Genomic DNA, 107,529 nt, shown 5'->3' with positions numbered 1-107,529 from the left:
TAATTTATTTGGTTGAATTGATATTTAATTAGCTTGCGACATCAACTCAATCATATTACCGACCTTAACCATACCCATTTGAAATATAATACTTAGAAATATGGCCCAAATCTTCACATCTCTGTATAAACAGTTCCAATTGGTTTCACAGCCCATTTAAGCTTTCATATTTGACCCAAAGCCAAACAAGTGGACTGGCTGGAAAATTAATCCCAGCCCTTGATCTCTAACTGTGCAATTGAGTCCAAACCTCCCAATATTGGACTGATCAAAATGGGTTTAAAATAGAGTCGATGGCAGAAATTTTTTTAGAGGATGGAAATTAAATTTTAAATTTTATGGTGGGTAAACTACACCCATGATCACTTTTGTTTAGCTTAGGTTATATTTTAGTCATTTATGTTTAAAATGTTACGTTTTAGTCACTTACGTTATCGTGTTGTAACATTTTAGTCACTGAGCCGTTAATTATCGTTAATGGTGTAATGGTAAGTTGACATGGCACGCTAAATTATCATTTCAAACAAAACTTTAGGTTAAGTTATACAATTAATCCTCATAATTTTTCGTTTTGAGCAATTTAATTCTTTTATGTTCTTTTAACTTTTTTTCTTTATTTTCCATTCTCTTCTGCTTCTCCCTCTGTTTTCCTACCTTCTTTATTTCTTTTAACATACCAGGAAGCCGAATTGGCAGTGAAGAAAGAAGCATGGTATGGGTTTATGGGTTTTGGTTATAGGCAATGATGACAGTCGACTTCCTACTTCTTTTTTCACTGCCAATTCGACTTCCTAATATGTTAAAAGAAATGGGAAAGGTATGAAAACAAAGGGAGAAACAAAAGAGAATGGAAAAGAAGAAGGAAAGTTTAAAGAACATAAAAGAAAAAAGATTTAAATTGCTTAAAACGAAAAATATGGGGATAAATTGTATAATTTAATCTAAAATTTGGTTTGAAATGATGATTTAACATGCCACGTCAGTGACTAAAATGTTACACCATGATAACGTAAATGACTAAAACGTAACATTTCAAACATAAGTAACTAAAATGTAACCTAAGGTAAACAAAAGTGACCATGGGTGTAGTTTACCCTTTTATGGTAGTAAAAAATATAATTTCACCATTTGAATAGTTTATATATTTATAATTTTTAATGGATTAAATCATTTTTTTATCATTTTTAGGGGGGCTAAAGTGCAATTATATCTTTACTAATTCAAAATTTTAAAAAATTTTAAAAACTTAAATGGAAAATTTTTCATTTTGGAGGCCCCTACTAGCCACCCCTGGCTACACCTTTGGTGTAGAACAAAAAACATAGAAAAACATTTAAGTAAATTGAAAGAAAAAGAAAATGTTTAAAGGCAAATGGAGGGCTAGGGAATAGTTGAATCTTTCGTTTAATTGGTGATCCCTAAGATGAGAAAAGAAAAATATAGTTTATTTAAAAAAGGAAATGGCCTTATTATTATGTAGGGTACACTGCATCAAAAATCATTAAATTATTAGTAATTTTATATTTTGTTCACTCAATTTCAAAAAGTTATAAAATGATCATTGAACTGTTCGAAAGTTTTTATTTAAGTAATTGGGTTGTTAAGTATTTTTTTAAGGTTCGACTAACAAGCTTCAAGTGATGATTTGATAATCGATATAGTGGATTAATACCCATTGACGAGTAGAATAGCATATATACCTTAGATCCAAGTCGATCTAACAGTCAGTATCGAAGATTGGAGAAAAAAATTGTTTGGATTTTGGTTCGCAAATTGACAACATTTAAATATATTTCATGCAAAAAAAAAAAGAGTTGTAAAAGAGAAGGGAAAGTAGAATTTTCAGTTGATATAGAGAGTGCAAATAAAAAATATCATATAGCCGATTGTAATAACTCAATAGCTTAAATGAAAATTTTCGAATAAATTTAATTATCACATTGTATTTTTATAAATTAAATAATCAAAATTAAACCTACTAATGACATTTGACGTAACTTATCCTATTATCTATAACACAAAAGATGATAGCTATGACTTGATATGGTTTTGGTTATATATATTATTTTTACTGATATATTTGTATAAATCTTTTTATTATTATTTTAACTATATTTATAGTTTAACGTTTTTTAAAAAATTTTAGTAATAATTGTATCAAATATTCTTAAATCGTAATTCTTAAATTGATCTATAGACTTTAAAATATTCTAATTATATCTTCAAACTATCGATATTATAAGAATTAGGTTATTTCGTTATTAAAATCATAAAATAACACGTCAAATTTTATGTAGCTAAATTTTAAATAAAAATACCGTTATGACGTAACTTTTAAAAGCAAAAACTAAAAAGAAAGAGCAAACGATAAAGTTTCTATAAAACTTTCATAAACCTTAAAACTAAAGTTATGTTTGGTTTCATGAAACAAAGACCATTTTCGGTTTCGTTTTCTTGAAAATGAAAATACCGGAGAAAACATATCTGATTGAAAATTTTAAAATGATTTTAGAAAATGAAAACAATAATAAATCTAGTACCCAGGTTCAAACCTATAATTCAATAGCTTTTCAAATATTAAATCTAGTGCCCTAGTTTGAATCCATATATATGTAAAATAAAAATTATTTCTTGTGTTTCTATTAGAGAAAATAAATTTTTATTTCAATTTATCATATGTACTTTTCAATATTTAAAAATAAAAATATTTTTAAAAATGAAATTGAAAAATGAAAATAGAAAATAGCTTCAAAAACCTAATCAACTTCTATTTTTGCAATATTCTTTTTTCTTAAAATTTTATTTTAAATTATGTTACACAATATTTAATGTACCTAATTTAAAGATATAATTAGAATAATTTACTGTTTAAAAGAAATTTAAAATTAAAAAATCATAATTTAAAAATATTTGATAAACTCAAGGATTGTTATGTATTGAGAGAGCCTTTTGTTAGAACTTGTTGGATTGTTTGATTTGTCTTATCAAGTCAAAAGAATATTTGGTGTTGTAATTACATATATTGGAAAATGTTCCTGAGCTTTTGAAAATTGAGAATTTAGTCTTATGTATTTGTATTTTAGCAATTTAATTCTTTTATTTTCATATTTTAAATTTACTTTGATTTTTTTATTAAATTGGTTGTGACTTTAAAAGATTACTCACTTAGTAGCGATGTAATTAAAAAGATATTGTAATTAATCTGAATTTAACAAAAAATTTAACAAGTAGGTATGAATTTTAAAATATAAAAAGTATAGGGACTAAATTCCTGAAAATACAATTACAGGGACTATAGGAAAATCTTAACCATTGGAGAAACTAAAATCCATTTGATATTTTTACCCAACCTAGTGGAAATTTGTAGGAACCCCCAACCCCATTTCTCAAGTACTGCTGCTTCTTCAACCATATGCCTAGCCGTTCATAATGGTTTAGTTGATGCATTGGCTTTTTGGTATATGATAATGTTGGCCACTAACATCATGAATGCAACAGCAGTTCTTGTTTTCAATCAAATAAGGGCGGAAATGAACTTTTTCGTCGTTGATTTATTGATTTTTAAGCTAAAGAAATATCTTTAAACTATGGCCATCAACAATGGACTTTTGAAACCCCTAATATTTTATTTTCAGTGCACATGGATGGCTGGCTCAAATTATCATCCTATAGTGGGGTGGGGTGGTGTGGGGGGATGAAAGTTGCCACCTTTCGTGGCACCATTTGAAACATGCAAGTCACTTAATGTTTGGGGGTCAAACATGGAAGGAATTTAAAATATCTTTAAAAAATTAGTTCATATCATACGTTAGTTATTTATAATATTTGTTGCAATAACATCAAATTCCGTTCATCATTTTTAATGGCATTAAAAAAGCTTAAAGAAAAAAAAAAAGTTTACAACCACAATTACAAAACTACACCTATCAATTAAAACTAGAATTAATTCAATATAAAACACAAATGGTTGAAGACCAAATTAGACACAGCTCGCAAATAGTAGTACGATGCAGATCACAAATAATACATGTCCAATCAATTAAACTTGTTCGCCTTTATTACAACATCTTCAACCACCCTTTTTGGGAAACAAAGAGTTCTATATGTCATTTCTAACGTGACTGAGGTAGGCATGATATATCCCAAACCCAATTTTTGAGCTATGAAGAGTGGCATCAGATTAATGCTCGCTCCTTAATCACAAAGTGCTTTTCCAAAAGTATGCAAGCCAATAACACAGGGAATCATGAAACTTCCAGGATCCTTTAACTTAGAAAGAAGCTTCCTTTGAATTATGGCACTGCACTCCTCAGTAAGTGTTATATTCTCATAATCACATAACCATCTTGTCTTAGACAAAATGTCTTTCATAAATTTCACATAACTAGGTGTCTGTTTTAAAGCTTCAACAAAAGGAATATTAATGGACAACTTTTTAAATACCACAAGAAATTTTTGGAACTGCTTATCCAACTTATTCCTATGCAATCTTCGTGGGAATGGTGGAAGATATTATGATTTAATCACCTCCGTTGTTGGCTTCATTGCTTCTATCTCATGGTGAACTTACTCCTTAAGGCTTTTATCAAGCTTAACAAAACTCTCGTCTATAGGTTGGAATAGACAATTGATTTTCTAAATTCATCTCAACTAAAAGAGAAGCACTAGGTATCTTCTTACCACTTTTAAAGGTGATCTCCTTGCAATACTCCTTCCGATTATTAGCATTAGGAGGAGGTTGAATGTCTAAATGGTAAGTTATATTTTTAATTATACAAACTTACTAAGCTTAATTGTTTACTCTGTGTTATTTTTCGTGTTTTATAGTGTTTCGAAAGCTCGTTCGGATTGGAAGTTGTCAAAGATTGCATCACACTATCAATCGCTTATTTTGGTACTTTTGATTATACATTTTGGTTTTAATGGCATGTATAGGTCATTTTGGCTAATGGTAACCTATATGTATTGTCATGTTTTTAGCCATTTGATTTGGCTTGTATTTGGGTATATTTTGTTATGTATATATGTGTAAATGGCCTTATCATATTGGTGTATGTTTATCATGTGAGTGTGTGCTAATTGTGAATTGGTATTTTGGGTATCAATTAGTTGATATTGATAAGTGACATATATGTTAACTTTTGGTAAAATGAATGCATATATGTGTTTGACCATTTAGGTAAGCTTTGGAGACTTTGTTGGCATGTATTTAAATGGCCAATTGAGGTGCCTATAGGTATCATGGTTGTATGTGATGTTATAACATGTTATAAGCTTGATGTTGGTTAGTTTTGAATGCCTAATTGTGCCATGGTTATATGCAAATTGTTGTGTTTGGGTTGGTACCAATTTGGGTGAGAAATATAGCTTGAAAAATGGTATATTTTTGTTCACACGGGCAGAGACAAGAGCGTGTGTCTCAGTCGTGTGTGACACACGGCCAGGTGACACGATCGTGTGTCCTCTGTAACTTTTAAATTGTGCAAGTCAATAGCCTTACACGGCCTAACACACAATTGTGTGGTTGGCCGTGTGACACAAGTCAGTATACCCTCCAGTTTTCACACGGCCTAGCACACGGGCGTGTGGCTTGGCCATGTGTCACAAGTCAGTATGCTCATTATTTTTCACACGGCCTAGCACACGGACGTGTGGCTTGGCCATGTGACCCAAGTCAGTAAACTCACTAGTTTGGACACGGGATAGGACACGGGCAAGGACATGGGCGTTTGTCCTCATTTCGAAGACCAATATAGCCTGAGACACGGGCGTGTCTCTTGGCTGTGTGAGACACACAGCCTGGCCACACAGGCGTGTCCCCTGCACTTGAAAAAAAGTTCAATGTTTTCTGAAAAATTCCTTAAGTACTAGGTTTAGTCCCGACTTGTTTTTAATGTTTATTTTGGGCCTCGAGGGTTCGTATTAGGGACTATATGATTGATTGTGATTGGTTTTTATTTGAATGTGAGATGAAAATGAAATGTTTGTTTGATCAATTGTAAGTCTGGTAATGCTCCGTAACCCTATTCCGGCATCCGATGCGGGTTAAGGGTGTTATAGAAAACCAGTAATGTCATTTTATAATTTTTTTTTGTCTTCACTGGAGGGAAAAACTTAGCTAGAAACTTTTCCACAATTGGATCCCAAGTTATAATTGACTCATTCGGAAAGTTCTCTAACTAGTCTGCAACTCGTCTAGTTAAAGAAAAAAGGAACAACCTTAATTTTACATCTTCTACTAAAACACCATTAAATCTAAAAGTTTTGCATAGTTTAATGAACTTTCGTCGATGTTGGTTGGGATCTTCATGAGAGAAACCAGAGAACTGATTAGCTTCAACAATCTAAATGACTACTGGTTTAATCTCAAAAGGATCAACCATTATTGACTCTCCACGTTCAACCTCAAAATTAATGCCTAAACATTCGAGTTTTCGTAAAGTTCTCTCAATTTCCAAATCAAGTGGTAGCAAATTTTAATTTTAACTTCTGCACATATAAACGCCAAAGGTACCTAAAAATTAAACAAAAAAATAAAAATAAATTTGAGGTAGGCGAAAAGTAATTAAATTGATGTTAACAAAATTAGCAATTGGCTCCCCAACAACGGTGCCAAAAACTTGTTGATCAAAAATCACACATACAAACATGTGTCTCGTTCCAAGTAGTATAAAATATCGATCCCATAGAGAGCTATTACTAATCGAAACACCAATCACCAAATATTACTCTAAAACCTATCCAAATTAATTGATAATAAAATTTTCTAACTGATTTAAAAGAGAATAAAAATAAGCAATGCAAATTAATTCAAATAAACAATCAATAATAAAACCCTAGGATTAAAATTTCATCTAATGCGTAAGCTAATTGATCCATCTCCACCTAATTTATCCTAATACAGTTAATTAATAACCTAGAGAACTAAAATTCCTTAATTCTCTTCACTAATTTAATCCAACTATTAAGTTATATTCCTATGCCAATAATGTAAACCAAATTGATTAAGAACTACCCCAATTATGGTTACCCAAGAAAATTAGGTATATTCATATTCTAATTACGAATTATTGATTGACCCATCTTATTAAGACCAAGAGTTATTCATTCTAGACCTAAAACTAAAAATCCTCTCTGATTTCTATAGGTTTTGTCAAACTAATAGTTGGCGGACTATTATTAAAGAAGAACAAGAATGAATATATAATCTAAACTTTATCAACAATAAAAAAAAAGATAAAAATAGAAAACATTCAATTAACTAAGCATGAAATCTATTGTAACCTTAGAAAAGAAATTTAGTCCATGAAGAATTTGGGAAACATCTTAAAATTAAAACAATAACTAGACATAATAAAAGGAAATAAGAAGGAAGAACGAGGGATAAACTTCGCCTTCTTGTTGAAATTCGTCGATCCTTGATGTGTGAAAGCTTGGGTGGCTCCTCCTTTTTTTTTTCTCTTCTCCTCCCTCCTTTTTGGTTTCTTTTTTCCCCTTTTGTAACCCCTACAAATTGTAATTTTTAAAAAAATATCAGGTATATTTGTCGCTCCAATGAAAAATCTTTTTGTTGAAGTAGAAAGTCGTTTATTTGCTTTCGTTGGACGGAGACATTTTTCATTGGGACGGAGAGTCGTCTTCCTATGTTTATTGGGACGGAGACATTTTCCTTTGGAACGAAAATTGCTTATGTCAAGTTATTCTTTCCCATGCTTTGTCGGACATGCATTGGATAAGAACACATCGAAAAATAGTTTGATTCAACAATATAAGTATATAGTTAACTTAAAACATCAATGAAATAAAATTCCAAAAACTAAAAAAAATTAAATTATAAAACAAAATAAAAATCCTACTAAAATAAGGAATAAATAATTCTAAGATATTAGAGTTATCACCTTCAAAATTGATGAAAACTGGAATGGATAATGAATTTGTTGTAGAAAAGATAAGATAATTGAAGAACAATGAAAACTGAGAAAAAGAATTGGGGGGTATTTGAAAGATTAAAATGTGTTGAGGCAAGTTTTTTGTTATAATAAATGTCGATAATGGCGGAAGAGCGATCGCAAAGTAATAAGAAAAGAAAAATAAGAACACACGGATTTTACGTGAAAACTCTTTCGGGAAAAACCACAAGCAGAGAAGGAAAATTTCACTAACGATCGCAAAGTCGTCCCTGGTACTAACTCAATACCAAACTCTACCTCTTGAATAGGTGGCAAACCCAGTAATTCTTTGGGAAACACGTCTGAATACTCACACACTACTGGTACGGATTCAATCTTATTTTCGGTCACTTTATTATCAAGAACAAATGCAAGGTAAGCTTCACAACCTTTTCTCACATACTTCTGAGCCGACATCGAGGATATTATTGTTGGTAAACCATTCAGATCATTTGATTCAATCCGAATAATCTCATCATTCTGACACCGTAGATCAATAGTTTTCCGTTTGCAGTTTACTATAGCATTATGCAGAGTTAACCAATCCATACCCAGAATTATATCAAACTCGTCGAATGGCAACAACATCAAATCAGCTGAAAAACATAAATCTCGAATCATCAACGGACAATTCTTGCACACTTTGTCAACCAAAACACACTGGCCCAGGGGGTTCGATACTTTAATTACAAACTCAGTAGACTCAACAGGCAAAGTCTTACTGAATACTAAAGTCTCATACACATAAGAATGAGTTGAACCAGGATCAATCAATGCAATAACATTAGTATCATAAAGAGTGAAAGTACTAATAATGACATCTGGAGAAGAAGCCTCCTCTCGAGCACGGATGGCATATGCTCTGGCAGGTGCACGAGCCTCAGATCGAACTGTCATGTCCTTTGTCCCTCTCTGACTACCACTAACATTACCCGTATGCCTGGGTGGTCTACCTCGTACTGACACATTACTCGATCTGGTACTCTGTACAGTATTTTGCTCGGCCACCATCGGACACTCTCGAATAAAATGATCCTTTGATCCACACTTAAAGCAAGACCGATCATATAATCTGCAATCTACTGGATGCCATTTACCACAATGCTTGCACTCTGATCTGTTTTGTCGAACATTACCAACACTAGCAACTGAAGTAGCTTGTGAACTCACAGGGGGTCGATCTCAATCATATTTAGGAAACCCTGTAGTAACTTTAGTCTGGCTATGATTCTCTCTGAATTTCTTTGAGGTCGACTGGAACGATTTACTAAATGATCTTTTACGGGAATCTCGAGCTTCAAAGTCAGCTTTTCTCTTCTCTTTCCCGAGCTTCTCGGCTTTACAAGCTCGTTCAACAAGTACTACGAACTCTTTTATCTCAAGTATGCCAACTAATAGTTTAATATCTTCATTCAGCCCATCTTCAAATCTTTTACACATAATAGCTTCAGTCGAAACACATTCTCGGGCATATCTGCTGAGTCTAAGAAATTTTCGCTCATATTCTGTCACTGTCATCCGACCCTGTTTCAATTCAAGAAATTCCTTGCGTTTCTGAACAATGAATCTCTGACTGATGTATTTCTTACGAAACTCAGTCTGAAAGAATTCCCAGGTCACTCGCTCTTTCGGAACCACCGATACTAATGTATTCCACCAGTGATATACAGTGTCTCGTAGCAAAGATATGACACATTTCAAGCACTCATCAGGGGTGCAAGATAACTCTTCAAACACTCGAATAGTATTATCGAGTCAGAATTCAGCTCGCTCAGCATCATCATCATCAGTGGCTCTGAACTCTTCGGCCCCGTGTTTTCGAATTTTATCAACGGGAGGCTTAAGTAATCTCATCGGATCACTTACTTGAGGTATAACAGGAACTGAAGATGGATTAGTCGGGGCGGAGGTTGTTGTGCAACCGGATTAGTTCAGACATATTGAGTAAACCAGTCATTCTTCATTTGGTAAAAGGCTTGTTTAGCCTCTCCCTCCTGGTTACTCGAGGTCGGTCGAGAATCTACCGGCTCTGTCCCTTGGGCGGGAGCAGGCGCTATACTCTCAACATCATCAGCTACGGCTCGGTCGGGATCCATTACTATACGAAAACACATTTTTAGATGTATAAATTATAACATGTATAGCTAGACTCATACACGCTACGTTAGTCCTAGAATCGATTAAACCGTAGCTCTGATACCAATAAAATGTAACACCCCGACCCGTTTCCGTCGCCGGATTAGAGTTACGAGGCATTACTAAACAAAGCACACATCCGAACAATTTACAAGTACACATAAACAAGTCTCTTAAATCAATCAAATTTTAAATCATAAAGCTAACATAAACTCTTTATGAATTATTCCATATTTTAAAACGAACATATATATAGTCACATAAATCATAAACGAAAATATCAAATAAATCAAAAATCACTTTTTCATAATCGGCACATCATTCGTTTACATTCAGTAACTTACATTGATGAATATAATATACTTATCATTATAATTCTATATACAACTTAGTCATTAAAATTCAAATAACAAAACCAATTTACTTAAAACACATATACCCTTCTAGTTTTATTATAACACAAGTCACTATTCAAATGGTCAAACCCAAATACAAAAGTGGAAATAAACTTGCTAATTCATATGTTTCAGTAAATATCTATTTTCATTCAACTAAATTACATCGCATAATTGATATTGCATAGTACCGAACTAAAATATATTGTTCCATAATTAGCAATTTATAACAAACTCATCGCTAATATATATATAACATGTACGTATGTAAGTAGGCTTAATACACTAATCATAACTAGTTCATTATGTACATATTAAACACTTATTAACCTATTACAAGCTTGTGCATGTGTGTACTCCAAATGGGTCATTTCCGAACATCCATATTTCATTATCACTACAAAATTAATTAAGACATATTCGCCATTATAACACTCAAACCATAGCATATTTATGTTTTCTTAATATTCTCCAAAACACATACTTATCAATATAAATATGAACCCCAAAACTAAATCATATAATCACTTACATTTTCAAATCAAACATAATTTAAATACACAGCATGTATATACAATATTTCCAAATACCTAATTATCACATAACATAATCTTAATTCAACTAACATCCAATATTAATCTTATTGCCGAAACACATAAGTAAATATCACCTTTTTATTCAACTCATATCACAAGACTTTAATATCTAACATAAACCAAATTTATCACATACATGTAACTTGAATATCTCATTCAAATGCAAGCTCAAATCATGATCAAATGTAGTCAAATTCAAGCATAAAAATTAAAGACATCAAGCACCCATTCAAAAACACATAAAACCCAATTTAAACAAAATGATCATGAACAAGCCATTTTAAACCAAACCGAACACAAGCATGGAAATTAAACCATTTTCGCATGGCTATTTATATATTAATGATCCAAAACTAACCAAAAACATAATCAAGCCTATACATGCCATAAGATAAAGTTCAAACTTTAACAAAATACCAAAAGAAGTCGATAGTGTGATAGACTATGCTGATAATCCCCGAGCTCGTAACGTGACTCCAAAATCTATAAAACAGAGGTAAACAAAAACACACACAGTAAGCTATAAAACCTTAGTAAGTCATAAGCAAAAATTCATATATATATATATATATATATACTAATACTTATTCCATCATTAAGTTAAAATAAACCAAATATTCTAATATTTTGAACCATATAACACTTTAATAAAAATCACATTGTATTTTCATATAAACAAACCATATGGCCAAATACACATAAATATTTAAAAAAGCCAAATTTTCAACAAATCATTATGCCAAAACATGCTTATATTCAAATGGTTAACTCATACTCTATATTTCATTTGAAACTATTATCAATTTAAAATAATCAACTTACCTTAACACTAATTAAGCAAATGGCTAACACATACCTGAATAATTTAGCTTTCTTAACACATTTATTTGCTTTTACTATTGCTCACATAAGATTTATAGAACATAGAACCTTGTATAAAACACCGACATAAAGTCTGCTAAGCACAAAGCCCGATACATTTCACCGGCACAAAGCCTACTAGACATAAAGTCTGATATAATTCACCGGCACTGAGCCTGCTAGGCATAAAGCCTGATGTAATTCACCGACATCAAGCCTGCTAGGCATTAAGCCTGAAAATCTCAAATACAAGGATGATCTTATGTATAATTCTTTATGTTTACATAAGTTTTACTCACTAACCGTATCTTCGGAAGAATTGAATTATCATAGCAAACAAACATTCGAACCACATATGTATAATTTACAACATTAAAATTCAGCTCAAAGAATTTGTAACCTATATTCGAACCACATATGTATGTAAAATTCATACATTAAATTCAGCTCAAGAACTTTAAATATATATATTGAACCATATGTGCATATATATATATATATAATTCATAATACTATGTTCAACTCAAAGAACTTATATCATACATTCAAACTTTATATATATAATTCATAACTTTAAATTCAACTCAAGAAATTAAATCTTACATTCGAACTACATATCCATGTAAATTATACTATTAGTTTCATATTATTGAACTTAAAGCATACTTTAGCTAATATACATGTAATTTATACCGTTAATATCAACCTCCAAAATCAATTTCTATGTTCGCTATCACATAGAAAAATCACTAAGTTTTATTCAATTTATATACTTTTAGTTCCAGCTTACTAAATGTATGATAGATATATTTATATAAATTTCAAATTTATAACATTTAAATTGCAATTAGACTTACCTCGGACAGTGAAAAATTGAAATCGGATAATTAGTCGACGATTTTGGTTTTTCCCCGATCTAGCTCTGATTTCTTTGGTTCTTGATCTAAACATAGTCAAAATGAGCTAGTTTAAATATTATTAATTTCAATTTAATCCAAAAACACATAAATGGAAAATTACAAATTTGCCCCTAACATTTTGCATTTTTCACAATTTAGTCCGAATTACACAAAACACAAAATATTCAAATTTTGACTATACTATGGTTAGGCCGAAACTTCATTATACTCATACAAGTCCACGCATTTAATTTATTTCGTATTTTAGTCCCTCAAAAATTTATTTTCACAATTTAGCCCTAAATACTCAAATTAATCAAAAATCCCAAGACAAAACATGTTAATCTAACACATATATTTCATATTTCATCAACTAACATCATAAAACTCAAACATCCATCAATGGCACATTTCAAAATCATCATCAATTAACAAAATTGAAGCATGGGTTTTGAAGAACACAAAACAACGATATCAAAAACGTAAAAATTATCAAAAATCGAACAAAGAACTAACCTTAATCAAAATTCAAAATGGCCGAACCCTTAGCTTGTTCTTTCCTTTTTCTTTTCTTTTACATTCGGTTAGTAGAAACAAAAAAATGATAATGGCTTTTTAACTTATGTTTGTTTTTATTATAATAACTTTATAATATATTATTTATTATTATAACCTTTATAATTATTATAAAAACTATATAATATATACATAGTGCCGTCCATTCATTAATTCAATGGTAAAATTGCAAAATGAAACCTTCATATTAGAAGAACAACCACTATTTGGCCCATCTAAAAATAACCACTAAATTTTTATTTTACGCGATTAAGCCCTATTCTCAAATTAAGCACTCAAACAATAAAATTAATTCATGAAACTTTCACACATATAAATTTACACATAATAAACACAGAAAAAAATATTAAAATATTTTTCAGACTCGGATGTGTGGTCCCGAAACTACTGTTCCGATTTGGGTCAAAATCGGGCTGTTACATATAGGCTTTTGTACCAAGAATAGATAGCATTATATTGTTCATTAAAGAATGTATTTTGTGAGTGTGTTTGAGAGTAAACAATTTATGTTTATGGCCTAAATTCTTAGGGAAGAATTTAGAGATGAGCGATTTAGTCTTTTAAGTACAAAAGTGAGGTCATTACAACGAAGTGTGTTAGGACATGATTCACTTGTTGTATTGGTGAAAAAGATAGTGGATTTACTCACTGAGCTAAGTTCCACAAACATAGGGAAATTTAATTGAGTAAACAATTCTTTGTGTCTGTTGCTTACTTCGTTTTTTGAGTGATCACAGTAACTAAACACTTAGTTTCGAAACCAATTAACAACTATTTAATTCAACAATGAAATAGATAGAGATTTATACAATTAAGGCTAAGACAGAGGCTAGTCGCGTCAATGATTCCCTACCTGCCCTGAGCTCAAGCCCACCATCCTTTTAAGGCATACGAAAGAACTCTGCCAATGACCCTTAATCCGAGCTCGATAGTGTCGGAATCCAACCTTAGACTACTAAATATCATAGTGATTGACAATATAACAAGTTTCTAAGGTATGGTAGGGTTAGGAATGGCAACGAGACCTGAATCGAATAAGGATTATGTCGGGTCAAGAGAATTGCGAGGGTCTAAGTAGGAGATAATGGTTAAAGCAAATGATTGATTCGAAGAGGTGAAAGAAGAGCTACTGAGTTCGAGGTCTCATAGTTTTTACAATCTTTTTTCCATTTTTTTTATAAATTATATACTTGTAAAATGATTTTGATATTTTTCTAAAAAAATTGAAATTTTTTATTATTTAAAATTTCAATTTTAGTAAAATTTATAATATCTAATAATTTTACGTTTTACTACATCTTTTGAATTTTCTATTTTTGAAATTTTTCTAAACTTTTGTGGAATTTTTATGATTTTAATATAAAATTCCAAATTATTGATGATATCATCATTTGAGGTGGGATGTCAAATTGTACGAAAATGTTGAACGTCACTTAACCTTATTTGAATTTTTTGCAACACAATAAGTGAAAATGGGAAAAAATTAAGGGCCAAAGTGAAAAAATACACATGCATCAGGATTGATATTAAATTTTACCTTTTATATATATATATATATATATATAATTTGTCAGAACGTTGATTTTTTTTCAGCAAACATTGTTAACTTTATCTTTATTTTGTAATAAACAAAACAGCTTTAAATTCAACGTCCCAAGCCTTCTACAGGTGGCCGTGGTAGGTTAGTTCTAAAGGCCCCACTCCACCTGTGTTTTGTGTTTAACAATGCCACCTGTAATTTTTTAAGGCAACAATGGCATCTATAATAATTATTATTATTATTGTAAATATTTTATATTTAACGTATTAATTAATTGTATATAATTTTAAATATTGTGAGAGAACTAAATTTGTATCAATAAGTGTTGGGTATAATGATAGCATATATTTCATCTTTAAGAAAAAAACTCATCTTCAAATCGTAAAATTTACAAAATAAAAGGAATATGAAAAATACTTTAAAGGTATGAAAAAGTAAATGAGTAACATCATTTAAGTCACTAAGCTGTTGAAACTGTTTTTTTATGGTTTTCTCTGTTCGCATCGTCTATATAGATCGGAAGCTTTCATTTCCTTTTTTATTTACAATTCAGTTTCTTTTTTCATGAAATAGTTTTGAACGTCACGAATCTGTGAACTGAAATCCAAACAACTTTCTTTTTTGACATAAGATTGACTTGGATCTAAGATATCTTCTTCTACTCATCAATGGGTACTAATCCACCGTACTGAGTGTCGAATAGACACTTAAAAATTGCTAGTCAAACTTTAAAAAAAACCTTAACAACCCAGATACTTAGATAAAAAATTTCAAATAATTTAGTTACTTAAATGAAAGCATTTGAAAGTGACTATTTTATAACTTTTAAAATTAAATAACTAAAGCATAAACTTATTAATAGTTCAATGACGATAAGTGTATAATTTACCCTAAAATAATGATAATCAATCATTTTCTGAAAAGTCAATTTCGTAAGCTTCACAACTCAACAGTGGACTTCGAAAAAGAAAACATGAAAATAATCATAAAAAATAAAAATAATTTGAGCTTAGTTCACATGTGGGTCTAATATATATATTTGATTAAATTTAATATTTTCTGTTTTTGCTAAATTTAAATTTAAAGTAATTATGATTGAGTTTTAGTTGAATTGGTATGGATATTATTGTCAATATAGAAGAACGTGGATTCGAGTACGCTGAAACGCATTATCATTTTATTTATAAGTTGGGGAGGAACGATGTCTAGTTCTAAACATTATGTCATAAAAAGAACAGATATATATATATATATATATATGATCAGAGCTTATAATGAAATTATTAAAAAAATAAAATTCAAATAGATAAAAGAGTGCATTTTTGAAGCCACATAAGTCATCATATGAACGCTTAGAGCAGCTACAACCACATTTGAGAAAGAAAATCACATGTTTTGTCGAGGAGATAAGGTCCTCAGCAATATCATTTTCCTCCAACTAAATCAACTCACGAAAACAACATTTTCCTTTTTTCTATTTACAGCAGTTACTTTTTTTTTCTTGGAAAATACGTAATGAAATTAAACAAAGATAAATTCCAATATCATTTTTGAACAAGGAAAAGAAGATCATATGGGGGATTTAGAATTAGATTCTTCTTTTCTCTATGGATTTTGAAATTTTCTAATTTTAGTCCAAAAACAGAAAAGAAATTCCTTTATCAATACCAAGAAAAAAATTATAAATAAATATATAAATATCGATGATAAAACATATTGCACTTTTAAAGTGAGAACATGGGTTTGAACATTAGAGGTGATATTGTTAAGTGGGACAATCACAGATCTTCGAAAGAATTAGTCTTTATAGACCTCTTAATCCTCGTAAAGAAGAGTAATAATTAATACTTCAAACTTCAAACTTTAATTGTTGGGATAGATATCAAAACTATATATGAACTTTGGTTTTGTGTGATTTTATAAGTAAAATTTTGATTTGATTCAATTTTCATAAATCACTAACAAAATTGTTGAATAATTGAATGAAAATCAAAGTTTCATGTATACATATGAATCACAATCCAAGCTCCATGTGTACAAATGCACCAAATCGAAATTCATGTATCAAATTACACATTAGACTAAAATTCATGTTTAAATTTAATATTTATCCCTACATCGTTTGATTATTTTGACCTGTTTAAGGTATCATCTTGTATCACATTTGTAATTTGTAAGTTGTTAACGATAATAGTGTTCAAAAACTTAAAGTCACAAATTAATTTGACAATCAAATACCATTAACTATTATTTTAAGAAACAAATGGTTAATATTTAAGAAAATAATTTTTTATCAGTATTATTTTGTTTAACCTATTTTTCTATTGGTTCATGAAATTTTAATTTAATATATTGTGAATGATTTTGAAGGGTATAAATAGTGAAATGAATTGGAACTGAAATACATGCTAATGAATGAGTAATTTTATATTTTAGATCAAGATTTTGTAGATACTCATGAAAAAGGAAAAATAGCAGAAGTCCCTGAACTCATGCAATTATTACAATTCAATTCAGGTAAGTTTGTATGGTTAAACTTTAATGTTTATTTATTAAATTGATGAATAGTATTATGTATTTATTCATATCTATTACTGAAAACAAAATTATTGTTAAATTATGAAATTGAATTAAATGTTCAAAACAAGTGAAACGCAGGATTAAGTGCAATCGTTCTGTAAATGATGAATTGATTGATAAGACCATAACTAGGTTATGACACTATGAACGTAAGACCATGGCATTGTTTATATGTAAGATCATAGCTGGGCTATGGCATTCTGATGATAATACCATAACTGGGTTATGGCACTATGAACGTAAGACCATGGTTGGACCATGGCAATGTTTATATGTAAGATCATAGCTGGGCTATGGCAGTCTGATGATAAGATCATAACTGGGTTATGGCACTACGAATGTAAATGATGAATTAGCGAAAAATGTAAAGGATGAATTGACGACAAATTACCCAAGTAAACTGAGGTTCAGCATTTGTTGCGAACTTTTGTGTTTACTTTCTGTTTAGCTCTCATGAGCGTCTATTCAACCTTCGGGCTTCTGAAAATGATATACTCATATCCGTAAGTTGTTCTTCGAATGGTAAAATAACAGGAGTTATTTTTGGATGATATATGTATATGAAGAAACAGTAAGAGAATGATATGTGTCATGATATGTGTCATGATATGTATATATATATAAATATCTTGATATGTTGATACATGAAAATTATGTAAGTTATGATGAGTAATAATCTCAATTGTGATATGTTGATAAAATAAGTTTATCAATGTTGAATTTATATGAAAGATGTTCAAGTATGCTAACAAGTGTTGTTGTTGATGCTTAGACAAGTGCCAAGTTACTGGTTAAATGGTAATATATTTATTATATGATGCGTTGAAAAGGTAAGTGCTCAAATGAAAATATACTTGTGCTCATGAAAGAGTGGTAAGTTTTAAGTTATGCAATTTCTTATAAAATAAGTTACTGTGTGATTAATTCGAAAAAGGTCTATGTTTAAATGCACTAGCTTGTATATATGGCTGAATGATATGCTTATGACTGGTGTGTTATGCATATGAAATGAGTGTGGAAAGTAAAGAAACACAAATAAAAATAAAGAAATTTTGGAAGAGTTAAAGTTGTTTAAAATCTTACTATGCTAGGAATATTATGTATAAGTGATCTTGTAGATTTATTCACTTAGTGAGTTGTTAAATATAACTTCATGAGTATTGTGGTAGTAATATTAGATTATTCTTAATAAGTATAAATTTCATATTTGAAAAGGAAGTATTATGATTAAAGTTTATACGAGCTTACTAATCATTCATTGCTTATGTATTTGTTTTCTTCTACTTTTCAGATTATGGGAAGCTCGATTGGGTTGGAAGCTTGTCAGAGTTATATCACACTATCCATCGGTTCTATCGGTATTTTCGAATGTTTTGATTTTGGTTATAATGGCATGTATAAATATTTTGTTTAATGATGGCTTATATGTAGTGTGTTGAGTTTAGCCACTTATTTTGGCTTGCTTTGAATGTTTAATTATGGCATGTTGAAATGTGTAATGTTGATTGTAGATAGACATAAAATTGGGTGAGAAATATGGCTTCTAAAATGGCCTATTTTCATCCACACGGGCAGAGACACGGGCGTGTGTCTCAACCGTGTGTGACACACGGCCGGGTGACACAGCCGTGTGTCCCCTGTATCTTAAATTTGCACAAAATAGAATGCTTGCACGGCCTAGCACACGGAAGTGTGACTTGGCCGTATGACCAAGTCAATATACTCACATGGGCACGGACACGAGCTGAAACACAGCCGTATGACCTTTGCAGTTTTGGAAACTTTAAATATTTTTGAAAATTTTTTTGAGTTTTTGACTTAGTCCCTATGTGTTTCTAATGCGTAAATTTGGACCTCGAAGGCTCGTTTAAGGGACAATATGTATGATTTTGATTGGTTTCAAATATGAATGCTAGATGAAATGAAATGTCTGATAATTAATTTGTAAACTCCGGTAATGCTCCGTAATCCTGTTCATGAGACGGAATTAGGTTAGGGGCGTTACACAAGGTGCTCGATGAAACTGTCAATTCTATGCAAGAATTTCAATCTTAGTAGTGTAAGGAAATTGATACACTGAACTCTTTGATGTCTACTCAAAAGCAAATACTTCAAGAGGTTTTGGGTCATCTTGTAGCTTTAACTATTCAAAAGGGGTTTCCCACCATCGGTTCTAAATAGAAGTTCTCTTAAATGAGAGTTTTCATCAGTACCTAGTTCTTACAAGTGAAATCCAATCCTGGTTAGTGAGACCCAATCCTGGTTGTTGGGTTGTACAAGTGAAACCCTACTTTGATTTTTATGGTATTAAGGAATATGAGAGACTGACTATTGCTTCTTTTCTATCTTGAGGACGAAGTTGTCACACCTCAAGTTTGGAGAATCCAAGAATAAGGCGTGTAGTAGTGAAATTATTTGTTTGGCATAGTGTAATCCGCCATGTTGAGTCTTCTGGCAAATTTAATCGTGGCGTATAGTACCCTCCGTTAAGTAAATAAAGGTTTTAGATTATTCTGTTATCTAAGAGAGTGATATATATCAAGCGAAGTATAAGCCAGGTGAAAGTTATCGTCAAATGTATAGTACGTCTAATTTTTCTGAATATTGTGCTAGTTTGGTTGCAAAGTGACCTGGTTAGGAACTAACTAGATTGACTGGTCTAATATCTGTTGGAAAAAAATAGATTTTTGGAAGTTTTGAAGCATATTCTCGATTAGTAAATTTGAATCATAAAATTATGGTTTAATATTCTACCATATGAGACATTTACAACGGTATATCATATACTTAAAATGGTTGAGTGATGAACAAGAAATTGGTGCTCAAAGTAAGCCACTTGTGAATTATGTTAAGGAAAATGGAAAGCTTAGTCCCACATTGGTTAGATATCAAGTGTGAAATATGTTTATATATATGAACCAACTTGGTGGTTATTGAATGACTATACTAATGCTCTCCCTCGCGCGCAAGGGGTGCAAATCCAAACCCGCTGGGGTTGGGGGTGCACCTGCATGTTGTGGGCTACACGAAATGTCCAGACCGGTTGGGGCCTACGGATATTTTATCTCAATACATAATTTTATTTTTCCTCAGCAGAGCTTATCTATTTGGAATTAAAATGACAAATATTAAATTAAAGTTAATGGCTCCTTAATTGACGGACGTTATTGGCTCCATTAGTCAAAATTTCCAAAAGTTCTTTTATTTTGAATTTTATTTAAAACTGAAATAATCTATAGGAATAAGACACACAAAATTTTTCTTAATTTTTTGTAATAATTTCAAGAACCTTTCACTGCATATTTCAAATATGTTTTCGGTGATAGAAGAAGGCTAAGCTATAGTTCGTTGATCACTGCAGTCGTGCTACTACCGTGCTTATCTCGTTGTTGTATCCTGGGAGATAGTCGACTAACATTTCTCCAGCACCAAAGGGCAGTCGAATCTGTCTTAAAGAAACTGTGAAAATAGGCCTCAACTACCAGCCGAATTTTTTTGCCTACCTACAAGTACACAATTTCAATCCAGTTTTATTTCTAGATTCTGTTTTCCAAATTTTATATTCATATATCTATATTGTTCTAATTCGATCTTGTAATTTAAAACAATGTTTTACATTACTGTTTATTTTACTAACGTGTGTGCAACAATATTCATTATGTAAGATTTTTATTTTTGTTTCTCTCAAAATCAGTAGGCCATTAAGAAGGACAAATTTTGAATTAAGCGACACTTGTTAAGTTCCACTAAGCGGGATTGAGTTATATATATGTGTGAGAATGGTTCGTGAGAAAGGTTCTTCCCTCTTCAATATTACTTTCTGATTTTTTTCTCAAATCTAACTGTATCTATTCCTCATTAAGCTAGAAGCTAAGGTTATTGGCTTAATCAATGGTCATTCCATCTCTAGTTGTTGATGCTGGTTCGAGAATGATGTTTGAGTCTAAAGCTTCGAGTTATAGTCTAGTCGAATATCAGGTGAGTCTCTAAACTGAATCTACATGTGAACTGGTCAAGTAGAGTTATATAAATGATGATAACATATCATATAAATGGTAAGGGTGTAAGACATAGTAAAGATGTTATATGTGCGATGATGATATGTATGGAATAATAACTAAATAAGAAATTGAGTGGAAAGTATACAGGTGAAGTACAATATCGGAAGGTGCGAATCAATCAGATGTATGAACAAATTTGGGTAAGTGAATCTTGGGTAAAATGTCCATTTGTGATGTCTTTAGTAGAGCAGTTGTATTGCTAACCAGACTAGCAGATCACGATATGAAAATAAGTGTAAGACCATGTGGTTGAGACCCATAGCATTGTATGATATGAAAACACTCGTGATGATGCCTCCACTAAGATGAAGGCTGGACCGACAGATCACGACTTGAGATTGTGTAAGCTCATGTGGTTGAGACCCATGACAAGATATGATTGTATGAATATTCATGGTGATAGCTTCGGTAATATGTAAACTAGACTAGTAGATCACGACATGAAAATATGTATAAGTCCATAAAGGAGATACCCATAGCGCCTTTTGTGAAAGTTCGCTAGGACAGTAAACACGTGATTTTGTATGATGGCCTATGTGGTGTAATCTACTAAGCTTTTTGGGACTCATGACAATATATGACTGTATGAATATTCATGGTGATGGTTTCGGTAATATGTAAATCGGACTAGCAGATTATGACATGAAAATATGTATAAGTTCATGAGGGAGATACCCATAGAGCCTTTTGTGAAAGTCTGCCGGAACAGTAAACATGTGATTTTGTATGATGGCATCTGTGGCGTTATCTACTAAATCTTCTGGGACCCATGACAAGATATGATTGTATGAATATTCATAGTGATGGCTTCGGTAACATGTAAACCAGATTGGCAGATCACAACATGAAAATATGTATAAGTCTATGAGGGAGATACCCATAGCGCCTTTTGTGAAAGTTTACTAAGACAATAAACACGTGATTTTATATGATGGTCTGTGTGGCGTAATCTGCTAAGCCTTTGTGGTGTATTCTGTATGACCTTTGTGGCAAGTTTTATATCATCCTATTGGCGTATTCGTTATATGTATGTGTATGGAAGGTTAGGTTATTCACCCTTATGTTAATATTTGGGGTAATTTCTGATATCTCTTCGATAGTGAGTTTTATGATGAGTATCTGACGAGTTCAAAAATAGATTGGGTTGTTCGATCTGGTAGTAAAGTTTGATAAGTCATACGAGATATATTCTAAATGAGAAATTGTGTTTGTACTTTTAAAGAGAATTCGCCATAATAGTCTATCAAATTAGAATATGAGCGTATTCAAATTACAAAATGTATAAGTGTCTATTAGTACAAATTTGGACTACGCTATGAAAGATTGAAATATGAATTATCTGATATCTGTCACATTTGAGTAGTATCATGTCTTATCTAGGGATAGTTGAAATCTAAGTTTTTGAAAAATCTAATATTCTTATGTTGTGAAATATAGATGTTTGAATTTCTTCTAAATGACCTGGAGTGTTTCCTCATCAGTATGAGTATATATTAGGTTGAATCAGGGTATGATCTGGTTGATAATTTGATTTAGCAAACTCAGTATGAGAATCCGCCAAAAGTAAGATCAGTATGTAGTATCCGCCAAGAGAATAATACTTGTGATTAACTATTTTGGAATAACCAAAGGTAGTTGTCTAAAGAGAAGAAAAAGGTAGTATCTCCTGGTAAGATCTAGAGTCAGCCATTTAGTTAGATGCATCTTCCTTCATGAAAAGTCAATTACTATCAAATAATAATTGATCCATTTACCACAAAGACAAACGACTCATGGCCATGTTTACTTTTCATCCATCATGTATTGCCAAGGTGAGGATATTATTTACCCATTTATTATGAATTTCACTATTGTGAATGATACTACATATTGCAGAAGTTGTATACTCAATGCATTAACTTTTGGTTCCTTATCTATCTAAACTCAAGCTTTTACTTACATCAAAGCAAACGAGTCACACATAGATAGTTCATTATCCACTCAAGATTAAGGTATGTCACACTATGAACGTCACAAGTTAATAAATCCATAAACTTATTCAAATTATATTCTATTTAGTTCTTGATTTATGTACTTCCAGTCTAGCCAGGCACATCTATGTCTTTATTTTCTAGGAGTCATCCGCTCCAATGCTAAAGAAAGCATCTTCCCAATTGGACTTGATAGATGACATATTAGTCTTTCAATCGCTTTGCTCTTACGATTAAACTAATGACATGTGTTTAGGTTCATCTACTAATATAAACTAATTTTTCGTATTACGATTCAATCACGTAATACCACTTAGTATTAGTTAGCCATTAAATAACCAGTGAGCTAATATTTGCTTCTATTTTTCTTTGTGTGCAAAAATCATTGAGAACAATATACAAAGTTTATTAATGTAATCTATGGAAAATTTTATTAAACCAATCTATTCGAAAAATAAAAGTATACAAAACGAATATACTACACTTAGGGCACCAAATCTAACAGTCCCTCACTTGTCCTAGTAAAGTAGATGAGTCATATTTTGCACTCTCGTGCTCTCTACATTGTCGAAACCATTTTTTAAAAACAAAAATTTTGGGTCGACTTAAAAAAATGAAAATTAGAGTCGCCACCGATCTTTTATTGAGGTGTGATCGGATCACCTAAAAAACGATTTTGGTCTACGAATTAAAACAACGAGTTCGGGAGTCAGTTACGTACAAGGAAGGATTTGCACCCTCGTAACGCCAAAAATTGGTACCTAATTGCTTAATTGATGTCTTATGGTCGAATTTTAAAACAATTCCCCTTTTTTAAAATCTTTATTGAACTTTATTGTTTTGAAAACTAAAAAATTTGGTCATTTTGCTTCAATGAGGAAATCGAAATCCTGTAAGTTAGGATAGATTCTTTGAAGTTCCGACGACAACATGAATTTTTCTTTATTCAAAAACCTCGTCTCGAGATAATAAAATGTCATATCCAATGAGTTGAGACATAACGTTTTAAATCCTCGAGATAAGCTTTAATTTTGGAATTTCTACGTTTTTATTGAAAAAGGGATACTTGGTCACCTAAATTCAATGAGAAAAATTGAAGCCCAGTAAGTTAGGGCACAATCTTCTCGAGAATCTTGGATACCAAAATCTTGGAAATTTATGGAAAAAACCATTTTAATATTTTAATCAAATCCAACCTTTTAAATAAATAATGCGATTGAATGATAACGTACAATGTAAAAGGTTAATTTGTAAATAAGCATACACTAATGAATAACAAATAATCAATAGATAAATACAAACAGGCATAGCAACAATAGTCTCAATCATACAATATGTAAATATTAAAATTAGCAATCAAAAGCTAAATGAATTAAAAGTCAATTTCAAAAGAAATACCAAACAAATTAACACAAATCTAATATAGCAAGCTTTAAAAAATTAAAAAAAATCATGAAATAAAGGAGTCAATGTATAAACAATAAATTGTATGTATAAAATATTTAAAACAAATAATATATATAGGAAAATTTGAAATAAACCAAAAAAAGAAGAAAGTCGAAATAAATGATATATAAAATAATATATGTTCATCTAAATAAGTAATACATATAAAATGAAAACTTAATATAGATAATAACGTATGTAAATAATAATATGTATAAAAGCTAAAATAAACAAAGCGTATACACTACACCAAAACAGGCTTTTAGCGGCGTTTTTTTAGGCCTTTAATGGCGCTTTTTAGAAAATAGGGTCTTAAGATATTAATTATATATACAAAAATTGTTTTTTTTAGAAAATATATGAACATATTTAAAAGAAAGCCTAAAGTTAACAATTACAATAATAGGAAATCAATATATATAAAATATAAATAATTTAATATAAATTATATAATATTTAAAAAACATTAAGCTAAATTAATAAGGATTAAATTGGATTTAAAACTAAATTAGAAGGAAAATATGTAAATAAAATAAAATTGAGGGCCAAAATGCAACGCGTGGATAACATGGGGAACTAAATGGGAAATATTCCCTACCCCTCCAAAACGCGGCGCTGCAACCTAGGCTAAAATGAAACAAAAACCAACTGCGGGGCCAAAATAAAAAAAATAAAAAAAAATCAAATTGAATCTGTTACGAAAGCGAGGGGACTGAAACCATAAATTACCCATTTAGACCTCAAAAACACGCGGATCTCTTTCGAATCGAGTCGGGTCGGCGCTGGTCAGGGCTAATACGGCGTCATTTCAGCACCTATGAGCCCCTGCTCATAACGGTACCATATGGTACCACTATTTGAATCAATTTTTCCCAAAAAAAAAACATTTGCAGCCCTAAAAAATAAAAATAAAAAACTAAATGTTTCTCTGCTAGGGTTTCGGCCCTAGCTTCTACGCCACCTTGAAACCCCGCCAATCTTAGCCTTACAGTCCCCGCTCCTAACTCCGATTATGACGAAGCGAACGAGGATTCAAACGACGCCATCATGAAGGTCAATCCCTCCTTTTAATCGCTATTCTTTTTATAAATAAATAGATCGAAAAAAATGAAATAATCGAAAAGAATAAAGAAAGAGAAATCTTAGATCACCTTTTTAAAAACTCTGTTTTAATTGCTTTTTCTTTTCTTTTCTTTTCTTTCCAATCCTCCCCTTTTACAAATTTTCAATGGCTTTTTATAGCCAAAATGAAATAAGAAAATAAAATAAAAAAAAATCTATTTTGTTATCTGTTGGCCTTGATTTGCGATTTTCTGATTTTCTTGCTTGTTGCCATTTTTGTTGTGCAAGTACAAGCTCGGAGGGGACGTACGTGGGCAGTGGCGCAGTACGCTCGGGGAGGGCTTGGCTGTTGCGGTGTTGAGAGCTGGATACTGCTAAGGTTTTTGGTTCTGGTTTTAATTTAGGTTGGGCTTATTGGGCTAGGGGTATTTAGGCTAGTGGGCTAAATTAAATTTAGGTTTTGGGTTAGAGTTTGGGCTAGCGTGATGGGTTTATTTATTTTGGGATTTAATTTATTATTTTTTTGATTTTGTAATCTGGACTTTGGACTTTTAATATTAATATTTGGTTTTTCACATTTATCTGGCTTGGGCAAAAATTGAGTATTACATACATGTTTCTCAAAACTCCTAGCTATTAGAGTCTTAGAACACATGCGACACTCACGCGATTTCCAACAAGCAGCACAATTTAGCCATTCATGATGAGATACGTAACTTCTTTGCGTCATCACTATTGATCACCTCAATTACCCAATAGATGCACCGTCATATCAGTGTATGCTCTCAAAACTTCTTCACCAAATCTACATTCAGAGTTCCCTTTAAATAGTAAAACTCAATTTTTGAATTTGAAAATTTTCAAGCTTCTATATTAAAATTTTTATAAATAATTATTTTTCAAAGTTAACCTCAACAAAGTTACAGCTCACGTCAGCGAACCTACCTCTTTTAATAGGCTTAGCCTCCTTTCTTAGCAGACTCAAAAAAGTCACTTTATAACCTCCCCTTGTATGGGGGGCAATTGTTATACTACATTCGCGAGCCCTAACATGTGTCCTTAATAGGTAAACCACATACTATACATGTGTCTCCGTTACGCGATCCTTACGTCAAGCGAACCTTAGATGTCAGGCAACACTATGACGAACCCTCGCTAAACCATCTTCACCAGGTGCACATGGAGCCTCGAGCCCATTGGTTACCGAATTATCCTAAGATGTCATATCATCGACCTAAAATGTTACATCACTGCCACTACAAAAAAAAATAAAATATGATTCTATCGTTAGCAAGCTCAAGACTCGTGGACTTCTTTGTTTTTCATATATGAGCTCAACCATTGCACTTAAGAGATGATAGAACCCACACCGAAACACTTAGAACCATCTTTTCCACCCAACTCCAATCTCTCCTTCCAACTCATCAAGAATAACAGCTCTTTGCCTTACCCTATGTTGAATTGCCACATCACAACCATTTATTCCTCCTTAAAATTATATAAATGGGAACAGAAAATTGTATTTTTATTTTCTTTTTACCATCAATTTTTTCTTAATTTTTCTCTAAATTTAAATTTATGTAATTTCACTCTGTATTGCAATTCAATGGGATAACTATTACTCTCCAAAAGATAAAACAAACTAAATACCCTTTTCTACTATTCTATAGGATTAAATCATGATGAGAGCAAATCTAAATATAAAATAATAAAAATGGAATATTCCTTCAAAAATATGCTTAATCAATACACGCGGCTTTCACAATCTTGAACTTTGGAGTCTACTTTTTTGGGACAGTAATAGTAAATTAACTAAACGTTAGAATAAATTAACTCTTAAAAGTAAGTTTTTATGTTGAAACCCAGATGATCCAAAGAAGTAAATGGGGAGCTTGAAGTGTAATAGTAATTGAATTTGTGTAGAAGATGTAACGAGGAGTTTGAGTGATAATAAGTTTACTGCTTGGTGGCTTAAAGTTAATAATGGGTAATAGTTTTGATTGAAAAGAGCTGGTGTGAGGGAAGTCAATAATGATGTGCGAGGAAAAACAGAAGTAATTTTTTTATAATTATTTTAATTTTCTATAATTTGTAATATTTTAATAATATTTGTAGTATTCCTCCGCCACCTGGACACATGTCAGCAATTTAAGAGGTGTTAACCTCTCCTTTGACTCTACCTGAGACAATGTTTTGGTTAACCACTCGTCCCGGCGAGAAAAGAGACACTGTTTCATTATCAATGCCACTTGCCAGATAACCACTCCTGACAAGCCCTCCACTCATTGATAATGAGATGAACACCCCTTAAGTGTAAACATATTCTTGATACAATAAGGGGTCCACTCGAGCGTAAGAACCTCGTATAGATTAAAGACATAATAAAATGAGTTCCACAGTGCACGTCTTTCACGCTCTACATGATGACAACTTTCCTTATAAAAGGACCTCTCCTATAAATACGCTCCCACCGATGAAAAATGGATTAACTTTTCAACCTTAAAGTTACTCTGAGCAAATTCATTCTCTTTCTCTCGGTCAACCTGTCCTCTTGCTCCTTTTTGACTCTCCACCTCTTTAAGTGAACCGGCCTCCATAGAACTACCACTTATTCCTCCTCCCTTACTGTACTTTGTATCAACAAGATTATATAATGTTTAATAATGTTTAATAAATTTATAATTTTCTACAGTTATATATTTATTTTTATAATAGTTTTTAATAATTTTTATATACTCTTTTCTAAACTGCTAATTTTTTTTATGTCAGCATTTAAGGAATAGGAATTCGATGGGAAAATTAATTTCAATGGCTCAATTTATTCTTAACTTTCGGTTAAGAATTAGCAACTTTTTCCGGTTAGTTTCACTAAGTTCCAATCTCATCCTTTTCTTTAAAAAATATCTTTTAAGTAACCCTATGTGATGGCCTGATAGTTAAAGATTTTCATTGCCCCAGATATGACTTGAATTCGAGTCGCGTTAATTGTATTTATTATACGGGTTTTATCCTCTTATTGTAATTTAGTAAGAGAAAATATTTTTTGGTTCTTAAAAATTAAAATGCAAACCCAAAAAAAAAAGTAATAATTAGTTCATAAAAGGAAAAAAAAAGGTTGGAAAGGAAAAAGGTGAAAAAGGCAGAGTCAGAGTCATAGTGGGAGGATTGAATTGTATCACGATTGAATCTCTAATATTATACAAACAATTAGCGGAATATACCGATTGCCATTCGGAATATGTCGACTTCTTAAGTTGCTTCCCCCTCTATTATAAATACTCTTCCATGCTCTTTCACTTGCCTCCCATCCTCTTCCTTACCCTCTTTTTCTCACTTCTTCAAGAAACAGACGGAAAAAACACCGGTTAGTTTCACAAGCTTATGATGCTTCAACCCCTCTTTTATCTCCCTCTCCATGATTCTGTATTTCTTGTTTTTGATCTTTTACCCCTATGGTTGCTCTCAGTTCTTTTTTCTTTATTGGTCCATGCATGCAAATGGGATTTGCCTTTTATTAATGAGGACAAGAAATAGCTTTTTCCTACATCTGGGTTTTCTTTTTCTTTGCACGATTCCATTTTGTTAAAAGTGATAAACCCCAGTTTACTATCAGGGTCTTGATTTGATTCTATTATTCACTGTTAGCCATTTTTTGGGAGCTTTTTCCTAATGGTTTTATGGGATTTTTGTAAATCATGCAGAAAAGACTGATATTCGTCCTGGTTTTTTGTTCGTATCTTAACTTTCGGATCTGTCTGCAACACTTTATTGAAAACATAGAATCACATTATTTTAATGTTGGTTTTTTAATATTATATTTATATTCTTGGGGTTTTTCAATTCTACAATAATACGTTTTCCACCCCCCTTGGACTTTGTAAGAATCAAAGTAAAAAAAAGGTTTTTTCTTGCTTATAGTGAGAAATCAGACTTTGAAAGAGTTAAAAAGAATGGAAATTTCCTACAACTACTTCATCCTTTCCTCACCATACCTTTTTTGTTATTCAACGATACGTATCCCCTTCATAGGAATCGTTTTAAACTGCCTGTTTAGAATAATATTCCCCGAATATTCATCATAATTATTATTCTTGCGTGTCTTTTGTTTCTTACTTTATATAGGATTCTGTTGGCTTACTTCCACATGATCTGCTTAGCATAGGTATGGTCTCCCTTGTATATTTAGGTGGGAAGGCTATGAGTATAACTATAGGTATGGTGATGGCCTAGTGTGAATATGACTTGTTTGGGTTTATATATGTATATATATGAGGGTTAATATGGTACTTGTAATTGTAACAAATTATTGGTGGATGAATCTACCTAATGTTAGGATGTAGGATAATCAAGTTGGCTAAGGAAAGTCAGACAAGAGCTTTAAAAGTCTACAGTGGAAAATGATATTTTGATTAAATATTTTATTTTATTTGGTTGTAACCTGTGCCTATATATATCTTTGCAGAGTAAGAGATAGCATAGATAAAAGAAGGTTGTGAGTGAGCTAGGTAGCTATGGCGGGAGAACAATTGCAGGTGCTTAATGCTCTTGATGTAGCCAAAACACAATGGTATCATTTCACAGCTATCATCATTGCTGGGATGGGTTTCTTCACTGATGCATATGATCTCTTCTGCATATCTCTTGTCACCAAATTGCTTGGCCGCATATACTATCATGTTGATGGTATGGAGAAGCCTGGAAGTTTGCCTCCCAATGTATCGGCTGCAGTTAATGGTGTAGCGTTCTGCGGAACACTAGCAGGCCAGCTCTTCTTTGGTTGGCTTGGTGATAAGCTAGGCCGAAAGAAGGTGTATGGTATGACTCTAATGCTCATGGTCATATGCTCTGTTGCATCAGGTCTCTCTTTTGGTCATACCCCTAAATCTGTCATGGCAACCCTTTGCTTCTTCCGGTTTTGGCTTGGTTTTGGCATTGGTGGCGACTATCCACTGTCTGCCACCATCATGTCTGAATATGCTAACAAGAAGACTCGCGGGGCTTTCATTGCGGCAGTGTTTGCAATGCAAGGTTTTGGAATTTTAGCAGGTGGTATTTTTGCAATTATATTATCCTCTTCATTCAACGCCATGTTTGAAGCTCCATCGTATGAGGTTGATGCGCTTCGCTCCACGGTTCCGCAAGCAGACTATGTTTGGCGTATTATTTTGATGGTTGGAGCACTCCCGGCTGCTCTTACCTACTATTGGAGGATGAAGATGCCTGAAACTGCTCGTTACACTGCACTTGTTGCTAAGAATGCAAAGCGGGCCGCATCTGATATGTCAAAGGTCCTACAGATGGACATTGAGGCTGAGCCACAAAAGATTGAGCAAATAAAAGAGCAGAAATCTGGATTCGGTTTGTTTACTAAGGAGTTTGCTAAACGTCATGGTCTTCACTTGCTTGGAACAACAAGCACTTGGTTCTTGCTTGACATTGCATTCTACAGCCAGAATTTGTTCCAAAAGGATATCTTTAGTGCTATTGGCTGGATTCCTTCTGCAAAGTCCATGAATGCCATTGATGAAGTTTACAGAATTGCAAGGGCACAAACACTGATTGCTCTTTGCAGCACTGTACCAGGCTACTGGTTCACAGTGGCTTTCATTGATAAGATGGGAAGATTTGCCATCCAATTAATGGGATTTTTCTTCATGACTGTGTTTATGTTTGCACTGGCTATCCCGTATGACCACTGGACCCACAAGGACAATCGAATCGGCTTTGTTATTATGTACTCATTGACTTTCTTCTTTGCGAATTTCGGACCTAATGCCACCACATTCGTCGTACCAGCCGAGATTTTCCCAGCAAGGTTGAGGTCCACCTGCCACGGTATCTCAGCAGCCTCGGGAAAGCTTGGTGCTATTGTTGGCGCATTCGGGTTCTTGTATTTAGCTCAGAACCAGGATAAAGCCAAGGCAGATGCAGGGTACCCTGCAGGCATTGGGGTGAAGAATTCACTTATTGTATTAGGTGTAGTCAATGCCTTGGGCTTCCTCTTCACTTTCTTGGTGCCAGAATCAAAAGGAAAATCTTTAGAAGAAATGTCAGGCGAGAACGAAGATAACGAACCACAAGGAGAGGCAGAGCCGCCATCATCTAGTGGCCGCAGGACAGCTCCAGTTGCTTAAGGCATGGACTAATGAACCAGTTCTTGAACACCGTTGTAAAGCCCTGAATATGCTGCTATATAGTAGAGTTTTAGATGTCAAGTTTCAGTTCACTGTTTTTTTTTTTTTCCCAACTTAAAAAGTTTTTCAGTTTCAGTACCTTAAATTTGAGAGTTATAATAGAAAAAGTCCTATGGTTTGCATTTATCAACATATTGCTTTGTGAAGAACGGCCATCAGAATTGAACCCAGAAATGAAGGATGAGATTCTGTTAATGAGGTGAAACTAAATACGTCACAATCTGTCTGTTTATGCCATTTTTTTCAACCAATGGTTAGGTGTTCAATTCTATGACAAAAGCCCATTCAAAGCCTCGACATACAGGCACATAAGTATAGGTGAGTGACTATGGAAGCCACTATTTGCTTGGTCCCCTTTGACTTTGATTACTTATTTTAATGATGAACAAAGGATTTCAAAGATGGTGTCAAGACTTTAAACACCGTGCTCTGATTCTTTGGTTGCATTCAATTTAGCAATAACGTTGAGCCAAGGCAACTCATCCATCTGACTAAAACGCCCTAATCTCCTTCCTGCAGCCAACGAAATTTAACTTTTTTAACATTGCTTTTAAGAAAAAAAAACACTTTACAAAAAACACTATTTTAATCGAAAGCAGAAACAAAAAAAATTTAACTTTTTTTCAAAAATATTATTTTATCCAAAATAATATTTAAATAAATACGAAAACCTACCCATAGAGTGCAACTTTATCTAATATTTATTTTCGGTTGTGAAGGGAGTGGCATTGCACCATGGGAAATGCGTGTACATGTTGATTTTTTTGAAAAAGTCAGAGGACATGCCTCTTGTCAAGCGAATAATGACTTATTTACAGAGGCCATCCTCGTTAGGCCCACATTTTTGAAATTTATTAATTCCAATTAAACTCTTAAATTTTTTTTAATTTCATAAAATCTTTTAAAATTTTTAATTAAACCTATCAAAATTTTTAAAACTTCTTACTAAATTTCAAAATTTTTAAAAATTTTAGTTACACACCTGAAACTTAATGTCAAGACCCGCCACTGTTTATTTGGCCTTTCAACTTTACAAAAAAAAAATCATTTTAGCTCTTAATTTATTTTTTCGTCTATTTTAACATTTGAACTTACATTGTTTTGACAAATCACCCTAAAATGGATGAAAAAATTAACCACGATTAACTTTATCAACGTGAAAAAATATATATTTATATATATCAATGGAATTGGACTATGTTTAGGAGTTGTGAAACTTCATTTTAGTTAGAATTATATATATATATGTTTCAATTGGGTCTTAGTTCACTTGACATTAGTATTATTGTTAGTGTAAGAGGATGTGGGTTTGAATACGCCAAAATAGATTATCCTCTTATACAAAGAGAGTATGAGTCATTCTCTGAAGAAATTATTTCAGAAAAATTTTAGAGATATTCTTGTTATTTGCAACTTGACATTAGAAGTTTAGAGAAATTACAAAATTACCTCACTGGTAATTTATGAAAAAAATTTTGATTCGAAACTTGAGAATAGCAGAAAAGACTACTCGATCGAAACGTTCATCCTAAACGAACCATAAATGTACGTTTTTGATTAAGTGTTTATTACTTTAGATAACACAACTAAGTTCTTATTTTGGAGAAAAAATTTAAAACTCCAAGTTTCCTTAAACCTATTTTTCGTTGTGTCTTTCAAACCTGATTTTCCAACAATTCCCTATAAGTAATATCTCCCATTCCTTTCTGCTAGTACCGTTAGATGCCTCTGACCTAGCTTCAGCTGACATGGCACTCAATATATAATCATTCAACCTTCTAAAAGGCACCCTCGGTCGAGAGCTTCTTCTTAGGTTTTGCTACTCTGTAACACCATAATCGTTGGGTCTCAACTACAAGCTATCACATTCGTTGTTGAAGCAACTACAATGATTACATACAATTTTCATCTTTAATCATTTAGTTACAAGTATTACAAGCTTAAAACACAATATATATATATCATTTCAGGTCAGATACGAGCTTATGAAAACTCAATACCATCCTAGGGTCGAACTAGGACTAAACTGAAAAGTTTTCAAAGTATTTCAAGTGGGTGTCTCGACTTCTAAGGCTTGGTGTCACGATATTGAAAACAGTAGCCAAGCTTCCCAACCTGATGATCAAATTAAAAAGTTTTCAAAATATAACAATATCGACGTCGCAACGAGATGGCCTGATCTCACAACATTCAATGAGAGAAGTCGCGACATCCAAGGCAGAATACTAATCCCCTATTTTCCAATGGCAACAACTCAACATACATAATAACCATTGGCCCCAATGCTCCAATTAAGCTATTCCAACGTTCAAACTTACCTAAAACATAGTCACTAAAGCATTAATATCAATTCCATATATGATTATAAGCAAACTCACATATTCACAACTTATATGCAAACCATTTTTGACCATTTCTAACCTTGAGTAAAACATCCCTAGGTACATGCCATTGACAAAATGGAAAAGACTATTCAAACTTAGGTTGAATCGATGCTATCGTCTAGATGCTAACTTCACTTTTCTGGGGCTTTAAGAATACTTGTACCAACGCACGAAACAAACAAACCATAGCTGAGAAAACAGATACATATAACATAAGCATTAACAATATCTTTCAAGACAAACCATGCATACATGTGCTCAATATCTAACCAAATCATGTTCCAAAGTGTCAACCATTTTCCATCATCAATCTATATGTGTAAGCATACTAAGACATTATCAACCAACTTATCCAACAATGCACATAAATGACCAATTCTAACTTCTTTACCATTTACCAATCATTCAATATATATCAAGAATCAAACACACAATTATGTAACTTTACCACATGTTATTAACACCATATTATTCATGTTCCATGGCAATAATCTCTTTTACTTTTATTTCATACCATTCAACTCATTTATGGAGTTTGTCGACTAATTCGCATTTGTCTTGACCCCCAGGGCACATTTTCTTTTGATTTGCACAATCAACTATATGATTTCAGTTTCCCACTCACATTTAAGCATAAATTAGTCCAATAACATCAATTGTTATCACATTCATCTTGTTTACCAAAATTACATTTTGCAACCCTTATTAATCTAACTCAGACTTAAATGAATATTTGGATTATCCCACCAACCCACCAAGCTGGCATCGAAGTGCATCATCAAATAAACCGAAATAGGGTAACTCGCACGTAACATGCATATTGGTGCATGAAGCACATTATTAGTGCACAAAGTGCATACTGGTACACAGTGCATCCTGGCGCACGAAGTACATCCCGACACACGAGGTACATCTTGGTGCATAAGTGCATAATCCGCACATAAACCAATCCTATGGCATACCAACTATATCCAACTCAACTCGATTAGTTACTAGGGTACCAATGTTCAATTCCATTTATAATTTAGTACATATATCATTTCTCAACAAAATCCACTATCACAATCCAATTTATTAACATGTCAAATATATATATCATATCATTCTATACATTTTCACCCAATTTCATAGCACATATCATAATTCAAGCAATTCATGTTATTTTACATTTTGTTTAATTTAGTCATCTATCTCGGTAATTCACATTCAAGCTCACTCCAATAGTATAATTTATCACTATATACTCACATTGACATTCCCATGTGCAGATAACATGAAAATGCAATCAATTAACATCACATTAAGTCATAAATGTACAAACTAGAGTTTTCAATCACTCGTCGATCACTTTCACTTTTCCTTTCCCTCTTGAAGGTTCCACGTCGACGTTAGCTACGTACATTCACAAAACATATCAAATAATCAATTTCCACCCGATTCACAACCAAATATTAATTCATGCATATTTTGCAAGTTTCAATTTAGTCTCTGAAATCGGGACTAGCTTAACTTTAATTCTAAAGCTTCGGATTAAAATTCGATTTCACATTTATTCATTAAAGACCTTATACTTTCTATTCCTTTTGAATTTTTATAATAGTTTTGAATTTTATTCAATTTGGTCTCTAATGTACGAAACTAACAATTAAGGTTTACAATTCAGTCATTTTCATAAAGTAAGCTTAATTTCTATCAATTTCACACCTAAATCATTCAATTCTCAACAATGGACACTTATCAAAATTTCACCAGTTGATCAAATTGATCCATGAGTTAGCTTAATCAAGTTCCCATGATAAAAAAAAATACATAAAAATCAAAGAAAAATGGCTAGAGACTTATTTGAAATTAAGGTTAAATGTCAACTTAAGTTTTCAAAGCCTTTCTTCAATGGTGGACGGTGAGAAAGGTTGAAGAAGAAGATGATTTCCATCTTTTTCCACTAACATTTCCTATATATATTATGATTAATTTTAATTAAGATTAATTAATTAACTTAATCATGCTTAATTAAACTTTAATCTTTAATTAACTTAAAATAATTACAATTAACATCACATCCCACTATCGTCCATTTAGAATTGGTTTATTTACCATTTTAATCCTTTGGTTAATTTCTATCACAGTCCCCAAGTCTTATTCTAATTAAAAGTCTATAGCGATTAAACTTTTACAATTTAGTCTCTGGGTCTTATTAACCACATTTTTGGCTAAACTGCTTAACTAAATTTCAATTCAACAATATAATAACTCCATAAATATTTACAGACTCGGTTTATAAAAAAACAAAGTCTCGAAACCGCATTTTTTGACACCACTAGACTTGGTCATCATCATGTGCCTTACTGGACTTGTTGGTCATGCTGAGTTTGTTGTTATCTCATGCTATCATTCACAACTTTTTTTTTGTTTAATATGTCATTTATATTTCATGTCATGTTATCGTAGATTTTTGAATATTTAATTTTGTATAAATTAAAAATGTTTAATTATTTATTCGATATAGAAAAGAAAATCTTTATGCTGTTAAAATGTATTATGAAATGTTTGTGTGAGACTACAAGTGGTGTTTGTGTTTGTACAAGTGTTATCTGTATTATGACATGTTTGCCTGAATGAAAATTGAAAATGTATTTTTGATGCTAAGAAAAAAAAACATATTTTATAACCGATATTTTAAATACGATTCAACAATTGAAGAAAAATCAAAGTCGTTTCAGTTGGATCAGATCGATTTGGAGAAGGGCTTTGAATCGATTGATCCAAAAACCAATATGAATCGGTTAAATAGGGTAAACAACCACTTGAACTAGATTTTAAATTTTTAAAATTTTTTTATGAAATTTTAATAATGTATTTAATCGAAATGGACGGACCGATACCAATCAACTATAACTAAATTACCATTCCACAACAAAACATTTCCTTAATTATAAAATATTCTTTTATTTTTAACAATTGGATGAAAATATTAACAAATTAGGGTTTTTTGTTTTCGGGTGGAGGTGGAAAGGGTTCATGCTTGTGGCTGGCACCAGTTGGTGGATAATCTGTGATTTCCATTAGCATCCTTTCTTCATTGAATTCATGTCCTAAATATTCCCCAAACACTTCCTCAGCTTCACTTGATTTTTTCAAGTCCTACAAATTAGTATTCAGCAGATGTAATTTAAGCGCCAGTTTAGTATGGTTTCTTAGAAACATTTTTTAGTCAAAAAAGTTAAAATTTTCTGCTTCTGCTTTTTACCCGAATAGTGCTTTTGCAAAACAGTTTTTTGTCCCCAAAGCACTTTTGAAAAGATCAGAAGCATCTTGTTTAGCAACACTTTTAATCCCAAAAGTACTTTTAGAAAACGATACTAAACTAACCCTGAAAAGCAAAATTTATATTGAAAGCATCCTCCTCCATTTTAAGACTTGAAAGATAAGAGAAATAACCTGAACAAGTAAATCTTGGACGGAAGAAGGGAATAATTCCTTATTTCCAAACTTAAAATTTAAGAAATTACCCTCATTTGTTGTAGGAACAGCAGCAGAAGAAATGATTAGGCAACATAAACCCAGAAAAAGTAGCATCATTCTAACATTAAAACCTTTCTTCTCCATGCTAATCATGAACAACAATGAGAAAAGATGAAATTTGGTGATGGTGGGCTTGGTAATTACTACTTTATATAGAGTTGATTTCACATTAGTATATGCTATGGTTTTTGCTGCAAATGATGGTAAGAATATTAGAAATGGTAAGCAGTATTACAACAACTCAGAGAATCAACACCTTCCATATCTTTTATTTTAAAATGAGAAGTAAAGTCCTACCCATTAATTGATACTTTAAAAGATTTTAGATGTGAAGTATTGATTTTTTTTTATAATTTCTAGAGTTTTTATTTGAGGAAATTTTTAAAACAATATATATTTTGTGAATAAAAACTTTTTTTCATTTATTTAATAACAAAATAAAATGTGTTTTGAAAAAAAAGTGAAATCTACTAGATAAATATGTAAATTATTAAAGCTATTAATCTTTTTTTTATGCAGATTATTAGACCAATCTATGGGTCGGGTAGGCATTAACAAAATTCTAAGCCTGGCCTAAAAAATGGGTCTAATTTTTTGCCCAAGTCCATCCCGGGTTATAGATGTTAAATTTGGGATTGGCCCGGCCCATTCTAAAATTTTTTATTTTATTTTTATATAAAAAATTTAAAAAATACAATACATCAAAAACACCAAAAACATTATAATAAATGTTTCCCCACAAAGTAAAAATAAATTAAAAAAAGTTTTTATACCTAAACAATACTAAGATAGGTGTAACTTAACAAGCAAATGCCTCTAAAATAATAGCAAAATTAATAATAAAGCAATAGTTATATAATATCCAAACAATAACAACAAAATAGTAGCAACATAATAGTGAAATAATAGTAAAACAGTAAAAATAGCAAAAAAACGGTACTTGAGGACAAAAAACTTTATTTTTTGCCCAAACCCTCTCTCTTTTCATGTAGGCCTTCCCGGCTCGGCCCATTAACAAGTTTACAAGTTATCAATATTTTATTTAAATATAACTTGTTATTTATCTACTAGATAAATATGTAAATTACTAAACTTATCAATTTATTTATTTATTTTTTTTAAAAAAGAGAGAGAACAACAGTCTTTTTTTTACCACATAACTAAACCTAATCATGGGTTAGGTCAAGCCAAGTTGATGCAAAAATTTAGACTCAACATGGGCCCGGCCCAACTTTTTTTATTGTTTACTTTTGACCTTCAAACCAATTTATTAGGCGAATCTCAGCCGTCCAAGAGGTCATCACCCATTGAATCTCTTGGTCTTCTTGTTGCCGCGTATCAAATTTTGTATTATGGAAAAAAAAGGTATTTCTAAAGCTAACCCAATCTAACGGTCAAACTCAGTACAAATGGAGATATTGTATTGGCCAGAAGATCTGACAACCTGATGTAGACAATTCGGACCCTTTTGGAAAAACGGGGTCTTTTTTCCTTCAAACCAGGTTTGAATTTCGGAACCCGATCCGAGTCCGACAAAGCTTTCATAATCAAGATTTTGGGAGAAACCCTACTTTTAGAATTTTAGGGTTCTAAATAATCTCAAAAGTTTTTTCGCGCTAAAATATGGATCACAATGGTAGCCGTTACGATACATTCTTCTTTTTTTCTAGGTAAATGTTTTAATTTCGATTGCTTTTCTTATTAAAGAAGAATTGAAATCTTTGTTTTCAGGTCAGAGAGGATCATCAACCCCGTCGGCTATGCTGGCTACTTTGCTTAGTAGAAGAGCTAAGCTTCAAGAAGAGCTTGGAAACATCGAGAGACAAGTAATTTCATATTCCCCCCTCCCCCCAATTTGGTTCAAATTAGATTATATTTTACATCACTGTTTCTGGTTTTGAATGTAAGTGAGAAAGCTAAATGCAGGTGTACGATATGGAGACTAGTTATTTACAGGATCCAGGTCAATGCGGCAATGTTTTGAAAGGTTTTGAGGGGTTCCTCTCTTCATCTAATAAGAACACTGCCCTGTATGGAATGCCTGCTTTAACACTTTTTCCTTTATGTTTTTCCTCTACTTATCTGCCTATCTAATGTTAATTTTATATTATGCTTGTTTAGGATTTAAATCTGCAAAAATTGAACTTTTTAAAGTTCCATTCCTAGACATTGTCTGAAATTCCTTGAGATGAATTCAATTAAATGTAAATTTGTCTTAGGGATTTGTATGTTATGCGTCAGCCATTTATTGAAGTTGATTTGCAGCTCGAAGCGGTCCAGAAAGTTCCAGCCTGAAGACAGGCTGTTCTCATTATCATCGGTCGCTTCTCCAGTGGTGCGTATTCTTCTTTATTAAGTTGCTTTCCATCCTTTTCTTTTTTTCTTGTTTGCTGGCATATCTACTTCCTGTTCATGTCAATTGAAGTGAAGTACATGAGATTGATTTCTCCAACCGCTTGGACCTAACTGATACTCAGCTTCAGGATGTACATTGTTATAACCGAAGAACGGGGCTATAGGCAATGTCAAGTTGCCTTACTTTATGTAGGATTTTGCATGTCCATTATAAGCATTTATGACTTTTAATAGGATGAAAATGTTAGAATATAAACGAGATAGCATTTGCATTTTATCTATAGCATTTTCTTTGGTTGTAAAGGAGGGGGTGTTTCCTGTTTCTTTTTTATCCTCATTTCACGAGGGGCTCGTATCATCTTGCATTACTATCGCATACTCAGATACAGATTGAGCAACAACCATTCTAGTACCCACAAGGAGTTCATCAACTGATTGCAACTTTGTGCAAGATTCATATTGCTATTAGTGCAACAAAATTATGCATTGATGCCCCTTCTACAGAAAATCCTACCAAAAGTTTCAAACTAGATCTATAACTGGCTGATTAAGGCCATATCAAGTAGCTGGAGATGTCTACAACTTATTTTCTTCAGAATTTTGTTCACTGTGAGATTTTTCTGACTGATTTTTTGCTGCTATTGTTGTTTTTTCAGGCTGAAGAGGTTGCCACTGCTAGAGATGGTGAGCCTGTAATATGCAGGTGCTTCAACACATTTCCCTTCTTGATGTTTATTGTTTGTTGTTATTGTTGTTGTTGTTGTTGTTGTTGCTGTTGTTGTGTGTGTGTTTTAGCAGATGGGAAATTAGACTGGTCCTGTTCGGTCTAAGGATCAAGTTTACTTTGCCAATGAGCATTAAATGCATTAATTTTGTTTTTGTTCTGAATTTTATATGTCCCTGTTTTCTTTACAGAGGAAAACCGAAGAAGGGAAGAGGTAGAGAAGCAAAGAAAATGCGACACTTCAGTGAACCAGATTATGACTATGATGATGATCCTGATGTGACTTTATGAAATGAGTTGAATCTAACGAAGTACTTTTTGGCCTTGCCTTAAAGCTTTCAAGCTTTAACTTCCAATCTTAGATGGTTTTCGTATCACAACAACCGGTGATGGCAGAGGTTATTAACATGATTTTCAAGTATGCCAGATGAAAAAATGATTTTGGTTTTTCATGGTGCTCAAAATCGAATCAGGGGTTCATATGGGCAGAATGTTGAGTGATAATGTAAATGACCCTTATGGTCTGAATCTTCTGGGCTAGTTCTGGCAACTAGTCTCGTCTTGTTTTGTTCTACTCAGCGTTTTAACAGAGATTCTAGTTGCTTTGGATCCTTATTTTTTATATTCTAAGGGGGGCAGAACCTTAAAAACTTGAGGCTTTTGGTTGAATTTGGATGATTGTATGCTTGGTTTGGAACACAAAAAATTGCTAAAGAATCTAGAATTTTAAAGCTAAATTGGGTTTCAGTGTTGAATTGCCTGCTAATCTTGCATTTAATGGTAGCCTCTTAAATCACCAAAATCTCAAGTAGACTTGCAATTAGGGAAGTAAATGGATATATGTTACTTCAAATCTGTGAAAATATTATATTGATAAGATCTCGACCGTGCAACGCTCTATGAATTTAATTGATATAAAAATTAAAGAAAAATAAAATATTCAAGCAACCCAAATATAAAAATATATACAAGTTCGTAATATAATTTATAAATCAATAAAAGGCAGATATCCAAGTGTGTTTAGGGACAAACATATTGAAGTAACATTCGGACGCAGACACACTACCCAAAAAGATGCACGTAAAAGCAGAGCTCTTCCATGCTTTCCATCATTTTTCAACTCAAAAAGCATCAAATATAAAGAAAACTAACAATTTAATGGTTACCAACCATGGATGCTCCAAGACCTGAGCAGCAAATAAGAGCACCCCAATGGAAGAAACTGCCTCAAACAACAGCCATCTCAACATTCACCTATTTAAAGCAAAAATCAAAAGTCAAACTATCAATCAAATTGTCTCTTAATTGTCTATGATTGCAAGAAACAAATCAATGATACTTGGAAAAGGGGGTCATAAAATTGTCAACTTGAACCAATCATTCCACACAACGTGAATTTTGTAAAACAGTAAACTACCTACATTAATCGAATGGCAGATGGGCCAGATATAGCAGCTACTTTCTGAGCTTGCTGGGTTTCACTCCGGTATAGCTCTTTCATTGCCTTTTTCATTTTCCGTGCTTCACTTCGTTCCTTTTTTACAGCAAGCTGAAAGCATATAATTCATCCATTCAGCAGTGAACAAATTAAACATCATTTCAAAGCAATTAAATACATTCCCAAGCAAATAAGGCTGAACACCACTCAAACACGCATGCAAATAGATATGATACCTTCCGTTCTTTCTTTTCCTCCTTAGTCTCCTGACCATGTTGCTTTCTCTTATGCTGTTCGGGTATTATGCTACCTGCAATCTTTACTTTTTCTGCTGTAGCCTTCCTGCTATTAGGTAAAAAGTCTAGCGGGAGCTTTTCTTTTCCCCTGAGGGATATCACCTGACTTTTGGCACTCAAAGCCCCAGAAACAGTTTCAGCTAACTTCTTTTTCCTAGTTACCCCCGGAGCTTCAATTTTTCCTGGGTGGTTATCAAGGGTCGAATACGTGGAGATGATGCTCTCACAATCAAATTGTTCTGATTCATCGCTGCTTTCTTGCACAACCATCACTTTTTCATCTTCACTTTCATTTTCATAATTTTCGGCGTATTCAGCACAACGACGCATGATATCAGCAGTTAGCTCCTTGCTTTTAGGACTCTTACTACCATGCAATAAATCAGCAGGAGCTTTATATACATCATCATGCTCCAAATCATCCATATCATTTTCATTTAGAACATTTTTCAGCTTGTCTGCCAGAAACTCTTCTTCTTCAGCCATGTAACCCTCACAATCATCATCGTCGTCATCGGAGCCATATTCTTTAAGTTCAAGCTGCAATAACCAGAGAATTCGATAAAATTATCATTAGTACCATGATGTTCTTGAAGTTCAATCAAAAGGAAGCAAGCAAAAGGTAAAATCTTCATGCAACATTCTAATTCAAGGAAATACACTAAACAAAATAGACATAACTAAAATTTCTCGAAATAAAACTCCTAAATTGAAAGGAAACCTTCAATTCCATAAGTTCTAAACGCACAAATTACAATGGAATCAAGAAAACCAAAATAGACTATAAATTACTCTAAAAAGACTCACAATGTCGAATTGCTCATCCAAAAGGCGCCGGGAGCGTGGCTTTTCTTCCCCTTGGTAATTCCTTACTTCATTTGCAATCTCTTGATTGCCGGATTTCGTATCAGCATTCTTAACACTGGCATCAATAAACTCAAAATCTTCAACAAAATTCAACTTCTTACCACTCTCATCACCCTCCCCTTCTTCACCAGTGTTTGCCCTAACAATGAAATCCTCCTCCAAATCCTCAATATCAGATCCAAAACGCGACAAATCACTATCATCAAGCAGAGCAGCCACTTCAGGATCAAACACTTTGTTCACCCTAGCATTAAGTGTATTTGAAGCAACACTGTAAATCGATCTCTCATTATAATTCCCTTTTGAATTTGATATCTGTACTCTTGAAGCATCATAGGCCTGAGCATAACACACAAAAACAGTAATCAAACATAAATTAATCAGAAATTACACAAAATTATTTAAAGAACAATGGTAACTTGAACCAACCTTAACATCATGAGGAAGCTGGTCAGGCTTGAACTTAGGGTTATGATAGAAAGCAGAGCCTCCACCGGTGTTTCTAATCTCTCTCAAATGAATCAAATAATTGTAACCATCATCTGGAAACCCTAGCTCCAAAATTTCCTTCCTGACATTCTCCGGCAATGCACCCTTATCGTTCACGACCATACGAGAGGAGCTTCCCAACACTCTATCATAATCGTCACCACTGTCACCATTGTCATTGGGTGCATCGGCAAATATAGAGTCCTCATTATCATATTGACAGTCATTATAGCAATTATTATCTTCATCAAAGACGGTGTCGAAGGAGACAGGATTATTGTCGACTCGGACAAAGACTCGGTCGCTACCAGGTGAGTCACTGTAATTGGGATCAGAAGAGTCTCGAGCAAGTAGTTGGAATGTCGCTGATTTCTTTTTATCGATGAATTTCTTTTTTCCCATTATTAGGTATTTTTTCAGATACTGAAAAAATGGAACAATGAAAACAGAGATGTTATATTTATTAGTGCACTATAAACCCCAATTTTTTTAGTAGATTTATCATCACAAATCAACAATCTCAAATAGGCTTGCAATTCCATTTCTGGTTCAATCAGCCATTAGGGTCAAAACATGGGCTGAACCTAAGCCGAACTACCCATCCCATGACCATACAATAACAATTCTAATAAGTAAGCCGAACAGAGGTGAACAATCAGTTGGTTTGGTTAAAATACTCCAAAAACCGACTTAATCAACTTTGAAAAATTGAGAACCGAGAACCAAAACAACCTTAAAGAAAACCACAATAACCAATCTGGCTTTAATCGGACGTTCAGTCAGTTAACGGAATTAACCCAGAAACTGAAATTTCTATGCAAGAGCTATATACTCGGAAAACAGAAAAGAAAAGTTGACAAAAATACTAATATGTTCCCATTTTCCCAAGATATTCTGGGGAAAATAAATTAGAAATCATCACTGATTTAACCAAAAAAAAATAGATATAACGTTTCACCGAAATGATGTATTGACTGGAGTTCCAAAAAAAACTATAATGCTTCACCAATAAGCTCATCCACTTTTATGCAAACATATGGTACAAAACAAGACCACTGTTTTTACGTGATTATCCTAAGCTTCGGCGCTACTACAAAAGAAAATTATTAAGTACCTGCAGTAAATCTCCATTTTTCCCAATATATATACACCAAAAGCCAATTACATATATACATATAATACAGGATTAACCCAATAGATTTCAGTAGCAAAAGAAAACTTACACTTACGGTGACGGTTGGTGTGGGTTAATTTCAGTAGCTGTCGGCTCAGCTGTGGGTGGAGCCAACGACAACGGCAAAGAAGGCGTGGCTGTGGGCTGAGGCTAAGTAGGCAAGGGAAGCTGAGACTGAGAGGAACCGTCGAATGAAAGCTATTCCTTCTTCAAAGTTTTTCTTCAGCTTAGGGTTTAACTTTTTAGTATTTTATATATATAAAGGTAAATTATGCTATTAGCCCCTATATGATGCACAAATTAAGGATTTAATCCTTACTTTGTTGCTTAATATCACAAACAATCATTTTATTTTGGTTTGAATCAATTTATTTTCTCAAGTTATCTATCGAAGCTAGCTCAATAACTAATCATGCACATTCAACAAGACTATTAAGGGGTTGATGCTGCCACAAATTTTAAAACTGCTCATACCCAAGACAAAAATCGAACCATTAACCATTAATTAAAGTAGGAGAAATATTTATCATCTCACAAAACTCTCGTGGTTACGAATTTAATTGCTAGCAGGAGGAATAATTAATGAAATTAGGGTAGTGACTAATTAATGTTAATGGATTCGGGTCGGGTAATACCATATCTTCGGGTTTGGGTTTTGAATAGTAGTAAGTCACATCCCCCACATTAAAGAAAAAACAAAAGGCAACTTTATCGTCGAAAGTGAAAACCGGAAAGCTCCCCCTTTCCGATTGCTCCGCTCGGACTTCCCCCGATTCTCGCGCCTTCAATATTTTATCTTCCCTTTGGCTCCAAATGAATTTGCTGGTAACGCTTCATACTTCCCATGGGTTGAACTTTCCTTTTTATTTATTTATTTTTATTTTGAAATTCAAAATGAAACAGGATAAGCTGAAGAGGCACACAAAGACGGAACCGGGTGAAGTTAAAGCACCCCAAGTCCAAGTTCCAGTTTACTGGCTCGAGACCTCCGATACCGTCTCTCGTCGTTATGAGTTTGAACCCGACGGCTACCTCTCTGTGAGTGTTATCTCTTTAACTTTAGCTTGACTTTCAGACAATTTTACATATACTTGGTCTGCGAATTTAATCTTTCTTTTTCTTTTTATATTTTGGCATTCTGAACGAGTAATTGTTTTACTTGTGATTCTTTTGTGTGGGTTGTTCATGAATGCTGTTTCTTTTTCTTTTTGCTGCAGGTGAAGGTGGTTAATGATTCAAGACCAGTATACCATAGGGTGGTTGAATCTTTCCTGAATAAGTTTTTCCCCTCTGGATATCCTTATAGGTAAAATGCTTCCTTTTTACTTGTTGAATTTATGATATTGGAACCAGTCTGAGAGTGCATAATTATTAATTTTTGGTGTTTGATTTGAACAGTGTGAATGAGGGTTACCTTAGATACACACAATTTCGGGCATTGCAACACATGACAAGTGCAGCATTATCGGTTTTATCGACTCAGGTCTCCTTCTCATACCTAGAAGGATTCTGCATATCCATGTGAAAGTAGTTTATAGATGTTGCCAAAATTTTCAAACAAAAAAAAAAGGGGGGCTGGTGGGGAGGCAGGGTAAGACTGTGTATATTTGGGTGCGAAGATATTTAGTTGATTTCTTGGCATTTGACTACCAGCTTAATATATCAGGTCATTTCCTTACATTTCTCACTCCTTTGCAGTCACTTTTATTTGCTGCAGGCTTGCGACCTACCCCTGCTCAGGCAACTGCAGTTAGCTGGGTAAGCTTTTATTTTAGTTGAAGAATTCATACTGAATGTGTGTTCCAAATCATACTTTTTGGCTAGAGGTTTGCATTTATTTTGTTGATGAGCAGATATTGAAAGACGGAATGCAGCATATGGGAAAGCTCATATGCAGTAATTTAGGTGCAAGAATGGACTCAGAACCAAAACGTTGGAGAATTTTGGGTTTGTGCCTTAATTCAGTTTCTTCTGAATGTCAATGCTACCCATGTCATATTGAATATTCGAATAAGCGTTTAATATTGCAGCTGATGTGCTCTATGATTTGGGTACTGGTTTGGAAGTTCTTTCACCTTTATGTCCTCACCTTTTTCTCGAAGTAGCAGGGCTCGGTAATTTTGCAAAGGTGATTAATCTTTGTGATTACTCTGCTTTTACTTCTAAAATTTTCCTTTTACAGTTTACTCTAAGATGAGCATATTTAGCTACATGTTAAATACTACTGTACTTTGTTGAATTTTACTTCCCTATGTGAAGGGAATGGCAGTGGTTGCTGCAAGGGCAACTAGATTACCAATATATTCTTCATTTGCCAAAGAAGGGAATCTTAGTGACCTATTTGCAAAAGGAGAGGCCATATCAACACTTTTCAACGTGGTTGGGTTAGGTGTTGGGATTCACTTGGCATCTACTGTTTGCTCATCAATGCAAGGGAAGGTATTAAGATTATATTGGTGCTGATTTCAGCCATTTATTTTAGTTATGTTATTGAAGCAAGATAAGGGTACTGCAACTTTTGGACTTGCATGCTAATCCTTTCTGTTTTTTATCCTCTCGAGTCCTTTTTACTTTGCGCGTGTTTGTCATTTCATGGCAATTTGGATTGCTGATAATAATAAGAAATTGCAGTTGATTGCTGGGCCTCTTCTTTCCATCATTCATGTGTTTAGTGTCGTCGAAGAAATGCGAGCTGCACCAATTAATACATTGAATCCTCAGAGGACTGCCATGATTGTGGCTGATTTTCTAAAGGTTTGTTTTGTATGGTATGAACCCTGACTTTTACATGCCTGAAAAGGTTATTCATCTGTCTGATTTTCCAATTAAACTCACTCAGACTGGAAAGGTATCTAGCCCTGCTGATCTCAGATACCGGGAAGACCTCCTATTTCCTGGACGGCTAATCGAAGATGCTGGAAATGTGAAAGTAGGAAGGGCTTTGCACAAGGTTGTCAAGCCTTCAAAGCTTCAGGAATGGAAAGAAACATTCCCGGAAGAGAAGTTTGTTTTGAGTCATGGAAATAAATGGACTGACATGTTGTTAGAACATAATGCTACTGCAGAAGATGCACTAAGAGGTTGGCTAGTTGCTGCGTACGCCACAAGCATGGAGAAGTCCTTCCATGAGCCAAGTGCTAGTATGTTGCAAGATGCTTACGACAAGATGAACAGCATTTTCACTCCATTCCTGAATGAGCTACAGGCTAAAGGTTGGCATACCGATCGTTTTCTTGACGGAACGGGAAGCCGTTTTGCATTTTGATATCTCTTAGTTCACACCCATGCTAAGGTAATAGATATTGATTTGTTGAAACTAAGCTGGAAAAAGGGATACGAGGACATCTTTTGCATTTTCAGAAAGAGGATTGCATTTGTTTTAGAGAGGTAGTGATGTGCTTGTAATTTGCATTTAGATTCTAGTGTACTTGCACCAACTTGGATTTGAATTTTATGAAATGAAAAATACAGGGAAAAATCATCCCTGTTTGTTGTTTAATATTTTATCTGATCTAATCTCTATTGAATTTAACATCTGGGGCTAAAGCATGAAGAAAAGTTTAATTTGGTGCTAACCCTTGTTTGATCTCTAAGTACTCAAGTTTCATTACACTTGTGTAACTACAAAATATTTTCAATTGACATATTTAAACAAATGAACTTTATATTTAACAGTGTATTATGTTTTATACAAGAGGTATGTGGGAACAGTGGGTTTGGTTTTGTATCTATAGAAAACCTTCTTGCACTTGTTAATGTGATTGTGAATAAATATACTGATCATCCCTGCTTCATTTATATAATATGAATTCCTAACACAGAGTGTCTCCCCCCCTTTCTTTTCCTTGTCTTGCAACAACACCTGGTATGATCCTTCATCCTCTGGTATGAACTCCTCTTTGTATGTTACATCCCATTCCACCACTGTTACATCCCATACTATTGTCACTCCAACCTGACCATTTCATTAAAAAAAGGAAGTTAGATTAACCCAAAACATGAATTTGAATTGCAGTCGTCGATTTTGCTGCATTAGGTTTTCTATTTGTACCTCGGGGGCTGGAATTTCAATATGTGTTGATGCATGTGCTTTGAGATTAAGCTCAAACACTTTGTGCTCCGACGAAAACTCGTTATCGTTGATTCTTTTGAGACCTCCATATTCAACGAGAAGATTTTCTGGAGATATGAATCTTTTCGTTCCCAAACAAAACACACACATATATATATAAGCAAATGAGATGACAACGGAAAGTAACGTAGAACCAATAAAGAGAAAAATAACATATTCTTACCTGAGAAGAGTCTCAGTAACTTTCCCTGGTCTGGCAAAAATGATCTTGTTACTCGGTTTGTGAGTTATCAACCGTGAAGAAAACGAATGGGATACATAGTACCGTAAAGGAACATTTACAATTATCTGTAATTAATTAGCAATAAACAAATATGATGAGTTAATCAAAGAATATGTATACATATTGATTTGTATGTGTATGTTTTGATCTTACATATTGATGGATGATCTCAGGATAATGTTCTTCAAGCAACGTCCAACATTTTCGATAAACAGAACGAAGTTCCTTAGTGTGAGGTCCTTGAAAGTCCTTCCAATCTATTACCTGAATCAATGAGTCAGCTCCACCGGGTTCAAAGTTGAGTTCTTTGATGCACTTCTCCATTTGTTGAACTCTCCATCTTAAAAACTTTTCAGAATTCTCTTCTGATCTCATTTTTTCAAGATACTGCATTGGCTTGTCTTTCAAATCACCATAAACATGGTAAAAGACAGGGCGACCTTCCTTGTCTACGGTATTGAGGTAAGCCACTTTTTGGAATTCAGGACCCAAATTCTCTTCCAGGATTTCATCAGCCTTGAATTCCTTCCGCCATGCCAACGTCTTCCGAAGCTTCTCCAACGCCTCGTGGACTACATAGTTTTTCGACTTCAAGAATTTCAACAACAGGGTATCGGTCCCTTCATGGGGTTTGCTTGGCATCAAAGCTACACCCCAGAGTTTGATCTCATTAAGCTGTTCAATCTCCTTTGTGGTTTGGTTATGGCAGGGATGAGTGTCGGGGATCCCAAACAGATAATTCCCATGCATCGCATCTTCTACTTTGCACTTGAAGTCAATGAGAGCCCTTTTTATTAGTTTTTCATCTTCATGATCCAAAAGAGGTTCTTCATAGTTCTCTTCATGTTCTTTCTCATTACCTTCATGAATACGAAGCTCCATGTTTTGGTCCTGAATCTTACCCCTGTTCTTCCCCCTGGTTTTTGCTTGCAAGAATCACGATTGGATGAAAGATTCAAATAAAAAAGATGATTCTGTTCAAGCTTTTAAACCCAAGATGAGCTTTTCCCCAACCAACCATCTTGTATCTGGCTACCTCCAAATTTACGTCAACAGCACCTTCAGGGGAATAATGCATGGGCTCAGGTTTTTCAGACTGTTAATTGCCAGGCTTCATATACTTGATTATAGGTAAAACAAACAGGTTTCTTTCTTTTCTTTTTCTTTTTTTTTACACAACTAAAAAGGAAATGGACGTTTGCATGCAGAAATATAATGACAAAACAAGAATAAACCACAAATAAAATTGAAACAATTGTCAATAAACTATTTTATTTTCCAAATTTTACTCGTTTTATTTATCATAAAACATATTTAGTAAACCCTTGTAAATCTGATTAAATAATCATATTTACAAAAACCATTTAAAAATATACTAAATACTATCATCATCATTTAAAAAAACATAAAAATAGCATATCCAGAGAAATTGGGGCAAGCCCAATTTTTAGTTCGGAAACACTCAATACCCTAATAATGATTGGTAAACACCTTGACCAACCTGAAATGATTATAGATGTGTAGTCTCTAACTTTAACTGCTCATACAGTTTTGTTCAGATACAAATAACCTCAAAGATTAACTAATTAGCATTTGGTTATGAGAATCAATCATAGTATATACAAGTATATTTTCACGATCGTAGTAAACAAAGTTAATCTACACCACAGATTATTCAACCTGTATTTTCCTTCATGACTCTCGGTATTTGGTCAAGTCAAAAGTTAAAGTTCTCGAGCAGCTGTTTAAAAAAAGAAAAAGGAGAAGGTATTATAAATTGTTGTTTATGTTTGGTGGATTAGACCAGATTAACATGTAATTTTACTGGATTCAAGAAAAACAAGGTGTGGTCTCAACAACTTTACCTCCTCTCTGAATCCCGATAAACCCCAACCAAAGCCTCGGCCTTGTCATAAAAGCTATCTTTAAGTGATATCACTATACTTTGGAAACCGCTTCCAATTTCACTGTCCTGGGTAGTCCTTGCTCCATCACATGATTTTGAACGGATGAATCCAGCTACCTTTGCAACGTTTAGATTATCCAATGCAGCATCCACTTCATCCAATATGAAAAAGGGTGAAGGCTTGTAGCTGACCCACACATGTATAAAGAGAACCAACATTAGCTCATATACAGAAAATATTTTTCCAAGGAACTTAGTCCATCAGATCTTCTCATAAGATGTTAAAGGAATATCCAGGCATTCTAGTATTAGGAAAATCCATTCGTAATCTTTCCTACCATTATTAAACCCACTGCAGCACTGGCAACAGATTCAACCAACAGTTGATAAAGGAAAGAATGAATAATATAAATCTGTCAGGTGTACCTGTGGATGGAGAAGAGTAGAGCAAGTGCTGCAACTGTTTTTTCTCCACCAGATAGTTGTTCCATATCCCTGAAGCGCTTTGTTGGTGGCATAGCTGTGTATTTGATACCGTGTAGAAAAGGATCATCCTCATTTTCCAAGTTCAAATATGCTGTCCCACCCAACGGATGCGTACCACTCTTTGTTAGCTGTTTGTAAATCCTATCGATATTACTAGAAATGTGGTTGAAAGCATCCATGAACAACTCATATCTGCATAATCATTAAGAAAAGGGTCAAGCAACTAAGTCTCAAAATGTCTGGAAAGGGAACCCTTTTCCCTTACAGATGCATATAAATAATATTGCAGGCAAATCAGCTTTCCAAAACCATTACGAGATCCAACTGTCAGTGATAAGCCATTGCCTCAGTTGCAATCAAGAAATCAATATAACAGTGCCATCACATACATTCTTAGACCACCTAGGTTTAATCATTTCAAATACCATTTATTCTTTATTTAATTTATTTCTCTATGTTACCAAGATCAGAGTTGTTGCAACACAATAATGATACCTCTTCTGCTTAACTGAATTGTATTCATCAGCTACTTGCTTCTCCTCTTTTCTGGCTAATTCAAACTCTTCAGTTACATCTCTTTCCTTCTCTTGAAGAGTCTTATATTGGTCAAGAGCCTTCAAATTGGGAGCAGTTCTTTCAATTTCAGACACTAGAGCATCAATTTTTTGTTTGAATTCTGCCTCAAGCTTCTCCCTATCAGAAGGCCTTCGATCCTGCAGAAGAGATCGATTTAACTGACTAAAATCAAACTCCTTCCCATTTGAAGATTCAGTTTCCATTGGGTCTGCAATGAGAGGAAGCTCAATGTGCTCTAAGTCACACTTTTCAATGATTTCCCCCTTCCATTCATCCAGCTGATTAATCTGAGTCTCCTGTAAAATTAAGAATGCATAGGCAATTTATTCAACATTTGACATATCCAAATATTAGAAAACCTGATTGTTAGGAGGAAAAGAAAATAGCTTTGGACCTTAGAATTTATTTGGCGATTAAGTTTGGATATGGATGTCGTAGCAGCAGAAGCCTGCTTCTTCCATTCCTGAATTTCCTTCTCACAGTCTTCTGACTTGGATTTCCACTCTAGCAAAACAGAAACAGAAAGACGTCAAATTATACACAATGAACCATAGCAGAGTTGTTCTGAAGAAATTAAGGGAGACAAGCAGTATAACTGAACCAAAAGAAAGTTGCAATCAGAACTCTAATATTTTCAGAAATTCAAATGGACAAAAAACCATCAGCAACCATATACAATGTTTGAATGTTACCAGTTTCACTTCATAATTCTAATAAACTTAAACTATATTAGAAAACTTTTAAAAGAAACACAGTTATTGAGAATCAAGTTAGGAAGTCTAAGAAGTCCCTTCCACCACTCTCAGTTCAATGTCAGGTCAGCTTTCATAAACTGAACTGCTGGGTAGGATAATCAATTAACGGACATCATGCATGTCAGACTACAGCCAGTACACAGCTGAAACTAAGGTTTTCTATATGTATGCAATGGCTACTGAATAACATGCCAGAGATTGAGTCACTTTAAAACATGGCACATCATGATCTACAAAAGTAAATTATTAGATCCAAATATCAATTTACTGAAACATGATTAACTATAGGGGTTTGTGACCAAAAAAATTATTTCCATACAAGAATCATTGAAAGGATTAATTTACTCAACAAAAAAATAGATGCACAATGAATGAATAGATAAAACGATACCCTTCACTTCTTCCTTCCACCGATTGATATCTTCAGAAGCCTTTTCTGTTGCCAACTTGACTTCAGCCTCTTTTTTGTGAACCAGTTTTAAATCATTTTCCAAGGAACTGATAGAAGATTCCAGCTTCTTAATTCTTGAATCTACATCTCGTTTACGCTCATACTCCAACCTGAAAGTAAGAAAGAACGGTACATGTCAATCAGCTGTTGCACTGCCGTAGAGCAGTTTTGTGGTATGATTTTGAAATGAAAGTACTTACTAGAATAAGGTGTAATGACAAGCTACATTTGGTATATCTACAAGTTTCCGGATGTAATAATGTTATACCATAGACAATAAAAGGTTGAAACCTTGTAAAGCAGCAAAAAGGAAAATTTTCACTCTTACTTTTCATTAGATTCTCATCAAAGTCTCAAAAACAGAACAAGATGCTATCATCATAATCACAGGCAAACCAGACATATACATAATTCAGCAGTATGCCCACCAAAACCAAATGCCATAATCCTATTTAAGGAATTGCCTAGCATCTATTAGTCACTAAATGTCAGTAATTTTTTTTTTTTCATAAAGGATTCACCTTTCTTTAGGGCCACTTCTTAGCCAATTCAGCATAACCAGTATTACAGCAAAAAATTAGTTCATATCTACTCAAGGTTTAGTGTCTCTTCACTCTACAAGGCATTAAAGGAGCATTTTTAGGAGATTATACATTCACAATTCATCCAAAAAGCTGATATAACAAAGTGATTTCAAACATTTGACCACAGAAAAAAGGATTTGTATGCCAATGAAGTGATGCAACTACTATGGTACTACCCTATTCTTTTGGTAAAAAAATGTATCAAAGCTGTGTCTTCTTCCTTTCTTAACATCATTTACCATGTAAAATTAGTTCATGAAGGTCTACAGTATTACCACTTTCATGCACAATGGCATAGTAGAGGATGACAACTAACTGGTGCTAACTTAAGCTGAAGTTATAAATTCATATGGAATCTGAAATTCAGTATGCTACGACTTTTTACATCAAACAGACATGAAAACCCTCCACTGGCCATTATGTAAAGGAAAATGTAAGAAGACTACTAAAATTGAAATACCCATATAAGAAGGCATCATAAATATTTTCACAGAGTACACTTTGGTTGATCAAGAGGTTTCAATCAGCAAATAAACATATATTACACCAATGGAAACACTTATAATAGAGACAAATAGATGGAGAGAAGGAAAACATACTGATACTTCAACTTTGCAAGTTGATTACTCAAGCTAAGCCTCTCTTCTGCCATATTCTGGGCAGCCTTGAGCTGATTTTCTTCATACTCACGGATGTTTGCCACCCCTACAGACTGACTAAAACTTTTGAAGAGTCGATCAACAATTTCATTAATCCTCTTCTCCAGCTTCATGATGTCTTTGCTCCTTTTATCACTCACATCTTTTAACTGCCAGCAATTAAACCATATAAGAGAAGCAACATAATACCAAAGAGAAAAGCACAATTGCCATCATAAATAACCTTTTGAATCTCAGGAGTTATATGTACAGTACAAGAGAAGCAACATAATACCAAAGAGAAAAACACAATTGCCATCATAAATCACCTTTTGAATCTCAGGAGTTATATGTCCAATCCTATCCTTAATATTCTTCTTCTCCTGCTTCAAGTTTTTAAGCTTGTCTTCTATGCTTTTCTGCAACAAAAACATTTATGTTGCATCTATCATAGAGATCAGTTGTAAATAAAGGATTAATAAGCACTTGCTTATCAGCACAATCAAGAAATCATTTAAAGAATCCATTATGGTTCAGATTAAATACTGTCAGCTATCGACCATAAACTGCATATATTACTTTCCCAAAACAAAAAATGAAAATAAATTTACCAATGAAATCAACAGAACTAACAAGCCATGATGCTCCTGATGGATCAAAAAGAATTATCTCTTATTTAAAACTATATATAGAGAAGAATGGCAACTACACAAACTTCAAACACCACCTTTATAGAAACATTTTTCCCTTTAAAGAAAGGCATTCCTTTAAAATGCATAAGGGGAGCCGTTTATATATTAGATGGTCAAGCTACCTTCTCAATGTCAGCATATTGGATTTTCTTTTCAAGTCCACTAATTCTCCCAGATGTTTCAGACTCCTTTAGCTGCATCTCTCTAATTGATCCAAGCTCTTCCAGCTCTGATTCAAATTGTTCCTTCTTTTTTTTTAAACCTGTGAAAGAATAACAGTTAATTATATAATGAAAAGGCTTGGAAAAGTTAAGCATGAAACCAACCTTCAATTTTCTTATCATCCCATTTATTCGACCTAGCTTCCATTCCACCACTTGTACCACCAGTCATTGTGCCGGACTTTGAGAGTAGAATCCCATCAACAGTTACAACTAAAGCAAGAATCCAAATTTATAGATTAATATTTTGTTCTATAGAGAGGATCAAGAAGTACTAAATGAAAAAGGATATTAAAGATCCACCTTTAAACCTCTCTCCAGTCCAGCTAAGAACCTTGGCTTCTTCAAGATCATCACAAACTAGAGTATTCCCAACAGCAAAAAGAACTGCCTTCTCCAAAGCAGGGTCAAATTTATGAATGTTAAGTGCACAAAATGCATAGGCATATGGCTGCTCATTTTCCTTTTCAATTTTTTTCTTTCACATTCTCTAATAGAGATATAGTTTTTCACTTTTACTGATATAAGACAAAATAGAACAGACTAGGGCATTATCCCATTGAGGAAGAGAAACAAATAAAGAGCAGAACCCCAGTGGCATGGAGTGTTCTGCAACCATAAAAAAAGATAAAACAATATGAAGTTGTTTCTAAATTGTAAAGCAGGATGGCATGTAGAAATATTTCTCAGATAATTACAGAAAAACTAATACAAGCTTCAGAAAAGGATATTGGATCACATCAAAGATAAGCTTCGCTGTGCCACCTAAGGTGCGCAACCTTTCAATGATTGGCTTAACACGCACTGATTGAAGAGGAATGAAAGTCTGAGGAGGAAGCCTTTGCTCTTTCAAATACTGTAAAGAACAATAAGAAATGCTCAAACCACCACTTTGCTTAAATATAAGTGTTAACCAACTCCAATCAAATTGAACACTGAAAGGACAAACAAGAACAGACTTATACCAGAACAATAGCAAATATTCCAAAAATAACCAAACCAAAACAAAAGCCTAGCAATTGCAAACATATGGTTATGACTATATCACAAACCCAACAACTTTTTCAATTTTCTCTGCTTTCTTACACTCATAGAAAACATACAAAAGGGTAAAAGTAAAGGAGCCAATTCTATAAAAGCATCAATCATCAATGCACGAAAGCAATTTCAAATTTAAATTATCCAACTTCTTTTCATTCTTATCATTTCAACTCAAAATTGAGGTACAAGGAAGAAGTGAAAGTATACTCCGTTGCATAACAAAAATATCCAACCAGTATGCATGGGCTCAAAATGATTAATAATAATGCATACTTCATTATGCCTCTTGTTATGTGGAGTCATTCCTCTGCAATGATGGCGCCCCTGTCAATTTTCTTATAGATGCATAAAAGGATGTTCTATTTCCAAATATGTACCATACATCTTTCATTATCAAAAGATTGCCAAAAATAAGAAGGTATCATCCCTTTTTATCAACAAAAAGAACAAGAAGCCAGACAGGTGAATGACTTTCATCACATGAAAGCAATCATATATATTATCGCTCACGCATCTCTGTACAGTTCAAGAAGGATCTAAATACTTGCATGCAAATATTTGAAGTTGTTAATAGCAAAATCTAGAAAAATGTGAAGATTACTAGAGAACACAGCAAATTAGCAGACCTTAATACATTCCTTTCCGGTATTTTCATCCTCTACGACAACAGCATCCATAAATCTGCCCATGGCAACAGTGACTGCAAGGTTGTACTTCTTCTGTGTTGGTCTACAAAGATCAGTCATGCGACCATGAACACCTTGAAAGAGGCGTTTCAGAGTCTCAACAGCTTGAGACAACCTAGCATCCCTTTCATTTTCATGTCGATCAGCCTTCAGCTCACGTAACTGATTTTCTATTTCAGCAATTTTGGACTTGAGGTTCTCATGCTTAGATCTGCATGTCAAAATTTAAAGAGGGAAGAAAAGCAGCTTAGGGACAAGACATTTCAAGATTCCAGGTACAAAAAATAAACACAAAAACAGGCAACAGAAAACACATAGGAATGTGACCTATGCACCAAATTAATTTATCATCAACTTCAATAACCTGGACTTCTGGTGTCTATCTTGCATTTCTCGTAGTTCCTTTTTCAATTCTGCAAGCTCATCCTTCTGTTTAGCAGAGGTATCAAGAATCTTCTTCAGTCTAGTTCGCATTTGGTCTTCCTGTGCTTCCAACTCTTGCTCCCTATTTCTCAACTGTTGGAGATTTTCTTCCAAATTTTTTTGAGCTTCAATATCAGTATGTTGTTGCCTATCAAGAAGCTCCTTCTCATCTCTTAACTTAGCAGTTTTCATCCCAGCATCCTCCTTACTGAATGTCAAGATTCCGATATTGTGTCAGTATACAGAAACTTTTCAGGCTTTGAACAGATTCACGTCTAACTTATGAAGTTTATTTGAGAAATATATAAAATTATGCATCACCAACCATTTAATGAGGTTGAAGGAAAAAAAATTGCAAGGTATAACTACAATGGCCCCTTGGAAAAGGGGTTTTAATAATTCAAACAAGTTAACCAATGACTGATTAATCCTATTTATAAGAGTTTGTAGGAAATTTGAAATCATGGAAGAAAGAAAAATATCCAACTCCAACCTGCAGAGAACCAGTTAAATCATTACAATTACTCATAACAGAAAAATCAAGCGATGCCCTGGAAACAGAGGTAGATGGCAAATTTTCTTTAATGAAATGTGCTACGAGAAGGAAGGAAAAGAATACATTGAGGATAACCCAGAAGAAGTAGATGGAGAATGAAACTGAAACAGTCAAACATATAAAAGAACCAGAATTCAAGAACAATAGCCAATTCTAAGGTTGAATTAGAGAGAAAACAGGTATTTGATATTTCAACCACAACAAAATCCATGCAAGCAATGAAACTAGAGAACCATGTCTTCATAAGGAACCCAAAAGATCTTACATTTGGAAATACTCGGTAAGTTGACTATCAAGCAAAGGGAGTTTCCCTGTGCCATCGCGACTTTTTTCATTTAACGCTTCCAACTTTGCAGTCAGATCTTGTATGCCTTTCTGTAATTCTTTTATATCATCACCATGTTTCCTCCTTTCTTCTTTTTTTCTTTCAAGCTCCTTTCGGTTACTCTTGATTTTTGAATTTATACGAGCCATTTCTTCATTTAATTTCAGAAGCTCAGGTTGCTGCACTCAATGAAGAAAAAAGAAAAGAAAAAGTCCAAAACTAAGTCATAGGCCTCTATTCAACTCATTAAAATTACAGATAAATACAGAAAGATATTTAAGACATAGAACTAGCTACACAATAAGTAATCATTATAGATATAGAAGCACAAAGATGTACAAACAATAAAAGAATTCACGTGGACCATTGGCAATGCATGTGTATGTCACATCCATCAGAAGTTTCCATCCTAATATATCATTTCTGTTCTTATATGTGTATAACCATGCTAAACAGAGCCACAAATACAACACATTTCAGACAAGGAGCTAAGTATAAAAGATAATCAAGAATCACTTCCAGCTACAGGTTACAAAGCATGTTTCCCCTAGCATAATCAGCCAAAACAATCTAAATTATGTTTACCATAGAGACAATAGAGGGAAGCTTAATCCCACTTTGAACAACCTAATCGACACAGTCTGTCAAATTCTCTATTGAAGCTTACACCATAAATGCCAATAGTACCAATACACATCATTGTCATAAGATGACCAAGTGCCAAGTGCTGGTCCACTGTCTTCCAACTTATGACATCCTGCCTTACAAGAGTATGGTGGCAGGCAGTGGCCTTAAATTTTTACAATAACAGCTGAGATTTTTAGCACAACCTACATAAACTGTCCGCCCAAACATTTAAAAAGATAAATATGAGAGAGGATGGTCAGGGAACATGACATTTTTACCTCGTAATCAGCTCATAACAAAATCATTTTCAAAGTGATCAAGCATCTGTGCAAAATAACAGGTTAACCTTAGTCTAGAAATAATCTCCTAAAACTGAGATCAAACATCGAATAGAAGTCCTACACTTTAAAAGAAGCAACCCAGTTACCACAAAATCCGCATACTAGACAATAGCCTTTTAGTACCCAAAAAGGGCTCCAGTTCAAATCCCCCATTCTCCCACTTAACCATCTAAAGAATAATCCAAAAAGAACTTAATCAAAACTAATTCACAAACAGGCATTCCAACCTAGGCTAGAAAAATAGTTCAGGTCCAACAATAACATTCTTCACTCGCTCAAAAGAAAAAGATTTCTCGTGGACTCACACTTTTATCAACTCTAATGCTTCTCTCGGAGATCCTTTTTTCACATTGAGCAATCTCCTTTAGGTATTTAGCCTGTTCCTTCTTCTTCTTAGCTGCTTCAGCTTCAAAATGTTCTAGCTCATGCATCACATCTTCACGGTTCTTTTTCTCAGAGTCTAGTTCATCAGTAATCTTGTCAATGTCCTTCTCTATATTATGCAATTGCCACAAATAATGCTCCTTTTTCAAAGATTTCTGCATAATTTGTAGACTATCAAAAGGATATTCTAATGTCTAAAAAAGTAAAACAAGCTTATAAAAAGCAAAGATTTGAATTAAACCAGCTCATCTTGCAAGCGGAAGTGCTTTTCAGCTTCTTCCTTCTGTTCTTTCTTTTGCTTTCTCTCCATCACTATTGTCCTCTTTCTTTGATAAATAAGCGCTGATTTTTCTTCAGCCCTAGCTTTTAGCTCTTCCAACTCCTCATATTTGTTCTTTACTGATTCAGAACCCGAAATCTGCTCGAGCAGCCCTGTCAGTTCTTTGGGATTTTTTGAAGCAATGGACTCGACATCACCCTAAGAACACAATTTTTTTCACCAAATTATATCATTATGTCTTACAAAGTAGCTTAACTTCACAAAAATGCTATTCGTGGGTTGAGGGGGAACAAAATTACCTGAAAAACAAGAAAATTCCGGGCCTTAACGAGAATACCAAGTGATCTTAACTTTCCATTGTACTCCTCCACGTTGACAACACTGCTGTCGATACGGTACTCGCTACCTCCAGTACTGGTGATGGAACGAGTGAAACAGAGTTCAGAGCCACCGGCAAGCTGGTAAACTAATCGCACAAATGCGCGTCGGCCACGTTGTTCCTTTTCACGGTCGTCGAAAGCATATATTAGGTCTCTGAGTTGGCCCCCACGTAGCTGACCAGTTCGGACTCCAAGAACGAAGCTGATTGCATCCATGAGATTGGACTTGCCTGCCCCATTCGGTCCAATAATGGCGGTGAAGTCGGAGAAGGGACCGATAGTTTGAAGACCCTTATAGGACTTGAAGTTCTCAAGCTCTAGGCGAAGTATTTTTCCTGGAGAAGTCAAAGACGGCATGGTTTGGGGTTTCCTTCCTTTGAATTTGAAATGTTAGGGTTTCGGTAGTCTAGGTAGAACAATAACAACGGTAAAGGTTTTGTTTGGGATGGAGAAAATGAGATGTGAATTTCCGGGAGAATTGGTGAAAATGGAACGTTTTAGGGATTTGGGTGGGAGGGAAGTGGCGGGAGTTTCAGAAATTTGGGAGATTTTAGCGAGGTACTGGAGTTTGAGATTCCATTTTCAAACTTAAGATACATAATACTCGATAAAATTGCAGAAGACGTTTGTTTTTAGTGGGCTTCTGGGACAGCCTTGCAGGCCCACTTTCAACTTCACAAAGGTTTTCTTCTTTCTATGTTATACCATGTTTAGCTTTTTATGGATAAGTCAATGTTTTAAAATTCCAACCTATGGCTGTTTATGGATCTAATCGGTTCAATAAGTTCAACCGGTTCGATTAAAAAATAAAAAAATTAATTCAATCTATCTGTGCCGATTCTCAAGTCAACCAATTCAAAACTAGTCTGATCGGCCAGTTAACAATCCTATTATAGATATATGCTTAATACTTTAACCATAATCTATTAAAAGAAGAGAAAAATGGTTGTTAATTAACAAACGAAATATAATTACACAACTGAGTAACTAGTCATCGTGATTGGACAACATAATCTTTTTCACTAATTACAATAAGCCGACCATAAAGTTACCAGCCCAAGAAGTCATGCAACTTAAATTAAACCTAGCAAACCCTCTCCTCAGTTCTCGTTCCATATTTTCATATCAATGCTGGACTCAATACCATCTGCTTTTGGGGAAGCACTCATCTTGGTTTCATTATGGGTGGGCATGGATGCACTGGTCTTGGTTTTGTCGTGGGCCGAAAGCGCTGCTCCCACTGTACTTTCCTTATTGGTCTCCACAGGAGCAGCAGGATTAGCCGCAGCTGTGTCAAATTTTGAACCAGTTTCCAGTCCCTCAAATTTGGAGATGACTTGTTGAAGCTCATCATTCAGATTCAATGCCTCAAAGAGGATACCATCGTCATCACTAGTGCTTTCTATGATCATATGAATAGCAAGCTGTGACTGCTTGCACTTCTCCAGCATGCTCTCTGTCAGCTCGTTCTGCAAGCACACAAGGACATTTTTCGAGTCTTTCAGCATTGTATAAATCAAATTTTAAAAGAACATTTAGTAATTCCTACAAACTTGGTTGGAAGAACAAAAAGATTCACGATGCAGCTAACAAAAAGCATTTCGAAAAATATAATAAAAACTTAAATGCAGAAGCATTTCATTATCCTAGCATGCCTAAGAGGTCAATAGCAAGTAAAAATTATGAATTATGGAAGTTAAATCTCCAAAACTTTTACAAGTTAAAATTTTGTCCTATCATCCAATGATATAGTATTGAATGACGATAGCTACACAGCAAAAATGGTTGGATATGTAGCAAGATCTACGAACTACAAACTACATGATTACAATTAAATCATGCTTTCATGCCAGAAGCAGAAGATTACCTTTGCCGGTTTTGGCTCTGTTCCTGTACTCAATATGCTAGAGAGCACCTCAAGGCTGTTCCGAGTTACTTCAAAAAGTTCCTTCTTTTGCTCAACAGATAAACTCCCATAATTATAGGCAAAATCATTACCCTGCAATCCTGTGTTATTAGCAGGATAATTTTCAGGGGGAGGCAATGGCTCTCCCATATAAGATTCCAAAGTCTGGTACAAGGGAGACGAGTTCTCATCATCATCATCCACTGGCAGTTGTGCGCTTCTTTCTTTCAAGCTCTAGTTTATGTTAAAAAAGGAGGAAAAAAGCAAGAAAAAAAACTGGAAAATTAGAGTCTTTAATGCATAATGGCTTGCATGCAATTGGAAGGGATAGGGAACCATCCATGGTAAGTTCGAAAGTATCCAAAAGATGACAAATTGACTATTCCTAATGTACACGTAGAAGATAATTTATGAAACATCAAATATCAACAAAAAGATAAGAAATAAAACCACATGTAATAGGACCCTTCTTGTTAAAAGTTCTTCAAGAAACGCATATTTTTACTGTTAAAATGGATTATGAAGTATCAAAACATCATAAGAGTAATGGGAGCATAATGAAGTAAGAACATGGTCAAAAGTAAACTTAGAAGCTTATATAGTTTGACTTGAGGACAAATAGCCTGAAAATTGGCATTTCCAGCATTTTAGTTCCATCATATATTGAGAAAATGGAGTAAACCCGAGCTACACTTAGAGGAGGGAAAAAGGAAACCTCACAGTTCCTAGTACCCATTCTCCGAATCATTTTAATGTGATACCAAAGAGGCTTTAGTGGCAGGGAAAGGAGTGGAAGAATGAGAATCATGTTTATGATTAATGATGGCAAATCGGTATCATCAGCACTACTAAAAGTCTAACTACCCAAAAACATGTCAGCCTTTCAACATCAGAGCAAAAACAGAAAAGTTGTATATCAGTGGATTGATAGATTCTATTAGTATGATGCCATAATGAAACTATAAATGCCATTATTGCCTAGTTATTCTCATCAAAATACCAGTAAAAACTATGTGGAACTAAACCAACATACAAAGAAATAACATCAACACTTGAAAGAATATAAATCAAAGCGAAAAAAGGGTTTACCATATAAGTTTGGTGAAACACAGGTAGGTATGCAAGATCATCAGACTGTCCCCAAGCACGAATCAAGTCCAAAGCCTTTTCTCTATTCTGGTGATATGTTTGCGGATTCTGGATCATCTTAACCATCTCTTCCAACACTTTCTCCGAAGCCACCTCGGAAGCTACCTTCTCACAATTCACGGTACAAGCTTCCAACAAATCAAGACTCAACCTTTGGCTGGCAGCATTTTTCCCGGATATCTTCTTTTTTATGGCCCTAACAATTTCGGTCCCATTGAACTCCTCACTATTGATCATAGAACATATCCTCATATTCATTCCCCAATTAGGTTCTTCTAGGGTCTCTAATGTGGCTTCATCTACAAGTTTCGATTCGGGTGTCGGCCCTTGTAGAATTTCCTTCATTTTCCCACTAACCATTCTACTCATTTGAGCTCCACCAGTTTTCAATTTCTCACCCCATTGAGTTAGTTTCATTTTATCCATACTCTCCTTGTTTTCCCTACTGTTTCAATCAAATCCCCAATTCAAGCTATTTTCCTAAAAAAAAACTAATTTAAAAGAAATCAAATTCGTCAATATTACCCAAAATAAAACATGGCTTTGTTTACTAACAGTGAAACAACAAACACATAGTAAATGGGTAAATTAAGATAATAGCATAAACAGAAAGAGAAAAAGAAGTAAAAACAATAATAATAATAATAATTTAACGAACCCGAAGTGAGATATGGCAGAAGAGACAACTTGGGGTTTTGGGTTAGAAGTAGAATAAATTTTCCTCTTACCAGTTCGTCGGAGAAGAAAGAGAGAGAGAGAGAGAGAGAGAGAGAGGTGAAAATGACAGATGGCGATGAGAGGAATGGTCCAAGCCTAAGATACACGTGGCTAATGGGCCCTATGGGACGCATCCCTCTCACACAAGTCGTATCCGGCCCGTGTTAAATATTGTGAAAATGAAAATAAAAAATAAAAAGCAATTTATGAATGATTATGCCTTTTTTACCAATTTTAAAGGCTAAATTACCCATATATGCCGGTTATTTTTTTAATTGACCTTTATGTCGTTTTTCTTTAATTAGAGAAATAGATTATTTTTGAAAAGACAGTGTGAAAGCATATCTAGGAAGCGCGTTCACGCGCTTTCACTTCCTCCCTTTGTGACTTTTTTTAAATTTTTTTAGGGTTAAGGTTAAAAATTTTTTGTTAGGAATTAAGGTTCAAGATTTAGGAGTGAAACTGTGAAAGGTTATAGGTAGATTTTCCAATATCTACTAACATTTTTATAGTGGAAAAATAGCTACTTTAAGCACTACTTTAAGCACTACGTCAATGACCCACCTCAATAAAATGACAACACGATGAGTGTTTGTGACACTATCAATAAATTACCATATGATGTCACAAAACTGGGATATGTCATTATTGAAGTGGGCATCGATATTGGCATTGATGACGACATCGGTGTTGCTATCGTTACCGGTACACGTGTCAATATATGTGTCAGAATGGGGGCATAGAATGTTGGGGACAGATGTGCCCCAAAAAAACATATGCGAAAGGTGTAGCTGCAGGGTGTTGTGATGGTACATAGTGTGGTTCTTGTGAAAAAAATACTAGGTTAATGAAATAAACATGAATAAGTGGAGTGAACTGATCAGGATGTGGTGTAAACATTGGTGGTGCTTGTTGTGTTAGAGCCAGAGACGAACCCGTCGCGGCACCTCATTCGAATCTACGCTGCTAGGGCGATCGTTATGGCATCTTCTAACGAAGTTGCCTACTCATCGCCTCCATCTACAACAAATACAGCTTGCCAGCGACTCTAAACCAAGATATGTGCTCCAAATAGGCCATCGTATCCGATGAGAAAAAGGGTTCACGAATGGGTAATAATTTCATCCCACAATCTCAAATGTCAATGTACTCATTATGGTAATCTCGCCAATTTTCCTTGGTCTTCTCCCGCAAATCAAGCTTGTGTCGTGCTTTCATTTTTCGCGACGGCGGCAGAATTTTTTGTCTCCACCTAAACTGCTGCATCACTCCATCTGATCAGTGCATATCCACCATCGTGTACACTCTCAATGGCACCACATACTCTGAATGGCCAAAAATTCTGATGGGACACATTCTATGATATCCGGATCAGCGCATGACATCCATTCAAACTATAGTTCACAATTGTAAATTATGTTATGTGCAGAATTTTAAATTACAAAACATTACGTAATTATTATAGGTTTAAAAAAAACAATAATTAAGCTCGACTTCCGAGCATTGATATAACAACAATCGAATATCTTCGAGCTACTTCAATAGTCCCACGTAACTCGGCCCACGATTTCACTTATTCAAATTAATTCAAACATATTATTATCAAATTATTTTTACATTGTCACCAATGGGAACGTATAAGGCTTGTTTACTCTGGGACTTAGAAATGATGGTCGTCACCACACTCATGATTGCAGCAGGAGCAGACAACAAACGATTGACATCTTATCCAATTTCATCGTCCGACACAACTCTTGGTACACCGTGGCCAACACGACCGATCCCCAATTAAGTCGCCTGCATTCTTTATAGTCGGCTAAGTGTAGTAGCCACATTATGTGTGCCAAATTTTGAAAATTATCGGGCATTAGAATGCCCCTGATTAACCTCAGGATGAATGCCCGAACATATTGTTATTTGACGACGTCAAGCGCGTTTAAAGGAAGTTCTTTGAAATTAGTTTTCAACTACTTCATATCTATCCGATCACCTTGAAACTTATTTGACACCTTCCCCAAAAATGCCTCGCAAAGGTCTTCTTTATCGAGAACGACCGCTAACCCTGTAACGACTGACCCATCCACCAGTAAATTGAATTGTAAAGCTACGTCCTCGAGGGTGATTGTACACTCGCTGCATAGAAAATAGAATGTGTGTGTCTCGGGTCTCCATATTTCCACCAAGGCGCTGATCAGTGTAGGATCCAATTTGCAACCCCGACCATATGAGACGCATGTAAGAATCCCATGTCTTGCAGATAACCATGAATTTCGGTGTCTGGGCACTTTGACAAATTATGTATGAACCTTTTCAAAACATGATCATCTGCCTATTTATATCGACAAAATAAAATATTTTAAAACTTTAAAAAACTTTAAATTTAACTTAATTGAAAATAACGAAATTTAAAATTTTGTTTTACTATTATCGTTTGAGCGGGAAATGTGTTTATCGTCGAAACGGACCAGAGAGCTTGTCATTCGTGAAAATTTAATTGAAATGAATATACGAAATAAATAAATAAAACTATAGTATTTTTAAACAAAGTGTATAGGAAAAATTCAAACGAAAAATGAGAAAATTGAGAGAATTAAGAAAGCTGAGAATTAAGAGAGAATAGAGAGAGTTGAATTTGAGTGAAAAGAATGAAAAATGGCCTGATATTTATATAAAAAAAATTATCGTTGGCCCTTTTAAAATTTTTTACCATTGTCAACGTTTAAAAACTCATTGGGAAAATGATCGTTGGAGGAAAGCGCGTCTAGCTGAATACGCTTTCACATTTTCTCTCAAAATACGAACTATTTCTCTAATTAAAAAAAAAGCCTGAAAGGCCAATAAAAAAAAGACAACATTTCTAATTTAGCCAAAATTAATTTTCAATTTTTTTCTTTTAATATTAAATGATTTGTAATGCTTTCATTTTACATTTAAATTAAGTAGATATATTTAGATTGGCATGCACTAGAGTCATGTGCTAGAGGGTCTTGTCTAATGCATATAGATTGGTGTGAGCAATCCGTTAAAAGAAAACAAGAATTTAACGGTAGTGACTAATTCACACATTTATCTTATTTAAAATTACTAAATTGAGAAGAAAAAAAAACTATAACTAAAATAGGATAGACTCTATTTTAGAGTGAACATGAGTATAATTTACCATTTAATTTTTATCTTCTTTCTTTATTTTACTTCTCTTATTCTCATTGTCCTTTTTTTTATCTTCTCTCGCAAAGCCAATAGGTAACAACTGGTGCATTATTTAAACTAAATTCAAATAGTGATATTGATTATTGAGTTGACCCATGTGATAATCCATATTTGAATAGATTTAGGGTGGGTTCGGATGGGTGGTGGGATGCGGTGCAGTACGGTGCAGTGCGCTTAGCTTACTTTTTGTCTCACGCTATAATATCCTACAATATATAATCTCTAAGCCACCGCTATTTTTACACTAACAGCAAGTAAACGCACCACCTATTTAAACTCACCCTTAAATTAAGAAGTCACGGTAAGCCTTCATGTCTTTACTTGGCCATAAGATACCTTAAAGTTCCCATAGGTTGGTTTGCAAGCTAAATTGCTTCTGTAAGGACATCCATTAAAAAAAAACAAAGCTTGTTCAAAGTACTTGTAAAAATATATAGAAAGCCATGGCTTTGTCATTTTTATTTGGCTAACAGTTTGAACTTTTCATCCTTTTAACTAACCTCAATTTGATATCCACTTGCTAATCTCTCTTTCTCTAGGTTTGGTGCATGATTTAATCATTGTCATTCACGTAGGGTAGCAAAGGTGAAAGATGAATGTAGTTATTAGATTTGCACCTTTTTAGGTTCTCTTGAACAATAATACTATATGTAATGTCCCAACATTTTGGTCATTGAGAAAGAATAAGTATTTCATAGGTGAATTATTAAGTCTTGAGAGAGAAAGTATGAATAAAGAAATTGATAAGGATTAAATTAAAATTTTGAAAGTTGAATAATTAAAAGTGCAAATTTATCATTTCAGGAAAAGGGCAAAATTTAAGAAATACTTTTTATGAATGTGATATGGACATGTGTTGACATTTGTAGATGGAAAATTGATATAGAGACTAAATTGAATAAAGTGAAAAGTATAAGGACTAAAGTTACAATTTTTATTTTATGGAACAGGGACCCAAATGAAAAATTCCCACATTTAATTGATATTTTAGAGGCATAATGATGAGATTAAAATTTTGCATGAGGTGTAAAGAGAGAGAAAACAAATGATAATTAAGCATGAAATGTGATTGGTTGATAAGATAATGATGAAATTGATAGAAAAAGAAAAGTATATAATTTTTCTACACAATTGGAAGGTTGAATGAAAGTAGCTTGGGGCAGCAAAAAAAAAAGGGGAAGAAAAGGAAAGAAAGAAAGGGAGAAAATAGAAAATAGAAAAGGAAAAAGAAAATAGAGAAATAAAAAGGAAAATCTCCCATGCATTTTTCTTGAGTTTTTCCTTAAAGCTATAACTTATATGAAGACGAGAGTGAAGGGAAAGCTTGGGAATGTGAAGAGAAAAGTTCATTTCAAGTGAAGAAATGGATAAGTACTTAATAGAATTTATGCTTACTTACCGTAATTTAGATGTTTGAGTATTTAAATTTAGTATGAAATAAGTAAGTAAGATACTAATTTGAAAGTATACTATGATGAATGAAATTTAAAAGTTATGTGATTAAGTTAAATTATTGTAATAATTATAAATAGAGGTTAGTCATTAATGCGAAATTTATAAGTGAGTAAGAATGAAAGTGAATAATTTTTATTGAATAAGACATACTTTAGTATTTGAATATGTGTAATAAATTTAATGATGAATACGTGAATAGAAGTAAGTTGGTAATGTAAGAGAGAAAAGAAAGGACGCATGAAATTAAAATGAAATGTTTACATATAGAAATTGAAAAGTTAGTATATGATTATATGTGAAGCTAAATGTCAATGAACAAATGAAACGATATATGACATGATTGTGGTTATGGTGTGATGAAAGGCTGGGGGTTTGGTTGGGAATAGGGTTGCTGAAACGGGGGTTACGGTGGGTGAAAGGTATACTAGAGTTCTATTTATGATATGTTTATGTTTATGTTTTGTACATGTTAGATACTGGAGTTTTGTTATCAAAGTTTCGTTAAAGGTGAGAGTTTTGTTTTGGCCTAGGACTCTGTGAGTTCTGTTATCGATATTTTCATTATGGTCATGATATGTAAAAGACATAAGTAACACGTGATACGTAAATGGAAAGTTATATGATATGATAAGCTGTAAAGTAAGATATGTGATTATATGAAAGAAAAAAATAACGAATTCAGTTTAATGATATGTAAAATTGAAAAGTGAAATACATGAAATATGTAAGATAATGTTCATGATCGTAAGCGATAAAAATGATACATGATATTAAAATGATAATGTAAGAAATTATATGACCAAATAATAGAAATAATTAATGAAATTAGCTAAAATACTTTGTAAGTTTAATAATAGGTTTCATGAAATAAGTAAGATTATGTTATTTCATAGTATAAGCAGTTTATTAATTTATTTTAATTTAAATGATTTTAAATATGCTTAAATAAATAAAACTGTAAGCTACGAATTCAATTAGTTACTTGCTAAGTTATTCACGTAACTTAACGCATTTATTTTAAACGGGTAAGTAAAAGACAAAAGTAGTAAAGATTCGAAAGTTTCTACTTCAGTTGGGATCACATTACTTCTCAAGCTTCAAGTTCAAGCTCTTTCGTATATAAATTTTGGACCTTAAATTGGCATGCACTTAGGCTTATTAGTAATAATGTGAATTATGTATGAAAGATAATGTTTTGTGTTATAAGTTAACTCGGTTATAATGAAACAAAAATAAGTTTAAGTGATGAGTTTAGTGTTAAATGTAATATCTTTTACTCGGATCTGTTATCGAATTAGGTGAGGGGTACTACACTACATTTGGTAGGAGTATTATTTCTTCACCATGTTTTAGTATATGAGTTAGCAATAAACTAATTTCAATTAGTATATTCAGTGACCAAAATGTAACAATAACATTAGTGACTATATCGTGATTTTTTAAAATTAAGTGACCAAAACATATTTTAGAATATAGATGAGTGACAAAATCTATAATTTATCCCAAAAAAATTGAAAGGAGCTTTAACTAAAAGACCTCGCAACAAGAATTCCAACGAAGCAGTGTAGTTAGCAACTCGGCAATGGCTTCTTTGTCGACTTGGTGTAGGTACATACGTCACAAGCTCGAGTACTCCTTCTCTCTTAGCTGGAAGGTCACATCTTCATTATCTTATTCTTATCTCTTTCATTTAGTATCGTTTTTTTTTCATTTGCTTCTGATTTAATTTAATTTGATTTTCATTTTCATGTTTTCTTGTATATACGGGAAGAAATTTATGTTTTTGGAGCACTGGATTTTTTTTCCCTTTTTGTCTGTTTTGATGATATTCGGAATTTGACTTCTTTTGATGGTTGATTTATTGGCTAAAGGTGGAGATTTTTCTTTCTTTCTTTATTATTTTTTTGGGGGAGGGGCGGATTTGGGTAGTTTTGTGATGTTTTGAATTTGTTCTTTTAATGCATGAGATTTTTTTTGGCTTATTTGATTGTTATTGTTTAGGGTTTTTAGAATGTTTAATTCCATCGTTGTACTGAATTTTAGTGATAATGGTTCTGATATCTGAATATCATATTTTTTTAACCTTCTCTTTCAATGATTTTTAATGAACTCCAATGGTGGTATATTGTCCTAATTACACGATAAATTCTTATAATTGTTCAAAACTTCATCGAGTATAATGGTAGCTTGATCTTGATATGACTAAAAACCTGTTTCCCAGATAGAATTTTGAAATCAGTGTTTGAATCTAGGTTTAGTCGTGGCAAAGAGTATGATGCATTCACTTGCATTATAGTCTTGATGCAAGTATTATTTTGAAGCCTGTTCGAGTGGTAAAGGTGGCACTCTAAGTCCACCTTTTTGGGGTTTAAAAAGGTGTTAGATCATATATTTCATGTTGTAACTAATAGAATATTTGGGAAGTGGGTGGAAAAATAAATCATGTTATGAAAGATGAGTGAAAGCAATCACTCTTGGTTCTTTCTCCGTTTGTACCATATACGGCATTAAATTTCCATTCACTAGTGCTTATACTTTTGAGTTGAAAAAGCCGGGCATATTTGCTGTTATTTCATGAGTGAACATGTGCTAGGATCAGGGCAACCGTTTATTTCTCGAACTATTGTTGGGCATCATTTTTAAATAATAATTCCATAATTTTCGTTTAGTACTCATTATTTATCTGAGTTCTGCTTCAAGATCTAGTAGGCATGGGGTCAAAATCTTTGTTAAGGCATGTACACTTTGTGAATGATTCATTTCAACATTGGACTGGAATAGACAGGAGAAGGAATTAATTTAATTTTTGAAGGTTTATTTTTTTTCTTTGCACTTGCTTCCTATTTCATGAGATCCAATCAGGCTTAGGTGGAGGGAAATTGTAGTTCATGTTATCACCTTAATGATGAATTGCGATGAGATTTGCTGTGCTACAAATTTTGCGGTCAATTGGTCACAAAAGATATATTGTTTGAAACTCTGGCCTTAGTTAACCACCATGCTTATTGCCAGGCTTCTATAGCCATAGACAAATTTCAGCAAACCATTCTTCCGGCTTTAGCCTGATGCCAAAAACTGGAATGAAACATTCAAGAATAAGCTACCAACTTCAAGTTTCATTTCATCAAGACAAACTGTGTATTATTATACATTTTTCTTAGCCGAATCATTTTTCATATCAATAGAAGTTCTTACTTGGAAAAGTTGGAATTTGAGAGGATTATATGAATATTTTTATATAAAAAGGTTCATCAACTTTATTTGTAAAATCTTCATGCTCTACTTATGATGCAGAGGTACTTCTGTTGATAATTGAACTTCTTAAATCTTATTTGCTCCTGTGGTTGGTTCTGCTTTGATTTTGTTCTGCATAAATTATACTGGTTTCAGAAATGCAGAATTTCTGATAGATCTTTGCTTGATATGGAACAGAGCTATAAGAGAGGTCTAATCAGTGACCGGGAATTATATGATACAGTTTGGAAAAATGTATTTCAAGGAAAATTGACTTACTTACACTGGAATAAGGGAGAGGCAATGGCCCCAACAATTGGAGAACAAGCAAGTACTCTTCTTGTTCGAAAGATTCCAATTGCTGACCCAACGTAATACATATTTTTTCCCTTAAATAGTGTTCTTCTTGTTATTATTATCATTGAGTGAATGGTTTATCCCTTTTCAAATATGCAGCATTTTGAGAGTTGTTATTCTTGGCATAGTTCCCTAAAGATTCACTACACTTCTTACTGCACCTGAGAATTATCTTATGGTTTCATAACCCTGGTTGAGTTGGCCCATTGCAAATTGTGATGATTCCACTTCAATCATCCCAAGCATCTATGCATGTAGATGTTTCTGACCTAACCTCTGTGAAGGGTTTTAAATTTTATTTTTATCCAGTGTTGTAAATATGCATGCACATTACTCATATGAAGGTATGCCTATATGTAAATATGTGTGATGATTACCATAGGTAAACAGCACTTGGACATGGCATCTTCACTCATGAGTCACGAGTTGATGTTGTCCAAGCAGATTTTCTTAGGATAACTTTTTTTTCCCTGCCACCTCTTTGCAATACCATATTACCCTTTTATTTTGGGTGTGATTTCATTGTTCCCTAACTTCATGCATAACTTCTGGGCAGTCGAGTTTTTCTTGGAGATGTTATTGTCTTGAAGGACCCTGACAATTCAGAAAACTATCTGGTCAGAAGATTGGCTGCCACAGAAGGATATGAAATGGTGTCAAAGGATGAAAAAGATGAGCCATTTGTTCTTGAAAAGGACCAATGCTGGGTATTGGCTGACAACGACAAATTGAAGCCCAAGGTATAAAATATAAGTAGTACAACTAATCAAAGTTTTCATTGCTACTCATAACAATCACTATGCATCATTAAGATCTGGGGAAACATATAACAGTTATCTCGTTCATAATCTTTATTCTAGAGGCTCTTTATCTCTTTAAAATAGACAGCGAAATTCTTTAATCCAATTTGTCTGAGTAATGAATACCATCGATTTAATTATTACCTGGCTTTTGTAGAACCTGATCAGTATTCTTCATTTTCCTTTGTTTCATTTTTTCTTCTTTTGAGATGATAGGAAGCTAAGGACAGTCGGTTATTTGGTCCTGTTTCTATGACCGACATAGTTGGTCGAGTTATATATAGTCTGCGAACAGCTGTTGACCATGGTCCTGTTTTGAACAGGTACCTCCATTACTTGTAATTATTTGTCTCAAACCATTAGATTTAGCATCTGGTGAAAGTATGTTGACTGCTGAAACTTTCATGTTCCTTGAACAGTCATTACAGCATGCGGAAGGATTCTTCGCTGTTGGAAATAGAGCTGGATGTCAGTGACATGATGAAAAATCACAAAGCCTAAACCGTCCATCACTTGATGCTGACTCCTTTGGTTCTATCTATAGTCTTTATTGCCCATATTCCTCTGTGGGTATCATTTTAGTTCGACATGGAAATGAAAGGAAGAAAAAAAAAGAAAAAAAGAAACGAGGGTGTTTTGGGTTCATGTGTTATTCAGGATCTGCTTTTGTCCTTTAGGAAGCACAACAATCTGGGTAATTTTCTTCGTAACTTTTTCCAGCCGAAGAACTCGAAAGGCAGCCTGTCTTGAAATGAGTTTCTAGCTTGAATAACTTGGCTAAACAAGGTAAGACTATTAGGAATTAGGGCAGGGAGGCATCATTGTCTTTGGTTGGTCATTGTTTTTAATCTTCCTGTTCTTCATTTGTTATGATTTGGTATTTTGCCTCTGTTAATTGCTCTAGAATTATTGTGAAAGAATGGGTCCGGCTGACAGTATATGATCTGAAAATTGGTAAATCAAAGAAATGCTTCTTGCCTTGTTTGTTGGGCACTTTAAACTCCTGGAAAAGCTGACCAAAATGTAGTCAGAAGCTTTTAATGATGTCCCGCCCCAGACAATTTTCATCCTAGTCTTAAAAGTGGACCACTCAAGTTGGTGTTCCCTTTCAATCACATGGCTTGCAATGCCCACAATTTGCTATATAGTACAACTTTACACACAAAATGTTATATCCTGTTAATATGTACTGTACTAACAAAGATCTTGCATTTGAAGTTGGCAGTATTAGAAACTCCTGCATTTGGTTCATTTCAAGCAGAACCACAAATATCCATTGAAATATGTTTTAGTAGAGATGGGTGGAGACTTGGTTGTTTCAAATGCTATTACATCTGCTTATGCCACTTGATGAGGGGATTGGGAGACTTTGTTTGATGTTGATGAAATAGGGTGTAATAGCTGGCAATATGTCATCATCTCAATAGGATAAAAATGGGGGCAAGCTGTTATAATTAAGGCAGCTAAGGGCACTAAAACTTGTCTTTCTTTGTGCATTATTCATATGTAACCAATGAAAACAATCCATATGGGGGGCTCAACTTTTTGTCAATTCAATTGGCTGCTACACTTTAAAAAAAAATTAATCTTTTTTTTTAAATTATATAAATAAATTGGATTAATATCATTTTTTTGTCATTTGGATATGATATGCATATTTTTATCTTTTGGTTTAAATCATTAAGTTGACCATTTTTCTCTATTATCGGATGAATTTTTTTATTTCATAAGCAGTCTTAAAATTGATATGTGTTTTCTTTTCAAATATTTGTAGAATTTAAAATGATACTAAATATTTTTTCTCATTTATTTATTTACTAATAAAGGGTTGGATGTCCCGTAAAAAGAAGGGATCGTTTAGAAAGACAAAATTTCAAGTAAAATATTCATTACCAAGTAAACAACAATATTTACATATAAAAATCTATAAAGTCAGAAGAGCAAATCAAAGGAATGCAACTTTTTTTATTTAATTACAAAATATACATTATCGTAAAATTATAGTATAATAATTTATTTGGCCTTCCAATTTTATAAAAAAATTATTTTAATTTTTCATTTAATTTTTTATTTTTAACCTTTAAACTTACATTAATTATCAAATCATCTTAAAATAGTTAAAAAATTAACGTTGATTAACTTTATTGACGTGACACATACACGTGAATATTATGTCAGCAATTAATTAATTTTTTAATTTTTAAAATTTATTTTAAAATTAAAATCATTAAATTTATATTTAAAATAAAAAATTTCTTTTTAATTTTAAAAATTAATTAATTACTCATTCCCAAAATTTATATGTTATTTTTTATCATGTGGAAAAAAGTTATCCCATTAAAGTGTCAAACAAAGTTTTAACAACTACTCTAAATAAATCTGGACTATTATTATTTTATTATTTTGGGTACCTATTTTGTAATTCTTTAATAGTAAATGAATCTACAGAAATGCCGTCCATGGTCAACATTGATTAGTGGAGGGAATTTCTGACAATCTAAATATGTATTTACATGCATATTGTTGGTTTGAAGAAGACAAACTACACCTCTAATATATATATATATATATATATATAATTTATCTTGTCCATTAAAAATAGCAATGGAAAATGACAGGAGATTGATATTTTCTTCCTTCTGATTGAAACTTGAAATTTGAGTTTCATCATCTACCACCCATCCTTTGCATATTTCCAATATTTTAAACACCATAATTTTCAGTTTGAATTTTTTAGTGTATAAATGTGTGAATTCATTTTTCTTAATTTTTATGGATAGTTAATTAATTTAATTTAATTCGATATACTCATAAAACATTAATTGATTGACTTTATAGGATAAATTTTAAGTGATAGGAACAACATTGGTCGATGGAGTAGTGCATGTATTATTGAGAAATTATTCATGATGGTAATTTTTTACCCTACAAGGTAATATATACAATAGCTCAGTTAGATGGTCCAGGTGTTTCTATCTGGAAGAAGAGTATCTAGCAGTAAAGGAACGACGTGCAATGAACACTTTAAAAAGATTATGCCCAAACTTCCGAACCTCTCCAGCAAAACCTAGATCAACCAATATACTATCTTCATAGAACTTCATGTAATGTTGATAAGGGATCCAATTAGGGAAACATCCCTCTATCATTGCTTATAAGTCTAACAATGAAAATGATAATCACAAATTTAGATTGGTCAAATGAGGCCAAACACACCTCACTCATCCATCAATTGCATCCTTTTTTTTATAGGGCACCCAAGTGCACAATTTGATTTCATTTTATAGGCACGTGAAGTAAACAACGAGATAATGATGATGTGCCAATCTAAGATCCATTGTAGCAAAATGTAGCACAAAACCATTGTCCACTGGGTTGTGGAACTCATGCACTATGTTAGCGTCATTAACATCCACGAGTAGCGACTTGACACCCACAAATACTTGAGGTCAATTTAGATTTCCATAAAAACTTATTCAAATTATGTTATACATTTTTAATTTTTTTAATAAATAATTTGATATCTATGGGTATTGTAATAATTTCAAAATAATTATTTTAATTTCAATAAAATGTGAAAAACACGACGATATAAAAAATCTCATAAAACTTGACACCCATCGGTATTAAAATATCCTTAAAAAATATTAATAACTTTAAAAATCTCGTTATAAGTTTATATCGATTCTTTTGATACAATACTTAAAATTATCCATAACCTCTCATCAACCCATAAATAAAAAGATAATACATTTTATCATACTTGAACCCACGTCTTCTTATATTTATAAGACTAAATAGTCTAAATACATATTCAAACAAAAAAAGCCAAGCCCCTTGGCTCCATTTTATTTTTGTTTCATCTAAGTCATGATTGATATTAATTAATCTTAATTAAATAAAATCTCCCCCACTCTCAATTAATTTTTTCCTCAAAACCCAACAAATCTTCCACCAAATAGGGCCCATCCTGTTTACCCTTTTGCTTTCCTTTTTCCAGTATTTTCCCTATTTGTTTTTCCAGTTTCTTTATTTTCTTGCAGCTCTCTCTCATGCAGCTTTGCTGAGGAAGGCAAATAAATGAAAAGAAAATATATAGAAGCTGAGGTTGAAGTTATTATGTTTTGATGCTTAAAGGGTTAATATTTGTTTATTTCCATTGAAGATATTTCATTACTCAAATGTCTACCAAGATCTGTGTTTATTTCGTTTCACCTGCTTAAACCCATTTCAGGAAAGAGGTATAACATGCTTCCTCTGTATGGTTAAATATTAGTTTTTCATTTTTTTTAAAAATTTTGTAACATTTCTGCTGTTTTCGATTGTATAAACTGATGATTTTTTTTTCTGGTCTTGGTTATATAAACTGGTATTGTTGTTTTGGAATTGGGTTTTAAGAGAAACCGGGTAATTTTCCTGCTTTTTCATGTGTATTTTCTTGGTGGACTGTGGAGAAGTATTTCAATTATAAGAAAAATAAAAGAAACCCTTTTTTTTGTTGGTTTAGTGAATTTGCATAATACCCTTTTTCTCTGATGCTGAGAGCTAAATGGCAGAAACTGGAAATTTGGATCTTATGGTTGCTATTTTAAACGTAGTTTTTGATGCTGTTGAACTTCAAACTCTTAATAAGCTTTCTTCAGTTTCTAAATGAAGGGTGAAGAGATTTTTATCAGTGAAGTTTAAGAGTTATCTTTCTCCATCTCTTTCACTATCATAAGAAACAATGGAGGTATATATTAATTAGACTTTTCTTTTTTATTTTTAATCAAGCTTTTCTACAGCAAATAAACTATGAAATCAATTTTATAAAATTTCAGTAGCTTTCGTTTTGTGCTTTCCAATATCACAATTGTTATTTGTGTTTGTTTCTCATGAGATAATTAGTAAAAGCTTCTTTCATATGCCAAGCTATTATTAATTTGTGGAGATCTTATCTTTTATTTTTTTCATAGTATTATATTTTGTTGGAATAGTCTAGCCTTTCCTAAATGGGAAAAAGTCAACATGGAGAATGCCATGAATGTGTAAAAAATATATTTTATTTAAAAAAAGTCTTCCTTTTTATTTATACTTGAAGTGTTAATGCTATGGGGATTGAACATTGAACCTTGACTATTGTAACTAAGAGTCCAACAGTCCACAAATAGATCACATTATTGTTGACCTGCCAAAAGCCTTTTCTTACACTGAATCTTATAAAATCTGATATTTTATTTGATGTTTCTTTAATTGGGAATTTAGTCAAGTGGATTTCCTTAGATAGTGGAAAAATATCAATTTCCATGGCATCGGTGAACAAGTAATTTTCGTGAGCAGTGTATGTGTTTGTATGTTTTCCTCAGATATACATCAATCAAAGCCTTTCTCTTACTATAAAAAGATGTACAAATTAATCTTTTATCTTTTTGATTGACATCTAATGAGTGGGCTTCCTTAGATTATGGGAAAAAGCCAACACAGATAATGATGCAAGCTTAAGTTTTTTCAAAGGCACTCCTGTACTTATGAACAGATTATGCCTGAGCAGTTTTTATACTATTTTGATTTATAAGTTTTTTCCTTTTTCTTTATAAATTCTGTATGCTTCATTGATATACAGGTCAGATGGACACAACCTCCGTGAGATGTCTTATTAACAGTATTGCTCGATATGTTCATCTTGTATCATGCCAGACAAGAAAAGTTGTTCCTATTGAAAAGGATTACCGGAATATGGTTGTTGTGTTAAAACTTTTAAAACCACTGCTTGATGATGTTGTTGATTGTGAGATATCTTCAGATGAAATTCTGTGTAAAGAGTGTGAAGAGCTAGACATGCTTGTTAATGAGGCTCGAGAATTCATGGAGAACTGGTGTCCTAAGATGAGCAAAATCCACATGGTAAGTTTAATCTTAGTCTTTACTTTTGTGAAATGGTACCTAAAAAAAAAGTAGTTCTGGAATCAAGGATTCATGTTTCCTTTGATTTGTCAATGTTTTTTGGTTCTATTATTTGTTTGTTATTTATTGTTCATGTATGAAAAACCAGTTTTCCTTCAATTCGGTCTGGTTTAGGTGTTGTTTTTATGCACAGAGGAATCAAATAGTACCCACCATCAATTTTTGATTGTATGAAGCCATTGATAGGGTGGATGTCCCGCTTCTTTAACGCCAGGAAACATGAGTATTAAGGATCTAAAATTGGCCTTATTTGAGATTTGTTAAAGTTTCAGTTAATTGTAGGTTATCATAGTTCATAGAAGAAAACTTCAATGATTGATTGCAAATATAACCCAACTTGTTATAGATTGCAAGAAAATCCATTTCTCGTATATGTAACACAGTCAAAATTTAAAGGTAACAGGGATGCTGCCAATTAGGTATTAAAATGTAATACTTTGTTGAAGAACTCTTGAGTGATAAAGTGGCAAAGCTAATCCAGTTTACAATAGATTGCAATAAAGTACATATCTTTCCACATGTTTATTCTGCAATCAAATGCAGCATTTAGTAAAACGAATAAGAATTGTGCCAGCTATCCTAATTGTTAAAGTTCTTTGATATACCAAGGACCTAAGATCAAATGGTGCCTTCATCACAAGGAGTGGCAGTTCGGGGGTGGGAGGAAGGGAAAGGGAGGACTTCCTCTATTGTGCCCTAGTTGCTCAAAGAAAAGAAGCTTGAATGTTGGATGTTGATATGTATTATGCATGCCTTTCCCTCTTGAATAAAAGAAATAGGATTTTCATGCTTCTACTACTATCCCGTTCAAATACTTATTTTTGTTTTGAAAACATGTACAGGTTCTCCAGAGTGAGCCTTTTCTGATAAAAATGCAAAGCTCTTCACTTCAGATATGTCACATATTATATAAATCGTTGCAGTCATCACCATCAACTTCAAGTATAACCAGTGTTCAGGTAAGAATAAATCAAATGTGTTGCTTAAATAGTATGTTTAGATGACAAACGAGCTATTCGTTTTCTTTTTCACAAATTTTGTTGCCCTTTTAGACATAATTATGGCAGCTGGATGTCAACTGCTATCACTTTCTCGGTGCTGAGTTGGCTTTGAGTAGTGAAACTAATTGATGTTCAACTGTTTCAGCACTGTATTCGGGAAATTAAATGTCTGAACCAGGAGAGACTATCAGAAAATATAGGAGATGCTTTGAGAAGTCTAAAAGATGGCGCTATTCCTTGTACTGATCATCTGGTAAAAGTTATCAAGTCACTGAACTTGACGTCAAACCAGGAATTGTTAAAAGAAACTGTGGCAGTGGAAAAAGAGAGAATGAATGCTCAAGTTAACAACGTGAAAGGGAAATTAGATCAAATCAATCAAATTGTGGATCTCATCTCTCATATACGTGATTATATGCTTAAAATTGAGCATTTTGAACCCACGAGTGGCATTTTGATCCCTCCACATTTTGTTTGCCCCCTTTCATTCGAACTTATGATGGATCCTGTTATTGTGGCTTCTGGGCAAACTTATGACAGGGCCTCCATCCAGAAGTGGTTTGACAGTGGACTGACCATTTGCCCAAAGACCCGTCAAACACTAAAACATACAAATCTCACTCCAAATTCTACGGTGAAAGCTATGCTAGCAAATTGGTGTGACAAAAACAACTTACAACTTTCCAATCACACTGGGCATGCTAAACTTGTCTCAATCTCTTCTCCTTCAAATCATAAATCCTCCCAAGATTTAACCCATACTGATAGCTTCCGTTGCTTTGCAAACAGTAGTAGTTCCACATCGAGATCATCAATTGAGGTTGGGACTGGTTTAGAGAAGCTGAAGATTGACATCTCATCTAGATATAGCGGAGACTGCAATAGATGCCAAAGTGGGGAGATTGACAAGTATGACCAATCCTCCGATCATTCATATATTCACAGCAGAACTGAATCAGCAGCAAGTGAAGTTTCCAGTATTGATTATATGCCTCCTGCTTTAAATGACTTGTCAAGAAGGTTGAAGAAACCTGAAATGAATGAGGTAGCTGAAATTTCAACCAAGGGTCTTGGCACTTTTCCTATAAGAAAAGATTCTGGATTTTCTTCATGGACATCAGGAAAGCAGTTGCAGGTCTCTGGAACAAAAGTAGAGGAGGCAGTTAATGGAAACCATGATTATAACAGAGCATACTCCATTACGTTTTCTGGGTCAGGATGTGATGATTTAACCACAACTTCCCATGTGATGGAATTAGTAGACAACCTCAAAAGCCTATCAAATGAAGTCCAAACTAAAGCTGCTCTAGAATTGCGCCTTCTTGCAAAGAACAACATGGAGAATCGTATAATTATTGGTCGCTGTGGTGCTATTGCACCATTACTATGTCTACTGTACTCAGAAGTGAAGCTAATCCAAGAGCATGCGGTTACAGCCCTTTTAAATCTTTCAATCAGTGAAGATAATAAGGCTATTATTGCAAAATCAGGAGCAATAGAGCCACTGATTCATGTTTTAAAGTCTGGAAATGATGGAGCCAAAGAAAATTCTGCGGCAGCTTTGTTCAGTCTTTCTGCCTTGGAAGATTACAAGGCAAGGATTGGACGCTCTGGTGCTGTCAAAGCATTGGTGAATCTTCTGGGCTCAGGAACATTTAGAGGGAAAAAAGATGCTGCTACTGCTTTATTTAACTTATCAATCTTCCATGAAAATAAGGCTCGTATGGTTCAAGCAGGTGCTGTAAAATACCTCGTCCAGTTAATGGACCCTGATAGTGGGATGGTTGACAAGGCAGTTGCCCTTCTCTCAAACCTGTCGACAGTTGCGGAAGGGCGCGTGGCGATTGTACGAGAAGGTGGTGTCCCATTACTAGTTGAAATTCTTGAATCAGGATCACAGAGGGGTAAGGAGAATGCTGCATCTGTATTGCTGCAACTATGCCTTAATAGTCCCAAGTTCTGTACCCTGGTTTTGCAAGAAGGGGCTGTGCCACCCCTTGTCGCATTGTCCCAGTCTGGCACGCCAAGAGCAAAAGAAAAGGTATGCAGCTTAGTTCTTTTCTCTTGTATTATGTTGATATGGTCCTTGCATTCTCTGCTTCTGTATCTGGGTCTTAACAAGCAAAATTGTAATCACTTTCCTTTTGTAGTCACTTGCCTGTAAAATTGAATTGTAATTGTATTCTTGATGGGTTTTACCAGTTTTCCATTTATTTATCAGAAATTAGATCTAGCATTTGTGATTCTAATTGTAACTACTTAGAAGGGTAGGAAAAATGTGTTATGTTCCCACACCTATTGTGGAAGGTAGTGACGTCACATCAGAAAGGCATAAGATGTTTTTGTAAAGCTCATTAATCAGTGATTGCTTATTAATTACATGTTTGATTACTTTTTAATCTAAAGAAAAAAAATTCTGGATGCACATGAGAAAAGACATGGTAATTTAGTTTTCCCCTTTTGCAGGCACAGCAGCTTCTCAGTCACTTCCGGAATCAGAGAGAAGGTGCCACTGGGAAGAGCAAGTAAAAACTGACTAATTTTGTTATATTTTTCTTGTATGATTTTTTGATATCCTACTCCATGTAAGTTGTTCTATCTCAATTGGTCCTTTTGGAGCCCACTTTTCATACATTCTTTAGTCATCCAGCTATATGCATTAGAATTATGAACTCTATTTTTTTAATACCCTTTTTAAATGTGGTTAGGATATGGGGAAATAGGTTATAACCATTCCGATGAGGTGGTGGATTGTCTATAATTTTCTGCATAATTTTCCTTAGAAAACTTTACTTGCCATAGCATCGAGTGTACGTTTCCATTTAGTTTTAGTTTATGTAGTAATAGATTTGGCCTTAGATTTGTAGATATGTTGTACATATGCTATAGACTCTTGTAATCTGCTGTAGGATCTTGTTGAAAGATATTTTTTCTATTTGTTGTCAATTATTCCATTTTTGTGCCCTTGTTCTTAATCTTGTACCTTAACAGGCACTAGATTTTCAAAGTGTTTTAAGGTTAGCTGAAATAAATTTCTTTTTTATGTGGTTTCCCCCTCTTCATTTTTTAAACTTCTTCTAATGGTTTGCCGCCCTGCCATTCACTTTCCTAACTAAGGAAATCAAATTGTTGACCATAACCATCTTGAACCAAGATTTAATCCCATCCATTCACTTCATTTTTGAAGGAAAAGCACAAACCACATTAAGCTGGCTAGAATCTATGGCCATATCCATTAAAACCACTACTTATTTCCTCTCTTTTACATTCTCTGGGTAAATTTCTTTGCGAGTTACAACTAAAGCAAGCCAACATTGATCCAACAACATCCAAAACCTTCAAAGCTATCAAATCGACTAAAGGCAAATAGTAGACAAACTAAATGATACATACAAAGCTTTGCTTGTTACTGCAGCTGTGATATGATTGTACGTTAGTTTTTCCCATCATTGTCACCTGAAACTTGCAGCTTGGTCCTACTACTGGTATGAGTTACTGTCTAGAAAAAAGAGAAAAGTAACCAAGGCTAGCTCTGGTTCACTCATGTTATGCATGGCATGGACCCATATTATCCTTCTTGTTACTGTTCCCTGTATTGACCTTTCACTCTGATCCCTGACGTGATCAATTCTTATTCATGAAATCTCTACTTTGATCCTACATGATCTTTCAACAGTGTTCTTTTCGTGTGAAAAAGGTGAGATCCAAACCCCACATCGAAGTATGATGTAAATTCATACTTTCTGACCAAAGATTAAATGGACATCATACTTCTTGTCATGTGAGAGTGATGTTAAAAAGGGTCTTTAGATTAGTGAGGAATAGAAGATTATGTTTCATTGAATCTGTCCAAAAAATAAAGAAAGAGGGAGCATTGTCTACCTCAAGTAGTGGATACTGCTTTTTTAGTCACAATTAACCTGTGAAATCACCCAACTTCAGACCAAATTCATTTGATTGAGGTCGGCCATGGCTGTATATATCTGATTTCCAACTGGAAACATCAAGCACCACCAAACATTAAAACCTTCCAGATTTGACTAAAATGTCAACTATTGAGGAATACCTATCATTTTCTCTCTCTTTTGGATAAGAGGTCAGGAAGGGATATTTGAGGTTCAAACCCTCGGCTTGGGGTTAATCAAAACTTGAAAGCAATCCAGATGTTTTGTCACTACAATGGATATACACACGCACACATGAAACAAAGGGATATATGGTTAAGAGCTTGGATTTCTTCATGGTCTGGTCTGAAGTAAATTATTATACTTATCGGATCCATAAACAAGTCTACTTAGGATTTAGAAGAATTTGAGATTTTCTTTGGGATATTTGCTTAATGACAAATAATTAAAAATATGAATATAACATAAATGAAATGTGTAGATATGAATATAATGTTTTCGATGTAAAATTATTACACAAAAACATAATGGGCATAGGTAAAAATATCATGGAAGTCTCTATAGTGGGAGTCTGAGCGTATTTTGTTCTCTACTAAAAAAATAAGTAAATTAGTCCTTGTATGTTAGATTAAAGAGCAAACATGTCTTTTTTTATTAAAAATTTCATCAATTTGTATTATTAAAAACTGGTGTGGTTGATGAAATTACAAGACAGTGACGTGGTGTGCCTTGTATACCATATATTAACGAACAAAGATCAGTTTTTAATAGTAAAAATGAATAGAATTTTTAACAGAAAGATCAGTTTACTCTTAACTTTAACATACATGAATTAATTTGTCATTTTGAATAGAAAGAACAAAATATAATTTGACTCTAAGTATAAAGATTTCCATCGTACTTTCTCCAAATTTCGAATGAAAATGCTACATGAATGGGATCTATTGAGGGTCCAAAAATGGAAGGCCAGCTTTAAGCAAAGCAAAATTTTTGTCCCTCTCTTCAACATTAGACAATAACTTGCTAACACCCTCATGTAATGAATAGTACAGTCTTTTGTACCCTCTTAAAGGAAGCTTATAATTCATATCCCTTTGCACCTACCACCTAGTATTAACAATTGTTTTTCTATCAAGACTTTTGAGTTAAAAAAGTCAATTAAGTGGTCGCTCGATTGACATGGATATTATTGTCAATGCAAGAAGAAGTGGATTCGAGTGTGTTAAAGTGTATTATCCTCCTATTTATGAGTTAGGGAGGGGCGATAGATAATTCTAAGCATTATGTCAAAAAAAGTAGATATGATCAGAATTTATAATAAAACTATTAAAAAATTAATAACAGAAATGACTCCTTTTAGATATTTTTCATTTATCAAATACTTTTAAGTCAACAAAACTACAGTAAATTAGTTGACCAGTAACAATAACTTTTATTATTTTATTAACTTTGGCATTAATTAATGACTACCTTAATTAATTAACACCCAAATTCCCCAATAAATTACAAAAGAAGAAGAAGAATATGGGTTTTGCTTTGCATCATTAATGTGAATCTTACCAATTTTTGGATAAAGATTATGAAATGTTATTCATTTTATAGGTAAAGATCGAATCTCGACTTCACGATTAAGGGATGAGGGAAACAATTACTACACCACATATTGTGATAAAGTTTAATGTTAATATAAAATTATTTTATTATAATTATTAATTTTTAGTATAAATTTTACTACAACATCAAATACCAATTAAAAAGGTTATAGCTCTATTTTAAATTTTAGAATTTTTAAGTAATTAAATAAAATTTCAATAATTATTAGGTTTATATGCATAATATGATAAACTAAGATGCCATAAAATCATAAGAGAAACTTTAAAAATACAATTAAAAATTTAAAAATAATAATAAACTTAAAAACAATGAAACATTTATAGAGATTGTGTCCTACTTTTAGTTTAAATTATAATTTTATATTATTCTATGATGACTTTTAACTAAATCTTTTTAATAATAATTAGAGTATGCCAATCTACCCCACCACATTCCACAATATTATTACTAATTATTTCATTATTTAATAATATAAATACAGTATTGGTTTAAATTATGCTCAACTTCATTTATCCCTCCCGGTTCCAATATATCACTATCCATTCTCATATATGTAACATATATAAATTAATTAAGTTTTAATTAAGCATTGTTTTTGTCGATTGAGTCTTAGCTCGATTGACATGAATATTGGACGTGGGTTTTGAGCGCATTATCCTCCTATTTATGGGTTGAAGAGGGGCTATGGGTAGTTCAAAGAATAATTTCGTTAATTTCAAATAACACAAAATATTTTACATAAAATCATTCAAACACTAAAAAATATCAAAACTTTCATGTTTCAAAAATTATTTTTAAAGAAAAAAAATTCATAAACTTTCCTAGTCCACCTATTATATTATATATTGAGTAGTAGTTGATGAACATTATATGTGGTATTCAACATTGTGACGTTTGCAATGTGATGCAATATGTTTGGGTCCATTTGCAATCACATCCAAAATCGATTTATGTACACTGCCACATGATATGTTTTATGATATTTATTTAAGTCGGTCGAATTAGGTTCGAAAATACAGAAACCAAACCCTAATTTTAAAATATATTTGGTGGGTGGGGAAATTCGCAAAAGTAAGTTATGTAGGGGATATGTTAATAATTCTTATAATTAATTTTAAATAAAATATAAATTCATATTCTTTATTTATAAATTAGGCTTAAAATCTGATTTTTTTAAATTAAGCTTTTAAGCCGTTTTTTTAATTTAAAGAAATAGACCATTTTTAGAGAGTATGTGTGAAAGCGTGCCCAGCTGAATCCGCTTTACCTTTAAGTTGTAATTTTTGACTTTTTTTAATGTAATTGGTATTTTTTAGTTAGATGGTTAAATAGTAATACTAGTGGTTTTGTCTTTACGTCTTAGGTTCGATTCCTCTTTCACTCATGTTAGTATTTTTTTTATTTCATGTTATTTTAAGTTTTTTAATTAATATTTTTAATATATCTACTTCCTTAGTTAAATGGATATTATTTTTAATTTGTAATTTTTGCTGTTTCAAGCTTTTTAATTTTTAATTATTAAATATATTGTTTTCAATTTTTTATTTTAATTCATCTTTTAAAATATTTTTAATTAATAACTCATTTATTCATAAAATCAAATAATAAATATGTAATTATATAATAAAATATATATTTTACATATATCATTATGTTAAAAATATTTGAAATTAATAACTCCTTTATATATAATATAAATATCAACTAAATTTTTGATATATTTTGATATATATAATATTTATATGTCAAATATTTATTTTCTCCATGTATATTGTGGGCATGGTAATTTCTAATATTATAAAATGAAACAATTATTTCAAATATAATTATTATTTTTATATGTAAAATATTTAAAATGTCATTGTTTTTATCTACATTATGGGTATGATATTTAAAATATTTTTATAAGCTAAATATTTCAATTAGTTATTTCAAATATCATTATGTGTATATGTGAAATATTTTAAATACACATACAAAAATATATAATATTAAATTTTACTACACTCATAATATGGACTGAAAAATAAATATCACACATATAAAAATATATTTACTAAAATAATCATATTTGTAATAATTATTTGATTTTATGAATAAAAGAGTTATTAATTAAAAAATAAAATTACAAATGTGTTTAGAAAAGGAATTGAACACAGGTCTTAAGAATGAAATTATTTTATTTTTCCATTTAACTAAGAACGTTAATATGTTAAAAATATTAATTAAAAATAATAATAAAGCTTAAAGCAACATGAAGTAAAAAGAAAATACTACTGTGAGTGGGAGAGGAATAAAACCTAGGACTTAATTAAGGACAAAATTACTAGCATTTAACCATTTGACCAAAGAAACTAACTGTATCAAAAAAGTTTAAAATTGCAACTTAAAGGGAAAACATATTTAGCTACCCGCGCTTTCCATTTCCCTCTCCTAAAATCAACCTATTTTCTTAAATAAAAAAAATGGCCTAGAGGACTAATTAAAAAAAAAAAGCCTACAAAACTAATTTATCCTATAAATTATGTAAATAACATTGTAAAATTAGTTTTGATACACCAAATAAAATTTTAAATTAAAAACCAAAAGGCATACAACATATAAAATTTGTAGCTATAATAGATCAATTTGAAAAACTAAAAAAAAAATCAAGATTAGTATGATAATTAATTTGAATAATAAAAAAGAAATTATAATAAGTATATATATTTCGGTTTTATTTATTTAAAATAATAAAATAAAATGCAACTAAAAAAATGTTAACGAGACCTTGGCTTCATGGCATGGTTGAGGTTCGGGGAATTTTCAAAATCCCAAATTCAAGTATTACCTTGTGTAAATGCGTGTTAGTTCATTCAATTGCAAATATAGAAGCAATTGGTGCTGCTATTGGCACTGCTTCTGAAGAAACAACCCAAGTTGTTGAAAGGCTGTCAGTCAATCTTGTGCTTTATGAATCCTCAGACTGAGAAGATGTAGAGAGATGACTTCCAAAGACACTATTTAAAAGGATCAACTTCCTACCAACCCTGATCTAGATGTTCAACCATATGAAGATGTTATAGGAGTTGCGGCAAAAATCATGATCTACTTGAGGATCCACCCTTGCCAGAACATGTAATGCCCCAAGTTCTTAGTATTTTGAATTGTTAAACTTGTATAAAGTAAATTGATTTGGTTCAATGGTTAGGTGTTTTGGATATAAGCTTGAGGTCTTGTGTTTAATTCATTTCCCTTGAATTTTGGTTATTTTTGTCCCTATATCTGGCTAGTCACAGCTAGCTTATCTATAATTTTTGTTTAATTGTGAATAAGAATGAGTTTGTTGGTTCAGTGGTAAGACATTAACTTATCTGTAGGTTCCAAGTTTGAATCTTGTGTGTGCAAAGTTGAATTATTTTTGCTCTTCCCTTGTTGTGTCATTTATGCTGTCAGAGAGTGAGATGAATTTAACATTGGGAGAATCTGATTAGGATAGCACTTGTTTTTTATTTTAAAAAAATTTGAGGGATTATCTCCTAAAATTTCTCAAAAGTTTTCCTGTTGTTTCTAAAAATTCTTCTATCATTTCCCTTTTGATATTCTTTTCTTTTTCCAATTTTCATCTTTACTTTCTTTCCTAACAACCTCTTTCTTTCTTTATTTTTCTCTTTTGCCATTGCTATCTACTGTCTTATTACTATTCAAACCTCTGGTTACTGTCGTAATTATTCTAGATTCGTTATTGGTCGTGTGTGGTAAGGGAATTTTGGTGTCAATCGTACTTTTCTTTTGTTATTATAAGTAGTATCCGTTCGTTTGTTGAGGGCATTGTTTTCGGGTTTTATTGAAGCAGTTGTGGTTGTGGATGTTGATTGATTCTTTTGTATGGTTCTTTTAGGTGAGGTTCATGAGGTGCACATTCCTCCAGCTATTTAAGTGAGTTGGGAATCTCTGTTTCTGAGGGTTAGTACCGAACGCTCGAGTTTGGGGGCTAGTTTGTGATAATTCAAGTTGTGAAGGCTGAATGTCTTGTTGTTGGCTGAATGCTTTAGGGTGCAAGGGCCGATTACTAAGCAACAAAAAGTTATACATTGGGTGCAATATATATGTTCTAATGACTTCAACACTAAGAAATGAAAACCAAAGGGGATAAAGCAAATAGGATGGAAGCCACCTAACCAAGGATGGCTAAAGCTCAATACATATGATGAAAGAGGACTTATCCCTTGAGATCATTAGTAGGGGGTGTCCTACGAGACTCAAATGCTATTTGGATTATTGGATATACAAGGAACACAAGACCCTGTAGTACAATGCAAGCTAGGCAATGGGTAATACATGATGGACTTTTGATAACATAGGATAAATGATACCAAAAACTAAATGTGGAGAGTGACAACGCTAGAACTATTAAAATGTTTCAAAATCAAGGAGAAGATATATACCATTTTCTCTTATTTGAACCAATAAAGAGATGTGTACATAAGAATGAGAGATATGCTTCAAATATATACAGAGAATAAAATAATGTGGTCGGCACTAAGATAGCCTAGGATTCTAATCTTTTAGCAACCACTTGAAGAAATAAAGGCAACACATTTCAATGACGCTGTTAGAGTTACTTATGATCATTTTTGTTTTTAAGGTTGCTGTTTTAAAATAAAAAAACTTTAGAGTTATGCTCTCTTTGTAACGCTCTTTACTCAATCTGATAACAAATCCAGATAAGAAATACCAGATAGTTAATATACTATTATTGGACTCAATTTCAACCTTTAAAAATTCATTTTTTTGTTTGATATCAAAATTTATACTTATATCCACCATCCGAGCTTGTTTCATAGTCTTAAGATTTAATTTTAATTACTCTCATTAATTCTTCATAAATTCATATACACAACTTAAACAAATATTCCAAATCATATTCAAATCATAACTAATCTAACTTATTAATTTCAAATTTATATGATTTGATTTCATGAAATATTTGATACTTAAATGTATCAAAATTTACTAAAAGCCCTATACCTTAGATTCTACAATTTTACAAAACCATCCCCGAAATTCAAATTTTACAGCTTTTACAATTTAGTCTCTAAAGTCCCAAATTTACACACTTTTACAATTCAGTCCCTAAAAATAAGATATTCTTATTTTAAAGTTCAGTCCTAAATCCTAGTTTGCACAATTTTTGCAAAATAATCCCTTTTCTAAAATTTTCAAAATTTACAATTTAGTCCCTACAACTAAAAATTGTCAAAATTTCCACAAATTATCAAATCATATGAATCAGTCCTAAAAACTCATGTTTTGAAATCTTTACATTTCAGTCCTTTTAATTTAAAACATGGTAATTTAAGTACATTTTTCCCAATACTTTAGATATCATATTCTTATAGTTTTATCATAAAAATCCAAATTTTAACTTCTCTATTTAATTCCTTGATTTTGAAATTTTACATAATTTTCAATATAGTCCGTATTTAAGTTTTTATCAAATTAATCACTTAAAATCATCCACCAAATTATTCATAAAATCATTAACCATTCACATCATACATGAACATAATACTTTCATCAGTTAGAACATAGAAAATGCTTATACACACTCAATTCTTACAATTTCACATCAAATTATATATTCAAATAAAATAACATAATAATTGGAATAACTTATCCATTCTTTCTCCCACTTCCATCTTCATCTTCAAGCCTTCATGGTTGGTTTCATATGAAAGGACACTCTTGAATTAGAATTGGATGTGATATCTCACTTTAAGTTCAAAGAATTTTAGGTTAGAAATATGCTTGAATAAGAAATGGACCAAATTGAAATAAATGGAAAATTTTTTCTTCTCTATCCTCCCTCCCTGCACCCCATGTTGGGGTTTTTATAGAAGAGAATAATTTCTCTTCATATATCTAAACTTTTTTATGTAATAATTAATTAATTAAATGGTTCACATTTAATCACATGATTTTAATCCAATGGTTATAATTTCTCCCATCAAAATATCTTTTTTACAATTTAAAATCCAAAAATAATATTTAATGACAAAATGACCAAAATTCCCTTTAAGATATCTTTTTCATATTTAAGACATAAGGGTAAAACGGTCATTTTACCCATTTCCATCACTCATTTGTTTTGACACATGACATACTTATGTGTACTAAGTAATTATTACTTATGTAGATATTATTTATTCATGGTATAATTGTAATTAAACCCTTCTCTTACAAAAGGTAAAATTACACTCTAGTCCTCATACTTTTCACCACTTTTCAATCTAGTCCATATCTCAACTTTTCGACTCCACATATCAAGTCATATTCATGTCACATTCAAATAAATATTTCTTGAAATTTTGCCTTTTTTTAAATAGTAAATTTGCACTTCTAATCTATCTTTCACAAAATTTTCAATTTAATCTACTAAAATTTCACTATTCATTATTTCTCTTCCATTGTAAAATTTTGACTTTACTATTAATATTCAATTATTAAAATTTTACTTTTGAGAAGATTTACCATTTATTTTTCGAATACTATTATTAGTGCCATTGAATTTTTGAAATCTTACACCTTAGTTACCCCAAAATATGTTAACTAATCAGTGAAATTGGATTCAAATAAAAAATATACATATAAATAAAATGGATGCAAATATTTTAGTTTGTACGGACCAAATTGGTGTGTGTTTAGACATCAGATATTCAATATTTTTTATTTAAATTTACTTCAAATCTATTACAAACAAAAACTTGATATTTAAAAGAAAAATATTGTTATTCCAACATCTCGCCAATCTTGCACCATATTTGACGTTAATTGAATTTAGGAGTTCACCAATGAAAAGGCTCATCCATCTAGAGAATCACCCATATTTTACCTAAATATTTGACAGATGCCTCCCTTGTCATGTCCACAACATTCCAAGCATCATGGCCTCTTGCCACCAATCACTTACCATGTGACCTTTCCCAAGCGGTCACATCACCCATAACTCTACTTATTAGTTTATAAAGTAAGACTATTATTTGCTAAGGCCGATGTTAAGGTAGTTTATGAGCAGTGCCAAAGAGCCGTGCTCATTGGTGTCTGGCACTGCTCAACTTATAAACTTTTCATATTTAGTGTTGGCAAATGTTGGTAACAAAACCTTTGCGATTTGATTCTTTAGACGTGTGCAAGCCCATCCGTGATATTCAAACTATTTATAGCAACATATCTCGAAGATTGGTTTGGACCGGATCTAGGAAATCGACTTCCCTAATTTGAGGAGATTGGATCGGATTGGGTTAACAACGAAGCATATCGTAAACAATCAAGACTTATATTGTACTCATTGAAGATATTCCACATGTTGATTATCTTCTTGTTTTATTGTGGAGATTGATGTAATTGATCTAGTATGTTAGCAACTTTCGATTCTTTATAAATTGAGGAAACTTGTATAGGTGAGGTATTGATTTGAGAGCACTTATTCTTGTTCATTGAGGAACATCTCTTTTAGTGCATTAACGTGCAAAATCAAGTGTGTTACTTGGTTTTTATCCTAAGTTTTTAGGGGGGAAAACTTAGAGGCGAGTGATCTAGCTCTTAGGTGTAAAAGTGATGAATCTAATTTGGTGAGTGTTAAAAGTCGTAATTACTTGTTGTACAAGATGGTGGATTGTTTCCCTGATAAGGCCTCACAAATGTAGGAAAACTAAATAATGTAAACATATCGTGAGTTCATTTTTTTTCTGTTTTGTTTGTCATCAGTGCTTGAAGCTGTTGGTATTGCTTCTATCATTGCTTGTTTTTGCTTGCAAGTATCGTTTCAGAACTTACAACCCAATTACATTATCTCTAGGCTTTCACTTATAAAAGGACCACTCCTCCCACGAAAAGACTAGATCACTCATTCTCTCCAAACCTCCACTCAATGACTCTCGACACGTTAACCATAGTATAAACCATATTACCCTAAACTTTGTATCAATAGCTCTTAAAGCAAGCAATAATTGCATATTTGATAGTTTTATTTTTTGTTATCTTTTTTTTGAATGAATGTCTACAATTGATACTTAAAACATAAAATAGACATAATTACTATGTACACCATCAAATTAAAACATAATTAGTATTTAAATAACATATTTTAATTACCAATAAAATTTTAATTTAATAATAAAATAAAAATCAAATTCAAGTCTGAATAAATTATACTTGTACCTCTTAAAGAAAATGATATATTTTAATTAATAGTCTCAAAACTATTTAATAATTAGTTATAGTTTAGACAATAGATTTCTACCAAGTATAAAGGATTAGGCTTTTTCACTTTTTACTGATAAAAATTATTACTGGTAATAAGTTTTTAGGCTAAAGTTGATTACCTACTTCATTCACTTTTTATGTCAAGCCTTAACTTCACTTAGGAAGAGACTTTTTAGAGATTTATTTGGATTGGATCGAAGTAATCATCATCCGTTAACTTATGGATCAGATTGAATCAAGCCATAGAAGGAACGATATCTAGTTGATTCAAGTCTTATCTTATGTTGTTTAGAAGATATTATTTGTGTATTTTTATCTTGCTTAAGGGATAATTGGTTGTAATAGATTTAGTATGTTGTCAAGTCTCATTCACTTATATATGGTGGGGACTGTATAGGTTTTGTATTGAGGGAGAGCAATTTAATTTGTTCAGTAAGGGACATTTTTGTGAGTGGAGTTAGAGCTTGAAAACACTTGTTGTACAAGGTGCTAAGATAGTGAATATTCTCTCTGGACAAGGCCCCGTAGATATATGGAAACTGAACTATATAAACATCTTTAGTGTTCTTTATTTTTATTACTAGTGGCTGAAGCAGTTGAGACTACTCTTAATATTGCTTCTAGCACTGTTCGTATCAACCTTCAAATATCAATTTGGACCCAACACTTTTATTTCAAGAAATTTGATTCTATTTTTGGATTTATTAACCGTGTTAACATTCTTATATTAAATTTAAGTTCATTGCAATGTTTTTTTTTGTTACATGACTGTTGAATATTTTTTTTATTTAAAAATGTCACACTAACGAATTTAACAAAAATAACTTTAATGGAATTAACAATTAACCTGGATTTTAAAATTTAAAAAATAAAATAAAAATTATAATTATATGAAGAACATAAAAACACATTTCTCTCTTATTTTGATTTGATTTGTACATTCCTAATTTTTTCCCTTCAAAGAGGTGGGGTTTTCAAGTATGTATGGCAAAACTAGGGTTGCTAGAGGCTGGGGCCGTCCCCTAAATTTAGTTCTTTTAAAATTTTTAAAAATTTAAATTTAAAAAAAAGATAAAATTTTATTTTGCCCTCTTAAAAATATAAAAAAATAATTTAATTCTTTAAATATTACAAAAATATAGAATATTAAAATGATGAAATTATATTTTTTCTATCGTAAAAATTATAATTAATTTCGGTCCACTAAAAATATTTTCTGGTTTCGTGGTATGCATTCTACAAGTTGTCAACTTATAGAAGAGACATACTAAATTTTGCCTTACAGTTGAGGTTATGTTGGTGGATTTTATGTCAATTTGCTTTTGGACCAATTTACTCCTAAGGCCCAACCAATTCTCTGATAATACTCGTAAATTGATATTCAAGCATTTTATTTATCCTTTTATTGCCTAAAATAATAAAAATAAATTTTGAATATATTCTTATATTTTTATTATAGAATTTACTAAAATAATAAAAATAAAAATTGAATATATTCTTATATTTTTATTATAGAATTTATTCTTAATTTGTAAAATTAATTCTCTAGTATTAATATTTGTTACTTTGTAAAAAGAAAATTTATAGGTATAAAAAGCCTTTAAGAAAAAAAAAATCAATTAAGTTCCTCGATCTAATTTCCACCCAATTTTGTCGTTGTCTTTTATTTAAAAAATCAATTAAGCCCCTCCGCTAAAGATTTTCGTTTTTAAACCGGTAAACCAATCAAATGGCAACATGTGACATCATACCAATTGTTGGATAATGAGAATAGTCGTTAGAATATTTCATGCTGACATATGTTAATATTTGCAGCAATTAAATAATGGAAATTAGGTTTTACAGTATCTAGTCATACCACAAATACTTTATAACATAAAAGTACTAACTTTTCAAGGTCTAAACTACTGTACTACGATTAAAGAAATGGAAGTAAAAAATAAAAAAATTATCAATAATAAAGAGAGGGTCTTGCAATTATCATTTTATTCGTGGACGGTCGACAACATTTGTTTTATCATAAAAATGACCCCCGACAATCTGGCGAGTATTCCTATTATCTAATGATTGGTCTGATGTCACGTGTTTTTTCAGAGACTTTAAAAATAAAAAATAATTTTCAAAAATGAAAATAAAAGTATTTTCAGAGGCTTATTTTTTATTTGGAAAAGGGAAAACCAATCAAGTAATTACTAGAAGAAGTATACATTTGATTTTAGTATAATGTATAAATTTAAAATAAATGCTCATTGAAAACAGCAAACATGATCTAAAATAAAATTTTATATCTTCATCTCGCCTAACATTTTTATTATTAAAACCCAAAATGCAAAAACTCACACATCTCTCTCGATTATTTTAGCGGTTTCGAATTCCACTTTGATCAATAGCATATCTAAAAAGAGTAATTTAATTACAAACTGTTTAACTAAGATGACATCGGATAGGAAAGTAGTTGTGCGGGTATTTGTTGAAACTCTTCGGGGCAACCTCTAATATTTTATTTTTTTAAAATTAGTTAATAAAAAAGGTTCTTAGTCATTTCAAAAATAAATAGCCGGAAGTTTTCTGAGCAATTTTAAAGAGAGAATGGGGCCAAGTCGAAGAAATTAAAAAAATAAATAAAAAAGGAATGGTCATTTCGAAACAACAGTTTTCAATACTTTTATTTTAATATGGAAAAATATTTAATTTATTATCCATAAATAAGATCAGGGATAATAAAAATTTGATAAATCAGATTAAATGAAAAACCCTGAAAGCTGTATATTGCTTCCAACTTCCCATCAATCTCATCAGCTCATCCACTTCTCTTCTTTTCTACTTAATGCCAAATCATAAGAAAATTACCATTTCAACTTAAAAGTTACGACTTTTTGCTCCTCAAATATGGAAGTTGGGTCAGATATAAAGAAATAATTAGCACAAGCAGAGTCTTTCCTTCTTCATTAAGCCCTTAAACGCTAGTGTTTTTTTTTCCCTTTCCTCTTGAGTGTGTTGCTTTCATATAGACAGTGAAATCTGCCAAAAAAGAAATGGGCTTATCTGGTAGCTAGCTGAAAGAATGAAAAACAAAACTAAGTTTTCAGTTCCTTCACTTGTCTTCCAACAGTCTCGACTTTGATTTGCTGTCTTTTTTTTTTTTTTTTTAAGGTCTATATTAGGCTGTCTTATGGTCACTGAAAAAAGTGTTGTTATCATCAAAACCCTAGTTAAGATCCAAACATATCTTCTTTGTTGTAGCTAGCTATAAATTAAAAACTGTGAACTTTCCATGGATTCGATTGGAGAAATGGATATCTTTTCCAACTCCCAAAACGGGGGCACCCTTACGAACGTTAGCCATAACAGTGGCACTTCGTCTTCTTCAACCTCAAGCCGCTACGAGAACCAAAAGCGCCGTGACTGGAATACCTTTGGGCAGTACCTGAAGAATCATAGACCTCCACTTGCCTTGTCTAGGTGCAGTGGAGCTCATGTCCTGGAATTCCTTCGTTACCTTGACCAATTCGGCAAAACCAAAGTCCACACCCCAATCTGCCCTTTCTATGGCCACCCAAACCCGCCTGCACCTTGCCCATGCCCTCTCCGTCAAGCCTGGGGTAGCCTCGACGCTCTCATCGGTCGCCTCCGAGCCGCTTTTGAAGAAAATGGAGGAAAGCCTGAAGCAAACCCTTTCGGTGCACGAGCTGTGAGGCTTTATCTTCGCGAGGTTCGTGATTTGCAGTCGAAAGCAAGAGGGATTAGCTACGAGAAGAAGAAGCGTAAGAGACCACCACCTCAACAAATCCCATCTCTGCAACTGCAAGTGCCACCACCACCACCAGGTGCTAGTTAAAAACAATCAATATGCATCAGCAAAAAAACCCCATATGCTTCTCATCCTTGATTGATCTATGTGGGGTACTACTTATCTTTAATTTTGCCATATCAGTATATGTTTAGGGTAGTTCTTTTTTTTTTTTTTTAATTTTCAGTTTCCTGTGCTTTCAGTAATGCTTTTACAGATTTTTGGGGGGATTCCTTTGAATCTACTTTTGATGCAAACAGTGTTAGTATTCTTCAGTAATGACTACTAGTAGTACTGCAAAAAAAAAAAAAAGGTCATTCTAGGAAGTGATTGTACTAGCAGTTTGTTGCCTAAGTTGAACCTTATGTGAGCAGCTAATATGCTCGATCATGGCTTTTCATGTACTTTGCAGCCAAACCATGTCTATTTGCACTTCGTTTCTCCATATTGTCTATGGCAAATGGCCATTGCCGCTCAGATTTGTGCCACCACTATAGTTGTTTAGTGTCTTTGTTGCAGATGGTAGTCAGTGTTTTCACCCCCTCTCTCTGACTTCCCTTCTCTTTTCTCTTTTTTTATTATTGTCTTGTCACTTTAATTTTACTGCTTTTACTGTCTGGAATTAGTTAATAATATTAAAGACCAAAAACATAAAAAAAGAAACATCAAAACAATCTAAACATTGGTTTCATCCCTATTTTGTTCAGTGATTAACAAGTTGAAAGTTCGTTAGTGGCCAGGAAATGGTCAATTAGATGTGCTGATTCGCCAAGGCGCTAGTCACTGGTGCTGTCATTTCAGTGCAGCAAAATATGGCAGACAATGTTTCATGATTTATATACATATATTTAGAGATTATTAACATATAATCTCATTTATAAATGAACTGATACTTTTTCTAATAATATAAATACATGAAACCTTAATAGTTAACTATTCTAGTTGTGGAGTTTTCCGTCGTCCACTTTCCTTATTTGTCAGGTCAGAGTGTGAAAGGAGGTCCAAAAGTATTCAGACAGTTTAAATTTAGTAACACTCACATGAGCCTTTCACCATTGAAATGTCATTTTTTATACCATGAGGTGAATAGTTAGCCTTCTGTAATTCTTCTAAAGCATAGGAATTTACCCTCAAAGTATTCAAACACAACTCCTTTTTATAACAACAGCATTATCAACTGAGTAACTCACTTCACCAAACATTGAAATCTTTGATTGCATTTTAAAAAAAAAAATCTCATGGACTCATACTTACAAATCGTATCAATGGTGAATAATCTAAACTCCTATTGGAGAAAAATAGAAATATAGCATTAGGCAATCTCTATCTTTATACTTGCCAAAAAGAAAAAAAGACACATTTATCACTATTCCTTTGAATTCTCATTTCATATAGCATCTACTCTTGAAACCTATATATGATAGTTTGAAGAACTCATTTTTTTTGGATATATTTACATCTATACAATCTTTTTTTTTTGCCTTTTTAAGGCTTGCTTTACCCCTTAACCATCTTTTTTAGTTGAATTTGCATTTTAGCTCGAACCCACGTCCTTCTGCATCGGCAATAATGCTTATATCAATTGAGTTAAGACTTTCTCTCTCTCTCTCTCACACACACACACACATATGCTAAATGCTCAAATTAGGACCTAACCTTTTAGAGGTTGCTTATACATGGGTCAAACATTTCAAAATGATACATTTGAGAAGATTTAACCATTATTTGATCATTTTGAAAGGCTTACCTCTTCTGTGAACAAGCTATAAAAAGTTGAGTCTTAATTTAAGCATTTAATATTAAGTCAATAGCAAAATGTAAATCAAATTTCAGCACCATGGCTAATTGATTACCACCATACGATATTTCATACCTATCTACCCAAGAACCATTATGCGAGGGAATTTTTCTTGATTAATGTGGCCGACAGAACATATATGATTGTCAAAGGGTCGGGTTATCCCTTTTGGATTTTATGATTAGCATTTGGCTTTAAAGAATAATTGAGACATTCCCTCTTAAGTCTTGAGCGAAGAAAAAAGGGGCATCTAATGGGAGTATTTTAGCCAATAAATGTATTAAACTAATACTACTATGATGGATGCTTGAGAACCTTCTTTTCCCTTTAAGGGAGAGCCGAGGTGATCTATATATGGATGTTACTAATTGTGGTTGCAATTAGTCCTCATATGTTTTTAATTATACAAATAGGGACCCCTTTGTGAGAAAAAGGTTATACAAAATATTATCTTTTAGATGTCATCATATATGCTTATCAAGATTGTGTTGGAAAGATTACGATCATTCAAATATTTAAAGCCTACTTAGTCGGTCACCATTAACTTTTTTTTTCTTTTGACATTACTTGCTCATAATAAGCAACCAAGAACACTTTCTTTCATTTTGTTCCTCTATTCGAAATCGATTCAACTAGATTTAGAGACCCCATTTCTCTATTATCAACAAATAATACTTATGTTCTCCTACAAGAGGTCTGATCTTCAAATGTATGTATGTATGTATGTATGTTCTATGCTATCTAATATGGTTTTCTAGTTCCCATTCTCATAAGATGCTTTCTAGCTCTACCTTGAATGCCACCTTGATTGGTTTTGCGTCTTCAATTTATCAATATAAATATTTGAAATAAAAATAAAACAAAATTTTACCATGCACGTAATTAAAGTGTATAGGCAATTGGGCAGATATATGTATATATCCATGTATGTTGGCAAGAGTTGTTCATGTTGGTTGATTAAATATAAACCCTAATTATAATTATATAGGATATGGATATATAACCTTTTGCTTTCATATATACATATTCATGATGAATACATGTTGGGAAAAGTCAGCTATTGCAAGCAAGATGAAAACCTATCTAGCTCCAAGTGCATGCAGTATGGTGAATAATTGAAGGTATATATGGTATTATAACTTCAAGAATCTTTTTTCAAGTTGAAAGACTGGAATTTGATTAATGGTCATAAATATATATATATGAACCCTAATACATCTGTCACTTGATTCATATTTGAAATCATATTATACATAACATATATATATATATATATATTAATGTTTGGAATCGGCTAACAAGTTGTAGATAATGGAATTTGAAACACCAGTTTATCATATTGTTCTAAAACAAAAGGGGCAGAGAATAGATTTTATTGCCTAATCAAAGTCAAAATTCAGCTGCGAACAGGTTTTTCCATTGAAAATTAAAAAAAAAAAAAAGACATTTAATTTACGCATGTTTTCCTTGATCAAAATCAGGAGACGTTTTTTTTTTCCATATAAATGGCTGCCTACATATAAAATATATATAACTCCTCGATTCTGCAAAAGTTGGATGCGATTTTGTGTATATTTTATGACTATTTGTGTTGTGGAATACGTGTATGGATGGATTATCAATTTGTATGTTACCATAATTAGTGGACTTTGGACTTTAAGGGATTAATATCCTGACTTGTTTCAAGTAGACAAAAAAACAAAGGGAGGCATGAGAAATATATTGTTTAGTAAAAACAGTACAAAAATGGAGGCACTAGAAGCCAAAGGGTGAAGACAGTAAGCCCCAAAATTTACCTTCCCCATAAGCCTAGCTATATGTGATATATATACTTATGCAGGCTATTGCTAGCTATTTGTCTGAACCCCACCCCCTGCAAAAGCAAAGGTCGACCCCCGGCCCCCTCCTTTGCCATTTCTCTGATCCCTATCGTTTACACTCATGTTCGCAATGCATATAGGACGATTTAGCCCTATCCTTATCCATGTATATGAGGCTAACAGGAAAAAGTATAATTCTCCCAAAGAATCTCGGTGTTTGGTTTATTGCTCGTGTTCATCCCAAACAATCGCAGAAGTTGTCTACTTGTAATGTGCTAAAGGTATGTGAGTTGTAAAATTAATTTGCCCAATTTAAGAAAAAAAATGTTTTCAATGTTAAAATTCAGCTGGTCAAGTAAGGAGAATGGGTCTAATCAGGTGAGCAAAACTTTCTTTGATTCAAAAAATTTTAAATAAAATCGAATTTCGAGTTAATTGAATTGAGTTATTTGATTTTTTTAAGCCAACTCGAAAAAGTGATTTGAGTTTTGAGCTCAAGTCGAGTTAAATTTTACAATTCGAATAACTCGAATAAATCGAATAACAAATTAGTGTAAACACCTCTTTGGTCCCTGTCAATTTTGAAAAAATTGGTCTCCCTCAACAAAAATTACAAAAGAAAATCGAAATATTTATAAAATTCTAAAATTTATATTTATTAAAAATTTTAAATTTTTTAAAATATATATAAAGAATGTTAAAATTTTAAAATTTTCTAACATAATAATTTTAGGACCTAAATAAGTTAATTAATGATTCAAGTTTATCATACTAAAGTATTTTTTTCTTTGAATATTTTTAAATATATATGGTTTCAAATTTGAAAAAATTTCATACTAAAGAATGTTAAAAATCTTGTTACAATAAAACTAATTCCATAATTTCCATTGTCCTCGAAGGTAAACCTTACATGATTCCTACAATCAAATAAAAACACAAGTGAAAATCACAAAATCAACGATGAGAACAAGTATTAACAATGTCTATAAACTAACAACAAAAGACAATCAAAGTTTGCAATTAATATGTAAACAACAAGGCGATCGGTATCACCCTATAGAAGAAACAAAGTTTAGTCCTCGAGACTTTAATTTTACGTTTGTTGCACAAGCAACCAACCCAAACTCTCAATTGGAATTGAAAACGATTCCACACACAACAGTTCGACTTCTTCTAGTTGAGAATATTGAGCGATATTTCATTGATGCCTAGTAGCTTCCCCAGCCCTCAGCTATGGACCCACTACTAGTTGCTCCATGTATGGAGGCTTGCGCATTACTCTCAACCTCATCGAAATTGGCTCGGTTGGATGACATCTTTTATCTAAATGAAAACACAGTTCAATTTGAGTCAGGAAATATCACACTATCATAGGTTATATAATGACATGTATTTCTAGACTCCATACATGCTACGGTCAGTCCGATAATCGACTAAACCATAGCTCTGATACCACTAAATATAACACTCCTAACCCATCTCCGTTGCTGGATTAGGGTTACGAAGTATTACAGTACAATAAGAAAACATTTAACCTTAATACATTTCAATACAATAATTAAACATTGCTTAAGTAAATCACATTAAATACAATCAAACATATGCATTTGGTCCCTAAATCGAGCCTTCCAGGCCCAAAAATAACTTAGAAGCAGTTCAAGACTAATTTGAAACAAAACAAAAAATTTGAGAAAAATTTGGAAAACATGGGTCACACGACCGTGTGGCTAGGCCGTGTAACAATCGAACAAAGGACACACAACCGTGTCCCAGCTCGTGTCCTCTCCCGTGTAACTCACTGAGTAGGGTCACACGGTCGTGTCGCAGGCTGTGTAACTCTCTGAGTCGTCATACACGGCCGCGCAACTCACTGACTTAAAACACTAAGAAATTTCAAATGACACACGGTCGTGTCGCCAGGCCGTGTGATCTAAAAATTAACCCAAAATTCATGCCATTTCAAGGCCAAATCATACCTAGCCATCCATACAATTTGGGCATACATTCAAGGGATTTAAAACATCATTTACACACACCTAACATACCATTTCAAACATCCTAAATCATCTAACCAATATGCCATTCAAAGGCACCACAATTATACCAAAACATTATTTACCAAAACAAGTCAATATTGTCATATTCTAAGCATACAAACCTAGTTCATTTAACCACTACATGATACCACAAATGACCATTTCCAAACCATCACATACATACCAAAAGAGCCTTATATACAAGTACTTAAGAATGGCCAAAATGACTTAACTTAAACAAGCATTAATAGTTCATCAAATTCAAACATCAACTTCACAAGCATGAACATATCAAATCACCATTAACACATTCATAAACTACCATTACAAAAGATCCTATACATGCCATTATTATCCTTGGAAAAAGTACTCAAAAACTACTAAAATAGTTGCTGGATAGTGTGATAAGTCTCCAATGAGCTTCCAATTGATCGAGCATCTGGATATCTATAAAACAAAGGAAAGTAACTACGTAAGCAACGTGTGTTTAGTAAGCTCATATAAACTTAAACATAACTTACCATTTCATTAAGACAATTCATAAATTAATCATAAAATCATTACCAATGCCATAAGCTTAGTATAAGCCTATACAACATCATCAAACTCACAAGTTAGTAAGCTCATCCATGATGCATATGAACTTAACCATAATCTAAGTAGATTTTCATATGCACATCATTTATTACATTTGCCTTTTCATAAATTATGAACCATTTCATTTACTTACTTACCATGACATTCCTTTTCTTACTCGTTGAATCATCTAGAATTGCATCGGATACTCGAGAATACTCATACACATAGTGTGTCTTTCCACATAACTGTAACATTTCCTTTTCAATAATGCTCACACGAGCTGTGAAGTGGGCTTGCTTACACGAGCTATGGGTCAAAATGTAAGCTATACGATGTTACTCACACGAGTTGTTGAGAATCCACAACAAATGCAGGACCTCAATCATCGATAGGACATTCATGACTAGCACTCAAAATATGAAATCCCTAATGACATGTCATTTGTATCCTAAGAATTCTTAAAGTTCAAACGGGACTCGTTATCCATCAATTATTCATACGTCGATACATTTACAATTTCATGTCCATTTATATTAACATAACATAGCAAATAATCAATTTAACTAACATTAATATGGTCATAGTTCATATGAACTTACCTCGATAACTAGGGTTGTAAAAGTAGAGTCGAACACTAATCCGAAGCTTTAGTCTTTCCTCGATATAAGTCTGATTCTGATTTATCTTGATCTAAATAAATAATTTCATTCAATTAAGTACATCTAGTATTCAATTTAATCCATAATTCATATTTATATAAAATTATCAAATTACCCTAATGCTTTAACTTTTCACAATTTAATCCTTAAACTCATAACTTGAATATTTACTCATTTTAACCTAAATCCATGTTAACCAATGTTACAAGAGACCTTGAAACAACCCATTATTACCAAAAATTCACAACTAAACCCATGGATTTTCACTTTTAACAATTTAATCCCTATTTCAAAATTCATCAAAAATCACTAAATAAAACATGTTTATTTAACAACCAAGATTAATAATCTATCAAATAACTTCAAAAAACATTCAAAAAAATCTATGGAAAGTCCCTCAACCTTTAATAGTTTTGCAAATTAAGCCCTGGGCTAGCTAGATTAAGCTAAACCGAACTCAAAAACATAAAAATCATTAAAAACGAGACACAAAATCATACCATGCAAGGTAAAAGAAGAAACTGAATGATCCCCCCTTCAAAAATGGTGATTTTGGCCAAACCAAAGAGAAATGGGGAAGATGATAGCATTTTTCATAGTTTATTTTAGCTTTATTTACCAATTCACCCTTAATAATAAATTTTTTTAATAAAACCTTGTCCATGCACATCCACTAACTCTTTAAATAGTATAATTACTATCTTAGTCTATTATTTTTCCTTTCTATAGTCATTTAGCTCTTTTAACTAATAGAATTCAACTTTTACACCTTTTATGATATAGTCATTTTTACCTAATTAACCATTTAAACCTTAAAATTTCTTAACGGACTTTAATACGACCTTAATACAATCTTGCAAACATTAGATAAATATTAAAATAATAACTCACTTGTCAAAATTGTGGTCCCGAAACCACTATTTTTGACACCACTAAAAGCGGGTTGTTACACGAGAAACCACAAGAGGACGAAACACGTTGATAAAAAGTATCACATCATAAGGGAGGCAGTTGCAGACGGAATCGTGAATGTAGTCAAGGTCGCATATAAGGAAAACCTTGCGGACCTGTTTACCAAGACTTTACTAGCTAGAAGTGTAGCCTCACAAACCTTTCCTGAATATTATGGCCAAATTCTGAAGGCAACAGTGGCCACCAAAATGGCCTAGTTAAAATTTCGTATTTCAAACATACTTTTAAACCATTTGCTTATCCGTTCATAACTAGTGAAATCGAATGTTTCTCTTAATTCCGCAAAAAAAAAACATGTTAATTTCAAAAAGTGATTGATTTCAGTAATTGCATTTGTAAATATTAATTATTTTGAAAACTAAGTTGAATTTAATTAATTACTAGTTTTCAGTATTGCAGCAGAAAAGAGTGATATTGACAATTTTTTATTTATAAAAATGAAGTTTCATGCATAATCATTTCAAATACCAATTTAAGCGCTTTTAATGTCATGCAATTAAAATAATCGCAAATTAAAACCTATGCTACAATCAAAATAAAATTTATATCATCCCAAAACAAATATTAAAATTAAGTTTAAAATATTTTAAATATAAAAGCATTTGAATTGCTCCTTCAAAAGTTGTGTCTAAGTCCTAAACTCGAGGATTATTTGAAAAATAAATCAGTAGATTAAAGAGTGAGCTAATAAGCTTAGTGTGAGTCATAACTCAAGTAATCAATATAAGATAGTAAACGTAGCATTCAAGCCAGTAATTAAACAAAAAATAAAAACAGTACAGATTCACAGTTTTAATATGCATAAGCATGTCAATGTAATATTTTCAGAGAAGTTCCTACCTAACTCCGTTACACACCACAGTAAGAGTTTCTCAAAACTCATCCATCCAAAAACATGCCATATTGTGGACAAGCCACCAATAATTGTATTCAAGCTGCCAGAAATGTATATGGACAAGCCTTCAGATATGCAAATATATTGTCAAAAATATGTGGACAAGCCATCAGTAATTGCAGTCAAGATACAAGATATATGTGGTTAAACCACTAGAATTGCAATTAAACTGTCAGAGCTTTTTCCTTTCAAAAATGCCTCAACCCCAATGCAATGCAATA

At 32.9% G+C, this 107,529-nt stretch overlaps 10 protein-coding genes across 17 annotated transcripts; 6 read left to right on the top strand and 4 right to left on the bottom strand.

Moving 5' to 3' along the window:
• The first annotated feature begins 29,222 nt into the window (after positions 1–29,222).
• Positions 29,223–32,397, top strand: LOC105767689 (inorganic phosphate transporter 1-4). The gene is made up of 2 exons (XM_012587267.2): positions 29,223–29,435; positions 30,534–32,397. Exon 2 carries the CDS (start codon positions 30,583–30,585, stop codon positions 32,203–32,205), a length of 1,623 nt encoding a protein of 540 aa, XP_012442721.1. The 5' UTR covers positions 29,223–29,435; positions 30,534–30,582; the 3' UTR covers positions 32,206–32,397.
• A 7,247-nt stretch (positions 32,398–39,644) lies between these two features.
• Positions 39,645–41,987, top strand: LOC105767721 (uncharacterized). 3 transcript variants are annotated; one of them, XM_052633474.1, is made up of 6 exons: positions 39,645–39,841; positions 39,903–39,997; positions 40,098–40,158; positions 40,391–40,506; positions 41,183–41,229; positions 41,442–41,987. In XM_052633474.1, the coding sequence occupies exons 1-6, from the start codon at positions 39,805–39,807 to the stop codon at positions 41,539–41,541; spliced, it is 456 nt and encodes a 151-aa protein (XP_052489434.1). In that variant the 5' UTR covers positions 39,645–39,804; the 3' UTR covers positions 41,542–41,987. The 3 variants fall into 3 exon arrangements, with proteins under 3 accessions (XP_052489434.1, XP_052489435.1, XP_012442755.1); XM_052633475.1 differs by having other exon boundaries at positions 39,652–39,807; XM_012587301.2 differs by having other exon boundaries at positions 39,662–39,841; positions 40,098–40,201; positions 40,437–40,506.
• Positions 41,988–42,206: 219 nt separating this feature from the next.
• Positions 42,207–45,751, bottom strand: LOC105767698 (uncharacterized). 3 transcript variants are annotated; one of them, XM_012587285.2, is made up of 6 exons: positions 45,564–45,751; positions 44,281–44,763; positions 43,792–44,190; positions 42,925–43,524; positions 42,668–42,799; positions 42,207–42,504 (listed from the first exon to the last, which is right to left on the bottom strand). In XM_012587285.2, the coding sequence occupies exons 2-5, from the start codon at positions 44,740–44,742 to the stop codon at positions 42,668–42,670; spliced, it is 1,593 nt and encodes a 530-aa protein (XP_012442739.1). In that variant the 5' UTR covers positions 44,743–44,763; positions 45,564–45,751; the 3' UTR covers positions 42,207–42,504. The 3 variants fall into 3 exon arrangements, with proteins under 3 accessions (XP_012442739.1, XP_012442736.1, XP_012442731.1); XM_012587282.2 differs by having other exon boundaries at positions 42,672–42,799; positions 45,570–45,751; XM_012587277.2 differs by having other exon boundaries at positions 42,672–42,799; positions 45,564–45,750.
• Positions 45,752–46,173: 422 nt separating this feature from the next.
• Positions 46,174–49,013, top strand: LOC105767760 (protein root UVB sensitive 2, chloroplastic). The gene is made up of 10 exons (XM_012587330.2): positions 46,174–46,339; positions 46,418–46,552; positions 46,732–46,820; positions 46,913–46,997; positions 47,213–47,272; positions 47,368–47,461; positions 47,545–47,642; positions 47,774–47,953; positions 48,146–48,268; positions 48,354–49,013. Exons 1-10 carry the CDS (start codon positions 46,328–46,330, stop codon positions 48,777–48,779), a joined length of 1,302 nt encoding a protein of 433 aa, XP_012442784.1. The 5' UTR covers positions 46,174–46,327; the 3' UTR covers positions 48,780–49,013.
• Positions 49,014–49,066: 53 nt separating this feature from the next.
• On the bottom strand, positions 49,067–51,087 carry LOC105767749 (patellin-4). Its single transcript, XM_012587324.2, has 4 exons — positions 50,023–51,087; positions 49,810–49,934; positions 49,566–49,707; positions 49,067–49,469 (listed from the first exon to the last, which is right to left on the bottom strand). Exons 1-4 carry the CDS (start codon positions 50,749–50,751, stop codon positions 49,194–49,196), a joined length of 1,272 nt encoding a protein of 423 aa, XP_012442778.1. The 5' UTR covers positions 50,752–51,087; the 3' UTR covers positions 49,067–49,193.
• Positions 51,088–51,240: 153 nt separating this feature from the next.
• On the bottom strand, positions 51,241–61,820 carry LOC105767738 (structural maintenance of chromosomes protein 1). Its single transcript, XM_052633645.1, has 18 exons — positions 61,141–61,820; positions 60,803–61,039; positions 60,483–60,716; positions 59,150–59,388; positions 58,270–58,536; positions 57,846–58,116; positions 56,911–57,034; positions 56,482–56,592; positions 56,284–56,391; positions 56,080–56,219; positions 55,595–55,684; positions 55,227–55,435; positions 53,984–54,153; positions 53,232–53,341; positions 52,757–53,133; positions 52,202–52,453; positions 51,735–51,962; positions 51,241–51,610 (listed from the first exon to the last, which is right to left on the bottom strand). Exons 1-18 carry the CDS (start codon positions 61,576–61,578, stop codon positions 51,562–51,564), a joined length of 3,654 nt encoding a protein of 1,217 aa, XP_052489605.1. The 5' UTR covers positions 61,579–61,820; the 3' UTR covers positions 51,241–51,561.
• A 327-nt stretch (positions 61,821–62,147) lies between these two features.
• LOC105767771 (TOM1-like protein 2) lies at positions 62,148–65,095 on the bottom strand. Of its 3 annotated transcripts, none has more exons than XM_052634044.1 (4): positions 64,935–65,095; positions 64,217–64,767; positions 63,089–63,361; positions 62,148–62,690 (listed from the first exon to the last, which is right to left on the bottom strand). In XM_052634044.1, the coding sequence occupies exons 2-4, from the start codon at positions 64,700–64,702 to the stop codon at positions 62,322–62,324; spliced, it is 1,128 nt and encodes a 375-aa protein (XP_052490004.1). In that variant the 5' UTR covers positions 64,703–64,767; positions 64,935–65,095; the 3' UTR covers positions 62,148–62,321. The 3 variants fall into 3 exon arrangements, with proteins under 3 accessions (XP_052490004.1, XP_012442795.1, XP_052490005.1); XM_012587341.2 differs by having other exon boundaries at positions 64,217–64,721; positions 64,935–65,084; XM_052634045.1 differs by having other exon boundaries at positions 64,217–64,756; positions 64,935–65,075.
• A 6,051-nt stretch (positions 65,096–71,146) lies between these two features.
• LOC105767779 (mitochondrial inner membrane protease subunit 2) lies at positions 71,147–75,049 on the top strand. Its single transcript, XM_012587351.2, has 5 exons — positions 71,147–71,312; positions 73,091–73,263; positions 73,806–73,989; positions 74,266–74,372; positions 74,469–75,049. The coding sequence occupies exons 1-5, from the start codon at positions 71,241–71,243 to the stop codon at positions 74,548–74,550; spliced, it is 618 nt and encodes a 205-aa protein (XP_012442805.1). The 5' UTR covers positions 71,147–71,240; the 3' UTR covers positions 74,551–75,049.
• Positions 75,050–78,044: 2,995 nt separating this feature from the next.
• Positions 78,045–83,939, top strand: LOC105767798 (U-box domain-containing protein 3). 2 transcript variants are annotated; one of them, XM_012587366.2, is made up of 5 exons: positions 78,045–78,290; positions 79,652–79,932; positions 80,835–80,951; positions 81,139–83,034; positions 83,460–83,939. In XM_012587366.2, exons 2-5 carry the CDS (start codon positions 79,657–79,659, stop codon positions 83,520–83,522), a joined length of 2,352 nt encoding a protein of 783 aa, XP_012442820.1. In that variant the 5' UTR covers positions 78,045–78,290; positions 79,652–79,656; the 3' UTR covers positions 83,523–83,939. The 2 variants fall into 2 exon arrangements, with proteins under 2 accessions (XP_012442820.1, XP_012442835.1); XM_012587381.2 differs by lacking the exon at positions 78,045–78,290 and adding an exon at positions 80,602–80,732 and having other exon boundaries at positions 79,784–79,932.
• Positions 83,940–97,582: 13,643 nt separating this feature from the next.
• Positions 97,583–99,037, top strand: LOC105767819 (protein LIGHT-DEPENDENT SHORT HYPOCOTYLS 3). The gene has a single exon (XM_012587388.2). The coding sequence runs from the start codon at positions 98,034–98,036 to the stop codon at positions 98,595–98,597; it is 564 nt and encodes a 187-aa protein (XP_012442842.1). The 5' UTR covers positions 97,583–98,033; the 3' UTR covers positions 98,598–99,037.
• The last annotated feature ends 8,492 nt before the right edge of the window (positions 99,038–107,529 follow it).

The sequence above is a fragment of the Gossypium raimondii genome, chromosome 7 (assembly GCF_025698545.1).
Source record: "Gossypium raimondii isolate GPD5lz chromosome 7, ASM2569854v1, whole genome shotgun sequence".
Classification (NCBI taxonomy): domain Eukaryota; kingdom Viridiplantae; phylum Streptophyta; class Magnoliopsida; order Malvales; family Malvaceae; genus Gossypium; species Gossypium raimondii.
Note: the sequence above shows the minus strand (reverse complement) of the source record. Positions and strands in the feature narration are given on the sequence as shown.

What these genes read in the sequence shown, in the direction of transcription:
- LOC105767798 (XM_012587366.2), top strand. Translation starts at nt 79,657, where the DNA reads ATGGACACAACCTCCGTGAGATGTCTTATTAACAGTATTGCTCGATAT. An exon ending in AGATGAGCAAAATCCACATG is followed by an intron (nt 79,933 to 80,834) that starts GTAAGTTTAATC and finishes AAACATGTACAG; the next exon opens with GTTCTCCAGAGTGAGCCTTT. An exon ending in CGCCAAGAGCAAAAGAAAAG is followed by an intron (nt 83,035 to 83,459) that starts GTATGCAGCTTA and finishes CCCCTTTTGCAG; the next exon opens with GCACAGCAGCTTCTCAGTCA.
- LOC105767779 (XM_012587351.2), top strand. Translation starts at nt 71,241, where the DNA reads ATGGCTTCTTTGTCGACTTGGTGTAGGTACATACGTCACAAGCTCGAG. An exon ending in CCTTCTCTCTTAGCTGGAAG is followed by an intron (nt 71,313 to 73,090) that starts GTCACATCTTCA and finishes GATATGGAACAG; the next exon opens with AGCTATAAGAGAGGTCTAAT. An exon ending in ACGACAAATTGAAGCCCAAG is followed by an intron (nt 73,990 to 74,265) that starts GTATAAAATATA and finishes TTGAGATGATAG; the next exon opens with GAAGCTAAGGACAGTCGGTT.
- LOC105767738 (XM_052633645.1), bottom strand. Translation starts at nt 61,578, where the DNA reads ATGCCGTCTTTGACTTCTCCAGGAAAAATACTTCGCCTAGAGCTTGAG. An exon ending in CTTGCAAAGTTGAAGTATCA is followed by an intron (nt 54,154 to 55,226) that starts GTATGTTTTCCT and finishes TCTTACTTTCAG; the next exon opens with GTTGGAGTATGAGCGTAAAC. An exon ending in GTGGAAGGAAGAAGTGAAGG is followed by an intron (nt 53,342 to 53,983) that starts GTATCGTTTTAT and finishes CTGTTTTGCTAG; the next exon opens with AGTGGAAATCCAAGTCAGAA.
- LOC105767771 (XM_052634044.1), bottom strand. Translation starts at nt 64,702, where the DNA reads ATGGATAAAATGAAACTAACTCAATGGGGTGAGAAATTGAAAACTGGT. An exon ending in TGTTTCACCAAACTTATATG is followed by an intron (nt 63,362 to 64,216) that starts GTAAACCCTTTT and finishes AACATAAACTAG; the next exon opens with AGCTTGAAAGAAAGAAGCGC. An exon ending in CAGAGCCAAAACCGGCAAAG is followed by an intron (nt 62,691 to 63,088) that starts GTAATCTTCTGC and finishes GTGTGCTTGCAG; the next exon opens with AACGAGCTGACAGAGAGCAT.
- LOC105767689 (XM_012587267.2), top strand. Translation starts at nt 30,583, where the DNA reads ATGGCGGGAGAACAATTGCAGGTGCTTAATGCTCTTGATGTAGCCAAA.
- LOC105767698 (XM_012587285.2), bottom strand. Translation starts at nt 44,742, where the DNA reads ATGGGAAAAAAGAAATTCATCGATAAAAAGAAATCAGCGACATTCCAA. An exon ending in AGCTTCCTCATGATGTTAAG is followed by an intron (nt 44,191 to 44,280) that starts GTTGGTTCAAGT and finishes TGTTATGCTCAG; the next exon opens with GCCTATGATGCTTCAAGAGT. An exon ending in AGGAAAAGAAAGAACGGAAG is followed by an intron (nt 42,800 to 42,924) that starts GTATCATATCTA and finishes ATATGCTTTCAG; the next exon opens with CTTGCTGTAAAAAAGGAACG.
- LOC105767819 (XM_012587388.2), top strand. Translation starts at nt 98,034, where the DNA reads ATGGATTCGATTGGAGAAATGGATATCTTTTCCAACTCCCAAAACGGG.
- LOC105767721 (XM_052633474.1), top strand. Translation starts at nt 39,805, where the DNA reads ATGGTAGCCGTTACGATACATTCTTCTTTTTTTCTAG. An exon ending in ACATTCTTCTTTTTTTCTAG is followed by an intron (nt 39,842 to 39,902) that starts GTAAATGTTTTA and finishes CTTTGTTTTCAG; the next exon opens with GTCAGAGAGGATCATCAACC. An exon ending in ATGCGGCAATGTTTTGAAAG is followed by an intron (nt 40,159 to 40,390) that starts GTTTTGAGGGGT and finishes AATTTGTCTTAG; the next exon opens with GGATTTGTATGTTATGCGTC.
- LOC105767760 (XM_012587330.2), top strand. An exon ending in TATCGGTTTTATCGACTCAG is followed by an intron (nt 46,998 to 47,212) that starts GTCTCCTTCTCA and finishes ACTCCTTTGCAG; the next exon opens with TCACTTTTATTTGCTGCAGG. An exon ending in AAAACGTTGGAGAATTTTGG is followed by an intron (nt 47,462 to 47,544) that starts GTTTGTGCCTTA and finishes TTAATATTGCAG; the next exon opens with CTGATGTGCTCTATGATTTG.
- LOC105767749 (XM_012587324.2), bottom strand. Translation starts at nt 50,751, where the DNA reads ATGGAGCTTCGTATTCATGAAGGTAATGAGAAAGAACATGAAGAGAAC. An exon ending in CTGAGATCATCCATCAATAT is followed by an intron (nt 49,935 to 50,022) that starts GTAAGATCAAAA and finishes AATTAATTACAG; the next exon opens with ATAATTGTAAATGTTCCTTT. An exon ending in TTGAAATTCCAGCCCCCGAG is followed by an intron (nt 49,470 to 49,565) that starts GTACAAATAGAA and finishes TGAAATGGTCAG; the next exon opens with GTTGGAGTGACAATAGTATG.